General features: G+C 35.0%; 7 protein-coding genes across 12 annotated transcripts in view; 4 read left to right on the forward strand and 3 right to left on the reverse strand.

The window, feature by feature from the left end:
* The first annotated feature begins 529 nt into the window (after window positions 1–529).
* On the forward strand, window positions 530–50,402 carry LOC105208991 (uncharacterized). Of its 2 annotated transcripts, XM_029038206.2 has the most exons (13): window positions 530–683; window positions 848–1,097; window positions 1,204–2,295; window positions 2,415–2,525; window positions 2,582–3,006; window positions 3,778–3,898; window positions 3,965–4,315; window positions 4,390–4,641; window positions 4,700–4,891; window positions 36,407–36,548; window positions 40,100–42,137; window positions 49,340–49,780; window positions 49,856–50,402. In XM_029038206.2, exons 2-13 carry the CDS (start codon window positions 1,008–1,010, stop codon window positions 49,962–49,964), a joined length of 5,364 nt encoding a protein of 1,787 aa, XP_028894039.2. In that variant the 5' UTR covers window positions 530–683; window positions 848–1,007; the 3' UTR covers window positions 49,965–50,402. The 2 variants fall into 2 exon arrangements, with proteins under 2 accessions (XP_028894039.2, XP_011177419.2); XM_011179117.3 differs by lacking the exon at window positions 530–683 and having other exon boundaries at window positions 690–1,097; window positions 3,965–4,300.
* On the reverse strand, window positions 7,536–36,399 carry Tgfb1i1_0 (transforming growth factor beta-1-induced transcript 1 protein). Its single transcript, XM_011179115.3, has 4 exons — window positions 35,843–36,399; window positions 20,804–21,022; window positions 8,841–9,074; window positions 7,536–8,775 (listed from the first exon to the last, which is right to left on the reverse strand). The coding sequence occupies exons 1-4, from the start codon at window positions 35,843–35,845 to the stop codon at window positions 8,698–8,700; spliced, it is 534 nt and encodes a 177-aa protein (XP_011177417.1). The 5' UTR covers window positions 35,846–36,399; the 3' UTR covers window positions 7,536–8,697.
* Window positions 50,403–51,036: 634 nt separating the features above from the next.
* Window positions 51,037–58,298, forward strand: LOC105208992 (serine-rich adhesin for platelets). Its single transcript, XM_011179118.3, has 9 exons — window positions 51,037–51,305; window positions 51,392–51,556; window positions 51,652–51,889; window positions 51,961–52,300; window positions 52,365–52,641; window positions 52,703–53,184; window positions 53,248–53,377; window positions 53,438–58,025; window positions 58,092–58,298. The coding sequence occupies exons 1-9, from the start codon at window positions 51,260–51,262 to the stop codon at window positions 58,255–58,257; spliced, it is 6,432 nt and encodes a 2,143-aa protein (XP_011177420.2). The 5' UTR covers window positions 51,037–51,259; the 3' UTR covers window positions 58,258–58,298.
* Window positions 58,299–59,024: 726 nt separating this feature from the next.
* LOC105208995 (protein vav) lies at window positions 59,025–114,315 on the forward strand. Of its 2 annotated transcripts, XM_029038254.2 has the most exons (16): window positions 59,025–60,308; window positions 99,050–99,231; window positions 99,906–99,980; window positions 100,622–101,179; window positions 106,975–107,074; window positions 107,430–107,597; window positions 107,663–107,866; window positions 107,937–108,056; window positions 108,146–108,262; window positions 108,347–108,732; window positions 108,800–108,917; window positions 109,053–109,180; window positions 109,294–109,425; window positions 109,487–109,639; window positions 109,843–110,011; window positions 111,293–114,315. In XM_029038254.2, the coding sequence occupies exons 1-16, from the start codon at window positions 60,009–60,011 to the stop codon at window positions 111,350–111,352; spliced, it is 2,970 nt and encodes a 989-aa protein (XP_028894087.1). In that variant the 5' UTR covers window positions 59,025–60,008; the 3' UTR covers window positions 111,353–114,315. The 2 variants fall into 2 exon arrangements, with proteins under 2 accessions (XP_028894087.1, XP_011177425.1); XM_011179123.3 differs by lacking the exon at window positions 100,622–101,179 and having other exon boundaries at window positions 59,038–60,308; window positions 111,293–114,312.
* Window positions 91,236–92,151, reverse strand: LOC105208994 (trypsin alpha). Its single transcript, XM_011179121.3, has 2 exons — window positions 91,882–92,151; window positions 91,236–91,820 (listed from the first exon to the last, which is right to left on the reverse strand). The coding sequence occupies exons 1-2, from the start codon at window positions 92,136–92,138 to the stop codon at window positions 91,274–91,276; spliced, it is 804 nt and encodes a 267-aa protein (XP_011177423.1). The 5' UTR covers window positions 92,139–92,151; the 3' UTR covers window positions 91,236–91,273.
* LOC105208993 (uncharacterized) lies at window positions 103,534–105,239 on the reverse strand. Its single transcript, XM_011179120.3, has 4 exons — window positions 105,048–105,239; window positions 104,858–104,951; window positions 104,705–104,798; window positions 103,534–104,638 (listed from the first exon to the last, which is right to left on the reverse strand). The coding sequence occupies exons 1-4, from the start codon at window positions 105,088–105,090 to the stop codon at window positions 103,742–103,744; spliced, it is 1,128 nt and encodes a 375-aa protein (XP_011177422.1). The 5' UTR covers window positions 105,091–105,239; the 3' UTR covers window positions 103,534–103,741.
* Window positions 114,316–118,367: 4,052 nt separating the features above from the next.
* The window catches only part of LOC105208996 (SH3 and F-BAR domain-containing protein DDB_G0274695), a 101,817-nt gene continuing 76,005 nt past the window's right edge, over window positions 118,368–144,179 (forward strand). For 3 of the 4 annotated variants that reach the window (XM_011179127.3, XM_011179129.3, XM_011179128.3), the window contains exons 1-2: window positions 118,368–118,474; window positions 121,757–122,056. In XM_011179127.3, coding sequence (XP_011177429.1) covers window positions 122,030–122,056 — 27 coding nt within the window. In that variant the 5' untranslated portion in view covers window positions 118,368–118,474; window positions 121,757–122,029. The remainder of the gene's footprint in view (window positions 118,475–121,756; window positions 122,057–144,179) is intronic. The other variant, XM_011179130.3, reaches the window with a different exon arrangement.

Below are 144,179 nucleotides of genomic sequence, written 5' to 3' on the forward strand. Positions count from 1 at the left end.
TAAGCACTAGCGTCGTATATGTTAGAAGACATCTCAGTTTGAGTTGACTCATTACCCAGAGTGTCTAATAAAATATCTCTCTATAGAAATAATTAATTACAGTGAAACAGGAAGGGAAGGAAGGAATACAGGAAGGGCACTCTTCGTCGAACGAGTTTTGTCCGCCCATGAGAGGTGTCCGTCTATGATAGAATCATTTGTCCTAAAAATTTAACATGCATGAAAACATGTTCATTCAAGGGAGGTAACTGTCTAATAGCGATGACCTTTAGGAGAGATTTCTCTGTTTATTAATTTAATTCCAATATTTACTCAAATATTCATTCTTCGGCTCTCTATAACCATGATACTCAAAACACCATTTAGCATATCGTTTAAATAAAAAATAGTTTATACCCAAATATGTATTCATTTTTGGTCCTTCAACCCCTTTCGTACGATGTGAACAATTTTTATAGGCAACTGCCCCTAACTGCAAAGTAATTTCACCACCTGCGCAACTCACTCAAAAAATTTCAAAATTCACTAGCACTCGACTAGAACGCTTGAACTCACAGCTAGCGGACACGCATACTATTCCGCTCACTTTTCCCTCAAAAGGGCAATTTCAATATTTTAGCTAATTTCCTTTTCCATTTGCAGTACAAAAATTCTTTTTGAATTTCATTGGCTCAGGCAGCTTTGTAAGTTACTTCAGCAGTGAAGAAAAAACGAAAAAAAAAATTATCCATTCAGTCGTGAATATATATTTTTCAATTTTACATTTACAAAAAGTTTTTTATAACTCTTTATATTTCATAATTGGTTTTTGCAATTTTTGTATTGAAAATTATTGACAATTCACCAGGCGTCTGTGGAACACACCAACAACTGAGAGCAAGGAACCGAAACAGAAAGGAACTGCATTGGAAAGCAAGCAAACTGAAGCCGCAGTTAACGGGAGACGAACGAACGAAGCGGACGACGGATTTTTTTAAACGAACAGATAAAAATATCAAAAATTGATAATGAATGAATTCGATGGTAAGAAATTCTATGGATTCTCGCTGCATGATGATCCCGTCTTGAGTACAACGACGAGGAATTTTGAATTTAAGGTAAATTGCAATGAACATAATTTGAGGTTAGAAGCGTCAGATGAAAACTGCGTAGTACGAAAATTTGCTTTTAACATTTGAATCTTAACTTAACCCCCCAACACAGTACACGCGCCCCGAGCATTTGGAACGCCTCATACAGAAGGTACAGCAGACCGATCCGGAGCATGAGCGTAATCGCAAAAAGGAAATCTTGAATCGACTATGTAAAACGAAGAAGATGCCGCACACCAACGATATGACCACAGCCTACCAACGCGATGCAGATATCGAGACACACGTATCACGCGGAGATGGCGGCGGACGCGTACGCAATTTGAGTGATACGGAAATCAATCAGCTGATCGGCAAAGTGAAGAGCTACGGCGACTTGCGTAAACAAAACTCAACTGACACTTATGCCAAGGCAAAAGACACCACAAAATCCATGCAGACACCAATGACATTGAGAGGTATATTACGCACTTCGGCGCACGATTTCCCAAGTGGCAGCGGAACAGTCGACTCACGGCAGTCGCCACGGCAACTCTTTCACCCATACGAATATGGTGACGATAATTGTGCTGGCGATGGTGATTTATACGGTTCGGAACCGACTTCAGAAGATCAAATACTCTGCAATCCCTTCGACTTACCGCACGAACCGCTCTACGAAACGCATACCATACATCTGCCACACATGCGTGGACGTGAACTGCATAGCGGTATGTGTAAGCTGCCCGATGTGCCGGAGGAAGATGAGTTGTTCGCATCGAAAACTGTAATGCCGACGGTGATTGAGGAGTTCCGCCAACCGCTAGCAAAATGGGTGGAAATCTGCGCGGAGCCCGCAATGGAGAAAGCGCAATCGGCTGAAATCAAGTTCGCCGAGTACTCCGAGAAGTCCGAACGTTTGCCAACGAATGTCACCTACACGATGCATTCTCATGAATTGAAATTGCCCATGCAGATCAGTACACCGGAAATGATGTTGAAGAATATGTCACCACCACCGAGTTTGCCGAACATGGCGCTCACCTATGCGTTGAATAGTTACGACGATAATCCATCGACCTACGAAATAGAGGATAGTGATCTGGAGTATGAGCTGTTGGAACGTGAGCAGTACACAAAGTATTGCGGTGCGCGTCCTAAAACTGAGGAGTTGACGAATAATTCGAATGGCAGTGGAGGCCTGGCGGAGTTTGTCGAGCTCGAAGTATGTATTTAATGATAAATCAAAACGAAACTCGAACAAAAATACAAAAATAGAAAATTTTTCGTTTTTTATATTTTTTAATTGTATTTGTTTCTTTGTATTGTTATTGTTTTTTGTAGTCGGAAATACCAAATATGAACTTGAGCTTCTTGAAGAATGTCTCACCATTAAGATACTCTGATTTGACCGACGATCGCGAGGAGGATAAAAGAGTGGCCTTGAAACAAAATGTGAGTGACACTTAAAAATTAATAATTCTTTCCAAAATTTATATTTTCATTTCCAGCAAATGAAATTGGTTATCAAAAATCGCAATACAAAATCTCTCTCGCCAACATTAGAGAAGGATGCATCTATCGCAAGTAAGGATTCCAAGAAAAAGTCCACCAAACCGAAGAAAAAACCAGCTGAAGAAACTAAAACCAGTCCACGCAAAAAAACAACAGCACGCAGTCTGGATACCTCATCGCCGGCTGATAAGTCGTCGCTTGGCACACCACGTTCAGGAGGCAAGCGTTCATCAACAACCACACCTAGACAAAATAAGGAGCGTAATCAACAGCTGAGTCAAATCAGTTCGAACGAGTTGCGTTCCATGAAGAACATCGTTTTAACTAAGTCCATTGAGGATCTGAAAATTGAGAAGATGACGATTTTTGCTAAAATGACCAGCACACAGGAACGTATTATCGAAATCCTCGATAAATTGCGGTGAGTCTAAAATATAATTATAAGCTGAGATAAGGTACTAGTGGCGGTTCTCCCGACCCACATCTACAAGTTTCTGTAAAATTGGGGGAGGCCTCATAAAGATGGATAAAGAAAATACGTTGTTGTTTTTGTTGACCATATTTGAACTGGAAAGTGCAAATTATCATCGAAGTCTTCCAACGAAAGTTCCAGTAAACGAGCTTTTTCGATGGTATTGGACTAAAGCGACCTTAGATGTGTGTGTTTTTTCGGGAATGCGCGGATCCATTGTTTTGCAGGTTGTGTTAGGTGTATCGGGGTCTGGCCTTGATAGATAGCAGGTTAATCTGCTACAATATCGAGAAAGAAGTTGCGCAAGAGCCCGTTCTGCGATCCCGGATTTGATCCATTGATTGTTTTAACCAACCAAGGGCTATTATTTCGGCGATTTAACCCTGTTTGGATCGGGTCAACAGGTCAGATGTCAGAACAGGTTTATATGACGTTGCTTTTGATATATATTTTGACGGTGCCAACTCTTGTATTCTCTTTGAAGTTTGCCGTTGTGTTAAGAGTTATAGGTCCATTGATCCTGACCATCATCGATACACAATGGGAAATCTTCTTCTGCGGAAATAATGTTCTTAAAACTCATCAGAAGTTCAGAGACGAATAAAACTTTATATCTTCTCTTTTTGCTTTTCAAGATGTCAGTATCTCACCTGTCATTCCAACCTAACCTAACTTTTGTTTTTGCATATTTGTTATATTCATTCCCTTTAATTTTTCCAGCATAAGCTTACTGGAGCTCTACGTGCCAGATAGTCATTATGAAAAGACCAGACGTCAGAAGAACGCATTCGAATTCTCTGTGAGATTCTCGCGTAATTTTCTATATCCCTTAAAGGGCATGGTAAAGCAAACATCAATTATATAAATTTCATCTCTTTTCATATATTATTTATTTACTCTCCGCCAGATCGAAGACCTGCGTGTCGTTTCGGTGGAACAACTCTGCAGTGCCTCCTCCAATGAGGCCACCCAGCGTGTGCTCAACATATTTACGCTAATTCACCAATCACTGCAGACTTACTACAAACAACTGCGTTACTTTCTGCTCGATCAGGTGCCACAGAAGCTGAACACGCTGATTGAGTTGGCCAGCACCACTGTGAGCATTTGTTTGGAGAAACAAATTTTCGATCGCAATGACGCGATTATCGAGTGTCTACAAGAGCGTTGCGCCAAATTTCTGGGCTTCTTGGAGGATATGCATGAGGAGCGTTTTCTAACGGCACGCGATAATTATCGTAAAGCAAGTTTCGACAAGGTGTTTTCACAATATTTTCTAAAATAGATTTTAATTAATATATTATTCTATTTCTAAAATCGCTACTCTTCCAGACTGCTTCCAATTACAGCTTGAAAATGTTCATGAACGATCTGAATATGTACGAACCGAAGTTGGTGCCGAAGAATCACTACAATCACCGACGTAAGCCAAAGTTGCGTCGTGTACTAAAACCGAGCACAACAACAACGAAAATGAAGACGAACACCGAAGCGGGGCCCACACCGCAAACCTCACAAATGGTGATCACAAAACCGGATGGAGATCAAATTTCCACGCATATCAACGATTTGGCAAGGAGCTCGGTAAGTTTGTGATATCGCGATTTTTAAAGATGTCACGTTACGTTCCTCCGCAACACAGGGTCTATTCCAGAGTGCACAGAATATCGCTGTAGATCCAGTTGCACCACCCGCCGAACCGAGCATGAACTCCGAGGAGATACCCACACTTAACAAGGCCCTCATTGAGGCATTACAAACTGTCACCAAAGAGCAGATGCGTCAGGTGCTGCAACCCATAATGCAAACGCTTGGTTCGGTGATTGAGAAAAAGGTGAGTAAACAAACGCTTTTTACCGTTAATATATTTAAGATAATCTTAATCTTATGCGATAATTGTATGCTAGAATATAAGACTCGAATACTTAATGCCAAAGTCCACGCCAACTTCGACCACCGTCAAATACTCATTTGAGTTATGTGAATCAGATATATCAACCCAGCAATAAGCAAACTTGATAAAAAACGAATTGCAATGACCGCAAAAAAATACGCGAAATTCATAGTGTAGTATTAATAAATTCCAGTGTTACATAATTCAAGCAAATTCTTAGTGAAAAGTATGCAGCAAGTAAGCATTATGCAACAAAAAGCGCAAATGTGAAATTTGGCAAATCGATGAAATTACAACGATATGAATGAATTTACTGCAGAGGTTGATATCATTCTAGATGCCGTTCGAAAGTATTTTGGAAATTTTCTTCCGTGTTCAAATCTAATTTTGCTACAAAATTCTATGTTGTTTTTGTTTTAATTCCGTTTTCAAAATTTAAATTTTGGTAAAAAGTTATTTGATGTCGAAATCATATGTGTTGAAATCATATAAAATCTTATATGTGATAATTAAATTAGAATTGTATTTGTTAGATGAACTACTGCTTTGATTTTTCGCTAATTGTGTTCAAAAGAACCGCAGACGCTTACAAAAAAGAGTGACTTTGCTCTCTACTAATGCCCGGTTTCACAGTTCGTACTTAAGTTCTGCCCAATAAAATCGTAGCTAAGCATTGCTGTGGACTGAGTAGTCTTTTGTGTTTCACAGACGATGCTTAGGTTAGGGTATTAGATCTGCTTAACATACAGGAAGACTTCACTTAGACAGTTTTGACCTCCGTCCTTTGTGATGCCAATAAACTCCTAATAGATCAAAAAAGTTTCTTCAAAACGCTTGGAATCAGTTACGAATTGATTTAGTCGGCTAATGTCAAATCTAGCCTATCCGCTGGGTTCGCCGAAGGTTAGCCTTTCAAAGTTTTTCAATCTCAGTCTGGCAAAAGCTGGACAGTGGAGGAGAAAATGCTTAGATGATTCCATCTCATCCTCCTCCCAACAGCATCTGCTAGGATCCCAAGTCTCAAGGCATGGGTGCCCATTAGACAATGTCCAGTTAGCACACCAATAATCGAGCTGAGATGGACCTTGCTAAGAAAAAGTAGTTCAAAGGACATTTTACGCTCCACAGCGGAACAAAAAGGCCTCGCAACTGCACAGGTTCAGGTAGTTGATTAGCACTTGGCGAACCCATGCGTTGTTTGCATGTCCAGCACTCTTGCACAAGTGGACCATGGACTTCCAGCCCCCTCTCTTGCAAGCTTGTCCGCTTTGCAGTTACCAAAAATTCCGCGGTGACCAGGTACTCACACGAGTCGGATAGCAAAATAACTGGAAGCTATTGATAAAGAACTAAGACACTCCTTTACTAGCCTAAAGCGTACTGTCATCGATTTCAGTATTGCCACTCGTCCGTCGGAGTGGACTAAGAGGAAATGTAGATTATATTCATATTTGGTATTTTTAGTATATATCCTGTAATTAATAATAATTGTGTTAAAAAAGTTCTTTTTCCGAACTTCGAATCCAAATAGGAGACTAACTTCGAAAACCGAAAAATACCTCTGTTTATTTATGACTCAATCTCTCGGAAAAGATTACTTTGTTTGATTACTAAAATATGAGTATCTAAAAAAAATTTACAAAAAATATTTTTGAGTAGAGTTGCCACATGTTTAAAACTTTAATTCAATAAACTTATTTACTAGTTGGTTACCAATTAAAAGAAAATTTTACTGCCAAAATAATTAAATATATTACTAAAGTATTACCACCTATTTATATTCGATCAATTTTATATACGAAATGTTACAAAATAGACAATTAAGATAAACAGTCACCCCTCCTTTTCACAAAATCAACGTTTTAAACATATTTATGAGGTTTTAGTTATAGCAATAAAGTTATCTTGACCTATTTGCATCTCGTGGTGACTTAAGGGGTTAGGTCGTTTTCAGATATTGAAAACAATGGTATTTTTATTATAACTTCCAAAGGCTATATCTCTTAGAGTTTTACTGGATTCGATTTGATATTTTTGGATAATATTTTAAACAAACCATTTAATAAGACAATTTTTTCAAAAATTTTAATTTTTGAAAACCCTGCTAACCACCAAGGGTTCTTTCGACCTTCTTCTTCAACTAATAAACCAAAATTTTGAACTTAAATATTTATTTATCTCCGAAAATAAAAACTCGGATTTTTGTTGTTTGGTTTTATATTTTATTATTATTTTAGATTCTTTATATGATCATACATATGGAATTACATTTTCAAGTATAATTTATGTATGTATTATATATATGGTAAATATTAAAATTTTCAAGTAACTTAATTTTGAAATATTACGAAAAATTGTTCATGCGACATATGTTGTTTATATATTTTGGAATTATTTACATTTGACAAACCATTTTAAGTTCAACAACGCAAATAAATTTCAAAAATACCAAGCACAACGATTTTTATAAGTTTACAAAACAAATATTTATTAAGTAAACTTATAAAAACTTTTCGAAAAATTGTTTTCGAAAATGTACTAAAGTATTTTCGAAAATCAAAAGCGTTGTTGTTGCAAGTTTAACTTGTTTTTGTAACGAATCAAAATGGCTGGAATGTTGTGTTAGCAATTTTGTTTTACAATTTAAGTAGTCTAGTGTGTAGTGTTCCATAATTTCATGACTCAGCCCCAAGATTTTTGCATAACAGTTAGTATGTATGTATGTATAACCTACTTGAAACGTTTTTGAGGCAAATTTTAAAAATTTTAAACTTGAGAGACGAGTATTAAAGTTTTATCGTGTTTTATATAGCGCATAGAGACTACCGAAATGTAAGACTTTCAAATTTAAGTTTAAATAATTCTTTTTTCAAATTAGCTGAGCATAGTTTGAAGAAAATAAAAATCGCAAAAATGCAAAAAAAGATAAATTTGTCACTTAGGAATATACGAACCAATGTAATTTACATAATTTTTAGTCGTTAAAAAATGGTCGTAGTAATATAAAAAAACAATTAAGTATAATTTTTTTTTTCTCCAAAAAAAAACGAATAAAAGTAGAAGTAAAGAAATTCTTTAAACGAATCAAACGCAAATAGAATCTTATATAATAAATTTGCCTGCAGTTATAGTGAGAGGAAAACAACAACAATTAATTGCCAGTTGGTAGGTTGGATTGTAAAACCATAAGGCTTGAGGGCTTTTAGTGAGGCAACCTGTTTATAAGACCAGGTCGAAGAAGCTCATAGCAACCACTTGTCCCTCCGGTAGTTAATAATATTTCGATGTTGTTGTTGGTGTGTGTGTTTAGCGATCGGTGAGGTGTGTATTGTGTTGTGGAATACATGTGGAATGCATGTGGATTTTGTGTGTGTGTTTTTAATACATACATACATATATATACTTTTTGATTAACTGCAGAGTCTCAAATGTGTCGGTTATGCGTAGTTTCTACTTAATTCCTGGTTAGTAGCGCAGCAATTAGAAAAAATTCAATTCTATTTTGCATAAAATATTCTCCGATTTCGTTGCTTGCATGTTGTGTATTATTTCACTTTTATCCCTTTTGTTATTTGAGTTGCCTTTTAAAACTAGATTTTTTTCAGGTAATTAAACGCTTGCGCTCACATGCGCATTCTCTTCCTCTCCTTCTCTCTATGTTTCTCGCTTTCTAACTGTCTTTTTTATCCATTGTCCTTAGCATTCACATTGTTTATTACTTCAGTTGTCTGCGTTGCGTCCTGCTTCTAGGCTGAGCACTCCGTGCACACCGGTTTGTTCTCCTCGACTGCGAATATGCTCGCCGTGATGGGGTTGGCGCATTTCTGTCATATAAAAAATTATTCATGTATTAACTTTAACTGTTTAATGTTTTCGTGTGGCCACTCACCTTGCATTTGAAGCAGTCCCTATGCCATTTAGAGTTCAATGCCACAATCGCATTTTCTGTTATGGGTTTGGCGCAGCCGGCGCAGCGTGCAGCAAAGAGTTCCTCAAAGTCGGTCTTACAGTAAGCGCGTCCATCACGCTCATAGAATGAGGTGCCCACCAGTGGCTTCTGACATGGGCCGCCACACACGAAGCAATCTTCGTGCCAAGTTTGGCCGAGTGCCTTGATTGTGCGCTGCAAAGAAAGCGAAATATATTTATTAAAGATTGAAGGAGATATGAATAAGAAGAGTATATTTAAAATTTTAGAGCATATTTTTTACAGACACAAACCAAGAACACCACTAATCAAAATATGCTTTGAGTAAGACAGTTTTTCATCAAGTGATCTCAAGTATACTTGATACTGAAAATTGTAATCCTTCAGACCTCTGGTCAATAACTTAAGAATCCAAGAATCTTCTAATACCATAAAATGATTCAACGAACCCTCCAGAACCCGAAACGGTTCGAGATCACATGACCTCAAATTTAACTTAAAAATCTTTATCGGTAATAAGTTGATAAGTCTCTATTCACAATCTCATTCGTTAAGAACACTTTTCCACTAACAGATCTCATTTTAACCAGTAACGTCACTGACTTGCTTTGGTGTAATATAGTTCTCTAGTTTCCTTTTCTTACGACGGTTCGATTAGTACTTAGTCTCAATGGTCAAAAGTCCAAGATTAGATCTTGATAAGAACTCCGACTGAAGGTACGCCAGCTGAGACAGTAGACATCTCTGGATTGGATCATATTCTTTATGAAATATTGAAAGTTGTCTGCGCAATGGATCATAGACCGATCACACATAGACCACTTCACAGCAGTATTTGAGTTTCTGCATTGGTTCGAGGCCGTCGACGGAACATGGATCCAGTCTCTCACCAGTATCTAGTGGAACGGTCGAAACAGTGGACATCATACGACAAACCTGCTTTGAAGAGGGCGAACACTATCTTATGGGTTGTACAGATTACGGCCACCATTTTCTGGGATTCCCATGGTGTGTTCTACATCATGATTAACTGGAGGAAGACAAAATGGTCACAGAGTTTTACTATTACTGCACCTTTTTAAGGCCGGATTACATGAAAAACGGACTAATTTAAAGATGAACACTATGACAACGCAATGACTCAGATCTCCGCTGTAGTTGTGGCGAAATTGGCCTATTTGCTGAACGACCCGCTGCCCCATCCAGCTCTATATTTATGATTTGTACCAATGCGAATTCTTTCTTAAAAAAGTTGGATTACCTTTTATAGACTAAGTAGTTATCAGACCTTTCTAGTATACCAACAATGCACGAGAGATTCAATTTCAATATCATAATTTAAGAGTGAAATCGATATACCCGACTTCTAAGAATTTCGGTGAGTTTTCAAACTATTCAGCTGTGCTTAATTTAGAAATCTTTTAACATCGAGAATGTATCGAAATGGTTGGAGGGTAGTGAGATCAGCGGAAACATGATGGGTATTGATTTCGTATCGAATACATGAATGTACATACATAAGTTTGTATGAATATTATATGCCTGAAAACATACAAATTTTCACACAGAAGACCTATTTCCAGTTATCAATCAACACCGCGCTGACGTATAACGCGCGCTTACTCAGCCTTGATTTTTGTATTCAAATGAGAACTTCATTTAGCTAAGTGCTGACGAATTCAATCTTCTAAAAGAAACTCCCACACAAATTGAAATAACCGAATCACACACCCACACTGCTGCAGCGTTCTACAATAGAAGCCTGTGGCGCAAGCGCGCGTGCTGACCGCCATGTGGTCATTCAAATATGCTGCTATACATATATAGTATATAAATTTGCATCTGAATGTACGACTAAATAAATAAATAACTGAATGTGTGCGTGTCTTTATTGTTTGCAGACTCGGCTATAAAATGACAATTTTCATTTATTTTTTTTTTTTTCTTTTATATTTTCAAGTTCATATTTATTCTTTGCTATTCTATTTCAAATATTTGTATGATTACGCGCACCCAGCAACGAGCGCTCAACAGCGGCATTGATGCTGATGACAAACGCGCGACGCCACTAAACAATAACAATAAAAACAAAATGTCAACATTTGACATAAAGAATTCGTATTTGTTATTGAAGATGCTGTCCATGATCGGTTTGGTTTGCCTGTGTTGTGCTGAGATTATTACGGTATAGGTAGCGAGAATACGAGATTTGAACTGGCGGGAGGAAACGCCTCGATGAGGCATGCTGCGGTCTGCTAACCGCAACCACGTCATTTCACATGAATCGTCAACTCAACTGCCTTGCAAATTACATATAAAGCACAGACTCACAACACTCATGCATAAATATACTTATGTTATAAATGCATTCATATTTGCTCTGTGGATGTTCAGGTGCGTCCCTGTAGGAATAACGCTTTTACTATGGGTCTATATAAATCTCCAAACCGTATTTAAATCTCCTTGTAGCCGATAGGGTTCATTAAATTGTAAGATGAGCTTTTTTCCATTAAACAAATTATATTCCGGAAGCCTGAATTGGTTGTCTAAGCAGAGCTGATCCCTCTTAAATATAATTGCATAAATTTGTGAGGTTAGGACTTAATATTTTCTGTACTAGCCTAAAAGCTTTGTTGAATTGCTTCTAAATTCTCATTCAAACATACAGCCCCGTGGTACACAACTCTCATTAATTCTGTCTCGACGTAAGTACTGATCATATATTGTTCATAATTCGAGTATATCTATAGAGGACTTTGAGAACTGGAACAATAAGTCTTATTCGAATCACATAAAATCGCCCTTTACATAAAATAAAAACGTTGAAACTAATTTAATGTGGGTTTCCATCGACAGCCAGGTCTACGTCATCGGAACAGACTCAAGAACTGAAAACTTGTCCGCAAAATATTCGGGAAATGTTTTCTCGTAACAACAACAGCTAAAACCATAAGACCTTGTATAAACACAACTTTTATTCAAAGTTTCTAAAATTTGACTTCAAGTGCTCGTCGAATAATTCACGAGTTTGGTATCTCTAACATACGTTTCAAGGACAACTTCAGAACTTTCGAATGGTTTTAAATAAATTCTCAGTTTCAATGCCAATTTCAACTTTTACTGTCTAAAGACACTCCGAGGCGTCTTTGATTACCCAGGAACCATCGGTATAAAAAGGAAATTCAATAATATGTTTAGACTTGGCTTTACCTTGAATTAAATGCTAATTTGTATTACAATACAGAACCTCAAATATCTTGAAAAACGTTCAGAAAAATGATCATATGATTGGATTTATATATCCAATGTAAATTAAGAATGTTTAACATACCTATATGATACCGTCCTTCACTATTTATTTTGGTTCGACGTTTTTTAAATGTGATTCCCGGGGTTCAATATATCTCCTATGAAATTCTTAGCGTCAGAAGTATAACACGTGATTTGAAGGCCCCTTTTAACCCTTAAGGTCTTCATTTCAAAATTCTACAAAGTCTAGTTAGTGTTAACAGCTGTTCCTATATACATATATTTACATATTTTCACATACTATATACATATATTTGATAAATATATGATTGTACATACATATATACAATTCATTTAATTTATATTTTCCACGCTATCAACTGCTGTTCGGCTATGCCTCAGTAATAAATTCTAATTGTGAGGTAAACTTATTATTCATTTTTTTTTTTGCTATTTACCATAGTAATTGCACTGTCGACATGAGTCACTACCTTTTTGTATTATGTAAAGCTTTATTAGAAAAGCTTTAAAGTGCAAATATTTTTACCGAAGTCAAGAGTCAGCAATTTAAGTCATTTGAGCTTTATAATGGTCTTTTGATTGGCGCTTAAAACGTGTCGGCATACAATTGTACATACTAACAAAAAAACAACTATATAAATATATATAAGATAGAGAGAATAAATATCTACTCTAATTACTTTTTGATAGTGGTAAAGAAAAAATTATGATCTCAAATTAGATTGTTTTATTGTTTAGTCTAATAAAACGTTACTTTGGTCAGAGAGTGCCATGTTTCTGAATAGTATTATAGACTATAATTAATATTATAAGTAGTTATGACATTAATTAAGTCTGAATAAGAGTAAGCATTATAGGTATTTATAGTGGAAACTTTTTCGAAAAATGTATTTTTGAAAAAATTTATTTAATTTTCTGCTAGCAGAATCATTTAACTCTAGTCTTCAATAATAATTTTTCCACATTCTTCTTCATTTAACTTCAAAACAAATCGAACATAGAACTGGATAAATTATGTAGAATGTCATAATCAAACCTATAATTTATTTTTATTAAAAATTTTTTAATCTTCTGCTAACATAATAATTTAGCTCTAGTCTTCAAGAATAATTTTATTGTATTCTTCTTCATTTAACTTCAAAACGAATCGAACATAAAACTGGTATAAATTGTATAAAATGGCATGGTCGAACCTAAAACTTGTTCATGATGATCTTTCTCTGATATTTTTTAACTTCCTGTAAATATTATATTGACAGTTTCTTTCTAAATGTTTTTTTTTTTATACCAAATCCTTTTAAGAACTGTTCTTCAAATAAATTTTTGAATTTCAGCACTTTCTGATTATTTAAGGGCACCCTATCCTTCTAAAATGTCTAATAAGAGTCGTGGCCTCAGAATTCAGTCCACAATATTTTATGAAGTCTGAACCAATTTCCGGTACATTATATCATTTTATACCAATTTAGTTCTTGGAGTTACCTCATAAAAGTCTAAAATTTCTTATGTCAGTGAATCCGTCTAATACAGGGTGGGAGCTGATAGGAATCGGTATCTAATATTAAATATTCACACCTAATTTTATTGGGTGTTGATATATACTGGGCCCACCTTGTAAAAATTACAAGAGTATAGGCGCTAGGGAAAATTAAAAAAAAAAATAGATATACAGCTGTGTTCAAAATAATAATAGTGCTAAATCAATATTTGAATTTCTTATAAAAAGTTTAGTAATTTTTTTTTGTGTTGAAATTGGGTACGAACATAACAGAAACATAAATTTTACATAATATATGGCTTTTATTAATATAAAACCTCAACAATTTTCAATAACAATAATAAAACTAAAATAGCTCGAAAATTTGTTGTTCAAAAAATAGTTGTATTTCACATCTAGTTTAAAAAAGTATTTGAAACATAGGTAAATCTAAAAATGTTGAATAGGTACAAAGAAATAGGGTTCAGCATTAGATCGAAAAGACCCGGCATAGATTTGACTAAGCCTTTTTAACTGGTTTTAGGTATTTCTTCCCAAGAATCCTTCACTATTACCCAAAGTTCGAGATTATGGCTTTTCTGAATATCACCCCATAGGTTATCTATGGAATTGAGGTCGAACCATTGCGCAGGCCAAGGCATGACCTTAATCCCTTTGATACGAAACCAATCCTTGGCTAGCCGACTTGCATGTTTCAGGTCATTATTCTGCTGGAAGACTCCTTTCAGAGGCATTTCGTATTCGTATAAGGACAAGCCCAATCTAAAATTTTTTACCATCCATGTTTTACCGTTATCGTAGTGTCTATTGGTCTTTGGCCTGTCGTGAACCTGCGCCTCCAAAAAGAACGAGTTTACTATCATCTGTCCGTAATATATATCGTCACTTTTTCAATTTATATGAAAAGACTCTAACAAGCACACTATTATTAGTTTGAACATAACTGTATATAAAGGTTTTAATATAGGAAAGACAGTACCAGAACAGGAATACCTTTATTCGGAATAAAGAACCAGGGATGTATATTAACCCAATGTGTGGCGGGATAAAGGGACTTCTATGCTAAACTAAGATGGCATCAGGAGGGAGAAGGTTATGTACGATATTAGATTGAAATTCGTCGAGTAATTTATGAGTGATTACATTTCTTCTATTTGAGAGAAAATCCATTTTTAATTTGGAATATGTATTAAATTTTATTTAAAAAAAACTTAATTTTCGATTTTCTTAACCGAGCTCAAAATTATTTTCTGTATGTACCTAGCTATTCCAACAGACAAACAAATCTATTTTTGTTTGTAAATATCGATGTTTGTCGTTAGTTCATGCATAATTTATGATTTAATTGTATAGGTCAGCATTGACACTACCCACTCATTCCGAACTCAGCATACAAAAATGGGCAAAAATTACACAAATTTGTAAATAACGGGTGATTTTTTTGAGGTTAGGATTTTCATGCATTGGTATTTGACAGATCACGTGGGATTTCAGACATGGTGTCAAAGAGAAAGATGCTCAGTATGCTTTGACATTTCATCATAAATAGACTTACTAACGAGCAACGCTTGCAAATCATTGAATTTTATTACCAAAATCAGTGTTCGGTTCGAAATGTGTTTCGCGCTTTTTTATCGACAAATTTTGTTCAGCGATGAGGCTCATTTCTGGTAAATAAGTAAATAAGCAAAATTGCCGCATTTGGGGTGAAGAGCAACCAGAAGCCGTTCAAGAACTGCCCATGCATCCCGAAAAATGCACTGTTTGGTGTGGTTTGTACGCTGGTGGAATCATTGGACCGTATTTTTTCAAAGATGCTGTTGGACGCAACGTTACGGTGAATGGCGATCGCTATCGTTCGATGCTAACAAACTTTTTGTTGCCAAAAATGGAAGAACTGAACTTGGTTGACATGTGGTTTCAACAAGATGGCGCTACATGCCACACAGCTCGCGATTCTATGGCCATTTTGAGGGAAAACTTCGGAGAACAATTCATCTCAAGAAATGGACCCGTAAGTTGGCCACCAAGATCATGCGATTTAACGCCTTTAGACTATTTTTTGTGGGGCTACGTCAAGTCTAAAGTCTACAGAAATAAGCCAGCAACTATTCCAGCTTTGGAAGACAACATTTCCGAAGAAATTCGGGCTATTCCGGCCGAAATGCTCGAAAAAGTTGCCCAAAATTGGACTTTCCGAATGGACCACCTAAGACGCAGCCGCGGTCAACATTTAAATGAAATTATCTTCAAAAAGTAAATGTCATGAACCAATCTAACGTTTCAAATAAAGAACCGATGAGATTTTGCAAATTTTATGCGTTTTTTTTTTTTAAAAAAGTTATCAAGCTCTTAAAAAATCACCCTTTACTAGTTTCGTAAGTTGCTGCTCATAAAAATAAATTTTAATAAGCTCATTATTCTCATAAGACATTTGCATCTCAAGCCACTATAATGACTTATGCTTGATTTCATTTCACGTCTGTGTCTGTTAGACTCGAATACCGTGAGCAAACGCTAATTGAGAATTACGCTCAACCCACGCGCTTGCTTAATAAATTTCAATGAATTTTTTCTAATGAACATTTTATGAGCTCTTTTAATTCGTAGTTATTATAGTTATGAGAAAATATATTTTTTAAATTTTTTTTGGAATTTTTGAAAACATTTTTCCCACTTGAAAAAGTTTCAGCATCTCGATTGTATATAATATTTTCCCTCACTTATTTCTTCTATATGCTTTCTATTTTTATTTTAATGCACTTCTGCTTTGACACCCGTGTCTTATCTTATTTTTAAATGCCCTTTCGCCGCTTTACTTCCTCCTCGAAACACTTCGTTGTTGTCATTACTTTCAGTTTCGATTTATTGTCATTTAAGCTTTGCTTTGGGCTCGAATTTGAATCTCTTCACCGTGCTGTCATTCCACTTCAATTCACTTCAATCTTATTAATCGCATAACTTCATAATTAAGTTCGGTTGGATTTTATATTTTTATTGATTATATTCTTTTGTTTATTTTATTTCTCGTTTAACTGCGTTGCGTCAGACAGACTGTCTTGTGATTTTATTTACACACACATTTATTTTCATATTTTCGTTTTCGTTTTTTGCTTGCAGCTTGCACACACTTATCTTTCTATCTCAAGTTGTTTTAAATTTGAAGTATTTTTCTTTTGCTTTTTGTACAGTGTTGGTCAAGTTGTTGAGAACATTTCGGAAAAATGAACAATTTGTGTTTTTATTCATGATAAACCTTCAATAATGTTTGATACAATATGTGAGGAAAGTTATCAGATCATTCCATGTAAAACATGCTTTTTATAATGAAGACTGTTTACGTTTTCAATATACTCACTAAAAATTAGGAGTGGCGTAACGAAAACACAACAAATCGAATAATCTATTCTAATCAAATTATGATAGAACAAAGCAGGTTATCCGAATATAAAGAGAAATCCGCAAACATTCTTGTATTGAATTTATATTCGAAATAATTATTCATTTAGCGAGCATAGAAGTGGGGTCTCGAATACGATTATCCTAAGTCGAAAACATAATTTGTTTCTAAGGTTTTCCAAACAACAAGCTTGGAAGGACTTTTGCCATAGCCGAGTTATTATCAATTTGTCGCAAACCTTCCAACACGTGACCAAAGTCTGGTCCAAATTGAGTGGATCTTCACTTTAACATTCAAAATGCAGATTCAAGATGCGAAGATTCATGTATGACTAACACAAACGGGATCGAATATATTTTATGATGAATCTAGTTGCCGTCTCATTTACTCAAATGCTATTCTTGAAACCAGTAACCCAACAATAGAAGAAGAAACCCCTATGTTGTCCCTTAAGATCAGGCGAATACCGAAGATACCTACCCAACGAAACTGAGTATTATCCGACAAATGGATACTTGTTTCGACTCCGAATTTTTGATGGATTTTATTATATGTGACCTGGTCTACGGAAAGGGGGCTTAGGTGTCAAAAAATCAATTTTCACTTTTTAGTTGATTCGGATGGAAGATGACAGTTGTTTATTTTTAACAGCTGTTTCCCAGAAAACTAGTTTTCGCACGTTAGCTCCCATTTCGTAGACCAGGTCACATATAAATATGTGAAGGAGTTAAAATCTTCACTCGGAAAACAGCGATGTTGGTCGAAAGCGAATTCAAAGTTTTCAATTATTGAGCAAACTTGATTAGTATTTAAAAATTTTGAGAAAGAAAAGTTCTCTCAAACTTTATCGAGAGTCGATCATTCAGAACCCTAGAAGGCCATTTTCGGATATTTTAATGTTGTTGTGGAACTGATAGTGGAAAGAGAAATGTTTCGCAATAATTTTAAGAAATGCCTTCGAGTTGAAAGCCCTTGGCCTGAAAAAAATTCCACACAATCGATATGGACCTGATGGAAATTGGAAAGATACATTTTAACTAAAACAGTGCTTCATTATTAAATTTTTTATACCGATATAACATTCTGATCATTTAAACAGCAGCTCAGAAGAGCTTTGGGTACCATAGTAACTATAATGTAGAATTTAAGAATTTTACAGTGAGAGACCGGAAATAACGTGATGGGACTAACTCAACTTTCAGAAATACTTTATTATTAAAATTAAAATTCGTGTGCTTATTGTCTTGACCACCACTGTCTTTTGACTATTTAAATTGAAATCTGCGTGTAAAATATTTGATTTATTTTTCATATTTTTTCGATTTCAAACTATTTATTTGTTTGGGTGTTTCGTGTGACTGATTTCTATATTCATACCTCAGTATGTGTGTGCGTGTGATCTTATAGCTTTATGCGGATGGATGACACTTGTGCGCATGCGCAGCATGTTTATTTAGTTGCTTTCAAGTACCATGTTGTTAGTAAGATTGGCTTTTTGACTCTCGTAGACAGTGCGCTCATATTTTGTTTCAACTTTCTTCTCAAGTGTCTTACAAGAAAAAGGTGTAGGAGCGCACACACCACAACGCCAGCCGCGTGTGGGTTGGCGACTTTTCGTATTACTCGAAATTGCTGCGTGTTTGCCTTTTTTGTTTGAAGAAAGTATTTGATGATGTTTTCTACTCAAAATAAACATGATTTTAATTTGGTAACACAAAATAATAAAAAACATCGTGTACAAACAAAACGAAAAATTAAAATCATTTTTTGAATGAAAATCTATTTTTGGTCATTTTTTTTCGGCGCCAACCGTTATTTTAAGTCAGTTTGTGAGTCATTTGAGGTTGGGTTAACAAATAACTCATTCCGTGTTCATCTGCGACAGTTTTAAGTACATTCTGGAGTATTCATTAACGCCTACGAGCTTCTAATTTTAAAGAAAAAACGAATCCAACAAATATGGAACAGAAACTCATTTGTACTTTTGTAAACTTTATTGCTTCGAAGATTAATGATTCAATAACCAAAAACAACAAACTTTGCTCGCAATAATAAAGTAGTTACACAAGTAAGCAAATTTGCTAATTAGCCATAAACAGCGCTGAAAAAAAATTTCTTCAAAATTTTCCATTCAAAATTGGTCTACACGTTTTGCAAAATTCGAAAAAAAACAATGTTCTTTGAATATTCTTTATTTTGAGCGATGAGTCAAAGCTTCTGCAGAACAAAAGCACTTCAATCTCAATAAACTTAATTGAGTGATCTAAGCGCTTAATCTCACAAGCGTACAATACAACCGTACAATGCGAGTGCGCTTATTTAATTTCAACTTTTATTTTTTTATTTGCCGAAATTAACTTGAAGTGTCTTCTTATTACTTAGTATTTTCACTTGCGCTTAGCTTCAATTAGTTCAACGAGAAGACGAAAGACAAGAACAAAGAATATTCGTAAGTTCAACTTCTTCGTTGAGGTAATTAAGGTCAAAAGGTTAATAAGTGGAAGGCAGTTTTAGATTTCAAGTGAAATTGTAGTAACGCAGTGTAGGTAGGCTGTGTTTTTCAATTTGAATTAATTCAAAGTTTTTTTTTTTCATAATATAACAATAGAACATAAGCCCGTAAGCTAGTGAAGTGAGTAGAATTACTACCCAAAGCAGTAAGATTCTTGGAACAATCTGAATACTTGGTCGAGCTACGCTTCCGATTCCGAGATATGTATCCCGAAGTAACATGAAATCCAAGAAATGAAATGAAATCCGTACAGAGAAGATATTTCATAGTCGAAATCTTAGCAGAATCTGTTCGAAGATAGTCGAAAGCTGGGATCGAACCCAGTTCCTGCATGGTGTTAATTCGCACGCTTAATCACTACACGAAGACAGTCTCATATTGTTTAAAGATTTCTAACTAACTAGAAGTCAAACAAATGTTCCATCATTATCTCATCATCCATCCAACACCAAATTGAAACTTGAGAACCTCATGCAGTCTCTTCTTATAATATATTCCTCTGCTTCCATGAAGGCATTCAGGAATGACCAAGCTATGTATATAACTTACAATGACTTTCAATGTAAATGTTTCTCCCAAAGACTACTCAGTTTCTGCAGCAGTCTCTGACGCGGAGATATAGACTCATAAATCTACAGGCAATTGTCGAATTAATAAATTTACTTATTTAAGGAAAACTCTTATTTAATGAAATTTTAAGTCGATTTCCTTACTAAGAAAAAGCCTAGTTTAAATTTTCCACATTCGAATATTGAATTTGTCATTCGAGTCCCATCGTCACTGAGAAAACTAAGAGAGTCCAAAAATAAGTTTCAATAGTGGATTCTCCACAGTTCGTCCACATTTATAAAAGAAAACTCACTCTCACTCACTCTCACTCTCACTCTCTTCCGTTGGGTATGATAAACCTGATCCAAATAATCGATGTTTTTTTTAAAGGTCTGTCTTAAAGTGTTGTCGAACATTTACTACATTATATAGTTATATTCTAGAACCTTAGGGGTCATCTTACTTTACTACGGTGACATTTTCCACTCAAGTAGCAAGTAGCAGACTAGAGTAGATCCAAATAATAATGGAAGGCCTCTTTAAACAATATTGGGCTGCCCCAATTGAAGACATCTCTAACTATTTTGGCACCCTCTTGACATGCCCTCCGTACTAGGGTAGCCAAAGAGTTTTTTACTTCACTACGATTCTCTCTTTCAAAAATTATATTTTATAACCGTAATTTTCCCACTCACCTCCAAAATGGGCTGCTTACAGCCATGACATGTGCCTGAGTAGTTTTTCAAAAAACATTTAGAGCAAACCGGTTCACCATCTTGTATATTGAATGTGGCCTCCTCGATGGGTGTGTTGCAGTCCTTGCAGGCAAAATGCTCCGGATGCCAGGTCTTGCCGAGCGCGGTTATGATGCGTTTCGTGATGATTTCGTTGCATTTGTGACAAACTGATTCAGACTAAAAGTAGAAAAATAGAAAAAATAAATAATTATTATTAATATATTTCTTATAAAATATAAAAACAATAGAAATAAAATGCAAAAGAAAATTGTGCAATGCAAAGAATCTTGCATTTTATCGCCAATATACTTAAGAATATCGGTGCCTATGTGTCTGTGAAAAGAATATGTATTTAATATTATTTATTGCTTGTCTCGGCTTTGTTGTTTTTTTATAAACTTTTTGTTTAATTGCCTTACGCGCACAACGGTAATGGAGAGAACCATATAAATAGGCTAGCGGCCCATCTACGTCCAACCAAGCGAATTAAGTATAAGAAGCACGTCAACTGATTGTATGACACGGCTTTCGATATGAATTTATTGAATTATGTATATTAATTAAACTGCTGATATGTACATATTTACATCTATATGTATCTGTATATAGGTGTATATATGTATGTGTGGTGCAAAACAGCATTCCATCACAGCTATTTATAAAAATTATTGCAAAAATTCTTTGGATTTGATTTGTTTACTTTCGTTTATAGTACTCGGCGTTCAACGTGTACAACAACACAAATATTTTCAATTTTTATACCCTTGAACCATGTTCCAAGAGTGTGATAGTTTTGGTCATCTAAGGGTATTTTTGTAAGATCTTAAAAGAGAGATACTAAATGATTCGATCAGAGTGAAAAACTGTTGTTCAAATGTTGTCCCCCAGTCCGTCCATCTATCCATGCGTGTTCTTGTTCTATGCGGAACTAGTTCTATAGAACGGTACCATCCACTTTTCGCTGAAACTTCCTAACTCATAAACCACTCGACCAATTTGAACCAAATTTGATTAATAATCTCATAACTTCCGATAAATATTATTGAGAATGGGATAATCGGTGCACAAAGAAGGATTGCCTTCAGAAACTTACTTTCTAAAATGGTCCTCACATAAATATTAGGAAATTTGTCTCTACTCTTAATTTTGTATTGCTTATGAAGGGCTCTGAAAATGTTTTATTTAGCATAAGGGGGTTAGATGAGGGGGGTATCTTCAGCAACTTACATTTGAATAAAGAAATCTGTCCCTACTCTTGATTTGGTATCGTATATAAAGGGCTCTGAGAACGATTTATTTAGAAGGAGTCAGGAATCGATAATTTTCGGTCCAATCCTTCCCCAATCTACCCTACATAATGAACCCCATCACTTTTATTAACTTTGCCAAGTATAGTATATTGTCCCGTCCATCCAAACTCAACCCTCCCTTACTATTTACATCATTCATACAACACACTTGTGTTCGCCCGTCGTACCAGTCGTCAAAATTGAAGTTTTGCACGCATTATGTCAATGCGACAATTAGTCGACCATTTAAGGAGCACTCCAACAGATAGACCATTATTATGGTGGCCGTCCATTACAGTTATTATGTATGTGCGGCACGTTGTCTAGGCCATACACATGTGTAAAGTAATTATCATTATTTTCTGTTTTTTTTTTGGTCTAATACAAATTTGAATTTTAGTCTGAATTTCGGTCATAAACAAACGCCATTAAATTTATTACAACTGTTGGTAACACTTGGAGTGTGACATCAGTGTGTTGCTATTTTGGACGCACACGATTTTACACATAAATATACAGACAGACATACATTACATACATACATATGAATATACATTAGATATAGTATGGTTTGACATTTTCGTCACAAAATAATTTGATTCCCTCGGTATTAGGCTTGTGTTACTTTGGGCTTCTTCAAGTAAAATTTGCAAATGATAATGTTTTTATATCTCACATATGTACTACATACATATTTATATATATAAAGTATTTATTATATACACATACACAGCACATTCATATGGCGAGAGGAAGAAATAAATTATTGTTTTGTCAATATTTTATACTACCCTACTTGGGAGGCCTGTCACCGAGTTGTACCTGTTTTTTTTTTGCGTCATTGTTTTTGTTCTTCAATTAATAATATTCGCCCATATTCGTGCTTATATATTATATGTATTTATTTTCACATATAAGTTTTGATACAGTCTATACTACAGTAATTGTAGTAAAGAATTTAATTAAACGCCCGATGGGAAGAGACTAAACAAAATATTCTATTATAGAGTATAAAAGTAAAACTGTTCTCATCTTGGAAAACCGTATGACAGCCCCAAGCCACCTCATTACTCACACACTACTTTAGGGACACGAATAATTGTCATGAAGAACTTAAAAGAGTATACCAGGCCGTGTTTCTTAAAATAAAGTCCTCCCAGCAAAGCCTTATTGATTCTAGATCCACAAAAAGTAGATAATAGCGGGATTTGGGGTTGAAATTGTTATGAACTTTGTGTCAGATTTCAGAAATACCGAACTCTGTCACAGTATTTACCTGTGAATAGGCTTGCTCCTACTCCGTAAGGCTCGACCTAATTGAAAGTGAAACCGATTCAGTGCTTAGGAGCAGGAGTTCTGAATACAGTTCGCATTCAATCAGCATACTTATTGATATAACAGAGGATACCATAGCAAAAGAGAATAAGAAGAGGATGAATACTCTGGAAAAAATTAGAGTTTATAGTACCTTGGAAACCACTTAACGGATGTCAGAAAAGTAAATGTGTTCTATACGTGGAAAAGCCCTGTCTACTTAGTTATAAAGGACATAGTGACTTATCTATTGAATTAAAATTGGAACAGATATTTTCTTTAACTTTTTGTAATCCTAGTTGGGGTATAGATTAGGAACTGAAGTGACATTTCTTGGCTAAATATAAATTCAGATGGTTTTTAGTAATGTAAAGACGACCACTGCAGGAAAGAAAAGCCTTTCTATAAATCCATATGACTAGGATCTTCGCGGTATGTATAAAGCGCTACAGAGCTCGTATCTGGCAATACTATACATCTTTGAAAGGTCTTGACATAACGTACAAAACGACGCTATGCATGATTAGTTTGGATATTGCGTTCAACAGTGATAGACGTGTAAACATGGAGTTTACTAACGGCGAAATTCGCGCTATTTTAAAGTTTTCCTTCGTTAAAGGCAAATCCGTTAGAGAAACTTTCATAGGGTTTGGGGGATGGTACTCTATCACTTCGAACTGCGGAGGAATGGTTTCGACGATTCAGAGCGGATGAAAACGACACCATGGATAAGCCATCCCGCGGAAGACCTGTGACGACTAATACCGATCAAATCATGGAAAACATCGAGTTAGACTGGCATCTCGTGACAATGCCCAGGAGATGGAAGTTAGTCACCAAACCATTTTAAACTATCTGCAGAAGGCTGGATACACAAAAAAGCTTGATGTTTGGGTGCCGCATGATTTGACGCAAAACAACCTTCTTGACCGAATCAACGCCTGCGATATGCTGCTGAAACGGAACGAACTCGACCTATTTTTGAAGCGGATGGTGACTGGCGATGAAAACTGGATCACATACGACAATATCAAGCGAAAACAGTCGTGGTCGAAGGCCGGTGAATCGACCCAAAAAGTAGCCAAGCCGGGATTGACGGCAAGGAAGGTTTTGCTGTGTGTTTGGTGGTCTTGGAAGGGAATCATCCATTATGAACTGCTCCCATATGGCCAGACGCTTAATTCTACCATCTATTGCGAACAACTGGATAGCTTGAAGCAGGTGATCGACCAGAAGCGTTCAGAATTGGCCAATAGGAAGGGTGTAGTGTTTTAACCATGGCAATGCTAGACCACACACTTCGTTGATGACTCGTCAGAAGCTACCGGAGCTAAGATGGGTGTCCGGACAAGTGATTACCACCTGTTCCTGTCCATGGCGAACGCCCTTGGTGGTGTAAAGTTGAACTTAAAAGAGGCTTGTGAAAAGTGGCTGTCCGAGATAAGGAAGGGGCTTGCCGTCTAGATGGAAACAGATTATCGAACGAAACGGCGCATATTTGAACTAAATCCGATCATTCAATAAAGAGCAAAAAAAAGCGGAATTTGCCATCCTAATATCTGTTCGAAATTACCTTCTAGGTCACTAAGATAAGGAACATCACAACCTCCTACAAAACTAACCATACAAAATTTCTTAAAAAGTACTTATGCTCTTTTATAATAAAACCTCAGATATGTTTATGTCAAAAGAAACTACTCTATGAAACTATGGACTAATTAACCATTGCATATGCAGATAAGAAAAGTAAAATAGTTTTAAAAAGAAAAAAAGTTAGTAATAAACAACACCGAAGTGATGACGTCATATTCATTTCAATTACCAGCGAGTTATCAGCAAACAGCAGTAATGCAAAAAAGATATAATTCTAATCAATAAATGAGCAAACAAATGATGGACACATGGGTAAACACATTATAGTATATATTCTTTATACATACATATGTACATTATGTATATATGTAGGGTATGTATTTGCACAAAAACTTAGATAATGTATTGTGAGTCCCTAGAACGTGTTTTTAGTTGTTGTTGAAGTGAAATACAAACCAAACTGAGAAATGTGTCACACATTTGCAGATAGGCATCAACACTTAGAAACATGAGTATATTTAATAAAATTTATATTGCCAAAATATGCGGGCCATAAAAAATAAATAGAAATCACCAAAACAATCAAACTGACATCGGGAAGTGGCACCGCCAAAGTCTGAACAATAAAATATTGTGTTAAATATTTATTGGGACTTGCATATAGCAAGTGTTTTTTGTTGTTATGTAGGTATGTATATCAAATATATTTATATGAACTTACTGTTCCGGTACCTATAGTTCTGCGAAATTTGAGTCATAGAACTTTATTTTTATTTTTCCTTAGAATTAATTATTTTTGTAAAGCCTGGAAAACGAGTTAAATTTCTAGAAATTCATGCATATGGGTGGTATTCAATCGGAAAAAAATCATTAAAATAACAATGAATTGTTTTGAACATTTTTAAAGAGAAGTATTACCTTCTCAAGACGAGTTTGATTAATAAATTTTACAAATTATTATTACATTATACTACACAGTGCAACACATTTTTTTAAGCAAATTTGTAATTATATATATTTTGAACAATTTTTGAAACATTAAAAAACTAAACAGCGCCAAAAAGACCCATTCTGCTGATAGAGGGTTAATTGTTCGAAGAAAAAATATTTTTCCAAAAATTTTGGTACAGATCTCTGGCAACAATATAAAGCCTAATTTAATGTCATAAATATTTTTTTTAATTTAAACACTAATTTTAACTACATAAATTCAACATCGGTCCACTGTAAGATTTTTTATTTTTGAGAAAGATTCATCATCTGTTAATAACATTAAAAACTACCATCTTGACATGCTTACTATTCATAGAAAAACTAGAAATTTGTTACATAGTGTTATTAAATTAACCAATTCGTCTCAAATCCGACTTTAACAGCAGTTAAGCTGTGTCAGAAACAACAATATTGAAGAGACCTGAATTGAATATGCTGATGAATGGCAAAATATCAAATTTTATTTAATGAAAAATTGAAGCTAATAGCTTGACATGTATGCATATATATACATCTGGATATATATATATATATAACTTACGGCTTATATATATATATATATATATATAGATAGGCATGTATTTATACTCGTATGCATACAATTAATATTGACACTGACATCTTTACTATTCAATTCAGATTTACATAACTATTGAAGACACGTTAATGTCATTTGATACGTCAAAGATTTACAAATATATTCATATATGCATTAGGGTGTGGCTGTGATGATTTCTTAATCATGCTATAGTTATATTCAATTTAGAATATTTTTCCTATAAACGTCGTTACTATTATATATTCCTATAATATATCAGGTAGAAATGCTGAGAACAGGCTAGATTATATAGTGTAGACATTCTGATATCTTATTCTACCTCAATATGGAATAGAATAACCTCAATTGTGGAATATTCCTTTGCTTCTGGTCAATTTTCATGAGATCATGTAGAGTTGTTGTTTTGGTAGCGGTCGATAACATTCCCGAAATAATTTGAGGGACTTCTGCTGAGCTAACAGTTCTTGGTCGGTCTGTCTTTTAGGATTTTCAATTAGGATTTTCTAATTCTGGCTCGTTTTCATTATGATAAAGTGTAACATTTTGGTGCTTAAAAGTAAAGGGTGATTTTTTAAGAGCTTGATAACTTTTTAAAAAAAAAAAAACGCATAAAATTTGCAAAATCTCATCGGTTCTTTATTTGAAACGTTAGATTGGTTCATGACATTTACTTTTTGAAGATAATTTCATTTAAATGTTGACCGCGGCTGCGTCTTAGGTGGTCCATTCGGAAAGTCCAATTTTGGGCAACTTTTTCGAGCATTTCGGCCGGAATAGCCCGAATTTCTTCGGAAATGTTGTCTTCCAAAGCTGGAATAGTTGCTGGCTTATTTCTGTAGACTTTAGACTTGACGTAGCCCCACAAAAAATAGTCTAAAGGCGTTAAATCGCATGATCTTGGTGGCCAACTTACGGGTCCATTTCTTGAGATGAATTGTTCTCCGAAGTTTTCCCTCAAAATGGCCATAGAATCGCGAGCTGTGTGGCATGTAGCGCCATCTTGTTGAAACCACATGTCAACCAAGTTCAGTTCTTCCATTTTTGGCAACAAAAAGTTTGTTAGCATCGAACGATAGCGATCGCCATTCACCGTAACGTTGCGTCCAACAGCATCTTTGAAAAAATACGGTCCAATGATTCCACCAGCGTACAAACCACACCAAACAGTGCATTTTTCGGGATGCATGGGCAGTTCTTGAACGGCTTCTGGTTGCTCTTCACCCCAAATGCGGCAATTTTGCTTATTTACGTAGCCATTCAACCAGAAATGAGCCTCATCGCTGAACAAAATTTGTCGATAAAAAAGCGGATTTCACATTTCGAACCGAACACTGATTTTGGTAATAAAATTCAATGATTTGCAAGCGTTGCTCGTTAGTAAGTCTATTCATGATGAAATGTCAAAGCATACTGAGCATCTTTCTCTTTGACACCATGTCTGAAATCCCACGTGATCTGTCAAATACTAATGCATGAAAATCCTAACCTCAAAAAAATCACCCGTTACAAAAGCTCTATAAATATAGGACAGAACTGGACATTTTAATCCTAAACAATAAAAGATATGATTACCAGTACAGTAGTAATAGGGCAGAATAGGACATTTTGGACTGTAATTACATTTTGATTACTCAGGATTACTTTCATAATCTCTCATATATACATATCCTCAGCTATAGATTAGAAATCATGTTATTTAAAATATTTTAAATATAATTGCGGTAATCATAAACATTAAAGATAGATAGTAGTTCTAATTTCTATACTGAATTACAATATAAGTAAAATTTTTTTAGTTCCAACAATTTTTAACAACAAGTAATTGTCTAAACAATCGCTAGATTGCCTGATTATGATTACTTTTTAAATTTATGATTACATATAAAGTAATCGTTATGCTAACTACTGCTCTACTCAAGATTACTTTCACTTATCACCAGTATAAACATATCCAGAGCCTTAGAATATTAGAAAATATGTAATTCAAAATATGTTATGCTGTAATCATAGTAATAAAAAGTAAGATTACAATTATAGTAGTTGATTGAATTATCAATTTAGAAATTTCTAAATACCAAAATTAAGATTTCTAAGTAAGATTAATAAGATTGCCTAGATAACTAAGATTGTCTAGATTACAATTACTTTTAAAGTGTAATGGTAATCGTAACAATTACTGTTGAAGTAATGCTTCTTCCAACTAACTTACGGCTTATAATTACAGTAAGTAAGAATATGGCGTCCTAATTACTCTGTTTTGAGATAGACTTATTAGAACCCTAGAAAGCACAAATACCTCCAAATACTTGTTGAATACTTGACATGATGCAATCTCCCGAGTCTCATAACTCATTTCACTTATTATGATAAACATTTATTATATATAGTATGCAATAAACTTGTGTTTACTTTTGCAATTAGTTCACTGCTAGCAACTGAATAATGCACACGTTTATTAATATATTATCATACATATGTATGTATGTATATAGTCCGCTTAAATTGCGGATAACCATAAAAGTTATAGAAATGCCTGCTTAGCACACCCTGCGGCCACCGGCCACCAAACTACGCAATCGAAGCTATTCTGCTAAATACTACAATCAACGCTAAATTTTTATTGCAGTTAGATCATCGACAGAGTTAGCAAAAAGAATTAGACACACACACACTCAGGCGCATGTGTATATGTATATATGTGTAAAAAGAAAGAAATCGAAGAGTGAATAAAGCGAAAAAGTAACAAAAGATAAAACGCGTGCAAAACTAAATTGGAAACAACAAACAAATAACTGTGCAAATAAACAACAATAATAACAATAACCAACAAACATGGCTTAAGATATTCGCGCAAAAATAAACAAAATTTCGCCAAAATAACAAAAACAACAATGATAGTGGTTGTTATTCGAGTGTGGTCGCCAATTTTCTACACGTTTTGCAATGTTATTCTTTCATTTTTGTTTTTGTTGTTTTTTTATTTTCAATATTAATTTTTTGTGTATTTTTCGTTTTAAATGTCCTTAAGGCTAATTATTATTTTTTTTTGTTGATTTATCGCATGTCTTTGCTCCACTAAAGTCGAAAAAGTCAAAATATTGAGCAGATCATGTGCCAGCCGGTGTTTATATATAAAAGTATATAGCCATATACATATGTATCTACCCATTGCCTAACCGATTATATATATATATATATATTTGGCGTAGGAACCGCTTTAAGCGATTATAGCCGAATCCACCAGAGCGACTCTCACCACTCATTCCTCCTTTTTGCTTTTTGGCGCCAACTGGAAACACCAAGTGAAGCCAGGTCACTTTGCACTTGGTCTTTCCACCGGAGTGGAGGTCGTCCTCTTCCGCGGCTTCCTCCAGCGGGTACTGCATCGAATACTTTCAGAGCTGGAGTGTTTTCTTCCTTCCGTACAACATGACCTAGCCAGCGTAGCCGCTGTCTTTTTATTCGCTGAACTATGTCAATGTCGTCGTATAAATCGTACAGCTCATCGTTCCATCGTCTGCGGTATTCGCCGTTGCCAATGTTTAGAGGACCATAAATCTTGCGCAAAACCTTTCTCTCGAAAACCCCAAGAGTCGTCTCATCGGATGTTGTCATCGTCCACGCTTCAGCGCCATACATCAGGACGGGAATAATGAGCGACTTATAGAGTTTGATTTTGGTTCGTCGAGAGAGGACTTTACTTTTCAATTGCCTACTCAGTCCAAAGTAGCACCTGTTGGCAAGAGTGATTCTGCGTTGGATTTCAAGGCTGACATTGTTGGTGTTGTTAATGCTGGTTCCCAGATAAACGAAATTATCTACAACTTCAAAGTTATGACTGTCAACAGTGACGTGGGAGCCAAGACGCGAGTGCGGGTGTTTGATGACAGGAGATATTTCGTCTTGTCCTCATTCACCACCAGACCCATACGCTTCGCTTCTTTATCTAGTCTGGAAAACGCAGAACAAACGGCGCGGTTGTTGCTTCCGATGATATCAATATCATCGGCATACGCCAGGAGCTGTACACTCTTGTAGAAGATTGTACCCTCTCTATTTAGTTCTGCAGCTCGTATTATTTTTTCCAGCAATAGATTGAAGAAGTCGCACGATAGTGAGTCACCCTGTCTGAAGCCTCGTTTGGTATCGAATGGCTCGGAGAGGTCCTTCCCGATCCTGACGGAGCTTTTGGTGTTGCTCAACGTCAGCTTACACAGCCGTATTAGTTTTGCAGGGATACCAAATTCAGACATCGCGGCATAAAGGCAGCTCCTTTTCGTGCTATCGAAGGCAGCTTTAAAATCGATAAAAAGATGGTGAGTATCGATTCTTCTCTCTCGGGTCTTTTCCAAGATTTGGCGCATGGTGAATATCTGGTCCATTGTGGATTTTCCAGGTCTAAAGCCACACTGATAAGGTCCAATCAGTTTGTTGACGGTGGGCTTTAGTCTTTCACACAGTACGGTCGATAGAACCTTATAAGCGATGTTAAGGAGGCTTATCCCACGATAGTTGGCGCAGATTGTGGGGTCTCCCTTCTTATGGATTGGGCAGAGCACACTAAGATTCCAATCGTCAGGCATGCTTTCTTCCGACCATATTCTACAAAGAAGCTGATGCATGCACCTTATCAGTTCTTCGCCGCCGTATTTGAATAGCTCGGCCGGTAATCCATCGGCCCCCGCCGCTTTGTTGTTCTTCAAGCGGGTAATTGCTATTCGAATTTCTTCATGGTCGGGCAATGGAACATCTATTCCATCGTCATCGATTGGGGAATCGGGTTCGCCATCTCCTGGTGTTGTCCTTTCACTGCCATTGAGCCTAACCGATTGTTATTTGTTTAATTCGCCGAAAACTCTAGCAAACGCCACACTATTTTGCAAATCACTTATCGTCTTCGTCAAAATTGGCAAATAAAAAAAACAGATGGAAAATAATATTTTGCGATTTTTGCACGTACTTACATACGTATGGCTGTATATATGTATATCAAATTGGCATGGAAGTTCACCGGCAAAAAGTGCTTAATCTACAATTTTGCTTATATATAGATAAGTTTATTTACAAAAAATAAACATGATTACGTATTGATATACACATGTATATATGTAGATTTTACCGGCAATTTTAAGTGGACAAATATAATTAGAGAAACATATGTTCAGTACAAAATTGAGATACTACGTCATTTTCGGCATATAAATTCCAAAACAATCAGCTTACCAAATAACATTTAATTTACAAAAACCAAAACTAATGAGCATTTAAATCTACCAAGATGTCTTACATATATATACTAGCACTATATCAATATTAAATCAACTTAAGGCACCGAAATACTCATTTACGATATTTTAACTAGGACAATTTTGAACTAATTGCGCTCATTTTTTAACAAAGTTGTCATTACTATAAGGGGCCCAAGTTAGGTTATGGCTTTGTTTTCATACTTTGATTCCAGCTGAATTATCTATTCTAAATTAAGAGAAGTTTACGGTATTCAAAATAACATTGTATGGGAAGTAGGCGTGTTGTAGGCGATATTCTTAATTTTAAAACATAATAGTCAGAAAAAAAATACCAGTATCACACCCTTTATAAAATATTTCAATATGCCCACATGAGAACCATTTTATATATCATGCCATTAATAAAATTCGATGTTTCTGGTCTTATTCTTAACATAACCATTATATGGCGAGGTTAATACTCGATTTCTGTTTTCAAATTATAAAAAAATGCTAAGTTTATATTACAGTAGCTTAAGAGATATGATCCATACACATTCATTACTTTTAAAACAACACGTGGCGCTCCCTACTGTGACTTACTGCAAGAACTCAGTGATTAAGTTGCATATTCCTATTTTTCCATTAACTACATAAATATGGGCGTGCCAAATATTTCGATTACGCCAATATCATACACCGACCTCATCAAAATGTCGAGACTCATGTTCAACAAAATAGTTACTCTTCTCTTTAGGATCCTAAAAAATTAAATCCAGAAAAGTGGACAAGATGTATTAGGTATATTTTTTGATAACATAGCAATGATAGAAGTGGTTTCTGAAGACTAAAATGTTTAAAAATAAACAATCGTTATTTTGAAAAGAATTCTATATACACCAAAGGTTTTTCCAATAATGTTCAGAATATAAAATATATAAAATTGTTTATTTTTTTACTAAACCTTTAGAAAGGGTGTCAACTTTGGTCACAAAGATTTCAAAGTAAAATCTTAATTTAAATGTTATGTTGTATTATTTGAACAATTTAATTGAAAACATAAATCTAAAAGGTGGCAACTCTTATTAAAAATAGTTGAAGAATAATTATTCATATTAAACCGTGTGAATTTGAATATTATATTGAATTTAATTGACATCTTAACAGCTTAAAGAATAGAGTAGACTTCCGATGATAAAACTGAAAGAGAAGTGGAAGAAGAAAGAATTTTGTTTTCTTAGACATAACTGACTGGCCTAGTACCTCATATTTACATTCAAACTTTGTTTTTTTCCAACCAAAATCAAATATTTTTCTGCATTAAGTAGTTGTTTTGTATTTATTTACCAATATTTTACCCACATATATTTATAAATATTTATGTGGCCTTCTTGTAAAAATATATGAAATGGTTGCTTTGGTTGAGTAAATATTTTGGTGCTCGAATCAATACTAAGAACTATTTGGTTATTTGGCATTTTAATAAAATAAATAGAGTATGAAGTTTAAACAAAAAATAAGTTAGTACGACTGTCTCAAATATTTCTCTCATTTACGTAATTGCTGCTACCAAACTGCGATATAAAATTTCACAAATATTTGATGATTTTTAAAATTCCACCAAACTTGAAATGTTTTCAATATTAATTTTTCTATTTTTTGTTTTTTTCTACTTATTTTTATATTTTTTTGGTTTTTGTTTCGATACTTTTTTTGTTTTAATTTTTTTATATTTTTGTTTGTTTCGTGTTTAATTTCTTTCGCTTCCTTTGTTTGCCCATTGGCAATGGAGTGTTAATTTAGTTAACACTTTGCGTCAACAATCAACTGTTGTTCAATACGACGCGTTTTTGCTTTTTGTTGCCAAGCGGTTGACAGTTCAAGTGAAATTGTATGAAGGCAAAAAAGTGCTAGGTTCTCTTTTCAGAATGAGAGGGGAGTCTAATGGGTTTTTTAAAGAAATATTTATAGGTAAATAGTTTTAGATACAGGGCTAAGGGTTTGTTAAACAATTTTTAGCGTCGTTATATTGAATATATTATATTTGTATATTCTTAATTCCAATAAATAAATTTAAAAAATTCTTAAATCATCAACTGACAAATGACAATATATCTTTTTCTGTTGAACTGCAGATTTCGCTCTGCTAAAGTTTAAGCTAAAAATTATATTATTTATATTCGTCATTACCTCAATAAGGTTGATGACGTTGTGAAACGGAGATAATTGAAATCAAGCGATATGTAGAGCCCAACAGATCCTTTTAAACAACCTCTATCTAAATGGGCATAGATGGAAAGAGATGAATTGGAGTGGCTCTATATAAAAAAACGGTGTTTACTCAGGATTACTAGCTTTACCAACAAGAGCCATTATTGATCCGTTCTTCACTGAGGTCCAATTGAAACTCGTTTGCCTTAGTGGTGTAGTGGCTCAATAGTTCTAGATATGACCGTCTAACAATAATATGATTTTAATCATGCGGATGTGAGTTATTAACAACATTTTTTGACATATTTTTTTAGAATCTTGGTCTTGTGAAGGACAAGTTTTTCAACATATTTAAATTGAAACTGATTCCTTAGTCTATTTTCATATTTTCAATAATGTATGCAATAGCTTATACCTATTTTGTTATTCCAGTTTTTACTACACTCCAAATTACAACAACAAGAATATTATACATTAACCTCAATTTTCGGTGGACGCCTTGGCGTATGAGTAACTACTTAAGTACCAACATCTGTCCCCACAAATGTCACTCATACGACCTGACTGTCATGCAATGTTTAATTTCAAGACTTTTTATTTGACTTTAACTACTTTTTACTATATGATACTTACAGAAAAATATATAAATAATTATTTTTTAATAATATTTTAAATACTAATTATTTTCCATAAATATTTCAATCAAGTGGAAACAACAAATTCTACTCTTGCAATTGTATTTTAGCAAGTTAGTTTACTAAAGGTATAATTTTATGAGGTAAATGAATTAGGACATTTGTATATTTTCTAATAATTATCGAAACTGGATTTTATGCAGCTTCAGGCATTTGTCTCTATTTCATTAAAAAAGTAAAATAATATTTAAAAAAATCATTGGTTTTTCGTACATTTATATTTATACTTATACAAATTTTGTTAAAAAATAATAATTGAAATAATTACAAAAAATTATTATAAAAATTAAATATATTTCATATTTATATTAAGGTTTAAAAAAAAATAGAATTACAGATAAAAACTAAAAAAAATAAAAAAAAAACAAATTTGTAAATTAAACAAATTAATAACTCGATTATAAATATTTATAATTATAGAAAAAATAGAAAAAGTGTATTAATTAAAGTTTATGGCGCCTAAAAAAATTCACCAGTTTCAGCCATTAATTTTAATTTTATTTTATTTTAAAAATTATAATATTTTATAATGAAATATCCTCAACTATTTTTTGCAATAAAAAAGTTTAGAAAGAGAAAATATATAAAGCTTAATTTTGCAAACACGTGAAATTGCATAACTGTTTTTTTTATTTTCGTTATTTTTACCTTCAATTTTATTTATATTCAAACTTTTTTATTATTAATTTAGACATAATAAACTTAAAACAAAAATAAAATCAATTCATTCGCGGATTTCAACGCATAATCAACGCCTCTATTCACATGCAAATTCGCAAGGTTCATAATATCATTATACAATGATAAACAAAACAACAAAAATAATGACAGCGGACCATTAAGACAAAAAAACAATAGACTGTATAAAATATACGCAAACAATACTTTCTATGAACCTGTTTCCAAATAAGCACTGTGAAAAATTTCCATTTAAAAACATTCTCAAACAAATTGAGTTTGCTTTGAAAATCATTTTTTTTTATATTTTCAACAAAATTTTTTGACTTTGAAAAAATTTATAAGATTAAATATGCTTTTTTTTTGCCACTGTGCTGCAAACAACTGTAAATGGCATACACCACACATGTAATTCACCATCATTTTTTGTTACTCACCATTTTGAACGCTGATTTATGCTCCCTTCAAAATTTGAATTTACCGCTACTATGCTTGCACGTTTCACACGTTTCTTCCTTACAACTGTCTCGCGATTTTCACCAAACAGCCGAGCTTTGTGCCGAAATGAAATTCTGAAAGCCGTTTACAAAGCCAAGGAATCTCACTTGTTGAGCGCTTCGCTAGCTGTTGTTGTTGCTGTTGTTATTGCTTTACGGCTATTTTTTGTTGTAGGTTGTTGTTATTGTTGCTGGTGTTTGGCTACACTTACGTTGTTACGTGGTTAATGTTATTTTATTATATTTTTGTAATTTCTTTTTGTTGTATCTCACTGGCTGACTGAACTGCAGACGATTTTGTTATGGCGTTTCGGCGCGTTTCCTATTTTGGCAAAATTTGTATATTTTTACGCTCTTGGTGTGTAAAAAAGAATTTTTAGTTTAGTTTGAAAAAATTGAGATTTTTTTCCGTTAGATTTAAGATTTCTAAGTTTATTTTTTTTTTTAAATATTTCTGTCGTTATAGTGAAGTATACGAAATATTTTTTGTTGATTTTTTCATAGAATGCTACTAAAACAATTGAAGAACTACTCAATGCTTTCAGCAGTAATTTAATTTCAATGGCAGAAGGTGAGAATCCGACGAGAGTAGTACAACCGGAAAAATGCAATGGCAATGGCGAACGGGTGCGTGCTGGCGCCGAAGGTGAGTACAAAATGTTATTTGTGTGAAGAAAAAGAAGAAGAATGGGAAAAAAATAATAGAAAATCGTTACAAAAGGGATGTGGAAGTGTATTTGTGTACGCAAATAGAAATAACGGTATCATATGTAATGGAAATTATGAACTTTATCGATCATTTCTACTGCTGTTAATATGTAACGGGCGCATAGTGGGTTTAGTTGCATGCAGATATTGAATATTTATACCGCTACTCATATAAGAACACACACATGAATATTTAGATATCCACATTAGTGCCTTAATATGCCTTCGTTGTACCATTCAACGCGTTTGAAAGCTAAAATAATTGCTTTTAGGGCGACGAAGTCTAGCTGAGTTGGTGCTAATGCACTACAATTTAGTTGATCGACCTCTATATACATATATATATATGTGTTAGATATATATATAGTAGAATATGTAGAACTGCCCTTTGTATTTATGGGTTTGCCATCAGCAAGGGATGTATTTTATTAAATTGCGAAAACTAGAAAAAATTACAAATATTTGTCAGAAAAAAAATTACAGCGCGAAAGCAAGAGGAATTCAACAAATTAAATATACAGTGATGTGCATTGAAATAGAGCCACTTTCAAACAAAGGTTTTAAAAGAGAGTACATACATACAAATATGAGACACGGAGATTATAATAGCACCGATCACTTCTAAGAGTTATTTTTAATATCTGAATATAATATTTAAAGAAGTCGGATGAATAATTCAAAATGATCAATATGACTTTAATACAATTGAATCATAACGTTCCGGACACGCTCCAGATGATTGAAACTTCCTATGAAAGCTGATCACTGCCACGCCCACTTCTTATATATATAACCATGTTAATTCCCATAATCCACTTTGACATTGAAATCCTTGAAGTCATAACCATTCACTAACCCACTATTTCTCGAACACTAGAACACGACCACCCCTAATATGTATGTATATTGTGTGACTAGTTCACTTTCTTAAGGGATGTTTAAACTGGCTCTATGTAATACAAATGACAAAGAAAAAAGCTATAATATTAGATATAGATTTAAATCTTAGTACACATCCACACATGTCTCACTGCAACCCCATTGTGTGCCCCCTTTTGTGCAGCACAAATTGCGTTTCAAAGCACTCGCGTATGCAGTCGGCGCAGAATGAGTCGGTAATATTAGAAAACTATTCAATGTCACCAAAACCACAAAAGCCACCCGCTAAGATCGCATCGCATGCGTTTTTCACATACAGAGGTTTATATAAATACGTGGACATGCTTAAAAGCTTTATAAATTATTAACAAAGAGTACAAATAGAGAGCGCAAAAAATATATTTAATCCATATATATTCCTGCTCAGAGGCTAAACATTCGAGTATTTAATCATCCATAGATATAATTTTTACTGTGAAATACAAAATATATAAATAGTTGAATTCATCCGTTCACCAACTAAAATCATATACAGTTAGATCTAAGCTGCTGTTTCAGTGCGATCAAAACACGAATATAGATCATTAAAGCCGAGTTGTTCCATATGAACAAGGTCATTTGGACTCTAAAGTGATTATCTATTTTCATACTGCTGTAACATGTTGGAGAAAATAAATATATCCTTCCATTTGTAGGTATATAATACGGCTCCCATAAACTACCATTAAGCTCTTATACGAATCAGTTCAAAAATTAAGCTATATACACGCTCGTAAGAGTCTCCCACAATTTTCCACTGATATTTCAAAAACTGGGCTCAGAAACTGTAACCAATCAATTTAGGAACTCAATTTAGTAGATGTTAATCTTCTGACAATCAACTCGGAACCACACTTATTTCCTTTAAAACCCCTATTAAGTAGCATCACCCTTTTTGACTTCATAATAGGTAATAGTAGTCCAAGTGGGTTTAAATGACCTAATCCGTAGAAACTTTCATCAAAATATTTATTAATTCGGTACATGATTCCTCAAGCATCTGGATAACTAATTTCTCATCGATCTAAACTATAAATATCGGTGAACTTATGAGATAAATAACATTTTGTGCAGTTTTATTTGTAACCTCAACTAGTTGATATCGGTAGATAGTTCCCCTAGTGTTTTCATGAATTTTTGCAGAAATTTCGTAATTTGTATTTCTAATTTATAAATTTAGGTTTTAGCCAGATTTTTGGTCGAATTACGCTCGAGTACAAATACCCCTTTGAAAGACTGATCCAATTTGGTCGAAATTCAAAAACTTTGTACAGACTACAGACTCAGTATTAATAAGAATTTTAAAAGAACAACGTGCTATAAACGATTGGAACGGACCAATTTCGAATGTCAATTCAACCGCTAGATGGCGCTGTTGTAAAATTATTAATAATAGGCATATTTATGGCCCGATTTATCCCATATTCGGAAATTGTATTTAAAATATAATGAGAAAAGCTATAGTTTTATAAGAAAATAACCCTAGGTGTCGAACCGGTCTATTTTTATCATAGATAAACATAGAGAAAAGTGAGAGTGAGATATTTTGAAAACAGAGCCTCTGATTTTACTTAATATTGAGATTTGAATCACTCTTAAATACAATTTGAACTCTAATTTGGCTAACTCTGATCCTAGTAATATCATCCAAGCAAAAGTTCAAAGAGCACAAAGTCTGTCGGGTTTACTGTTGTACGAGGTGTGTTCAAAAAATAACGGGAATTCTCGTTTTTGTTTTAGTATTTCTGCATTTGTCTATACATGTTTAGAAAAACTTTTTGATAGATTTTGGTGTCTTTCAGTTTATATTGGAAATAAAAAAAAAAAAAAATATTTTCTATGCCGTCTTCTTAATTATAATAAAAATTAATTAACACATATTTTATACTTTAATTTATACACTTGTTCACACAGTTATGCCATTATTTAACTACTAAATGCTCAATATTGACTTAATTGCCACACTTTTTGAATTTAGGCAACATTTGCTGTCACGAAAAAAAACAAATTCCATATTTTTCGTTGAGCGTTTTTTGAAGACACGCTTCCAAAACACACAATTTAAAGCAATTAACCGAAAAGCACAAAATTACTCAAATTAATTTAATATTTTTGTATACAACGACAGCTGATCGATTTGAGTCTAGAGCATAGAATATAACGCAATATTTTCAATTTGCATGCACACACACATACATACGAACATATACTCGAATATATTAATTAAATATGTACATATGCATGTATATATAGGAAGTACATATGTACTTTGCTTCGACGCGCTAATTGTCCGCTAATAATTATTTAGTGACTACACGCACTTTTCACTTTTTTCTTAAATATTGTTGTTGTTATTTTCTATTATTGTAATTTTCCTTTTGTTGTTGTTGTTTTTGTTATTGTATTTCCATTTACTAATATGCAATTGTTTTATATTATACTTTTTACATACACACATATGAACATACAAAACCCGCTCGATGATTTGTTGCTCGTAATAACGATTGTTATTTGAAAAACGCGAACTCGCTTGCGAATACACGACTGACGACTGGCGACTAACGACCGTAGAGTTGAAAGCGTCAAAGCAAACTGAACGGCAGCGTAACCGGCATCGCCAGTCGAACTGTGAATCGACCAAACGCAACGAAGCTGCCGCATTCTTCGGCGGCACAGACACAGCGAACGCCTCGGAGACGGCAATCGGTGAGCTTAGCGCCGATGATAATGACGATGATAATTACTATGATGATGATGGGTATGAGAATGACGACGCTAATGGCAACGATATCGATGAAGATGATGATGAAGGCGATGGCGATGATGGTGATGGGGATGATGATGATGACCGAGTCGGAGACGCACCGACCGAACCGGCTGACCCCAGCGAGGCAACCGAATGTAGCGAACCCAATGAGGCCGGCGATAGCGCGGTGCGTTACTTCCGCGATGGTTACGCCGGCAAGAAGAAGAAGAAGAACAGCAACATCAACAACAACGACAACAATATTAAAATGAATGGCAGCAAAATTCTTGTGTTCGACAACTTCAAGTTGAACGTGAACGGTGATGGTGAAGGAGGTGATGGCGATGGCGATGGTGACGGTGTTGATAGAGCCAGCGAGAGCGGTTCGGATTTCGCGAGTTTTGATGGCAATTCGAGTAGTTTTGACGTTGTGATTGCCATGAAGCCGGACAAGAATAAGGTGAATGAGCAGCAACAGCAACAACAACAACAGCAGCAACAGTCGCAACAACCAAATCAGCACAACAACAAGAAAGAGCAGCAACAACACAAGACCGAACAGCAGCAGATGGAAAAACTTGAACAGCAACAACGACAACAACAGCAACAGCAGAAAATGCATAACCAGCCGCTCAAGCTCAGCAAACAGCAACAACAACAACATTTGCAACAACTACAAATGAAGCAGCAACCTGAGCGCCAGCAACAGAAAGCTTTGCGCGAACGCACCGAAAATTACGATACACACATACAACAACAGCAACAACTGTTGTTGCAACAAGCATATGAAGAGCAATTGTTGCACAGCCAACAGCTAGCCAAGCGCTACGATTCCAAAACGATCAATAGTAAACCCTCAGCCGAGCAAATTTTAAAGCAATCCAACAATTTACAAAAACAACTGAAACAACAGTTGGAGGAGCATCAGCGTTGCATTATCGAGCAGCAGCAACAACAGCAATTGCATCAACAAGAATTGCAGCAGCAAAGAAAACTCGATCGCAAGGACGAACTGAAGCTGCAGGAAAAACAAAAGCAACATCAACCACTACAACCGAAACAACCATCAGCAAAACCCTTGACGCGCAAGCAATTGCAAGCACAGTCGCAACATCAAGCGCGCAGCGCATTGTCATCGCGTCACACCTCACGCGCCAGCACTTCGCGCCTGCCCTCTTCACGCGTCTCACCGCTGCGTAGCACTAGCCGCGGTCTTCTCTCCACACGCGCCAAGAGTCTATCCAGCTGTCGCGCAGACTTGCACGCCGATAAGTCTAAATTGCTGAAGAAACGTCGCAATCCCTTGAACTCGCCACCGCCGGCACCATCGGCCACGCCCACCAATTCGGCACGCACTCCGCGTAGCGCACGTGCCAGCAACGCGGGCTCTGGCAGTGCTGCTACGAAAGCTCGTCCAACATCGCAGCAATCGCTTAAACCAACACACACCACCACGAATATGGGCTTCTACGTATCGGACGATGTAGGCGCTGGTGGTGATACACACGCACCTGGTGCGATACCCATACACACGCAGTCGCAAATGCTACAGATGTGTTCGATGCTGAAGTCGGAGTTCGTCGATATGATGATACCGCTTGCAAGCGACGGCGAAGGCAACGTCGGCAGAATTACATCTGCGCAAGCGCCGGCACCACGTTCACATAAATCAGTCAAGTGTAGCGGTAAAGCGTTGGCGAATGAGGCTGAGAATTTGGCTAATCATGATCTAATTGAAGCGCTTACCAATTGCCTTTTCAAGTACAATGCTGCTATGAAAGATTGCGGTAAAAATGCCACCAGCCCAAGGGTCGCAACACCCAAAGGCGGAGATCAAGAACCAAGAAACGGAAATCCAGCAAGGTGAGTGACTATTTATCTCTTAACCTGTGTCTACATATATTACCGATCTAATTCAATGTTGAAACTACCATTGTTGTTGGCCTCATCAACAACGTTGTATAGAATATTATTGAGCGCGGTAGGTGGCGCTGGATATAGTAACTCCTCAAGATAATACCTTGATCCATGAAAATACGTATATTCACTTCGAGATTTTCTAAAATATATATAATGCCCCGACAGATACTTAAGGCAGTTGTTTTCGTCATAAGACGACTAATCCTTCTTTTCTGCCTTTCGAGGTAATATTCTGCTTCCATCATTTAAGGAAAGAGATGTAATGGATACAATATTTTAGTAATGTTAGAGTCTATTTATCCCAAAAACATTACGTCGAACACATTTGGAGTATGTGATCAAATAACATCAGTTCATCTAATATGGAAAATCGCTCTTGATATTTTCGGGTAGGGAGCTCCGAATCAATTTCCCATTGTCAGTACCACGCTGTTGTTGCGGATTTAAGACCTCTTTCGCTGTTGGCGAATGAATTGTTTGTGGTAACGATTCCGTAAAGAGGACCATATACTACAATTGGACTCTTCAAACCCGTGAACTTTTGATTTTTTTTTTAATTTCCCAGCGCTTAGCTCGAGAGCCAAAGAAAAGTCAATTGTATAGATCGTTCGAGAAAGGTGCTTCATTAAACATATGAAAAATATTAACTCCAGTTTAGTTGTTTTGTTGTGAAGTCTTTGTTCACAATAGCATCAGCTTGGAATTTCGAAAGCTTCGTATCTCTTTTGAAAACGCAATTTCAGATCTTCCGATTTTAAAAGTTTTGGATCCAATAAAATGATATGAGGACCTATGATATGAGGACCTAGAGAAATCTTTCAAAAGAAGGTTTCACTGATCTTGAGAGCTTTTCTAGGAATTAAATATGCTTTGTATCGAGATTTTATAATATATTTTTTGACATTTCGCTGACTTTCCAAGTGATCTCATATACTTAAGATTGATTTCTGAAACTCAGAGTCTCATATTTCCCAACAATTGGAAATTATTGCTTCGTTTTCTGACTCATTTATTGCCAATTGCGGTAAAGCATCTACATTTTATATACATATATAATACATCCACATATACTGTTGTGGTGCCCTTTGTTACCTTTGAAGAGAGTCTAATTACTTAAACCGGGTTTGCTATGGTACGTACTACGTATATATGCATGTAAAGTGAACTGAGATGTGAAGTTTCAAAAAGTTTATGACATCATTTGAAATTTACTGAATTTTTCTTTAAAAAAATTTGAAAATAATTTTTTAACGAATAATATAGAAAATAGAGTTAATTTATTTTTTAGTTTCAGTTTATAAACATTTTGAGTTAAATTTGTTGATACAACTATAAATCGAAAACTAGACTAAAACAAGTAAGGAAAAGCTAAATTCGGGTGCTATCGAACATTTTATACTCTCGCAATTTATTGATATAATTTTATTAAGATAACACACAATTTGACCTATATATTCGGCATAAAGTCCAATAGAATAACGAAAATCATCATATACATATAGTATATGAGGGCTGAGGTAATTTCTGAACCGATTTCACTCATTTTCATCACCAAGGTACACTATACCCAAGACTATATGCTCACTTAATTTTGCTAAGATATCTGACATATGAACCGATATATTCGGTATAAAGCTCACCGGAAGGTTGATAATCCCAATATAAGGTATATGGGCGCTATGGGAGGTTATGACCCGATTTTAACCATTTTTGGAACAGAGAAACACTATTAGAAGAAAAAATTTCCTCTGCGTTACATTATAATATCTGAGAGATTTACCGATATTTTTGGTGAAAAATTACCCTTAGGCACTGGGTTCTACATGTTCGATATTCGGCGCATTGAAAAGTTATAGTCTGATTACGACAATTTTTACACAAGTGATACCTCAGCTCAATTGCAGTATTTGTGTAAAGTTTTATTCCGCTATCTTTGTTGGTTCCTAATGTTATATATTATAAAGTGAAGGAATCATATGGAATTCAAAATAGAGTTGTATTAGTAGTAGTCGTGGTTATGAATCGATTTCGCCCATTTTCCATACGTGTTATCAGGGTATCAAGAAAGTATAATATTATGTACCGAATTTCATTAAAATCTTTCGAGTAGTTTCTGAGATCTGGTTTTTTTTACCCATAAGTGGGCGACGCTACGCCCATTTTCCATTTTTTAAATCTGAGTACAGCTTCTTTCTGGCATTTCTTCTGTAGCATTGAGTGTTTCTGAGTTAACTAACTTTTATTAATTTTCTACGTAACCTTTGTATGGGAGGTAGGCGTGGTTATTATCCGATTTCACCTATTTTCATAGTATGTGATGGGGTACAAAAGGGCAACGACTGCAGAAAGTTTGGTTTATATAGCTTTATTGGGTTGCGAAATATATACAAAAAAAATTGGGGGCGGGGCCACGCCCAATATTCCAAAAAAATTGTTTGGTTATTTAAATGTTTTTAAAAATTTTTTTCATATAAAAATTTTGAAGAAAAATTCATTTTTTAGCTAAGCAATCAGAAACTAAAATTTATTTAAGTTTTCAACATACATAAGTTAATTTTTAAAATATTTTCGCCAAGATTTTTAAATTAATTTAATTTAAGTATCCAAAAATAATTTCCAAAACCAAAATTAACGAAATATTTTTGTTTTATTTTTAAAACCTAAATATTAGTATTTCACAAATAGGTTTCCTAAGGCCAATAATAGGAAAAACAGTACTATTCTAGTATCAAAAATCACACACACTAACTCTCCAGTTAATGATTTTCAACTCTCCGCCTCGGTTGTGTAAATAATTTGTTACAAATAAATACTGATTTACATGCATACATACGTACATATATACAAATTGTAAATGCAAGCAAAGCAATCGCTGCTGCATAAAAACATATACAAAACAGATGACATCAAATAGCAACAACAACAGCAGAACACTATCAAAAAGAGAGCACAACTTAGCAAAGAAACGTGAAGTTGTGAGCCGGAGTGCCCACTAACCCCACTTACTTAGAGTAAATGCATGCACAAATATACCCCCCACCACGCCGCCCGCAGCTTGCCGACTATCTACCACCACTCGGTCGGCCGATGGAATGATGTCATCAAGCCAACAGAGACTAACGTCGCAGCTTTGCTACCGGTCGCTTATCGCTTGCGTTGAAGCCGCCGCTGAAGCCGATGCTGATGGCTGTCAGTCAAAGCCGAACGTGTTTAGCGCGACGCAGTGTTTGGACATGCGTGCGTCCGACTCCGCTGCGTCAACTACACTACTACCGGCGAACTACACCCGGTGAGTTGGTGAGTGCCGTTGCTGTTGCCGGTGCGTATGGGGATGAGATACATACCTACATACCTGTGCTATGTTTCAGCAGCAGTGATGACTGCTGAGCGGAGAGAATCTATCATCGAAATTTCAAGCTGCGTTCTTAGTTACTCATGCTTTTTGGTTTGTTTGTTGGTATATATGTATGTTTGTATCGCACGTTTAAGCTCATCTACCCACCTTTCGTTTGTTGTATGATTCAGCTGATCCTCAAGTAGGGCTGCATAATTGGACAAATGTTGATTTATATATTTCACAAACCTCAATATACATACAGACATACGTGTATGTACATATATACTCAGGTATAAACGAGTGTAAATTAATAATCTGAATACAGTTTTTTAATACATCTCCGTTTACATACAGGGCTTTACTATATAGGCAGTTGATTTATGGTTCAAGTTCTATGATGACATAAGGTGCGGTTTGGTAAGAGTCATTTAATTAGAAATTATTTCCTAAAGGTTACCGAAGTTAAATTAGAAGTTAGCGGAGGCAGAATGAAATTAGCAATAATTTCGTATTTTGTGGGGAATATGAGGGGAACTGAGATCGCTTAAAGGTGTGTGCAATATATATTTTTTATATCACGAAATCTATGACGTATTAAATATCTTACAAGGGTAGGTGCAAGAGTTCTAAGTTTGAAGATTAAATTATGGTGGCATTATATGACGAATTCTTTGAACTTTTCAGTTCTTATATTAGATAATAATTTTATGAAACGACCAAATCGGTCAGAATTAGGCCATCAAATGTATCCGTCGATATATAGTATGAATACTTCGTGTGTGTTTCTGGCTCGAAATATATTTTTGAAACCCAAAACTTCAAATCTTTAACTTATCAGTTAACATCAAGTGATACAACGAACTATAGAATCTTGGGATATAAGCCTTAGGTCATATCCGATTATCTGATGATACTTCGAAATAAGAGTTTTCATGCTCAAATAGCTTAAACTTTCACAGATACTACATTCTCAAAAAAAAAATATTTATAAAAAAAACAAGTAAGGAAGGGCTAAGGTCGGGTGTAAGCAAATATATTATTAGATGAAAAATATCCCCTCTGACTTTCTTCTAAATATCTGAGAGACTTACCTATATTTACGGTAAAAAATTTGTTAGAAGCGTCTTGAAAACTTATGGACCGATTTCGGCGAATTTTAAAAGGGCGATGCCACACTATAAACGTAGTATTTGTGCAAAGTTCTGCACCGATATCTTCACTAGTGTTTTATATATTGTAAAATTAACGAATCAGAATGACTTCAAAGTTCTGGTATATAGGAAGTAGGCCTGGTTGTAAACCGAATTAGACTATTTTCACAACAGATGTAAGGAAAATATTACGAATCGAATTTCATTGAAATTGGTCAAGGAATTCGGAGATATGGTTTTTGACCTATAAGTGGACGGAGCCACGCACATTTCAAATTTTGTATACCAATTTGAGTGCAACCCATCTTTATAATGAAGTTTAAGTTTTCTAGCGTTTTTCCTTACTAAATTAATGAATTTTTAGTAGTTTTCAATATATGTAACCTTTGTATGGGAGACAGACGATGTTATAATCCCAATTCCTCGATATAGCTTTAGTAGTTTACGAGATATGTACAAAAAACTTAGTAGTAGGCGGGGCCACGCCCACTTCCCCAAAAAAATTACACACATGTTTTCGGTTTTCGCCATTTTGTGGGCGTGACAGTTGTCCGATTTCGCCCATCTTCGAAAGCAACCTACCTATGGTGCCAAGAAACATCAAGTTTCATTAAGATATCTTAATTTTTTCTCAAGTTACAGCTTGCACAGACGGACGGACAGACATCCATTTCAAATCTACTCGTCACCCTAACCACTTTGGTATATATAATCCAATATCTAACTCGTTTAGTTTTAGGGTTTACAAACAACCGTTATGTGAACAAAACTATAATACTCTCTTTAGCAACTTTGTTGCGAGAGTATAAAAATATGCTTAAAGGTTTCTCTTAATCTACGGAGAGGTTACAGTTATTAGAGAAATTTTGAACGTGAGTCAGGCATGTGAACGAACTCAAGTTCGTCGTAGTCCGTACCTCCGGCTTGTCCTTCGGATAGATTTTTTTAGACTTAGGTGAGAAGTGTAGTCGTTAAAACAACAACGAATTGTCCAAATATTTGCGAATATCTAAATAACCAGAGGAGATATGGTAACATATGTGTGCCTGACACAGTTCTCAGCTTGTTCCAAGTACGTAATGGGAGAATAATTATTCGTTGTTGTTATCATTTCCCAAGCAATGTTGCGGAAATATGCTGATTTGACAGTCCTTAGTTGGATAAAAATCCGGATCCATTCCAGCTAAGTAAAGCCAACTGTCGTGAGAACGGAAAAATATTTGGACTGAAAACCTCCTTGAACATTTTTTCCATACAAAACTTGGAAATATATTCCAAATTCAGAAACAACAAATTACGAAAAGGTCTCATGACTGAAGTAAGTATCTTGAAATAAATTCCTGAATAAGGTTACTTCCATAATCTCCACGACATCATTCGGAGGAAAGCGTGTTCCTCTCTGTTGGTCCTTAGTATGCAGTATTCCTAAGTTAATCTTATCTACCCATATTTTTTTCGCACTGCACTGCGGTTAACTGCTCTCATATAAATAAACTTTATCTTCCACTCACACACCACATTAAATGTTTAATGCGGTTAATTAAAAACATATTAACAAATTTGCCACAAACACTTACTTCATTTTTTCTGCAAGTCTTATAGTAGTGTAGTTAGTACCCACAAACTCGACAGTTAATTAAAAAAAATTGTACACATAATAAACGGAAAATCAAATTCAAACAATAAAGCATGGAAAGATTAATGGGTCTATTGACTTGGGCGCGAACACGTGGCATCTAGTCATTGTCGAAAAATTGTGTTGCCGGCAAACAAGTTTTTATCTATTCATACATACATATTTACACATACCAACAGATTTTAATATTCGCGAAAATTGCCAGTCGAAAATAGTGCTGTTTGATCAATATTTATAACATTTAATATGGTTGCAAGTTTTTTTGTTGCATGCGCCGTCGTTACACCGCTCCACTCCACTCCGTCTGCAGAATGTGGAGTTTTCTATTTGGGGCGCAGTGTGCGTGTTTTATGGGACAAATAACGGTATTTTCATTGTGGCCTTGAGATTTCGCGAATTCTTTCATGCATTGTCACATAATTTACTATCATAGTGTCTTTGTAGAATCCATAAAAGACTAAACGAAATTATATGACGTCACATTAGCGGTAGTCTCTCTTCATCTCTTCCTTTGTGTCTGTATTCAGTCTATCTTGGTATTATATATTTATATCAGTGATGCTTAAAATTAAGTCCACATGACAAAAGAATCACTTCAGAAAGGCTAGGAGCGTGGCAACCAAAAATTCCAACGAAAATAGTGTTGAAAGTGGCCTAACAACCAGTTTTCCTTCGACCAAATTTATATTTTGTGTACAGGATACATCAGTCTATAGTGGCCAGAAAGGTCACCTTTCTGTACATTTTGAAATTGTACTCTTCTTCCATGTTAAAGTTCAGACAATTGTATCATCCATTCAAATATAGTCTTTGGTAGTGTGTGGACTCACGCTAAAGATGGACTCTGCCCCCATATTCTTCATGGTCGCTGTTTTTCTGACCGACAGTTCAATACCTTTCTTAACTTTCACTCATCCATCCACCCCTTCAAAACCTCATCATGTACTCTCGGTTCTCCATTTATTATAATTTATTTATATATCCTCTCTTTCTGAACCCAAATGCATCTCCTCGTTTTCAGTCCCATTACTCTCTACGCCGGTGAATCGCCTTACGAGAAGTTGAAGCTGAAGAAAGCACAACAGCGCCTGCGAAAAGAAAGAGAGAAAGAGCAAAGACGTGCCGAACGTAAACTAGCACAAAAAGAAATGGCTAAAGACGCCAGCAATACAGCAGTCAATGACTGGGAACAGGATAACTCTGCAGATGAATTAAACACCGATGACAACGATTACGACTTACAAATAGGAAATCAGCAAGAAGCTGAAATGGCTTATAAAAATCTGGAACCGCTCACTTCACCCTGTACACTATGGAACAGTAACTTCAAAGAGACACCGCGTAAGAAAGATCTACACATTGAAGAGCTAATTGCCGAACGAGATCAATTTCTGAAGCTCTGCAGTAAAAATCGCTTCTACGCTAATCCCAATTTCAATCAGCCATGGCGCGTGTTTTCGAGGTAAATTTTCGCATAACTCTGAAAGATATCTAATTTTGAATTATTTGTCTTCATACTTGGTGCTGCTGCAATCAGACTAGCCACCAGACTATCGAACGATATCATCGGCGTCATCGAGGAAGACTTTAGTATTGGTGTTTCGAAGTTTGTGCAGGACTTTCTGGATAACGAGACCAAGATATAGCAACGCTGCTTCCAGCACTTTACGCATTGACATAAGCTTCGTCAATTTCGATTTTATAATGTTTTAACTGCATACATACTATATATTTTAGAATATTTTCCGTTCGTGGCGTTGCACCTGTGTGTATGTTTTTTATATATTGTATGTAAATGATTCTCAAGTTTTACTAATGAAATTGTAGAGCATATTTTGGCAGATTTTATATACGCATGTACAGTTAGCACGGTAAATAATTTGATATTTTTTGCGAGCACGTCAAAGGTTAAGGCAGTTAAATCCGAAGTGCAGTCTTTACTGCTTTCACCTTCGACATGCCTGCGAAAACCGATTTTTTACTGTGTATGCATGCGACATATGCTAATTTATATGTATAACAAGTATATAACAATATAACCTGTATCAATGCCAAAATAGTTCATGTAGAAATTTGTTTACTATTATTAACATTTTTTTTTTCAAAATTTCATTTGTCGGTTGGGTACTAAACAATGAATATTTGCTTTATAACCAAAAAATTAATTTTCTTTTATTCATGATTAAGTTAAATTATGCCTTAATTAACATTAATTCTTTAATTATGTTATAATATTGATCCGGAAATAATCTCTTGTTCATTGAACACTTATTTTTTAATGAAAATAGTAGTTTACATTCAAAACGTACAATTAATATAATATTTGGAGAAATTTTAATTCAAGGTCAACAAGGAAATTGCCATACAGTTGCTGCCAATAAAGAATGCCTAACAATCATAACAAAACAAACCGCCAAATAAACAGAGTTGCAAAGCAAAATCTCCAATTGTTTTGCAAAAATGTAAACAATTACGCGGCGTTGCCACTTCGACAAATATCTATTGAAATTCGAATATTTGTATTTCACATTTTAATTAATTGCTGCCTATTTTTTACACTTCCAACATAACCAACAAGGCAATTCAATTTATAATTATTGAATTGTTTAAATAATTTACAAAAACAAACAGTAATAATTGCTTTTTTAATATTTTTTACTCAATGGTTAGTTGCCAATTGGTGTACACTCATCCTTATTATGCCCCATTGGAAATAAATATACATTCCTACACATCCGGCAACATGAAGCCAAGCGAAGTTCCTCTATGCCGCTTAGCGCATTTCGCTTGAATTTTTTTGCAGCATCGTAAAAACATTTAAAAATCTTTGTATTTAAGCAACAATAAAGTATTTTTTTTCATAGAAATTAGTTTAACGTTTGTAGTTAATAAAAATGTGCTGTGTGTGAAAAGTGTAGAACCAAAAATTAATAAGTAAAAAATGGATGCCGTGGTTTTGCATTCCGACATTGCGCGTCTTGTGCTAGGTAAGTGGTTGCGTTTGTGCAGCTGGTGCCGCTGATGCGAAGCGTACTATCTTAATACAAACTATAATTTCCCTCCAACTTGTTAGGCTATTTGAAAAGACAAAAGTTAGAAGGCACATCGCGTCTATTTTGTAAAACTTCACCACATCTCAAGCATGAATTTACGGTGTATCGCAGCGGCTTTACGCCACACAGTTTTTGTCCCGATTTGGAAGATATAATTTGCGAATATGTAAATATTAAACATATTGGTAAGTACAGTACCAGACAATTATGTGTACATATTGTGAAAATACAAAAACATATATGTAAACTAAAAAAATCTTATTGGAAATTATATCAATAGTCGATCGGTTTGTGTCCTCATTGACAAGCAGTCAACGATTTGAACTTTTTGAACTCAAGCTGCCTGAGAAAGTCAAGTTATTGCTCGAGCGTGGATTTGCAACAAATTTGAAAACTCAACAAGCCGAAAATTCGACACTTAATAAAAATATTGCAGAACACCAATCTACGACGAGCAGCAGTGTGAATTCAGATAAAGAGAATACAGCTAATAAGCATCCGAAACAAAAAAGAAAACGGTACGTATTATAAATATTTATTTAAAGTAGCGCAAAATTTAAAAAAAAAAACACTTATATTGCATATTCAGTGAATCTCTAGCATACTCCTCCGATGAGCGACAAAGTTCTGTCATTTTGAACAGCAAAAATATAAAAAGGCGTCGCATTTTAGAACCATTTTGCTTTATAAGTGCGAAACAACAAAATTTACAACGCCAGCGGCAAGCATTGCAAACACCATCAACAACTGGCGATCAAACGCAGACAGATGATGACAATGACGAGGACACACTCGATGAAGATAGTAATGAAGAAGAGAATGTGCCGCAAGACAATGAAACAGATTTGTCACTCATGGAAAAGCCGACCAAAGAATCAACGCCGCACAGTAAATCGGCTAACGGAAAGTTTTCAACGCCCTCGGTACCGGTAATATGAACTTGTGTTATTCGGTATTTCATAAATCTAATAAAAAATATTTTTACTTTTTCAGGAGCTATCACAAGCAATATTGGACAATCCACAATTTCAAATGAAATTGGTAGATAATATTAATCAAGCGCTCAACAACTCGAAATGCAATGAAACACAACCAACGGTAAGCAACGTCAAAGCAACCAAATCAAATATGTCAGCTGATGAGATTAATCTCTCGGAGGAACAACAAATTATAAGCTCTAATGAATTGTTGGATCAGATGGTTAAAGACATTTTGAAGGCTACCGAACAGGATCCGGCATTCGATGCAATTGTCGAAAATGTTGTTGGTGGTATGTTAGAAATTTATTTAAGACACAAATTCAGACAAAAATATTAAACAATTTATTATAGCATCCATACAGCCGACAAATCTCTCAGCAGGCGTACAGTGTAATATCGATACAGCTTCGGCTGCATCACAACAACAACAACAACTAATTAGTACTGTGTTCGATCAACAACAATTTGCATTTGTGCAACAACACCAACAACAATTAACACTACCAACTTCATCGACGACAACAACACAACAAACAACCGAACCGACTACAGTGCCACGCACGCCTATTATTATACGTACGGCTATATCCGCTGCCAATACTTCATTGAATGGCGGTGTTGGCGATACACAAGTGCTTTCTTCACTCACAGCAAACAACTCGTTTGGTTCCTTGATCGATCCGAACTTTTCGCTCTCAAAGTTGATCGTTTTAAATTCGAATGATAGTGCACAAAAACAACAACAAACTGGTGATCAAATCATTGACAATACCACTGCTGAAAATATAATGAATCATTTGTCTAATGTCGGTGATGCGGCTGGGGATGAACAGGTATTTTCTATAGCAATACATATCTTGAGTAAAATCTACAATTTTTTATCTTCTCTTGAGCAGGTTTTCATCGACGGTTCCAGTGGTCAATTTGCAATACCGTTACTACTGGCCGACGAGGGTCTGTTAGCAAATTTCCCATTTCTCATCAACAATGAGGGCATAATTCAGCAACTGCAACCGGAAAATATTGGTAATTTAGCATGTGCTCAAACTGAATTTCCTTTACTCAAACCGCTTTTCTTCTCCGCAGGTCAACTGCCACCAAACACAATTCTTGTGGCCAGTGCACAGAAAGCAAATCCAGCCGAAGAAAAACAGGTTGGCGGTACACTAGAGCCGTGCACCGCCTGTAAGAAACCAAAAGAGACCACCGTACCCAGTTCGTTGCAATCGCGTTCGACGGTAGATAGTGAGACGCCGAGTGGTAGTGGTATAGTGAATACGAAAGCATTTAAAAGCCTCTCGACACCGCGTAAGCGTACCTCGCATGTGCGTACATTATCATTCTCACCAAAGCCGACGGTTAGTAGTCGTGCTGCGCAGAAACCCACATTGCGTCCTAATCCCATCGCAGAGGATAACGAAGAGTTGGCCAACTCGGCTGATATATCCGAGCGTCCGATAATCAAAAATGTGGAGATACTGCCATCTTTAGGCGGGCCAATTGACGCTAGTGCAAATGAGAGCAGTAATAGCTGTAGCGTGCCGCCGCTCTTTGTCACCGAGGAGAGTAGCAATCAGACTGTCATTAAAACCGAATTGTCACTTGGAGACGTGTCTGCTGTAGAGCAGGCGGATAAGTCTAAGATACTAAACAAAATAAAATCGGCCGTCGCTGATCACGCCGATACACCGAAACGTAAACAGATACGTAAAACTGCGGTGCGTGCGTGCAAGCGTCAATTGTCGAAATCCTCGGATGAATCCGAAACCAAACCGTCCCTTACAAAACAAACTGTAGAAAATGAAGAATCGCAAGAAAGTGCGCCATTAAGCGAGCCACAGCTCACCGAGCAGAAGGTAGCCACTCTAAAAGACGACAAAATGATGGAGGAATGGTTGCGTTTGCGCAATGCTTCGAATCGTGATCTTGATTCGCGTTTGCGCCAAATAAATGCCGATCAACTTGCCGATATACCGAAATCGGCGCGCAAAGATAAGAGAACGCCATCAAAACGACGTTATTTACGGCGCAAACGTACAACAATCTCTAAGCGCATGCGCAAAAAGGTGCGTCGGGAGGCACACAAAAAAGCTGTGCTCGCCGAGAGTGAAGCCGACTTGTCGAAAATTGAGGATGAGCCTGAAGAAGTTGTCAAACCCGATATAAAAATCGTGGATAAAACACAACACGTCAAGTGTGCAACCGACAGCAAGCGCTTGAGCAAAGAACGCAATAAAGAATTCAATATCAAAATTCCAACACCACAAAAAGATAAACGCGAATCCTTAACAAAAGCGAAGAGTGAATGCGCGGAGAGCGACAATGAGGAGTCACACGAAGCGGCTGCAAGTGATGCACTCGATAGTGCAGCCCAAACAAATGCTGCAGCGCCAGTTGTGGAGAACGAAACTGTGCATGGTCCGGAGCAGCACATTGACAAGGAGCGCGATCGTCGCACTGCAAATATTGCTTGTCTGCTGGAAACACCTTTTAAGGCGCCCACGTTGTTGGATGAAATCCCACCTACACCCGGTAAGCCGCCACACCCCTTAGACACGCCAGCGGCCAAGCTGCGTTCTGCTGATGACGATATTCACCTTTCAACATCTTATCTCTTTGGTTCGCTTACCAAAAGCGAATTGGATACACCACAATTAAGCGCAATAACGCCAGGCTTCCGCTTCACACCCTTTGGTTCGAGTCGCGATGTGACGCCACGCAGTGCAACAGCGCCAACGGATTACTCCTCCGGCGGTTCGTACTATAAACCGGATGAGTCGGAAGATTTGGATCGAAATTTTGAAAAACTTTTGAGAGATTCAACGCAGAAGCAACGACAGGAAGAGGAGGAGAGAGCGCAACTGCTTGAGAAGCATTTAAATGCTGGGGAGGTTAAGAGTGCGCTCTTTGAGGAACAAAAACCGACAGTGGTTGAACCTATCGAGCAACCAGAAGCAGAGGCAATATGTGTTGAAATACCAGCTGAGAAACTGCGAGTGGAACCAATCGTGCTGAAACGCGTAAAATCATTTGGCGCTGAAGGCGCGGATAATGCCGAAGCACCCTCAAACATCGATCCACATTATACGCTTGTCTCTGAGTTGCCTGAGATTTGTGCTGAGGGCGAGTCTTCCAATTCGTCTAGCACAGTCTCTACCTCGTCCTCATCCTCATCGCAAAGTTCCACAAGTAGCTCGAGTTCTTCAACGAACTCTAGCGCCACAACGCACCATAAGGAGGCAGCAACGAATGAAAAAGAAACGAAGAAAAAAGATAGCAACTTGTCATTATCGCTAGATAATCTCTCATCTATAAGTAGTACGGAAGATGAAGAGTGGCAGAAGTTGGCTGTCACCGAGGAAGAGAACTCACAGTTGGTAAGTAATGATGGAGAAGTACGTTACCCGGTACGTAGTTGGCTGACACCGAGCAAAGTGGATCCGCAAGCTGCAGATACACCACACGAGCATGCACCAACGACGTCAATCAAGGTAACTGTACCATTGAAATCCGCAGAGAAGAGGAATCGCTTGGATGAAGACTTACAGCAAAAGCGTGAGCGCATTATGGAGAAGCTGAAGCAAGATGCCAACCAACGACGAGATAAACACCCAGCAGCAACCGCAGCGCTGAGTGCGACACGCAAGATTGCCACAATGAGGGAGAAAGCAAAGATTCTACCGGCAAAGGCAACAATACCGCTCGCAGTAGCAACAACAAAATTAGAAGCAAGTAAACCCAAACTGCTAGTGGAGGAGAAGCGCACAATGGAAGTGCTAACCGCACTGCAGCTCTCCGCCAAAAAACAAGTTCCTCAGCATACGGATAGCGAGAAGGTGCGCAAACCGACAGCGGTGCCTCCAATGGCCTCGCTGGACGACAATGCAACCACGACGCTCTTCACACAAGCCACAACAACGTACGAGTTGACGGAGAAGACCGAACGTCTGCCGTTGAAGACACTCATCTCGAAAGTGAAAGCCAAACAAAGGCAGTGCGTACAAATTGAAGCGCTGCCGGCTTTGAAGAAGTCGCGCACCACCAGCTTGGGCCGCAAGAAGATTGTGCGCAAACCGCTCGGCTTCAAGGGCACCAATGCACCCGAAACTGTCTACGAACCCGACCAGTTGGAGGAAGTGAAAACGCCGCATAAAGTAAGCACCAAAAGCGTGGCGGAAAAAGAAGATATGGGCGGAAAAAATGTCAGTCCTGTGCCAAGAATAAAAATAAAAACACCAACAAGACTAACTGCCGATCGACCCAGTTTACTGCGTGTGTCACCACGTTTGCTTGTAAACAAAAAGAGCCGGTTGAAGGATGGTCATGAAGACGACAAAGAGGAAGCATCAGAGGATGCCATAGAAGCCAACAAAACCAAGAAGCCGCTGAAAACAACGAAGGCTAAGGCGGCAACCACGGCTAAGCGGTTGTTAGCGACTGCTATCAAAAAACCACCTGTACGCACAAGAGTGACGAAAAGTAAAAAAACGGCATCCAACGATGTATTAGAACCAAAAACAACAGTGGACGAGCAAAAGCAAGACGAGGATGAGGTTAGAGACGAAGAACCAAGTGAGCTTAGCGATAAGAAAGGACAGGAAATCTTACAGGTTAAGCCTGAAAAAACTGATAAGTCTGACACTATCAAAAAAGTTGAAAAATCAAAACCAGAAAAGAAAAAAGATACCGAAAAAAAGGAAAAGGAAGCAAAACCCCTGGGTAAAATGACCAAGGCATCTAAAGTGCCTGCAGAGTCAGCCAAATCCGATAAAGAAACAGAAGAAATAAAGCAAACAGATGAGCAAGCAACTGTTGAAACGAACTCGGAGAAACATCCGTCGAAAGAAACTACTGCCACGCAGAAAAGAAAGTCCAAAGATGAAATAGAAATAGTAACTGTATCAGAAGATATAGAAGATATGACGAATCAAAGATCAGAAGCGACATCCAGCAGCAAAATGAATGACGATGCAAGCGTATCTAATACAAATACAAAAACAAAAGAAACTACACAAAATCTACCGACGCAAAAATATAGTATAACAGCAGGACAAGAATCAAATGTTGACAAAATTGATGTAGATCAAGCAATTGAAAAGGACAATTCACCAAAAGAAACGGAAGCTGAAGAGAGCACACCAAACGCGGATAGAGCTGAAGCGAATAACGACAGCAAAACTTTACCCACATCGACCACAAATATGGAGACTGAAGCGGCCGAAACTTCCGAAGAGGATCCCATGGAGGCTTGTGAACTAACGTCGGTTACGGAAGATGATCCAGTACGCTTTGTAACAGTTACCTATAACGGTCCTGATGTAGCGCCAGCAAATCCTTTGCCACGACGAGATTTTACAAACTTCAAAATGGTCGTTGCCTTCGATGAGGAAGAGAAACACATTTGGCGCATGACCGACGAAATGGTGTTATTTACTACATCACCCTCATCCCAACAAATACGTAACATTCCGAAAAAACGTAAGGTACGCATAAATACATGTGGCGTTGATCTGGATAACATCGCCACTGTAGGTGTAGTGCATAGCACGACAACAACAACACAGCAAGTAACCACCTCAACTGTTAGCAGCTCTAATGAAGCCAAACCAGCTGCAACTTCTACACCCATCTCTGCGCCAGCCACTAGCAGCACACAAGAACCACGGAGGCGGACGTGAGTTGCAATATAGCATATTATTTGACTTCACAAACATCCAATTGACATTAATTTCATTTGCAGGAGACCAACAAAGCATGTTGTCGCTGATACGGAAGTTGCGAGTGGATCGTCTGCGTCGGCGCCACCAACTCAAACAGCAACAACGAATTCTGCTGGTCCTACAGATGTGCTCCAAATAGACGACATTGAATCGCTCCTTTCGCGTTTGCATGGAAAAGAAAACTAACGAATTTCAGATTTCAGTATATACTTAAGTGTTCGCTTTAACATACATAGTTTTTACGCAAATATGCTTTATGTGCATTGGCGATCATACATATGCATCTATTAATTTATGTATATGTATAAGTATGTAAAGATTTAGTATTCGCAATAATAGTTAATTTGACGTTAAGTTTTATTTTTAAGTTATTATGTGACTTTAATTTCGATACATACTATATATGTACGTTGATTAGATCTTTGCATTGAGATCTATTTGAAATATATCCGAACAAATAAGAAAGAAAGTAAAAAAGAAGAAAATTGTTCTCGTTTAGAAATTATTACACTAATTTGTACATTAACGATATGTTAATCTCCTTTAAGGATTAAGGATATTATTTTTATGTTAAACTAATGTAAAAATCTATTTCGAGCTTGTAAAATTATAAAATACATTGTTTGGCGCAAATTATAAATTACAATCTATCGTTTTTAATTATATTTTTTACAAATTACAAGTCAAGTAGCAAACCTAGTCTGATTGTCAAATGACAATACAGTGCTGTCTAATAAAAAATGCCTGTGTTTAGTACACTTCTGTAAAGATTTTACAATTCTTCACTAGAACTGTCGCTTGGCTTTGTATAAAAACAGATTTTTGATTTCAACAAATTCATAATAACTTTGGAAACAAAATAAATAAATAAACATTTCTAATTTACTATTAGCTTATTTTTCATTTTAGTACACGCAATTTTAAGTACATTTGCATGCTTGAGAAATGTGGCAACACCTGCTTACGGCTGCTGTCAAATTGTTTTGCTGATTGCACTGACAGGACGCAAGGAACTCGCTGTCGCTTTCAAAGGCAGTAGTTGTCGCCTTCCAAATCAGAGAACAAATAATTTTTCGTTGCGAACGGACAAGTGAAGTGGTTTTTAGTTTTAATCCGGAAAAACAAATGTTTGAATTCCAATAATAAACTTAAAGTTTGTGTAGCGAAAAATCTCTTCAATTATTGTTTGTGTACGCCTAGGAGCGTACGTTGTGTCAAAAAGTCACCGTCCTTGATTGCAAGTGCAAATAAAATTCAAAGGCCAAAAAGCTGCAGACACCAGTATCGGAATTGGCCGCCGTCAACATAGTAGCGGTGGTATTTGGAATTTTAGAATTTTTAACCAAAATCACAAAAACAAACAAGAAAATCTTCAAACCAGAGTAGCAACAATTGTGTGTGTGTCTATACTCGACATAGAATTTATTATTAATTAAATGAATTGTGGAAATGTGTATTATGTGTGATCGCGAGCAAATATTGTTATTGCTATAGAAAAATAGCCATAATTGTTTACGTGATGATTTGTTGAAAGAGTAGTCAAGACCGTGCAATAATTCCATAGTGTATAACCGCGTGTATTTTACTGCGTCCATACAGATGTAGATCAATGTGTGCGTACATCAATGTGTGTGTCTAAAATAAATGCATATGTGCTCATATGGCTGTCAATACTGGCGCGCTTAAAAGGCAAATAAGATTTGTGTCACTTTTCGTTGTGCGGTAAAAGCATTTTTCCATATATAAACTATATGTATAAACTACAACGCACAACTGTAAATAAATACTTAGCATATCTATAATCCCAACAATAATAAAAATAAAAATAAAAAAATAATTCATATATATTTATCAGCACTTCTCGAAGAAGTAAGTAGTGGCGGAGTGAGCAAGTTACATACAGTCCATTTTATCTGCATTCATACAACAGCAACAAGATGGCTTTGCCCAGCAACAATACTGGTAGCGGTAGTGGTAGTGGCGGTGTTTTGGGCGCAACCGGCGGCGGTAGTGCTGGTGGCGGTGTCGCCAATAATGATTTGTGGCGCGAGTGTGTTGCATGGTTAACGCGTTGCAAAATTATACCACCCGATCACAAAGCCAATTGGCCCGACTCAGAAATACGCGTCCTTGCCTTGACGCTGCGCGATGGTGTTTTACTCTGTAATTTGGTCATTTATTTGGATGCCAACAGCATGGATCCGCGCGATTTCAATCGCAAGCCACAAATGGCACAGGTGAGTAATACATTCTTTCTTACTTATTATTAGATTAAATATGTACTGTAGTCAATAGTAGAAATAGTAGAAAGTCTGTCATGCAAGGTCTTTCTTATTTTTCATTATTTGAAGTCACATGAACATACTTATATAAATGGCGCCAGCGTCCAGTCCAAGGCCAGACTTTCATTTTCCGACTGTTTACTTAACTTCCACAGTTATTTACATGCGTACATATGTATACGTGCTATATAAATATGTGTTTTAAGATAACCTTAAGAAAATAAATTATCTTCTTATATTTTTCCGCTCGTATGCATGATCTGGTTATTTCTGTGTCATCCAAAAACGGTGCTGTGTTGTTTATATAATATTTATAGCAGCGCTTGTACGCACATTTCGTATGTGTTTCTAATATTAGCTTATCTCCATACATATTCCCCATTCGGGTGTGCGGATATGGGTGCAGTAAGCGCAACTAAGTTATAATGGTAGGGTAGCTTATTAAATGACTGATAACAGGTAGACTAATCGGTTGACAACTCGCTTATTAACTGGTATCTCATCACTTTCGGATATTCATGATTTGTAATACATTTTTTCTAAAGGGTGATTTTTTAAGAGCTTGATAACTTTTAAAAAAAAAAAAACGCATAAAATTTGCAAAATCTCATCGGTTCTTTATTTGAAACGTTAGATTGGTTCATGACATTTACTTTTTGAAGATAATTTCATTTAAATGTTGACCGCGGCTGCGTCTTAGGTGGTCCATTCGGAAAGTCCAATTTTGGGCAACTTTTTCGAGCATTTCGGCCGGAATAGCCCGAATTTCTTCGGAAATGTTGTCTTCCAAAGCTGGAATAGTTGCTGGCTTATTTCTGTAGACTTTAGACTTGACGTAGCCCCACAAAAAATAGTCTAAAGGCGTTAAATCGCATGATCTTGGTGGCCAACTTACGGGTCCATTTCTTGAGATGAATTGTTCTCCGAAGTTTTCCCTCAAAATGGCCATAGAATCGCGAGCTGTGTGGCATGTAGCGCCATCTTGTTGAAACCACATGTCAACCAAGTTCAGTTCTTCCATTTTTGGCAACAAAAAGTTTGTTAGCATCGAACGATAGCGATCGCCATTCACCGTAACGTTGCGTCCAACAGCATCTTTGAAAAAATACGGTCCAATGATTCCACCAGCGTACAAACCACACCAAACAGTGCATTTTTCGGGATGCATGGGCAGTTCTTGAACGGCTTCTGGTTGCTCTTCACCCCAAATGCGGCAATTTTGCTTATTTACGTAGCCATTCAACCAGAAATGAGCCTCATCGCTGAACAAAATTTGTCGATAAAAAAGCGGATTTTCTGCCAACTCACACATTTCGAACCGAACACTGATTTTGGTAATAAAATTCAATGATTTGCAAGCGTTGCTCGTTAGTAAGTCTATTCATGATGAAATGTCAAAGCATACTGAGCATCTTTCTCTTTGACACCATGTCTGAAATCCCACGTGATCTGTCAAATACTAATGCATGAAAATCCTAACCTCAAAAAAATCACCCGTTATATACATATTTCGGCGTTCATATGTTTGTATGTATGTGTTTAAACAAATTTATTATGTGTTCTTATTTAAGATTATGTTCCCAGAAATTATTACCATTAAAATAAATGTTGTTGTTGTTGAAGTGGCATACAAAATTTCCAAATAATTCTGAGAAATGCTGCCGATTTGACAATCTCTGGGCAGATAAGAAGCCGGGTCCGTTTAATTTTTGATTCCTGATTTGACAGATCAGAAAACTGTGTACTTAATCGGAAGGTTTATCAGTCCAAAATTTTATTTTTCTGATGGTTTTCTGCTTTTACAACAACAACTTATCCTCAAAGAATAATATTTCGTTTGAAAACTATTTTTTTTTATTCCATATCACTTATATTACACAAAATTCATTTCGGACAGCATGGACACGTCTCATATGTCGCACTGATTACAAATGTCTCACTATCTTTTATTATTCAAAATAGCACATACAACAAAGCCTGCAATTTTGGTATCACTTTTGCTTGCAATTTGTTTTGTGCCATTTCATGCGAGAATTTCCATAAAAACCCAACAAAACAGCACGCAATCGCATAATAAATGCAGTGCCAACAGCAATTAGAAGAATACAAAACCTTCAGTTTGTTATCAACAGAGATTTGTATGCCTTTCACCATTTATATGCAAAATTAACTTCCTTCCGCTTATCAACAATGCGTTGCTACAGAGGCAGTTGCAGAGGCGGCATTATAATTGTTGTTATTATTCTTGTTAGCTACACAACAGGCATATCAAGACTACAGACAGACAGCATATAAGTTGACCAGTGTGTGTTGTTGTTGTTGTTGTGTATATTTGCTAGTTATAGTATATAGTCGCATATAATTGCTGTCACTACAGCTCGTGCTATTGTTATTATTATTATTGTTGTTGTCGGTGTGAAATATGACTTTCTATCATATTTCTTTTGTTATTTGTTGTATCAGTTTTTCCATGAAATAATTAAATAAAATATGGCAAAGCACACATGGAGCTGGCTATGGCTATTTGTGTGTAAGCTATATGTATACCGTTAGCTAAATGTTTGTTTGCGTGTATGGTATGCAGCCGTAAATTTGACTGTGTCTCGGAAAGTGAGCAAATCGTTTTTGGCTGGACTGAGACGAAAGAGAAGAAAAAAAATATTTTTTTGAAAAAGCGAAATAGTGAACGTAACAAACATAATTAAAATATAATTAAAGTAAACAAATTATATGAAGCTATGAAATTATATTATTAATTTAAAAATATAAAAAAAAAAACATTTTTAAAAATATTTTCCGTATAATGCAAAGGAAAAATTCAAAATCCATTAAATTTTTCACGTAATTTATAGATGTGGTTGTAAAAAAAAAAAGAAAAAACCCTTAGGAATTTAAAAAAAATGCTGTTTGGTTAGTTATAAATTGCGAAATTTTTGGTTTTCTATACCCGATAGTATTTAATCTGAGCAGATTTTTGATGAAATTCTCATTCATATGACACTTATGCTTAAAGCTTTTGACACACATTTTGAAAGTTTATTTATTATTTAATATTTTGTTTTATTTTTATACTCTCGCAACAAAAGTTGCTAAAGAGAGTATTATAGTTTTGTTCACATAACGGTTGTTTGTAACACCCAAAACTAAACGAGTTAGATATAGGGTTATATATACCAAAGTGATCAGGGTGAAGAGTGGAGTTCAAATCCGAATGTCTGTCTGTCCGTCCGTCCGTCTGTGCAAGCTGTAACTTGAGTAAAAATTAAGATATCTTGATGAAACAAGTTTCACTTACTACACTTATTTCTTGGCACCATAGGAAGGTTGCTTTCGAAAATGAGCAAAATCGGACCACTGCCACGCCCACAAAATGGCGAAAACCGAAAACACATAAAGTGCCATAACTAAGCCATAAATAAAGCTATGAAAATAAAATTTGGTATGAAGGATCTCACTATGAAGGGGCATATTTGGATGTAATTTTTGGGGGAAGTGGGCTTGGCCCCGCCCCCTACTAAGTTTTTTGTACATATCTCGCAAACCAATAGAGCTATATAAACCAAACTTTCTGCAGTCGTCTTTTTTAGCCACTTCCTAATACAGTCCAAAAATGAAAGAAATCGGATCATAACCACGCCCACCTCCCATATAAAAGTTAGGTTGAAAATTACTAAAAGTGCGTTACCCACTAACGAAAAACGTCAGAAACTTCACATAAGAAATGGCAGATGGAAGCTGCACTCAGATTATTTTACAAAATGGAAAATGGGCGTGGCATCGCTCACTTATGGGTCGAAAACCATATCTCAGGAACTACTCAACCGATTTCGATGAAACTTGGTTTGTAATAGTTTCCTTACATCCCAATGATATGTTGTGAAAATAGGCCAAATCGCTTCACAACCGCACCTACTTCCTATATACAAGAACTTTGAAGACTATCCGAATCGTTTACTTTACAATATATAAAGTAAGTACTGGTGAAGATATCGGTGCAGAACTTTGCACAAATACTATGTTAATGGTGTGGCAGCCCCATTCTAAAAATCGCCGAAATCGGACCATAGGTTTTTAAGGCCCCATATTTCGAACACGAGGGCCTCGGTGCTTCTAACCTAATATTATGGTTTCCAACTTTCAATGGACTTTATGCACTATATATGACGAATATGTGGGTCAAATTGTGTATTATATAATATAAATAAAGTTAAATAAATAAATTGAGAGAGTATAAAATGTTCGGTTACACCGGAACTTAGCCCTCCCTTACTTATTTTTTTTCTAATTTATTAATTTTACTTTAAAATATATTTTCTTTTACATTATTTTATTTTTATTTAATTTTATTTTATTTGTTTTTATTTATTTTTAATCATTTTTTATTTATTAAATTTATTTTTTTATTTATTTAAATTTCTTTAAAATTTTTTTGTGTTATCCTTAACTTTTTAATTAAATGGCAAAGTCTAAAGACAGTCAAATAAATATCGCACAAGCTTTAGTAAGAAAAAAATAGAGTTTCTAATCTCAGCTAAATTTTGAACCATTTTTCCTAAGCTTTGATCTGAATTTTCATAGAATATTCTCTGCATGAAAGCTAAAATGCATGTACGACCGCCCACATCCACACCCACACACAGTGTTTAATGTCATCCATCATACAGAATGTTTGGGTGGCAAACAAAAGCTTAGAGTCATAAATTCGACATTGAACCCAGGGGGCTTCACACATAATCAAGCACGCACAACGTAGGAAATACAAATTATACATGCAATATGACGCTACACTCCTACACAACATGTAGGGAATTATGAGCTTTTGATCAGCACAGGGTGCATTTTAGAGTATTAGTAAATTGTTGAGGCGAACGCTCGGCAATCGATGCAAGTAAATATACGGCTTAAAACCAGTGAATGTTTACTTGATCTTTTGTTGAGAAAATGATCAAAGAGATCGCAAGATCTTGGCTCAGCGATCACCTTACAATGCTGCGGCTCTTGCGTTCGAAATTTGTTCGTGCTGCAACTCAAAATGGTTGAAAAGATTGCACTCGATAGCAAATATCAGAGCTCAATGAGTTTTCCTGAAATACATTTTTCAAAAAATGTAGAAGGTCAAAAGAAAGGATAAATTGAGAAAATCGATGGTCTTTTTTCACAAATATTTTTTTCTTAAGTTCAATATTTCAAAAATTTCAATTTTCGTCAAAAATATTTTTTTTTCAACAAATTGTTTACCCTTTTCTGACAAGTTAACACACAATTTTACTGTCATCAAATTTATTAAAGTAATTTACACATTGTGTGCGTGTAAACACAAGTTGTTGGATTGGAATAGAATTTCTCACTTGCACACATTGGGCCATTAGAATTTCCATAAAAATAAAGAGTGTAATGCTGACCCATTATTATGAATACAAATTGCTTGCAAATCCGTACATATCAAATTATTAGTAGGGGTCGGTTTTTTTTTAAGAAAATATTTTTGCCGTCTCCTGAGAATTTAAGTTTTATTTAGAAAATACTTGTCGTGTTCTTTTTTCCTAATTTCTAATGTGTTTTACAATTTTAAGCCTGCCTTTTTTAATTTTTTCATCGCAAATCTTGTTTGTGACAAATTAAAAGTGCATTTGTGAAACATATTTTAATGAAAACAGCGCAAAAATTATTTTTTATTTAATAATTTCCAAAAAAGACAAAAAGTATTTTTGATAAATCAGAATTATTTTTTTGTATTTTTTTTTTTAAATATTTTTTTTATATTTTTTTTTATAATTATTTTTTTATGATTTTTTTTATAATTACCTTTTTACAATTATTTTTTTTATATTTTTTCTATTAATTATTTTTTTTTTAATATATATGTTTTTTAAATATTTCTTTTACTAATTATTTTTTTTATATTTTTTTATTAATTATTGTTTTTTTTTAAATATATATTGTTTTTTAATATTTTTTTTATTAATTATTTTTTTTTTTATATTTTTTTTTTTTAAATATTTTTTATTTAATTTCACTATTAAAAAAATTTCCTCAATATTTAATCTCCCCAAAAACCGATCTGACCTAGTAAATATATTTTGCACGCGCATATACGCACTTCCATAGCCATAGAAAACTACACGTATATATTCATGTCCAAGCGCTTGACTGAGTATACACATACATGTGATCAGTTTCAATGTACTCTCATATTTTCCGGCGAATTGGGGCTCTTTGGTAAGCGAATATGTTAATTAAAACGCAAAATGTTACCATTTTTGTGAAAATTTTTTTATTAACTGTACAATGTAGGTCATTAAGGGAGATTTCGGTTGAAAAATCCCCATTAAGCTGTCATTTTTCATTGGGCGTATATTTATTTGTTCACAGCTAACCTATGTGAAATTTCGTAGAACCATTTTTTATTTATGGTCGCTTTTGGGAATGCTCCTTCGGCTATATAAACCATTTTTGTGTTTCTATGAAAAAATAGACAGGTACTAGTAGTGTTAAAAAATAACTAAATTTTGTTACAAAAAAAAAAAAAAAAAAAAAAATTCCCGTTATTTTTTGAACACGTCTCGTACATATATCAGCTCCTTCGGCTATATAAACCATTTTTGTGTTTCTATGAAAAAATAGACAGGTACTAGTAGTGTTAAAAAATAACTAAATTTTGTTCAAAAAAAAAAAAAGAAAATTCCCGTTATTTTTTGAACACGTCTCGTACATGTATCATTGTTAATTTTCTCGACGACTGGGGAATTTGATATATGTAAATACTGATAAGCTTGCAATCATAACTGTTTATATCTTATATAGAATTCAACCTAACGTAATTATGCCTCTTTTTTTAAACATTTCTTGGAACTAAATCACTGTTATAACTGATTTCTAATGCAAATTTGAAACACTTTAACATCAATGAATATTAAAATATTTTTTATGCAAATATCCGTAAAATCAGTGTCTAACATGGCGACAGCCGAACTGCTTACTTTTATTCGCATTTTATGCGTAGGCTGCAAGGGCAGTCGTGGAAAGTGTCTACTAACAGTTTTTGACGACTTCAACTGCCAATAAGTTACGAAAAACATTTACTGTTTTCATTTCCTTTTGCCATTGTTCCGTAGTATCCGTGCCATACGTAATGTCCTTTCAATGGAGTGTCGATAAGTAATTTGTTGAATTTTCGTAAATATCTTCATTTGCGTCATAAAAACTAAATAACCGTAACTAAATGAAAAGATGAAGTGACGATAAGTTAAATGAAAAAGCGAAAAAATGTGCGTAAATGCGTCAAGTAATGAAGGAAGTGTGGAACTGGAGGTGGGTATGGGTATATAGATGGAGAGCAAAAACTTCATTACTACGTTGAATATTGTTTTCATGCATATTTGATGGCAAAAAGATGATGGTATTTTCTTCTTTTTTTTTTTGTTTTTTTCTCTTTTGTGATTTTAGCCATTTTTCCGCACCAAATGTGCCGAAAAAAGTAGACCTTCTGTGTTTTGCTTAGATTCGCATTTTTTTTTGTTGACGCTCATAAATGCCACACTTATTTCTTTGATGTTCTTTTGCCGCAAACGACATGTTGTTGGGAATATATGTATAATGCGAAAATATAAGAATGCGAGGTGTGTTCAAAAAATAACGGGAATTTTCGATTTTTGAAAAAATATTTATTCATTCTTTCGCATTAACGTTGTCGTCTTTAAAATAGTCCCCATTAGATATTATGAACTTATACCAATGCTTCTTCCAATTGTTTAAATACTTCTCAAACTAGATTGTTTGAATAACCTTCGGCTCTTTCAGCGATTTTTGGTCTGCTTGTTGGACGGCCCTTTAAGATTATATCTTAATTTTTGGAAATATGAAAAAGCCACACGAAGCCCAATTAGGCTGTCCAACTCCATTAAATTTGAATTTTACAATTCCCGTTATTTTTTGAACATACCTCGTATAAGTACAAACACACCTAAACCATCGCCTCAGCGCCAGGCAATTGTAATGTTGCTCATACGCCCCAGTACGCGGCGCTTTAAATTTGTTTAACACACGCAAAATGAGGGTTTTCACTGTTTTCATGTTGTTTTGTGTGCTTTTCTATTGTTTCCACTTGTTTCTCTGACATTAAAACTGTTCGCTGTTAACTTACCACCTAATTGTATTGCAAACTTTTTAATTAGTCCTTTTGTTGTGCGACAGTCAAGTCCGTAACACCAAAACATTATTGTTGTTGTTGTTGTTACCCACATACAAACCTCATTTATATTTTATTGTATTTTGTTAATTATGTAAAGAAATTCCGGTTGTAAACACGATCTGGGTCAGACAGACGCTATTATGCACACTCGTGCTCGCCGCTAACGCTTAACGGTATTAGCAACACATTGTGCCGCCATTTTTCAAAGGCAACATAGCTTAAGGGATTTTCTTTTGTTTTTCTTTTTTTCTCTAATATTTCCCTTTTTACCGTTGTGTGTGTGCTAATTAAAATATCAGTCGCGCTGTGGTTGTCAGTTGCAGTAGTTTATGATATCCTTTATACTCGACTACTCTGCCACTACCAGTTGGCTTACATACTTACAGCTGTTTACCTCTACATACTTGTGCCTCGTGTTGCCTTCATCATTGTGTGGCAACAAAACGCCAGTGAGTGTCTTCTTAATTAGCTCATTTAATTATGATTGATATGCTGGTTAACGTTAATGGCCATTTTTCTACTCCATATCAGGTTTTATGCTTGCTGCCGTTTGTCTACGGCGCATGTGTATCGGTTACATTAATTTCTATAATGCGAAATGAAAGCTTTAATTCTGTAGCCTTGTTTGCCACACAAGGTTATTTCATAAATTAATGTAAGGATTGTGTGGGTTGGCAAATTAAATGATATGTTTTTAATTAGTTCATGATAATTTCGTATTCATACTTTAATTGAATGATTGACATTCACTTTAAGCATAAATTGATAAAATAATGGTATTAAAAGATGGATTGACACCGCTTATGCGGTTATAGCCGTGTCCACAACAGCGCGCCACGCATCTCTCCTTTTGGCAGTTTGGCGCCAATTAGTAATACCAAGTGAAGTCAGGTCCTTCTCCAATTGGTCCTTCCATCGGAGTGGAGGTCTCCCTCTTCCTCGGCTTCCACCAGCGGGTACCGCATCGAAAACTATCAGAGCTGGGGCACTTTCGTGCATTCGAACAACATGACCTAGCCAGCGTAGTCGCTGTCTTTTCATTCCATCGTCTGCGGTATTCGCCGTTGCCAATGTTTAAGGGACCATAAATCTTGCGCAAAACCTTTCTCTCGAAAACTTCTAGTGCCGTCTCATCGGTTGTTGACATCGTCCACGCTTCTGCACCATAAAGGACGGGAATTATGAGTGACTTGTAGAGTTTAGTTTTTGTTCGTCGAGAGAGGACTTTACTTTTTCAATTGCCTACTCAGTCCGTAGTAGCACCTGTTGGCAAGAGTGATTCTATTGGAGATCCTAATATTTTTTTTGAAATCTTGCAAAGCGTCTTGATTCTTTTGAATTTTTCTATGGTTGAAATATTCTGTACAGGCTGATATTTTATGCTGAGCAGTGGGAATTGTCCCAAAAAAACCGCTTCAATTTTAAATTTATATCATATACCAAACGGGTCGGTATACATACTCTTCTTAAATGATATCGAGTTTTGGTCGATGAAATAGTAGTTTTAGAGCTGATGGTTACTACTGCTACGTACTACAGACCAGTTCTTCATTGAGTGCGTTAGTACTTTCAGTGATACTCTTTGAACAACAATAAAAACTGCTTTCTCTAAGCAAGGTTAATCTTGGCGCGATCATAGGTGTGAGTACTGGATATTGTCTGGCAGGAACGTTAAGGCTAGGGATCCTGGCAGACACAAGTTTTTTAAGCTATTTGGAGGAAGGCGAGGTGGAATCACCTTCTCCAATATCCAACTTTTCCCAGACTGAGATTGATAGGCCCACCTTTGGCGAACCCAACGAATTGGCTAGAACTGACATTCGCCGATTTAAGGAGTTCGTGACATATTCCAAGCGTTTCGCCAGAGCTCAAAACTGTTCAAGTGAGATCTTCTTGCATATGCTTAATAACCTAAACTAACCTAAATCTAAACAGTAAAGAATCCACGAATGACGCTATTTCGTTATTCACGTGATGTGTTCAAAAAATTACTGTAATTGTAAAATATCACGGGCTTGGAGATCTTTTTATACTCTCGCAACAAAAGTTGCTAAGAGAGTATTATTGTTTTGTTCACATAACGGTTGTTTGCAAGTCCTAAAACTAAACGAGTTAGATATAGTTGTATAGTACCAAAGTGATCAGGGTGACGAGTAAAGTTCAAATCCGGATAACTGTCTGTCCGTCCGTGCAAGCTGTAACTTGAGTAAAAATTGAGATATCTTAATGAAACTTGGAACAGGTGTTTGGCACCATAAGAAGGTTAAGTTCGAAGATGGGCGGAAAACACATAAAGAGCTATAACTAAGCCATAAATTAATCTATGAACTTAAAATTCGGTACAAACGAACTATGAACTACAAATTTGGTTCTAGGAAGGGGCATATTTGGATGTAATTTTTTTGGGAAAGTGGGCGTGGCCCCGCCCCATACTAAGTTTTTTCATATTCATATCTCGTAAACTACTAAAGCTATATCAACGAAACTTTCAACCACGCCTCTTCCCATATACCAGAACTTTGAAGCCAATCTGAATCATCTACTTTACAACATATAAAGGAAGCACCAGTGCAGATATCGGAATAGAACTTTGTACAAATACTGCATTTATAGTGTGCCATCGCTCTTTTAAAAATCTTCAAAATCGGACCATAAGTATTCAAGTCCTCATACATAGGGATGCAAACGATGTATCGATGTTTTTGAAACATCGATGTTTTCGTCAAAAAGCATCGATGTTAGCCATCGATGTCCCGAATCTAAAAACATCGATGCATCGATGTCACTTTCAACGATGTTTTATGTTGATGTTTTATATAAAAATTTGATTTCACACCTTCACACTTTTTCGGGTATTAACTCCATACGCTTTATTACATTGGAATTCGATTTTTGTAAAATACGGAGAATTCGTTAAGGGAATGTGCGCTTGGTTATTTTTATGATTTATTTATACAATTTAATTCTGGCGTAGGCTACTGCGTTAGATCAGAAATTCAAAATACTGCATTTTAAAGATGCTATTGCTAAAAGAAATACCTTTTTTTCATAAAAAAATCAAAGAATCGCCCCGATACAACGGAATCTTCGGATGAGTGTGAAACAGAATACTCGTTTGATATTTGGAACCAGAATAAACATTTGGTCCACCAAAAGGTGAAATATAAGCTGTCAAATTTATCTACAATTACAGGGACCGAAGGTTGAAGAGAAAGTGTATCTCGGCTGTTACCCCTACCAATCAGAAGCCAATAGAGTTTGGGTTGACATGAATACTGTGTTTCCGGAGTTGTATAAATAGGCTTATTAATATTTACACATTGTGGCCACTTCAGTGCCGAGTAAACGACCGTTTTCTAAACCCGGGGCAACTATCACGCAGAAGTAAAATCGAAAAAAATTCAGTGAAAAAACTTTCCATGTCCTTGTTTTCAAATTCTGTTATTTATTGAGAAAAAACTTTAACAGACACATAATGCTAAGTGAAATAAAATGTATCAACTTAAGACGTACTACATTTCCTTTATTTATGCTTCTTCTTCTGTATCCAAAAAAAATTTCAAAAATAGATCGATGTTTCGATGTATCGATGTTTCAATGGCCGATGTTTTTGATTTCGATGGGTTTTGAAGAAACATCGATACATCGAACCATCGATGTTTCATTTCACGATGTTTGCATCCCTACTCATACATCGAAAATGAGGAGCTTCGAGCTTCGAGCATCGAATAAATTTTTTAACGAAAATATAGGTGAATCTCTCAGATATTTTGAATAAATTCAGAGGGAATATTTTTCTTCTAATATAATGTCTCCGTGTCTAAAATACGTGAAATCGGGTCATAACTTCAACTAACTCCCATATACTTAATATTAGGATTTGCAGACTTTCAATGGACTTTATACCATATACATATATGCCGAATATGTGGGTAAAATTTTTTGTTATCTTAATTAAATTAAATAAATAAATTGCGAGAGTATAAAATGTTCGGTTACACCCGAACTTAGCCCTTTCTTACTTGTTTCTTTATGTTAATATACTTTCCCTAAAGTACGATAAAATCAGATGTGTTCTTTACTTTGTCCGTAGAAGTCGAAGTTAGACAGGTTTTCATAAGCTTGGCGATTTTCGTTTGTTAAAAGCTCACACTTCGTTGCTTGTTCGTGAATTATTGGCCGAAAAAAATACTGTAACTATGCTCCATCTATATTCTACAGATATAGCTCAGTGTTATTTTTTTCCTATTTCCAAAAGTAAAAAGAATCTTATAGGTCCGTCTTACAAATACTCGTGGTTATGTATCAACCCTAATACTTCCTGTTTTTGCCATCAATTTCATGTCAGTTTTATTAGTTTTTTTGTTTTTATTCTCATTCATAATTCTTCCTTGCATTCCGACTCTCTCTGCACACTTTTTATGCAGTCTTTAATGATTTTTTATGCTCTGAAGTTCAGAAAAAAGTTCGAAGCTTAAATGAGATCATATTTTTTGCACGCACTTTCTCCCCTTCTTCTACTTGTATGTGTGAGTGCATCATTAATTAGCATTTTATCCCGTTTTATGTATGTATGGTTAATACTTTTCTGCATTATTCAAATTCCGTAATAAATTAAAAAAAAGCTATAAAATAATAAATAATAATTTTTGAGGTTATGTTCAACGTTTTTTCTCTTTGCTTTTCTGACAGTTGCAAATGAACGCGCACTGTACATGACATAAAATTTTGAATTCCAAAGAAATAGTACACTATCGCATTTATTAAAATTTCAACAACAAATTGTCAAAAAAAAACTTGTATTTGGAAAACACAAAATTTTGTACAAATAAAGTGTTTCGGTTGTGAAACGTGCTTTTTGGCAACATTCATTTAATTCTATTAATGCCTTTGTATACATATCAAAACATATGTTTCTACAGCCGACAGCTACAAATTTAATAGTTCTCTTTGTTGGTGTTTGTTTGATAGAACCGTTAAATTATTTTAATTAGTTCCAAACTGGTTCGCTTATGTCATACTTTCATCCAAAAGTATTTGCTTTATATCATTATTGAATTAAAATGCTGAGTCCATTGAAGTCATTTAATTGCTTTTAAATGAAATTATAAAATTTTCAAACAAATCACACTCTTTCTCCAGCATGCGTTAACAGTGAGAGCGAATATTTTGAATATTTCAGTTATGTATGTATGTGATTGGCGTTGCAACCGTTTAGCCGGTTATAGCCGAATCGACGATAGTGCGCCACCTGTCTCTCTCCTTCGCAGTTCGGCGCCAGTTGGAGATCCCAAGTGTAACCAGGTCGCTCTCCACCTGGTCCCTCCAACGGAGTGGAGGCCTTCCCCTTCCTCGGCTTCCTCCGGCGGGTACTGCATCGAACACTTTCAGGGCTGGAGTGTTTTCGTCCATTCGGACAACATGACCTAGCCAGCGTAGCCGCTGTCTTTTTATTCGCTGAACTATGTCAATGTCGTCGTATAACTCGTACAGCTCATCGTTCCATCGTCTGCGGTATTCGCCGTTGCCAATGTTCTGAGGACCATAAATCTTGCGCAAAATTTTCCTCTCGAAAACTCCTAGTGTCGTCTCATCTGATGTTGACATCGTCCAAGCTTCTGCACCGTAAAGCAGGACGGGAATGATAAGCGACTTGTAGAGCTTGATTTTGGTTCGTCGAGAGAGGACTTTACTGTTCAATTGCCTACTCAGTCCAAAGTAGCACCTGTTGGCAAGAGTTATTCTGCGCTGGATATTTCAGTTATACTTCATACTATTTAGTCATTCTATCAAAAATGTGTAGCTATTAAAAAAATCTTTCGAGAATTTTGAATTCCACTTCATGATAGTCAAATATTTGAGTCACCACGTTCATATAAAGCTTACAAAGAATGCTGCTCGATCAGCTATATACATATGCATATGACTTATTTGAACTTGAAATCATAACTGGCTACTCGATAAAATATAATATATGTGTGCCTTCCACTGTGATGGACCTAGATGGTTGTACTCGTAGGTCTAATTGAGAAATTTGAGTATAATTTTACAGCGATGTTGAATATTTTAGATGTGAGTAAACCTCATTTTCACTCAAAGGTATGACTAATACACAATATTACCCATATGTCCACATCCAGCATACAGTCCACCGGAAGTTTGAAAATCCGTATATCACGTATATGGGGACGTATATAATTTCTTTAGAATATCTGAGAGTTTCTTTAAAAATACTAGCCATAAGCACTGAGGTACTCATGTTCGATATCTGGGACCTTGAAAAGTTATAGTTAGATTTCGGCGATCCTTAGATGACCTATATCACACTAGAAATTCGGTATTTGTGCAAAGTACTTTGATCTACACCGACTACTTTTAATAAATTAAAATTTTTACTGTTTTTTAATTTAGTTTGTCGAATTCACTACCCTTTTTTATCAAAGATCTCCAAACTAAGTCTGTCATAAAACACTCGTAATTTTCTAGTAGCCAAGTCATTACTCGTACTAGTGCAGTAGCGTTAAATTTTTATTACGCTGTTGCCCATAAAGTTTTAAATATTTGTAAAATTTGATTTGAATTGAATTTTTATTGAGACATTCATTCATTTTATTGCGAAATTCAGTGAGCTTGACTTTAAATGCTGGTTTGTGGTGTAATATCACCGGAAATTAATTTGCATTTTAAATAGTTCGACAACTCACCATACACATAAATTTCAGTGTGTAGAGGTACAATGGTATGTCCTCTATTTTCAAGAACCTTGTTCTTACATTCTTTCGTAGAAAATTTTCTAATCAAATACTTTTGCAAAAAGTTTTTTAATTCACCGCAGTACTTCGGAGACTGCATCAGAGAATCAATACCTTTTCTTTTTAATACGTTTCACGTCTTTCGCCTGCATTTTCATGGTTACTCACTGCAGTGGGAAATCATATAGTACATTGTGCTCTCGGTGAACTTAGGCGGAACTAGTTTATATTGGTACAGTACCAGTCAGTATCAGCTGATCAACATAGTGGAGCTTATTAAATGATGATTCGGTGATTTAAATCTAGAACTATGACTGTAAAACCTTGTAACCTTGATAGTATTCTAAATTAAAGCCCGAAATAAAATTTCTAAATACCTTACATTGAGTAAATAGTTAACTAGTTTTTCGTATATCCTACTACAATATGTACTCTATTTTGAATTGCTTTTCTACAATCCGCCCATTGTGTAGCACTGCTTGTGGCGCGACTCACCACCAACACGTTGACAATCGGGTTAAGAGGCGTTAATGTTGCTGACGTTCAAACCATTATTTCATGGCTGCTGTTGGTCGCTCTTTTGTGTGTCTTCAAGCTTAAACTGCTTAGTTGGCGTTGCTACCACGACATAAAATAGAAACGAATAAGGGAGAGCTAAATTCGCGAGAAGTCGAACATTGGGTTATTTACAATTTTTAATAAGTTAACTCATACTTCAGGTTAGTCTATAGATATTCCCCATTAATTTTATTCAGATATCTATACAATATATAGGGTATACAGCTAATTGCAAGTTTATTGGGTATATTTGGACCAGGGGAACGTCTGGATCGATTCCATCTATTTTGTAACCAAACTAAAGTACACTTGATTTCAGTAAGATCTCGGTATATGGGGGTTATGGTAATGTCAGGATCAATTTGGTATTTGTTTTCTATCAGTGTTGCCACATTGCTTGAGACATCTTTGGTCTAAATTATATTACGATAGCTCTGAGGTTGCTGAATGATATATTTCAAAGTAAAATAGACGATGGGCCTCCTTAGTAGACCTCTATGTGTCATTATATGCTTTTTTTTCAAATATCGCCCTATTATGGGCGTGGTTAGTCCAGCTTTAAAGAAAATATTTAAATTTTCATTAAAGTTATCGCGTATAATATACGGATGGACATTATTTTGTTTTATCATTTTTCCTTTCGTCATCTTGGTTAAATTTGTATATATAGATGTCACAAGAAACAATTATATCCTTTGCAACATGTTGTGAGTGTATAAAATGTCTTTACACAGCACCCATTTAATCCCATAGTTGTCCTTTTGCGCTTTTATCGTTATTATTATTCTTTCATTTAAATTCTCTCGCAAATGCTGCGTTGTCACTTGATTTGTGGCAAATAGTACTTTGTTGCAAGGTCATAAAAGTAATGGAGTGTGCTGTACCCGCATATAATTTATACTCGCTTTTGATATTTCTCAAATGGCAGGCAGCACTTTATGTCGCCTTTGATCCGTGTGCCTGAATTTCTTTTCTTTATTTACAGCAAAATGATTTAGATATCAGAGTTGTGGGATGTTAATAAGCTCTGCTAGATGGTTTCTGTTGGTGTTTGCTATCGCGAATGTTTACGAGGGACAATTGGTACGAGAGGATTTAGTATCACTGCTATTTAAGTAACCTTGAAGTCGCATAATCTCTTCTTATTTATTGTTTCTAATTCTTAATTTCTTTATTTATCAGTTTTTATGGAAATATTTTTGGAATACAATTTAGCTTACTTTCAATTTCGCGTAAGATAAAATTTGTACTATTTTTTTTTCATGGTATGTTACGCTCCCTTTTTTGTGAATATATACCTCTAGGGTTACGCAAACACTGCATAAATTGTTTCTTACTTAGATTAAGATAGTAGGTATTGTTCAAAGTGTTCTGGGGTTTATTAAGGAGCATTTTACTTCTGTATTCTCCAAGTTTGGAACGTAGCTGTCTCTTTGGATATGTAGTCTAAGTAAAAATTTCCGAAGTAAAGTCCTACCTCTCCCTTTCTAAAAATTATATTATAATCCTCTCCCACATTTCTAGTAGTTTTTTGTAATAGAAATTTCCGGAATAGTTTTACGAAACGATAACTTTCTTGGTCGGATAGTAAAATTGTTCGATTTCGGAGACCACCTTTCTTGATTAAGATGTTGCATTGCTCTCTATGACCGTCAAGTTGTTATCATCATAGTAAAGTGAGTAAAAATCTAAAGACTACAGAGGTCAACCCTCCGAATGGGTACAGAGTTTATGGTTCCTAAGATCGGTATGGAGCTTTGGCGCTTACACTTTTGCTAGATCTTAAATTCGAAAATTTGTCAATGTCACCGTTATATTACAAAGAAGTTTTCTTTGGCAAAACTGCCAATTGTTTTTGTTGTGCAATAAATATTTCCTCCTACATACTTGCTTTCAGTTTATCAAAGCCCACTTCAACTACTTAGTGAGAGAAATTAAAGTGTCTTATTTTCGATTGTCATCCTTGATGTGTGCAAGGTTGAGGACATATTGGGCGGAAGAGCAGAACAATGTTGAAAACAATAAAGAGAGAAAGCTTAACTACATTCTTACCCACTCATACAACTTTCCTCGCTGCTTTTCCTGCAGTACTACAACCTTTATACACCAGGGAGCTACTCTTCCTTCGCCGCAACTCACGTTTTCGAGCTTGACACGTTCGCCATTGTTGACATTGTTGTCTGCTTTACCTGAAAGTTTGCGAAAAACTTTTTTTTATTATTATTATTTCGCTTCAGCAATGTTGTTTGATGCGTCGTGTGATGCTGTGTGTGCGTTTGTGGTACTTTAATTTCTGCGAGGGCACGCTTGCTTCCTCATGACTGCTTCCTGACAGCGCTTGAGTGGCTTACTCATGCTTGTTGGTTTGGTTTGGTTTGGTTTTTCGGTTGCTACTGTGTGTCTCCGTGTACTACTTGTTGACTCTCCACTTATTTATTTATGTGTTTATATTGTTTCCAATGGTTTTCATAACACATACACTTAATTCTACGCTTGACTAGGCCCTCATAGCACAAAGTAGGCAATCAAAAGCACGCTCCTTATGTTTGTTGATTGATTTGCTGTAGTTGTTGTTATGAGCGCGATTCAATGATCTGGCAAACGAAATGTGTCCACATTTCAAAATAAAGTTATAAATTAAAATTGTTACTTTTTTATTTAGACATTTCATTTACTTTTTTTTATTTTGTTTTGGTATACTTCGTTTCTTCGTTTCTACTTGAGTTGTCACATTTGTGAAGTGTTTTTCCACTGTGCCGAGTCCTTCAGTTTGATTTTCATCGAAGTGTGGGTAGTTAAATCTTACGATTTGTTTTAAAAATGTTCAATAATTTATCTTCAAAGCACTGATTGAGATATTTTATCACTGAAGTAAATCGAAAGTATTTTCTTCATATCTCTATAAAGTGCCTTAAAGCTGTCATGCTCTCTGATTATTGGGCTATGGAAATGGTCATCATAACTTCGGTTTTTTCAATCTTTAGAAATGCTTTTCAAGTGTTGGAAAACATAATATTTTGTCTCTTTTCTTCTACAGACTACATCTTGTTGAAGATTATGTTATGTGCCCTAAATGCCTTGGAGTTCTTAGCGTCTTTGGGAAAATATTGTTTAATATTCTCTCATCTCATCGATAGCCCCATCTATCCATATATTTTCTGTTAAAATTTTAGTTAGGTCAAGGAACAGATCTATGCGACAACAGATAATCTCATTTAGACAGCACACAGCTGTTCCTTGTGGTATTCGAATAGTTCTAACGGATCACGATTATACGAAGCGCTTGGACTGTATTACATAGTTCCGAAGCCGGCTTATGTCAATTCCAGTCAATTCGCTAGGTCCGCCGAAGGTGTGCCTACTGAGGCGCTTTAACCTCGAACCTCGGAGGAAGTTCTTATGAGGAAGTGATTCCTCCTCGCTTTCCTAAGAAGTTCAAACAGTGTTTCGGTAGAAAATTACAATGTCCGCCGAAGGTGTGTATACCGAGGTGCTTTAACCTCGAACCTCGGAGGATATTCTTATGCGAAAGTTACCTCTCCTTCCTAAGAAGTTCAACCATATTTTCGATATCGCCTTCCGAGGCGCTTTAACCTCTAACCTCAAAGGAAGTGCTTAGGTGAAATTGATTCATCCTCGCCTTCCCAAGAGCTCAAACAGATTTTCGGTAGAAAACCACACAGTTTCGCATATTTCTTAACTAACCCTCGTATTGTCGTCTTTTTAATAATTTTCAGCGATTCTGTAAATTCTACTTCCTTTACCTTGACACAAGCTTCACTTTGTCAATTTCACTTGAATCGCATAGTTGTGAATTCCTTTCTCTAACTCTTCCATCTCTAACTGTTATTTGCTGCGGAAGTTCGTACATTTGCGCTGCCATTATCAAAAACTTTGCCAAAAAGTTTTTGCACTTGTTGTTGTTGCATTATAAGATTGAAAATTTGAAAAGATTTTGTGCTTATTTGTATTGGTCGGTTACTCGTGACTGCTCCTTGATTGCCTTTCAATGAAATATTTTTGCTGTTTGTAAAGAGACTTTATTATATTATTGATGTCTCGTAGTTAGTTATTAGTAGTAGTTTGTCTGGCAAATCTATAAAGTGTATTAAAGTAACGGAATTCTAAGTAATATACAATTTATTATCGTTACTAATCGATTTTTCAATGTCAAGAGCGAAATTCACTTACATATGTGAAGTGTGTGTCCTCCAGTCAACGCAATAAATTTATGAGTCATAAAGCTCACAATTTCCCGCACTTGTTTATTTTCATTTAGCTTTTCTCATTTTTAGTTTCTTTTAGCTTACTTTTCTTTGTTTTCTTATTCCGTTTTTGTTTTTCTTTTTATTTTCACCTCCATAGTGTGCCATAAAAATTCATTATGGCAATTACGTTAACTGTCTGGCTACTTAAGATTTACTGCCCTCTTTGCATTATACATAAAGGCCCACCTGTTTGCTTCTATATACTATAAGTTTGTCCTTAAAGTGCTGCTTAAGCTGCTTCTTTCAAGACTGATTACCTTATTTTCATTATTTCCATAGTGCCTTCTTTTAATTTCAACCTCCTCGCAACAACAAAACATTTACAAAGTAGTGTAAACTATTTTCACAAAGCTTCGACCGACCGACCATCGCCATCGCTTCTAAACTACAACTTTCTACGTGCTTTTTGTTTGTGTGTTTTCGTAAGTAAATATCCTTGCGTGTTGGTATTTTCATTCTCCGAAATCAGTTGTGCTCAGTTTTCTCCTTTAATGCACACTAATGTTCTACTTGGCTTAAGTTCGCCAGCCGAGTAGTGTTTTTGTTCTTGCGGCAGGCAGCCACTTTTCCGAATAATGTGCCAAGTGGCACAGATTAATTATTCCTAGTTTGAGTTAGTAGGTATATAAATATAATCCTTCATTACATACATATACTTAACTACTTATAATCGCATTCTTAACTAACTTTCTTCATTCTAATTAAATATGCTAATAGCATTTGTGGTTATTCCTTTTGTCGTTGAGTAGAAGGATTGATTTCGTGGATTACCGTTAATTTATTGCTTTCTTTTAAGCATGTTTAGCTTTAGTTCTTGGTAGAACATATGTGGTATATGTTAAAGATGCATATGTTAAAGAATACAAATTAATATTCGCTCTAAAAGAGATCTCCTTTTAGAGAATATTTTTTTTTATAGAAAACTTTATCAGAGATTTTCATCTGAAGGCTTCAAATAGCTAAAAACTGTTTGAAGTTTTCACTGAAAAACTGTTTGAAGCTTTCACTGAAAAACTGTTTGAAGCTTTCACCGAGAAACTATTTGAAGCTTTCATTTAAAAGTTGTTTGAAGCTTTAATCAAAAAGCTGTGTGAAGCTTTCACATGAAAGTTGTTTCAAGACTTCACTTAAAAGCTGTTTAAATCTTTCACTTACAGGCTGGTTGAAGTTTTCACTTAAAGCTCTTTTAAACTTTAAACAAATAGCTGTTTCAAGCTTTCATTTAAAGTTGTTCGAAACTTTCACCAAAAGCTATTTGAAGCTTTCACATAAAAGCCCTTCAAAGCTTTCACTAAAATCTGCTTAAAACTTTCTGTTTGAAGCTTTCACCTAAAAACCTGTTAAAGTTTTCACATAAACTGTGATGGAAGCTTTCACCTGAAAGCTGCCAAAAGTTTTCACCTGATCGCAATGACCGTGAAAATTTACGGGAAGACTTCAAAAATCCGTTCATTATTTAATCTTTAAGCCAGTAGTTCTAGTAGTATATTTACAGCTTCACCATCCTTCCGCACAAAGTTTTCACATAACCAGCGTGGCGTTGCCGTCGAAACACACTTAACAGCAGCAAAGCTAATTGTTTCGCTATTAGCTTTAATTAAAACCAGAGTTGCCATGGCGACGTTTGGCCTTGACTTGCCTCAATGAACACCTCCGATGAACACAACGCTCAATCGGTTGATTTTTTGCTTCCACTTATACTCATCCATACACATATACGCAGATACTCTTCAACGCCCAAATGTATGCAGCAATAGTGGGAGGTGAGAAAAGTCTGCTGTACGAGCGTGATATGACTTTGTTTGTGTGTGTGTGTGTGTTGTGTGCGCATAATTATGAAAGCAGTGTACTGGCGCGTGAGACACCTCAAACCAACATTTCACCTGGATCGCATGGCTCGGCCCGGTGCTTTTCGCGCTAACTCTTGCCACTAAAGTCGCTGGTTGATGCGTGTAATTAGCCTAATAATAGCTATGTTGCATACATTACGGCGTTCTGAGCATGCAAGAGACCGTCGTAATTATTCGCTAGAACGCGTTTTTATCATAAACTTACAGCAATTCGTGGTAAACTCGTATGTTGGCGGAGTATTTTATCCATTTCATGCAGACCTTAGTGGAAAATTATGGCATGAGGTGATTTCTTTCTTTTTAATATCAGAGCTTTACGTAGCTTTTTAGTTCAATGTTATTTTTCGATTGTATCAAGTCAGTTTTATTTCATACATTTCTCTTTCGTTCAAAAAATTTATACATGGCCTGTTTGACTGCAGCCATGTATGGTAAATGTTAGCTTTTGCCTTCCACTTATTCATAGAAACGGTTTATTGTGATCTGCACAGTTCTTTGTTGTATTTGTGCTTTATTTCTGTTCTTTGTTTCTATGTGAAAAAGTAGTGTTACATTAGAGTTGAACTTGAATCGCAAATAGGGTACTCATTGTACTTCGTTCATAGATATGAAAATGGAAAACTAGTAAGAAATTTAAGAATATTTTCCTGCCCAGATTGGTCTGATGAAAATCGGATGGAGATTACACCTTGAACGTCTTTAAACTTCTTATCAACTACACTGATTTTCAAACTCTGGCTTTTAAAAGTAAATTTATATTTCTAAATGAATTTAGCAGCGATTTCAGTTCTTAAAACTTTGTATTTTCAGTTCTTGCAGTTATTCCTTAGCCTTTCTTGGAGTCAACAGGGAAAAATGTCTGTATCCTTTCTTTGATATCTTACCGACTTCCCAATCGATGGGACTCTATTTCTTTTGCTTGGCCACCATGGGGACGCTTGTAGTATTCCAGACCCTGAACCCAATTTTCGACGGTTTCAAGCATTAATCGGCCGATACTGCTGCAATTTCACGTCCGATAATCGTACGAAGTTCATGAATTGTCGCTGGCTTGTTGGCATAGACCACAAACTCCTGTTGGAACCACAAATTGTCTAAGTCCATATCAAGTCAAGTCCTTTTTTTCGCGATGCAATGCTGACTCATGGAGTACGTGTGGATTGCTGCCTGACCACTAACGCATATTTTGCTTATTGACGAAATCATTTAGCCAGAAATTAGCCTCATTATAAATTGTACGTAACGCTATTAAAGTTGAGGCCACTGACTCTGAACCATACTGAAGAGAAATGTAAAAAGAGCCGGAAAAATATGGCGTCGTTTGCTGTCCCTATCTGTCTACTTTTGTATCGTCCGTTTTGAAAAACCCTTTATTTTGAAATAGTTTTTTTTTTATATATATTTATGAGACTTTAGGAAGACTTCCTTCAAGTATTCGTTGATGTTTTATTTTGGTATAGTGCTACCAGCCATCGAAGAAAAATACCGGCAAAATGTGCATCAAACATTGACCTTTATGAAAGTCTTTAGGGAGTATTTGAAAAGCCTTGAATTTAAAAATATTTTAAAAGAAAGGGGTTACCATCTGTCTCAAATCAGTCATCCAATTTCGACACAGCTAAATCTTTAAGAGTGATCCGAAGACAATCCTATAAAATGTTTTCCAAACATAGACCCTAAACTTTTTCAATATAGGAATCCGTAAATAATATATAAGAATAAAACTGATTCAAAGGGTTGGATTGAAAATAGTAAACTTTAGTTAAATATGTGTGAGAATGTGTGGTATTCGATGAGGCTTTAATTATTAAGCATTTTTAAATAGAAATTATGGCAAACTCGTATTTGTAAATATAGCTTTAAAGGGTTATATACAGTTAGAATTTTCAAAAAATCGTTTTTTTTTATTTCATTTTCTTAATGTACATATATTTAAGAATACACACGGAAAATTTCATATCGTTCCGGTGAATATTTTCAAAGTTACAAGCAAATTTGAAAAGGCGTTTCAGAGTGCTTGGAAGTATAAGGTCCGAGCGGCAGCGCGTTTTTCTCAAAATGGTGTTTTTAAAGTCGGTGACCAACATTACTCGAAAACGGATAGACCGATTAGTCTCAAATTTTAACACGACCTTCTTGAATATATTTTTAGTAATTAAGCGAAGATTTTTTCTCTCAGATAAATATTTTTTTTTTTTATAAACAATTTACTCCGAAATTTCGGTGAAGAATCGATTTCTTTTTTTGAGAAACCGCCATTTTGTCTAAAAAAAAAAAAAATTATTTTGCTTTTGCGATTAATTACTAGATTTAACATTATTTTAACGAAATCTGTTTGGTTTTTTAATTTTATATGATCCAGTTTCGAGATATAGTGGTCACCGCAAAACGTCTTTTTTGAGAGGAGCTCCTGGAGATCAGCTGTAGCTCTTTTTCAAATAAATATTTTTGCTAGTACTAAGTCTTAAAATACAGTTAAAAGATACCATAATATGTGTATAAATTTTTGGATCAATAAATTAAAAAGTTTTCTCAGAAAAAATTCTGGAAATTTCACTTTTTTTCGGCCGTCTAACTGTATATAACCCCTTAAGAGCGTATATATCATCTCACTATGGTATTGCCCATATCTACTCAAATATATATTTCATTTGACTGTCGCCTCCTCACTTCCCTATAGACAGCTCACTTGAAATGAAACATAAAGCACATGCCAAAGTCGAATTTGTAGAACTTTTTGTATTTGCAATCGTTCGAAATATGTATGTGAGCGCTTCCATGTCGAACGAATAACTGCCATGTGTGGTCGCATGCCCTCTTAAAGTGAAATAGAAAGAGGCCAACTGCTGCGACGTTCACTCCACACGCGGTGACCATAATTATTAATTAAATCATTTAACATTTCGCACAGAACTCAACTGTGTGTGTGTGTGTGTTTTTCTATTTCTCTTTTCGTTTTTTGTCTTTCTTCACTCTACATTCATGCTGAGTTGACTTCATATTTGTATTTCAGCTTTATGCTTTCTCTTCTATTTGCTATTTGCCAGTTCTATGTGCATATGTATATGTACTTTTGGGCATGTTTCTAAGCCGGCGCTAATTTGAGCATTGCGCAACCTTCGCACTCTTTCCATGTGTCTGTGTGTGTGTGTGCCTGTGAAATATCAGCAGTTCCATTAGCAAAGCTACTCCTACACTCTACCACCTCACATTCTACATGCCTATGCATATGTGTGCTATGTGCTATGTATGTTTGCGTTATGCCATGTTAATTTGCTTTGCCATGTTGTTTGTTTTAATTCTTTGCTAAGCTCTCGCCATTGAATTTGTGTTCTGTGGCCGCGGCTGTGGATGACGCCAGCGCTGATGGTTGGCTTCGGTTGGCGTTGCTATTGTTAGCAGTGCTGCCTGCTGATTATGGCCACACGTCCGTCCGTTATGGTTGGCCTCCACCAACTGTGGCTGTGTTAGTTGGTGCGCCGCCATAGTTGGCTAATAACCGAATTTATGTAGCATGTGTAATCGTAAAGTTCACTTCAATGATGCTGGCTATCCATCGGTTGGTTGGAGCCCCGGCCAACAGTGTATGGTTGTCATGCCAGCTGGGGAGGCTGTAATACGTTTTAAAGGACAAATAACCATTGAAAATGCAGCCAATTAATTTTTGCAACGTTTCGAATAATATCGCAGCGTGTGGAATGCAGTTTGTTATGCAGGTATTAATAACGGTAAATTTGTGGAATATTCTCACTATTTTGTTTATATTTTTCTATGATCCTTCGGAAGAGTTTAAGTGCAATAATTTTAAAATAGTCAGTTCTATCTCAAGCACTCTTCCTTCAGCTATCTGATTTTATATCATGTTTTCCTTCGTCTTAGCGATCACCTCTTAATTTTCGTTAAATTTCTTGTCAGCGAGCATTTCCTTCAGATCTTGGAACAGTCGCTGGGGTCCAGATCTGTCGCATACAGTACATCTGAAAACAATTTGAAATGAAAATCAAGGTATTTTCGAATTCATTGATTTGTGACAGGGTGCGTTGTTTTATTGAGACTGTCGTTACTTCTTTTTCAAATCAGAGCATTACTTTTTATATTCTCGCAACAAAAGTTGCTAAGGGTTGCTTTGTTCACATAACGGTTGTTTGTAAAACTAAACGAGTTAGATATAGGGTTCTATATATCAAAATGATCAGGGTGACGAGACGAGTCAAAATCCGAATTCTGTCTGTCCGTTTGTCCGTCCGTCCGTCCGTGCAACGGATAACTTGAGTAAGAATTGAGATATCTTGATGAAACTTGGAACACAAGTTCCTTGGGACCGTGAGAGGATTGCTTTCGAAAATGGGCAAAATCGGACTGCCCCTCGCCACTGCCACGCCCACAAAATGGCGAAAACCGAAAACGCAAAAAGTGTCATAACTAAGCCATAAATATAGTTATAAGAGTAAAATTAGTTGAAATCGGATAATAACCACGCCCACCTCCCATACAAAGGTTAGGTTGAAAATTACTAAAAGTGAGTTAACTCAGTAACGAAAAACGCCAGGAACACTAAATTTCACACAAGAAATGGCAGATGGAAGCTGCACTCAGAGTTTTTTACAAAATGGAAAATGGGCGTGGCGTCGCCCACTTATGGGTCAAAAACCATATCTCAGGAACTACTCGACCGATTTCAATGAAACTTGGCTTGTAATAGTTTCCTTACATCCCAATGATATGTTGTGAAAATAGGCCAAATCGCTTCACAACCACACCTACTTCCTATATACCAGAACTTTGAAGACGATCTGAATCGTTTACATAGATTATATAAAGTAAGCACTAGTGAAGATATCGGTGCAGAACTTTGCACAAATACTATGTTAATAGTGTGGCAATAATAGTTAACCTAATATTATGGTTTCCAACTTTCAATGGACTTTATACAATATATATGACGAATATGTGGGTTAAATTGTATATTATATAATATAGATAAAGTTAAATAAATAAATTGCGAGAGTATAGAATGTTCGGTTACACCCGAACTTAGTCCTTCCTTACTTGTTCTCGTATTTATGTTCATTGGACTATATAGTAAAATGATGGATCTATGTTCCATCCATCGTCACATATGGTGATCGTTTCTTGACATGAAGAGGATTTTCATTCAAAATTATTCCGTGTATTTTTCGATGTTTTCGACCGTAACAGTCACTGACTCGATTTACAACTTCTTTCTATTTACTACTTTATATATCACTTCTTCACTTCTTTTAAGATTAATTGCTCTCACGTGTAGTCCGCCTAATTTTTTTCAGTGTTTCGATGAAGAAGATGAGTATCCTACAAATGCGCGAATGTCTTTCCTATATGATGCTGATATTCATTTAGCCAGAGTTAGGACTTTCCTACCCTTTACTATGAAATTTACCTCAATTTCAATATTCTACTTTTCTATCATTCCATTTATACTTTGATTCCCTTTTTTAATACATCATAACTGCTACGGCTAATTGTGTCCTTGGATTGCCATGCAAAAGTTCCTTGAATATTTTTAAAATGTAATTTTGTACTTTTCTTTCACTCGCAACTCTCATGCAGCGATCAATCATTCACCTCCCTTGATGTTAATGTACAATTGCGGTTACATGCAATATGCAACAAACCACAATGCAACTCTGTGCTTTGAAGTGACGCACAGATAATCAGTATTCTCTATGGTACGAGTGTCTCCTTTGAAAAATGTTGAGCTTTATTTTATTTTAATACGAGGATAGTTTCGAAAGTAAGAGATTTTTGTTAAATTTTGAGTAGCAAAAAGAAAATGCAACGCTAATCTGTTTATATAGTGCGCCTAACCTTTCCAAAGTAACTTTCATCGAAAATACTTTAGTAATAAGTTCTTGAGATTTAGAGATCTAGAGAGTGACAGAAATTTAGAGATTTTCAGTTGACACGAAAAGTGCATCGAAAGAATTAAGATTGAGAAACCAAACTTTGAAAAAGGCTATTTAGAACACAGATGGAAGCTTTTTGTATCATTCTTCCAAAATACATATAACTTTTTCGATTTTTAGGTTTAAGAACCCGTATCTTATACGTTTCTTATAAATTTATTTAGCTCAAGTTTATCTCTCCTTGAACATTTATTATTACGATAACTAACCTCTCTTAATAGTTGAGAGCAATGCTCTTTGAGAGAAAAAATTAAAAAAAAATAGATGGAGAAAGCTATTGAAGTCATTGAAAAAATATGTATTTGATCACAAATATACCTATTCTTCTTTTTTACTGTTGTTTATTTATCAAACCATCCTCGTATAATAACCTTACGTGGCCCATATCGCTTATAAACTTTGCTTTGTATAGTGCGGGCGTGTCGACAATTGCTCGTTGTCTCTATCATTTGCATATCGCCTTCACTCACACACACATACAGGAAAGAGACGTGTCATTAAAAAGTTAAAACTGTAATTTGCTAAATACGCGCCAATATGTATGCTACAAAATACCACGCACTTGCACAAGCTTTTTTATACATTTTTGCGCAATTTCGCATTTTTCACCTTTCACAGCCACGCGCACACACAGAGAGATTCAATCGAGCGTGGCGAGCACGCCCACATGCAGCTCGTTCGCACAATCGCTTATGTGTCATTTAAAAAGCGAACAATTACATATATTGGCCCACACGCCTGCATGTATGCTACAGATGCGCATATGTTACACTGTATATGCCAGCAACACAAGCGATATAAAAGTTTGAAGTGGCTTTTAAAACGTTTGAGTCGACGTTCAGGCTGTCATGGCACATATGTGGTGTTTATATGTGTTTATTTGCCAATGGAAAATGCTTAAATTGCTGCATTCGCTCGAATGTGTATGGCTTATTTGGGCTGAAATAAACGCTCAAGTGCTTATAATAAATGTTTCTCTTCACGCTAAATATGTAGCTTATTCGGCATCAAATTGCCAGTGCGCTTGGTGATGTGTGACAATTTTTGACTCCTGCCATTAATATCCTTTATTAATTTGCCTAATTTACTCTGGTGCGTTGCTTCGTTGCGGATTTTATGATGAATTTGACACCTTAAAGTTTGCCGAGCGCAAATAAATCTAGCTACGCTTGCGTATGTCATTTGGGATTTGTATGCAAATTTACTTCGACATTTGGTGTTTTCTGTGCTTATTTATACAGTACGTGAAAGTTCAGAGGCGTACAGTGAACTTTAATGAAAGTTCCACAGCGAGCTTGTAATATGCAAATGCAAGGATGATTACGGTAAAAAATGGTAGATGTAGTTGAGTAAATGAATCACAAGCGTTATAGATACTGTGTACACAGTTTGAAAGTAATGAAACTACGATTATTTTCGCATTTGCTTCAGGTAGCACATAGTCAATATTATATCATAGTCAACCGATACCTTGGTTCCCTCGTAGAATAAGATATAAAAATCAAGACACGTCGTTACCTTGTAGTCGCGCTTGTTATTCTCAAATCGAAACCGCATAAATAGAAATAATCTGAGGCTATAAAAAGTTTAAAATCACTGTTAAACGCATATTGCGTGATTAGCGGAGCTGAAGCTCAGAGACTCACATTTTTGCTTAATATTTTACCCTTTAAACAGCAGTTTGATAAATATCTGAGTTAATAGACCTCATTTTTATAGATCATAACCAAAAAGTAAGTTTCAGAATCCCGAAATTTCAGGATTGGAGTCAATTTTGAAATTAATTTTATATGAATAATTGCCAATTGGATCCCAAAATCACCATACCGAATTTGAAGACTCCGATTGTTTTTTCTTAACATTTATATTTAAAAAAGTTTCAAGAAACAAAGTACATTTCCGGATACCATTTTTTAAATATTTTTCAGTTTTAACGGTTTTTCAAGAAACATTTAATCTATTAGATGAGATCACTCCAAACTAAATTTTAATGACATTGCCGAGTTTTCGAGACTCTTACTGTTTTTTAATATTTTGCTGGCTTCTCAGTAATTTGTAATCAGTTAGATTCGATCTCCAATAATTATTCTATTCCAATAATTAATGGATCATTGTCCCAAAGTAGATTTCGGGATCTCAAAATCGTAATACCGAAATTTCGGGACTCAGATTTTTTGTTTTTTATTTTACATTAAACAGTCTTTCAATAAATATTTTATGTATTATGTGAGATCACCAACAATTTGCAAAAATGAACTCAATAACACCCAATTTTCATGGATCATTTCCAAAACGTACATTTCAGGATCCCGAAATTTCGGGACTGGCCTTCTCTAGCTTGACCTCGCTATTTTAATATTTATGAAAACACTATTACAACCATAAAATATTAAAAAAAAAAAAAATAATAAAGAAGGACTAAGCTCAGGAGCACTGTTTCAGTCTGAAAGAATCAAAGACATGACAATATCATATTTGTTGTAGGTAAAGGTTAGGTTGGGTTAATCTGATAGGCCAATGAGGCACACATAGATCGATTTTGGTTCTTTGCGATACCAGATGGAGTGCCGGGATGCGAGTTTCAAAAGGTGATTTCACTAATTAGATTATCATACTGTGAAGCCCCCAAGTGCTGAAGCCGTTGCCTTGACACTGCCGTGGACAAGCACACAAGAGATGTTCTATTGTTTCTCAGGTACCTTGCTCTTGATATTTCCTTCATTCTTCGCTTTCTGTCAGCCCCATTTTGTAGGCGTGCGCCGCCACGAGCCTGTGACCAGTTAATATACCGATCATGTTCCTACATTTCGTTCTATCGAGCGTCAGTATGAACTTCGTGTATTTTTGATCTACCGCTTTACACATAACTTTTGCGGTTTTGCATCCCGGTAGATCCTTCCAGGGCGCTTTGAACTTTCTAAAAGTTTCCTGTCTAGATAATCATATAGCCAATGCATGGGTTTATTTACGTCGATCAAGCTTTCAAATCATTAAGGTCAAACATACCCACCAATAATAAATCCCACTTGAACGTTATAAAATCACAAGGTCGAAAATCACTATATTGGGGCTACGGAAAAGACTTTATTGCTCGAGAAAATATTTTTATTCAACCACACAATCTTGCGGTGTCTGTTGCTTGTGGCACTGAGATATATGTATTCCGATAGCTTCACTTTTGATTTAACTATTGTAAAGAGAATATATTTTACGTAGTTCAAAGTGGTGCGATATGGGTAATTGTATGATTGTAGTCCAATTTCGCCTTGCCCGAACGCGCTCGATCTCTTATTAACCTAAATTTGTTTCCAAATACAGTTTTCAATTGTGAATGCAATTATATATATTTTGGATTTTTAAGCAGAACATGTACAATCAGAATCTGAATTTGCACGAATCCAATCCCTTGTATAAATGACGTCGGTGAAGCCATTCGGCAAGCTACTGTTGCAACTATTGGCATAAAATGACGAAATACCGATTAGAACGCCATTAGCCGCAGCTGGACCACCAGAATCGCCACCACAGATACCATTGCCAGCGCTCTTAACGAGACAACGTATCGATTCGGGAATTGTATTTAAACGCTGTATGCACGAAGTACGATTTAAGGTGTACGCTGTATTATATTGCAATTCATTGGCCAATCCACCACTTGCTACACCACCCCAACCGCTTATTATGGTCGGTGTGCCTTCGGGTAACTCCACGCTTGCAAGTAATATCGGTTTAATTGTATCACTGTAATTCAATGGGTTACTAAGTCTAAGCAAGGCGACATCATATTCATAGGAATTAGTGGGATATTGTGGATGTATTTTTACCTCGGCCACTTGTATTACAACACCACCCGTATTAAATTTCACAGTACCAGCGCGAATCCAATAGTTCGAAGCGGGGTAACTGCAGAGTAGAAGAAAAGACTTGAATGTGTAGATATAGACTGTTATGGATAGTAAGTTACCCGTTCACGCATTGCGCCGCGGTCACAACATAATTCCTCGATATAATCGAACCACCACAGATGACCATAGAACCATTGAAAGTCCGTGTCACCAACACCTGATACGGAAACTGACCCTCAGCAGCATTTTGTCCACCGAAAATGCGACTCTGTGGTCGCTCTCGAACTGCACTTTCATTGGCGACAATGGCACTGCTTATTGTAAACGCTGCGAGGGTGATAATCAATATCGGTAGCCAGTTGCTTGCTAGTGACATGTTTTTCGTACAAACGTTGGGAATACTGTTAGTTTTTGTGCGCTCTTAACAGTTTTTATATTTTCTTAATTGACTGTAATTAGCTAATTTTAGTAATAGTTCTGTTGAACGCATTAAAATATCATTACTGTTGCCATCGTTTGACTATGGAATGCTTTTGTTGTTATTCGTTATCTTGTGTAATGACCTATGATAACGGTTTACATCTTAAGTAATCGTGGAAAACGCTACGAAAGTTCGATCGCGTATTGCATAGCAGAATAAATAGTTGTGATTCGGTTGCTTTGAAGACATTTGCAAATTCTATGTGGGTTTTGGTGACTTCATTGTCATAGTCCAACTGAGAAAAGATTTCCTTCTTTAAGATCGATGATTATAAGGGAAGGTATATTTGTACTGTCTGATTTAATTTTGTTTTTGTAAGTTCCCATACTTGTGATGTTTACGTGGTCATCGATTTGGTCTGTCCTTTGATAAAAGCTTACTTAGCCCTATCTTGTATTTATACTGGTTGTGTTCTAATTACCAATCCTTGGAGAGTTGCGAATCGAACAAACAACTGGTATAAATGTACGAGGTATGTTCAAAAAATAACAGCAAAAGTTTCCGGTATTCATTGGTACTTTGTAGCCGCCGCTAAGGTTAGACGTGTTTTTATGAATTTGTCGATTTGATTTGTTAAAATCTCACAGTTCATTGCTTGTTCATGAATTATTGGTCGAAAACAATACTGTAATGGTGCTCCAGCCTTCATATTCGTCAGATATGACTCCGTGTAACTTTTTCCTGAACCCAAAATAAAGCGAACATTAAAGAGCTATCGCTGAAATAGCCAAAGACGATCCTGAAAATCGAGTCTGAGAAGTGTTTCGACGATTACGAGAAGCGGTGGGATAAGTTATTATACTCTTAAACAAATGGGGATTATTTAGATAGCGACAACATTAATGAGAACGAATGAATAAATATTTTTTCAGAAAATTAAAATTCCCGTTATTTTTTGAACGCACCTCATATAGCATAGTTCTTTGATATTAATAATTTTTAATATTTTTATTGTATTTTATTGGTATTAAAAATAGTAAAAATTTACAAATATTAAATTATTACAATTATTCAATATTCCATCAACGAATAAAGCCATGAATACTAAACAAATATGAACTGAACCCAAAAATGTACGTGATAAGGATGCGAGAGATCAAATTAATGCACACGCGCTAGTGAATATGATACATATACACATATCTACTTTATACCTCTGCTAATATCTCTGCACATCTACTTTTAAGTATGCATGTATGTATGTTTATAAGGAATACTTACATAGAAGTCTGCTTGGTGTGGTTCTTAAGTGCAAACATGACTCAAGCAAAGCCACACTTGTTAGTTCTACATTATATATGTATGTGTATGTTGTTTGTTGTTTTTTGTTTTTGTGAAATTTAATGCTTTTACCAGCAGCAGAAGTCAAAGTCACCACACAAACCACTATGGCATAAGGACATGCTCAGCAAATCATCGATGCGTTGAAGTGTTGTGGCGCTTTTGGCTTTATTATGTTTGAGTGGGCTGGTGTTTGTTTATATGTATGTATGTAGGTGTGTATATATGTATGTAATATAGTAGAGTAGAGTGATATACTTGTAATATATTTTATGGTAAAAGAAAGTAAAAGTGCTGCTTGCTTCACAATTTTCAAGGTTATATTACAGCAGCAAACAAGTGCTTTAGGGTGGCACTAAATTGTGTGGGAATTATTTATTTTAAACTTAGCTTAAAACCAGAAAATTTTGAACTTCTAAATTTTCTGAAACACAAATTTGACAATAGAAGCGTCAAAACTGGATTGAAAGCCTCTTAACAGATTTTCAAAATATTTATAATTTTTTTGGAAAATTTTTATTTTGAAAAATAATAAAAAATTACTTAAAAAATAATTGTAGTAGTGTGAAAGCAATTCCACAAGTACTTTAAATCCTTGAATTAAAAACTAAAATTATAAAATCAGAAAAATGTTGTTCTACCCTAATGTGACTACTACTTTTGTATAACCTCATTAAGTATGTATTTTCAAGAGTTTGGAAAAGAAATTATAGCTTAAGCATATGTTTATGTATGTGTGACACTCTAAGTCTTATAGTTTTTCCCACGAGGTTTTCCGCACTTTCATCAAGAAATTTACATTTAACTTAGTGAGAGGTGAAAAATTGTTTTGCCAATTGGGATTTCTTAATATTTAATGTGTGTTTAAGTATTTTTATGCCATTTTTATTTAACTGTCTCTCATGTATATCCATGCACAGTTACACAGTTATTCTTAATGCTTTGGAGAGGTATAAAAATAGAGTCGTAAATTTTACTGTTACTTATTCTGAAGTCTTATTTAATGTTGTTTTTTGATCACCAAGGCAACCTTTTCGACAATTATAGAAGACTTGTGAAATAAAATTGAATTGAATGAGCCACCGCATTGTTTATGCTGGGATTCAACTCTCATCCGCAGTCTGTGATATATCTGATATGCTTTTTAGCATCAAGAGAATGAGAACAGCCCCTTTTTCAATTTATTACAGTTTATATTTAGACTAACAAGTAGTTCTTATAATCACTGGATGAGTGCTGTTAAACTTGTAGAGATCTCGACTACCATGACTTAGTAAAAAAAAATATGTAAAATAAGTTCCGTACGTCATGCGATTGGTGGTAGGTGGCCAAGGTCGATTAAATTGTGTGACCAAGTTATTGAATGCTATAAAGATAAATATAATTTTTTGAACGTTTGCGTCATTCTTCTCACCTTCATTTTTGATATATTTGACGCTTATTTTGTTCGGTAGTGAGCCAATGGGTTGATTATTTTATACCAGCAATCGAAAACGTAGCTGGTGAAAGCATAACATGAGTAATGTCAAATAATGTATTCAATTTCAAATTTTTAGACTGTTATATTACTAAAGTCATAATATATCTGGATTCGTTGCAGTCTCAGCAAAAAAGACCTAAATAAACGAAGCTTTTGCTCTGTTATTGGGCACGATTCTTTAAAGACTACAAAAAGAGATCAAGGAAGAGTAATCTCTTTTTGGAGTCCCAAATATTTTCCAGTATTCCAAAGTTAAAACGGAGACGAACTCATTACTGACTTTAAAAGAATTTACCATTTTTATATTCTCGCAACAAAGTTGCTAAGAGAGTATAATAGTTTTGTTCACATAACGGTTGGTTGTAAGTCCTTAAACTAAACGAGTTAGATATAGGGTTATATATGTATACCAAAATGATCAGGGTGACCAGTAAAATTCAAATGTCTGATGTTCGGATGTCTGTCTGTCCGTTTGTCCGTCCGTCCGTACAAGCTGTAACTTTAGTAACAATTGAGATATCTTGATGAAACTTGCTACAAGTATTTCTTTTCACCATTAAAAAGTTAAGTTCGAAGATTGGCGAAATCGGACCACGGCCACGCCCACAAAATGGCGATAAACGAAAACATATAAAGGCTATAACTAAGCCATAAATTAACCTATGAAAGTGAAATTTGGTATAAAGCATCGTCTGAAGAGACATATTTGGTTGTAATTTTTTTGAGGCAGTGGGCGTGGCCCCGCCCCTTACAAAGTTTTTTGTACATATCTCGTAAACTACTAAAGTTATATCAAGGACACTTTCTAGAGCCTTATACAGTCTAAAATGGAGGGAATCGGATTATAACCACGCCCACCTCCCATACAAAGATTATATTGAAAACTACTGAAAATGCTTTAATTTACTAAGGAAAACCACTAGAAATCTTAAATTTCATTATAAAGATGGTACAGATGAGCTGCACTTAAAATGGTACACAAAATTTTAAATGGGCGTGGTTTCGCTCACTTATGTGTCAAAAACCATATCTCCGAAATTACTCGACCAACTTCAATGAAATTCGGTTCATAATATCATAAACCATAAATAGTCCAAATCGGTTCACAACCACGCCAACTTCCCATATACCAGAACTTTGAAGTCGATCTGAATCGTTTACTTTACAATATATAAAGTAAGTAGTAGTGAAGATATCGGAATAGAACTTTGCACAAATTTTGCATTCATAGAGTGGCATCGCCCTTCTAAAAATCGACGCAATCGGACTATATGTTTTCAAGGCCCCATATATCGAACATGAGGATCTCAGTACTTCTATTCTTTTTTTACCGAAAATATATGTATATAAGTCTCTTAGATAAGTATATTGAAGAAATTTATTGAGAATATTTTTCTTCTAATTATATGTCTCCATGCCAAAAATGAGTGAAATCGGGTCAAAATTTCCCGTAGGTATTCAAATTTTCAAATATTTCAAAATTATTTTTCGAGAATTAAAACCACTTGATCTTTAAACTCTATACGAAAATACGTACAGTGAAAGAACGTATTTGTATTGCTTGTTTAAAATTTTCTAGAAAATCCGGTATATTGCTGCCAGTTTATTTTTATTTAGTAAAATCCCGAGAGGACTTTTTCTGCTTAATTCCAAGAAATTGTTGTGTTGCACATACGTCTGTCGCATATATTTTACAATTGTATGTAAACAAGGTCATTTGACAAAATCTGCTAATACTCGTATGCTACACAAATAAAAATGTGTGTGGGTCTTAAATTCTCGTATAAAATTTCCAAAGAATTGTGGCTCCTGTGCTACACTTACACTCCAAGCAATTTCATGGCATTTTGAAACGGGCACTTTGCCATTTGTGGAGAGCACACCACGAAGCACAATACTTACTGACATTTGCAGAGGGACTGTCCTGCGGTGCACTTAACATTTAACAAACTTTGCGCCAAATCGACTTTGAACAGCTACTTGTGTTATCAGCTGCAATCTCCGGTTAGCATGTGCTTGTGACCAAAATGGAATGGAATTTGTGGCTTTTTGTGATTGCTTTTGTAGTTGTTGCCGTTGTTGTTATAGTTGTTGTAATGACAACGGGAGGAAACACTTTTGGTCAACTACGACTTGCACACATGTACATATATATGTATGTGTATGTCAGGGTTCCATCTGTTGGCGTCATTGCTCAGCAAATTTATTTTATTTTCTCTTTATTTTTCATATATATTTTTTTGTTATTGTTATATTCAGCTGGCATGACACTGCCAGGCGTGATATGTTGACGAGCCATTGCCAGTTGCCAGTGCTTGTTGCACGTGTTGTGCGTGTGTAGGTGTTTGCTCTGATCCTTATTGCTACGGAAATCCAATTTAAACTCTACGAGTTAATATAAATTCTCCATAAAGCGATATTGAAGCCATTGCAGTTGCATTTTTGTGCGCACTACCAACAATTCGACATGTGTTTTCCAATATATACAGACACAAGCATTCTCATATATGTATAGCCATAACCATCGTATATCTGTGATTTTAGTCTGAAATTCGCTATAAATTCATACGCCCAGCTCCGCAGCAGGTGCTGCAGTTGCGGTCATTTAAAATCCCAGTTTATTGCCACGCCAACATTCAAACTGAACTGTGCAGCTACCGGCGTATAGCATCTGCTGGCTGCCGTTCATATTTGTATGCTTCTTAACGGCATCAGTTTGGTAAGCTGCTTTCCATTTGCAATAAAAAATAATGCAGCAGCGTTTTCATACGAATACAGTTACGCGTCCAGGTTGCGAACTTCACCTTGATTGTTTTACGCTTTACAGTTTTCCGAGTACAATCAACAGCTATTATCCGGTATTCAATGAGGGTATTATGTCTGTTTAAAACTTGTTTCGTAGAATTTACTACCATTTAATTGCCACAGTTCACAGTTGAGTATTCTGTCCGGAAGAGAGATGAAGTGAAAGCGGAAGAGCTTTTACCAGGATACCTGACAGTTATTTCTGATAATTGAGCAGTAATTCTTCGCACTTTTGGATTGAAATCTTATTATTCAAGAGGGTGTTACTCTAATTGAATTTTAATGAAGATTTTTAGAATAATTTTAATAAAAATATAGAATTTCAAGGAAGGAAGATAGTTATTAATCCATCACATGACAAAAAGCTCGATTTGCAATTTTCTTCATCATCTCAACATTTTCTTTTCTTTCCTTCTCTGTTCTTTATTTTCCCTATTTTTTTATTTTCCTTTCTTCACATTTCCTATTTTTAATTTCCATTGTTTCAATTCCTTTCCTTTCCTTTCCTTTCCTTTCCTTTCCTTTCCTTTCCTTTCCTTTCCTTTCCTTTCCTTTCCTTTCCTTTCCTTTCCTTTCCTTTCCTTTCCTTTCCTTTCCTTTCCTTTCCTTTCCTTTCCTTTCCTTTCCTTTCCTTTCCTTTCCGTTCCGTTCCGTTCCGTTCCGTTCCTTACCTTACCTTTCCTTTCCTTTCCTTTCCTTTCCTTTCCTTTCCTTTCCTTTCCTTTCCTTTCCTTTCCTTTCCTTTCCTTTCCTTTACCAGGATCTTTTTCTAATTTTTATAATTAAAAAACAACTCGTCAAGCAAGAGACAAATATAGATCTCAGATAAAACCGAACATAATTCTTTAATCGAGTTCCAATTTCAAGTAGTCTGAATCAGAAACGTCAATATTGCACTTTCTTTCAACCAATTAAGGCTCATAGTCTGTTCCCAATCAGTAACTGATTGTACACTTATAACTTTTCCTTTAGCGCAGTCATTTTTCTCGTTCTTTCGGTTTATTTCACTCATTTCACTTCCCACTTTCAATTCTCATTAAGCGGTGTCCGCTTAATTTTATTGATGACTGTTGTGTGAAATTGAGAGCCATTGAAAACTTTTTATTTGCAAATAAATAGCGGAGTTTTTGCTTGGCTATTTTCGTTTCCCATTTTTTATACATATTTACCTTAATAAATATACTGTTATAAATAACAGCTCCTATTTATCATTTACTCATTTTTCTGTTTTTCATTTCAGTTTTTGTGCTGCAAAAATATCAAACTTTTCCTGGATGTGTGCCGCAATCATTTCGGACTGCGCGATTCGGATCTCTTTGAGCCCACCATGTTGTATGATTTAACGAATTTCCATCGTGTGCTGATAACACTCTCGAAATTATCGCAATGTCGGAAAGTACAACAACTGCATCCGGATTTAATGTGAGTATCATAAATTTAGAGAATGCATGTTTATTAAATTAAATTGCTTTTTATTATACACAAATCTTTCCTCTTTATAATTGTAGTGTAGAAAATTTATAAAAATTTTGTAGGAGACAGAAAAAGTTTAAAAATACAAGTGGATTTCTTCTTCTTCCGTAAATACTAGACAGTTGAGTTGAGGTTTAGACAGTTGTAGTCCGTCGGTTCATTAAAGAGGACAGCGCTTGGATAGTTTTTTATTCTTCAATTAGAGTTCGTAGACACATTCTTATATTAATTGTGAGAAAATGTTAATTCCGCTTAGGTTTATTTTAAAACGTTAGTTTGAAAAGTTTTTTCACTGAACTCCTTCGACCTTTCGGCATTTCTTGAGTTTATAATTGGTTCAGAATTGAACTCCCTAGGCAGGATCTATAGTAATTTTCCGCTCTAGCGCAGTTCTCGTATATCATACCTTTATTTTGCTGTCTCAGAGAGAATCAATGTGGGAACGTTACAATTCCTTTCATACTGGAACACAGCACTGAGATTTTTCTTGTGAACATTGACTTGAGATGAGTCCTTGATAGACCATTGCAGTCGACTGAACGCAACAGGAAGGTCCCGTATTTCTTCAAATATAAGTATATAAAATTTATTTAAAATTAATTCCATCTCTATTTATTTTCCAGTGGTTTCAACATTCAACTCTCGCCCAGCGAACGCTCTCACTCCGATGAGGCCATTTACAAGGATCTCCATTCAACGTAAGCAAATACAGTCCAAATTAAACATTGATTTTCAACCTTTTTTATTACATTGCATTAACATAACAATACCATAATTACACTGAAATCCTCTAACAACAGTGGGCATTGCTGGAATGCTGCACACTGACGCATTCAACAATATTTTTTTAACATTCCATTGTTTGTTAGTGCATTAATGTCATGCCAAGCGAGAAGCAGAGCAATGCGTCAGTTGCCTGAAATTAATTTTAGCACCAAAAACAACAAATGACAATTTATTTATAGAATTCTTCTCGCATTGAAAATAACATTGGTGGGCGTGTTTGACAAGCGGCTCACCATTAACACCCACCTGAGCTATAATTATGTTTGCCTATTTTACTTTCTTCGTACAGCATAACTTTGTATAATATATCTATCTATTATCTATTCTATTTTCTGCCACTTCTATCGCACCCACACTTCTTTTCCCCATCAAACCAATAACACACCGGTTATTCGGTGCTGTGTGAAACAATCAATCAATCAATCAACAAATTCAATAATCCATCAACTAAATAATCTAACGTCGAACAAATCCAACGCCGTTTCACGCCGAACGTGCGTCTAAAAAAAATATATATTGTTGGGTTTAAATTACATACCCACATGTGTACCAGTAGCGATGAACCGCGCAAGAATGGTGCCATTGACGGACAAACAGAGAATTGTGATGTCATCTCGATTAGTGGCTCACTCTCGGTGGAGGATGAGAATAGCGACATCACCATTGAGAATGGCAACGAAGATACCGAAGAATATGAAGACGAATTCACTACAAATCTACTGGAATCCATTGATGATGAACAGAAATCCACATACAGTGGCAGTTCTTGCAGCACCGCTGTGACTGCACGTATTTACGCCTCGTCTGCGCATACGCGCAGCGCTACGCTGGGCAATTTGAGTGGCATTAATAGCGTACGCACTTCCGTTGGCGGACGCAGCAGCGTCGGCAGCACCCCCTCTGTCAGCGACAGTTTGGGTGCCATAAGTGCGTCATCGAATTCGAGTGACAACCAGAGTTTGCAGCGTTTAGCTGCGACAGCATGGAATTACCAGGCGACTGCCAGAGAAGTGGGTGGCCACGAGTATCTCAATGATATTTACTTTGAAGAGGATGAAAAAGTTTACGAGGACTTATGCTACGTCACGTTCTCGTCGAAGGCAACTGAGGTGCGCACAGCAACCCATATACCCGCTATTGTTTTTGCTTCCTCTCCAACAAAATATTATTGTATTATCGTACGTGTATACATTGTGTGTACACGGCATGCATGAGTGCTGTCTATATTTGCATATAAACCTTATGTGGAAGTTTATATAGGGTTGTCTGGTTGTCTGTTTGGGTTCATGGATTCTATAACTTACTTTTTGTTGAAATTCTGGAGGGTTATACTTTTTTCGCAGACTCTATACTTGATTTTGAATTATTAACTTTATCGGAAGTATTTCCACTTCCGTTATTTAAGAGCTATTTTGAATTCTATTAAAAAACCCTAACCAATTGTTCTCCCTAGCTCTTATGGATTATTATTATACTCTGGCAACGTCTCAACAACATAACGGTTGTTTGTAAGTCGTAAAACTGAACGAGTTAGATATAGGGTTCTATATGTATATCAAAATGATCGAGATGGCGAGACGAATTAAAATCCAGATGTCAGTCTGCCCGTTGAAAAGTTCTAACTCACTAACGAAAGACGCCAAAAACACTAAATTTTACAAAAGAAATGGCAGAAGGAAGCTGCACTCAGACTTAAAAAAAAAAGAAAATGGGCGTGGCGTCGCCCACTTAAGGGTAAAAAACCATATCTCAGGAACTACTCGACCGATTTTAATGAAATTTGGTACGTCATATTTTCTTGACACCCTGATAATACGGATGAAACAATGAAGATAGTGGAATAAAACTTTACAGAAATACTGTATTTGAGCTGTGGCATCACTTGTGGAAAAATTGTCGAAATCGGACTATAACTTTTCAAGGCCCCGGATATCGAACATGAAGAACTCAGTGTCTAAGGGTAAATTTTCACCGAAAATATCGGTAAATCTCTTAGATATTTTAATTTAATTCAGACGGAATCATTTTCTTCTAATGTTCGGTTGAACCCGAACTTAGCCTTTCTTTACTTGTTTTCTTTTAGAAATCTGATAAAGACCGAAAATGTCTAAAAAAACATATATAAGGGAGTTGGTTCGGCCTAACCTCAACCTTTCTCACGACAGTCGGGTTTGCCCAACTGATATAGACACTTTAGAACTTTCAGCTCGGAAGCATTTTTGAAAAATATTTGAGGAGTAATTTTTGCCTACAACAACAAACACAACATAATCGGAACGTACACAGTTTAATAGCTGACCCAAAAGTATAATACTTAGAGAGTGTTTTCTGCTCCCCCAACAACAACAAAAAAGTCCTTAAGAATACATGGGATTCTTGAGATTTTTGTTCTACCACAGCAAATAACTGAAAATTTTTCGATTCGAAAATAAAAAAAGATAACTTATATTCCTAACCTAAAAGACGACGCTTAATACTTTCCTTACATATTGTGAAGAGATAATAAGAATCGATCTCGAAAAAAAATCTATCAAATTCAACAGCTAATCTCCCTAGACTCCCAAATGGGTTTTACTATCTTTTAAGAACCGTCTACAGTATTTCTCATCTCAGATCCAACCTATTTTCATTTCTTCACCGTACTTTTCAGACAACCCTATATGAACTCATACATATTTGTATGTATTTTATATGCAAAACAATTCACATCGTATTTTGCATAAATATATAAAGTTGTACTCGTGCACGTACGTAACACACAGTGCCGCGTTTAATTCAATGGCTTTTGTAGTTAGATTGTTTTTATCACATATGTACATATTCTCTCTGTTGTTGTTATGGTGGTGCAACAATTTCATTGTGTTGCATGAATTGCTTTTTACCTGCTTGAGAACCAAACGTACAAGCCACGTCCCTTATCGTACGGATTTCGTTTTACTTGCATACATATGTGCATTTTTGTTGTTTTTGTTGCGCGTCTCGCCAAATAAGTGATATGTGCTTGTAGTATGTGTTGTCTACTCTTAAACGCTCCACCATTCAGCATGCAAATGAAGTGCATTTCACTTTTTTTATGTTTTACAAAATATTTATGAATTAATTGCCCACTCTCTGCTTCGTAGAGATTTTTGAAGTGTTCTTAGTTGGTTTTTTTGCGCTTCATTCATTGTTTAAATTGTGTAGTATAGATGCGTATATGGCTCTTGAGGATGTATGTGTGTGTACTGTAATTGCATGATGCCTAATTTGAATTTCATTGCATACAATTTGTTTTTGTAGCTTTCACGTATTTTAATTGCGTATATTGACGATTAGCGCCTATTAGACACATTGGAAAAGGCTCACTCCTCTCCTCTAATAAAGAAAGCATCGACTTATCACTATAGTGATACAATCCGTTATCTGTACCACTCTAATTACTCACCTTACACAATTTTCACTGGACACAACAACAAAAACAGCAAATTTCATCGGCAAATATTTAATACAATTTTATTTGGTAATTTCGGCTTTGTATATTTTTGTAGTATGCACGTGTACATTCAAACATTACAAAATATTTGTTTTCTTTGATTTATATTCACCCAGTCATAATTCTCAAAGCGTCATAAAATTTGCTATACACCCTTTTTATTCAACTAAATTTTATGTTTTCAGTATTTATTTTTTAAACTTAGCGCTGCTCATTACCAACTTCTGCGTTAGCTGGCAACTGCTCTGTATCGGTTGATGACTCATTTTCCTCATCGGCGCTATCATTTTCATTCTCACTCTTGAAAAGATTATTGGCGAGCGTTAGGCCTTGTGTGACGGCGCCAACTAAAGGACTCACATTGATATTTGGATATTCAGCTTTAACTATTTGCCCGAATACGTTGAGGATGGCATCGAAACGTCGCTCGAGTCGTCGATTGAAACGACGTTTGTGGCGATAATAACGATCCCTCTCGCTAAGCCGCCGTTCTGTTGGACGTCTTTGGCAATTTCTCGCGCGACATGCACCAGATGTGCTCGGCATTTGTGCATTCGCTTCGCTACAAACTGGTGGTCGCACTTGCTCGACATGTTTCTCGGTATCGCTAAGTTGTTCCATTTTCATTTCGACAATTTGTTCACCTGCTACATGCAGTCTTACTTGTTCCATGCCCTCAGTCACACCGTTACATGTTATGGCTTGTTCCACCAACATGGATTCCTGTGTATCATTGCTCTCATCGGCGAAGTAATTCAATGGGAGTCCATTTTTCTTTGTATAAAAATCATGATCTGTATTTGGTTGTGTTTCTCTTAGTTCATTTGGTTCGTCCACATTGTTGAAATCATAATTCGTATCGCTGCTGTATGCGTCGAGGCCATCAGGCGAAGACATGGAACTACCGTCATCATCATGCAGCGCTGCAGCCGGTGACACTGGTAAACGTATAGTTATTGGTAGCGCATACGAATGCAAATTGGTGGTTTTGTACGACATAAAACGGTGTATTGGCTCAAAGAATTCCCATTCTTGTGTAATTTTCTGTATCTCTTCAGGATCATGTGCGCCATTCGGTATCACATCCAGACGATTTGACTGTGTAATGTTATTGTTGTGGTTAAAAAAAATGGAATGTATGAAATGCCGCATCGGTGTACTAACCTTATATTGCTTATATTTGTTGACCATATTCGACCATTGCTTGCGTACGAAGAACACATTGTAGTCGTCTAATTTGGCCAAACTCAAGATTTTTCTACAAAATTAAGAGACTACTGTTGAAAATGTTAATAACCGAGCACAAATGTCACTTACTTCCAAGGCGCTACACTGGTCGTTGGTTTGTTGGTGAACAGTCCATCGTGATTGATGCGTGCCTCAACAAGTTGTCGTTTTTGATCAATTGACCCTGCAAAATTATATTTTTTATTAACGTACAAGTTTTATCGTTTCAACACACATATAACTGGAGTTCAGACATTGTAACAATTTTTTCGAAGCTTACATTTTTTCGCGACCTTTCGTTTCGCATAGGAGTGTAATTCCATTGTCAATTAGCGCGGCATGATTTGCTTTTTTGCCCTTATTATTTTTACACTTTGCTTGCACGTTATTTGTTTATTTTAGTGCATTAATTTTATTTTTATATGATTTTCGTAAAATCTAATGCACTTGTCTAGAGACTTTAGAATTATCTGTCAGAACCGCATGTGAAGAAAATCCGCATGCAGTTTTTGACATTACGCCACACATTGTCATTCGTTCTCAGGCGTGACAGAGCACGTAGAAAATGTATTAAGAACGTACGTGCTGCTTAGTAGGTACAGTTCAGCGATTGGTTTGTGTCTATGGTGAATTGGAAAGTTGTTTAGTATACTCAATGTTTTCCATTCCTAGGAATAAGTTGGTTAGTATATACAGCGCTTTCACAACTGTTTTAATAGCAAGCTGAAAGGTAGTCATTTTGTTTGCGCGTTAGCTGGAGTGAAGTTCGCAAAAAAATTGTGTTAAATAAATTTACAATTATTAAAAAAGAAAGAATTGCAGAGTTATGAAAAGTTGTGTAGTACATTATTATGAACTCTTGAAGCAAGAAGCGCAGTTGGATAACTGGTTTGATGCGGATTATTCGCTTAATTTTGCAAAGTCTATTGGTGCAATTTCGGCATTCTGCTTTGCCGAACTAAAGAAATGTAAGGTTAAGTATCAGTCCTGTTGTCTTACCGAACTTATCGCTTATTTTAGGTAACTTCCGCTAGTCCTACTTGTTTAGTTTTCAGTAAGTAATACAATAACGCATATTGCCATTCCCACAACAGTCGTGTCTACGTAACTCGAACGGAAGCGCATCTAAATTCTGCTGAGGACGGTCAACTTGGTAGCATTACTCAATAACCTCAAATTGCATGCTTGCTTAGAATATTAATGTAGTAGAATATATCTCTTATCATCATTTTCGTATTATACGTTTTCTGAGAAAATGTAATAAAAACGTACGTTCTGCTTAGTAGGTACAGTTCATCGCTAGTTTGTGTCTATGGTGAATTGGAAAGTTGTTCAGTATACTCAATGTATTCCATTCCTAGGAATAAGTTGGTTAGTACATACAGTGCTTTTATAACTGTTTTAATAGCAAGCTGAAAGGAAGTCATTTTGTTTGCGCGTTAGCTGGAGTGGAGTTCGGCAAAATTTGTGTTAACTAAATTTTAAATAGTTGAAAAAGAAAGAATTTCAGACTTATGAAATGTTGTGTAGTGCATTAGTATGCACTCTTGAAGCTAGACGAAAAGATGGTTAACTGGTTGGCTGCGGATTATTTGCTTAACTTTGCAAAGTCCATTGGTGCAATTTCGACATTCTGCTTTGCCAGTGTAAAACAAAGTAAGGTTAAGTATCAGTCCAGTCATCTTACCGGACTTGTCGCTTATTTTAGACAACTTCCGCTGGTCCTACTTGCTTAGATTTCTTTAAGAAGTGATGCAATAACTCATATTACCATTCCCACAACAGTCGTGTCTACGTAACTCGAACGGAAGCGCATCTAAATTCTGCAGAGGACGGTCAACTTGGTAGCATTACTCAATAACCTCAAATTGCATGCTTGCTTAGAATATTAATGTAGTAGAATATATCTCTTATCATCATTTTCGTAGAAATTACATGTTAAAAGTGTTAACTTAGTTAGAATAACTTAACGCGAAATCGTTTCTAACCTCATTTTGTTAAAAAAATTTGTTCAAAGGAATTTATTAGCTCTATTTTTTTGGAAAATTATAATTATATTATTTTATAACAATTCGAAGATATAATTCCTAATTTAATTTTTTATTTTTATTTCATTTTATCAATATTGTGTTTCAAAAATCTAAATTGGATTACCTTACGTTTTAATTGGTTTGGCGCTGAATTGTAATGATCACATGAAACAACAGTACCACCGACAGCAATGCATGTCACAACGAACATATAAACACCAAAGAAGAGGAAGTCTATCAAGATTTGTGTGCTTTACAAAGAACCAGTAGAAGTCAGGTATTGATTTGATGTTTTTTTATTATTTATAAAAAAAAAGTTTTTGGTTATAAATTTATTTTTGAAACTATTTTAAAACTATTTTTTCTTATAATTTTAAAAATAATATGTTAATATTAAAAATAATAATTAAAAAATAATAATTTTTTTTTCAATTAAATTTTAAATAAAAAATATATTTTTTTATGACTTTGGTGTTAGGTATTATATAAAAAACATAAATATGTTAATAATATGCATGTTTTATGGTTTTTGCCTGCTATTTTAAATATTATAATGCATATAGTCGTATGTATGTATGTTTATATTTATTTGTTTGTATATTAAAAATAAAAAAAATTTTATCTCAAACCAGATCACCTCAGCGACCAGTTTCGAGCAACGTGATTATGTCATACGCGAACTGATCGACACAGAGTCGAATTATCTCGATGTCTTAAATGCATTGAAGACAAAATTTATGGCGCCACTCGAACGTTACCTGAATCCAGAGGAAATCAAACAAATATTTCCGCGTATACGCGTAAGTTTACCTGACATATAAAATTATAATATTTTGTTACAATTTCTTCAACCTCTCTGCCGCAGGATCTCGCTGATATCCACACAAGGTTTCTGGAAAAACTACGTGAATCTCTCTCGCCCAATGCCAAAGTGAAAATGAGTCAAGTATTTTTGGAGTTCCGTGAGCCATTCCTGCTCTACGGCGAATACTGTTCCTGTCTGTTGGGTGCCATTGATGTGCTGGCTGATGTCTGTAAGAAGAACCAAATTATTGAGCAACTTGTGCAGGTGCGTTTTAAAATTTTATTGATATTAGGGGACTCTGAAGTAATATATATTATTTATTTGTATGTTCTAGCAATGCGAACGTGAATACAATGTGGGCAAATTGCAATTGCGTGATATTTTATCTGTACCCATGCAGCGAATTCTCAAATACCATTTACTATTAGATAAACTAGTCAAAGAAACTTCACCGGTAAGTGGCGATTTTTTTAATTGAAAATTAAATTAATAAAATAAAGTGCTAGAAATCATTTTCTAATATTATCAATACCCTTATCACAGGTGCACGAGGATTACCGCGCATTAGAGCGTGCCAAAGAGGCCATGATTGACGTATCTCAGTACATCAACGAAGTGAAACGTGATTCCGATCATTTAGTGATCATACAGAAAGTCAAAGTAAGCATATTCCGCTTCATAAACACACACATTCGATCGTTTTTAATTATCTCGCTTCTCCAACACACTCTTCCATCACAATAGGACAGCATAATCGATTTGCATTTGCTGCCAAACGGTACCAATGATCTCCTGCAATACGGTCGTCTCCTGCTGGACGGTGAATTGCATATAAAAGCGCATGAGGATCAGAAAACTAAATTACGTTATGCATTCGTTTTCGATAAAATACTTATACTGGTGAAGCCATTGCATACGAAAATGGGCGATATGCAGTACACATATCGTGATTCACACTATCTCTCCGAATATCGTGTAGAACAGAGTCATACGCGACGCACCTTGGGTCGGGATACACGTTTCAAGTGTCAACTGTTGTTGGCACGCAAGTCGGGCAAGACTGCTTTCACGCTCTACTTGAAATCGGAGCCGGAGCGTGATAAATGGCGTAAGGCGCTCACGGAGGCAATGTGAGTGAAAAGTGAAATATTTGTACACCAACAAAATTTCTCAATTATTTATTTTTATATTTTTCAGGGAAAACCTGGATCCACCTGGCTGTCGCAATACAGATCACAAAATGGAGATTTACACTTTTGATGCGCCCACAACATGCAGACATTGCTCGAAATTCCTTAAAGGACGTATACATCAGGTGAGTGCGTTGAAAAGGCTTATATAGTAGAAGATTATTCTAAATTTGTATAATAAAGTTTGTACAGATTATTAATTTTATGTATTTATTGTTTTTGAGATAAATATTTATTATTTTCTTTTACTATTTTTATAGGGCTACCGCTGTAAGGTCTGCGAAATCGCCGTACATAAAGGTTGCATATCCTCAACGGGTCGTTGCAAACAGAATCCGCTAAGCATACCGCCACCGGTTTGTGATCGACAGCTCTCAGAGTTTAATTGGTAAGAAAAATAATAAAAAAAAAAAATATTTAAATTTTAATAAAAAAATTATTTAAATAAAAAAAAAATAATTAAAAAAATTTATATTTTTTTTTTAATTCAAATATTTTCAGGTTTGTCGGCCCAATGGATCGCGATACAGCCGCTATACGCTTGGAAAATCGTCGTGTCGGCACATATTTACTGCGCGTGCGTCCACAAGGTGCATCCAATCCACATGAGACCATGTATGCGCTGAGTTTGAAGTGAGTGTCTTCAGTATTTTTTTATGGTTTTATTCTTTTTTTACCAATTTTTGATTTTCAGAACCGACGATCATGTCATTAAACACATGAAAATCAACCAGGAACCTGATGGCGATACAGTACTCTATTGCCTGTCATCGCGACGTCATTTCAAAACTATTGTCGAACTGGTTTCGTACTATGAACGCAATGATTTAGGTGAAAATTTTGCGGGGTGAGTAGTGAAATCATCAATTTTTTGATAATTTTGAGACATTCTATAGATTTCAATACATTTCAATGTTATTTTTCAAACATATTTCTAGCATATAAAAAGTAGGGTTAGGTTAGGATAAAACAATTCTAAACCAACTTTTTTACTTGTTCTATTATTTATATTTAAAACGCTTTTAATATTTTTTTTTTCTAAACCTCTAGCTTGAATCAATCCTTGCAATGGCCCTTCCGCGAAGTGATAGCCACGGCTATCTATGATTTCGAACCGAAAGGCAGCAACCAATTACATCTCAAAACAGGCGGCCAAGTGCTGGTCATTGGCAAAGACGGTGACAGCAAAGGTTGGTGGCGTGGCAAGATTGGTGATACGGTAAGTTCGAAATTAATTTATTATTAATTTTTTAAAGTGTTGGCTTGAATTTGTAGAATTCGAATTTTGTTAGTCAATTGTATAATAGAATTATTGAGAGAAACTAAAATTTAATATTCATTATTTGAGGCAAATTTTCAACATTTGCTTATTATTTAAAAAAGTGGAACTAGAAGCTCTTGGATTTTCTGGCAAAGCTTCATTACAAAGCGGTGGTAATCAAACACGGTTCAAGCACCACTGAAGAGCTAGCTATGGAGAGCCATTCATATATTTATGTGTGCCAGAGCTCTCAAGTAAATCTTAAAAAATTCATATAACGGTTCAAAAACAGTTATAAAATTAAAAAAAAGTTCTGGTAGGGCTATTATCATTTTTATTGGCCAAAATCAACTGCTATTGGAACGATGAAGCGACTAAAAGCATTTGTAATCAAAAGCTTTTAGATTTTAGAGCGCCATTTGACTACAAGAACGCTGGTTGTTTTTTTTAAACGCTCGCGATTAGTCAAAAATCGAGTGAGAAAGTCGATAACCGATAATTTTTGTAATATTTTATCGGTTCTTCGTTAGTACTATTCTACCCAATGTTTGGTGGTAGAATTTGGCGTTTTAAAGTGATTAAAGTGATAATAATATATCTGAAAATAAAAAAAAATCACTATCAAGACTTCCAAGAAAAACACATTCTGGATTGTTATACCACTTGGAATTTTGTTTGAAGCTGGGATCTAATGAACCAAAAAGGTATATATTTCGAATAGGAACTTTGGTAATTTTTATTCAAAAATTTTCTTTAGACATTTGGAGTCAACTTCGAGCAGTAGAAACCTCCATTTTCGGAGCAACTACAAGTTACAAGCAAGAAATTGACGCAAAATCCAAATCAAGAAACCTATAAAGGATTTATATCGAACAATATTAAAATGAAGATCAAGATCAAGAATTTTCAAGGATCAAGTCAGGCTTTTATTTTTTTATTTTATGGAAATGGAATTTTTATTTTGACGTAAGCTGAAATTCAATGAAGAAGGTATAAGCAGGATATATTATAACCAAAAAAAAACTGAGTGATAACAATCGAAGATTTTCTTATTACATTTTCGATTTTTATTGCAATTTTTAATTTAATTGAAATTTTTAATTTAATTGAAATTGATTTTTGAAAATTATTATTTTTTTTTTAATTTTAATTAAATCTTAAATTTTTTTCTTCGAAAGTCATCACTCTATTTTAAAATAAACATTATTTTAATTTTCATTTTTTTTTTTAATATTTTAGGTCGGCTACTTCCCCAAGGAGTACGTGCAGGAGCATCCACCGATTAGCGATGAACTTTGATATTACAATTATGTAATTTATGTTGCGCAACCATCGGACCAACATGCAATTGCATCGGATAATACAAGTTTAACGGGTGTCAACAACACCGGAAGAGCGATAGCGCCCAGAGGTGAGCAGTAGTCGCTCAAACCCTCAAACGTTGTTTAAAAAAAGAAAAACTTAAAACAGGAAATGGGAAGAGAACAATAAACGATGGTTGTTAATGGAATGCTGCTGCGCACACGAGTTGCACGTTGCATATACATACACATCAATGCTTGTAGCAGTGTGTTAGTGTGCATAAAATAAGAAATAAAAAAACTTAAAATTATGAATAATGTTATTGATTGTGCCAATAGCTTTTTATAAACAAATTTTAATTACGTATTTTTACATTTACGTAATCGTGTATTTATGTAGTTACTTATACACACACACATACATATATATTATACATATATATATTTTAATTTTGTTATATCGTTTTTTTTATACTAAATTGCATAATTGTGTAGTTTTTAGCTAGTAAGTACGTCTATTTTAAATTAATATTTTAACGTTTAATGTGCGTGACTATATGTTTAACTGAATAGCTTATCTTATACTTAGGTTTTTATGAAATTTTATATAGTTTTATACAAAACAAAAATATAATAATAAATAAAATAAAAAAATTGATGATAATAAAAGAAAAATAAATAAAATAAAAATATTGATTAAATGGAGAGGAGCTTAATAATTCGTATATGTATAAGGCGTGCGCATGAGGAAAATCAAGCTTTAAAATGTTATATTACTTAGTTTACAAGTATATAAGCAACGATATATACTGAATAGTGATAAATGAAAAAAAAAAATAAAAAAGTAAACTGCAAACAGCAGTGGTGTAAACTCAAATATGAGAAAAATATATTAAAAAAAACTGTGTAATGCATTTCCAGCATAATTTTCAATTCAATAACACAATACAAACCATTGTGCACAATATATAAACATAGATATTACAAATATGGAATTAAATGTGTGCACAAAAAAAAATAAATAAAAACTTTGAAGATCTACGTATTTACAAATATAAATATATAAAACCATATACAATTGTGTGAGAAACAACAGCAAACAAATAAAAAAATATTGATTTGGCATAGCACATAAATACATACAAAATGATATATATTTGAAAAATCGCCAAATCAATTTATATACACATACATACAAACATCAATATATAGGGCAAACAGTATATACATACATACAAACAAAATTTGATAAAAAATTAATTTTATTAAAAAATTGAATTGAAAACGGTTAAGCGAAAATGGTGATGAATGGCAGCAAAGTATAACGATTTTTGAACGTGAACGCATGCATATTAATGTATGTACATATGTACAGCGTAGTGTATTATTAGTAAATCGAGCCGGTCCTAAGAGTGCAACTCTCGAAAATTTAGTATGCAGGGAAAATTATTAAGCGCACCTGAAAACGAATATCTACATATATACATACATACATACATATTTGCATATAAAAATACGAAGTATCAAACATAAATTAGACATTTCGAAATTATAAAGAGGAAAAAGCACTTGAATTATGAAATGCAAAATGCATAGATATGTAATTCATATTCATATCCATATATTAAATATTGAAATTTTGATAAAAATCGGTTAAATTGTATTTATTATAAAATTTATTTAAATTGTTTAAATTTTATTATACTTTTTCTTTGTTATAATTTGTCCTTATTGAAAAAAAAAGAAACTCAAGCGATTAATTCTCTATATTTTGTCAGTTTTCAAAAGAAGGCTTATATTTGTACAATCAACTTATATTTTTGAAAATTTCATAGCACTTGAAACCTCTTAGTCTCTTCTTGAATTGAAATTAATTACCTTAAAGTCTATCGGTCATTTCCAGCTTGATTTATATAACCTATAATTATTAACTGTAATCAAGCTGCTGATAAAGGATAGAGGAAATCCTGCTAAGCATCTGAAAAACCAAACGTGTCAATATTGCGATATCGATTTTTTTCTAGATTTTCTTTTAATATACCGGAATACCGCATTTCAAAGGAAATTTCGATTTCGAAATTTTACTTTGAGAAGTGGATACTTTTTTTATCTCTTCAGAAATTGGCTTAGAGCAATAGCTAAGAGCTGTTTCCTGTTATCGTTTCTATTAATGCAAATATCTTCCAAACAATTTATGACGAATGTCTTCTTCGGCACAGGCCTTTACGGGATATACATCCACACCAATCAAAAGTTGACTTTTTAAATTCGTTTAATAACAGCCCTGGGCCAAAAAAATCCGAGTCAATTCCGGTATCGTAGAACCGATGTTGTGGGAATCAATGTACTAAAAAGGTTTAACTTTTTCTTCAATGGCTTCTCACTACTGTTAGCCAAAGTCACAAAATATTTGCAATATATGTCAGTTGTTTGTTCGATTCGCTGCTCTTTAAGCCTCAATTAATGGTAAATAATTTCCAAAAAAAAAAAAAATAGATGGGAAAAAGTTCAAATACATTTGAAACAATTTCTTGAAAATAGTATCAAAAAATGTAATTATTTTTTTACATATTTTAAAAACCATAACAAAACAATTCAAATCCAATAAATTCTTCCAAAAGGAACCAATTCTGACACTGATACTTCTATTTGGTGCTGATCAATAATTTTAAGCTTTTTTATAAAATTCAACATTTTTTTCAATTTGCACATTTCTTTTGAATTTTTTCAAGTTTTATTTTTAATTTTGGTTCGATGTTATTTGATTTTTCCTCTTTCATATGTCTTCTTCATGTTGTTCGTTAAACAGAGTACTTACAAATCACCGATATTCGTTATTTAAGGTACTCAAAGTAACAAATTTGCAAATACATAATTAAAACGAATATTCGTTATTTCGGAAAACTACTTGTTTATATTTTTAAATTTAAATGGTCACAATTCGAAACATAGTTTTTTTATTTTCTAATTATACATATGTACATATGTATATGTCTCTACTTAAAAAAGTAGTAAACGTTTCATTTTCAAAAATAAAGAAAAATTTTAAAAAATATATATTTCAAAATATATTTTTTTAATTTTGTTATATTTTTTAAAGTTTCTTTTATATATTTTTGATTTTTTTTTTGTTAATTTTAAATTCGTGTCATGATTCGAAACATGATTTTTCTTTTTTATTCACACGTTGAACTCTAAATATATATCTACACAAAAGATTAAAAAATGTATTTTTCAAAAACAATTTTTTTTCAAAATCAAAATTTCCAAAATCACACTTCCTTTTCTCTCTCACTTTTGCTATAAAATAGAGAGACTCACAACACTTCCACGTCACTGCAAATTCATTGCTAATTATATGTTATGAAATTAAGAAATGTGAAAAACAACTCCAGTCCACTTTTTTCATTCTTAAAAACGATGCAAACATTCCTTCATGCACTCTACTTTGTGTAAGAGAAATTAATAAAAACAAAGTAAAAGAAAATGTTATAAAATAGATGAAGAAGTGGTTTGTTCACAATGTTCACAGACAGAAGAGCAAATCGTATTTACGCACATTACCATAAACAAACAAATATACTATATAAAATAATTTCAAAACAAAATAACAAAAAATGCAAGAAATCTACAAAATTTCTAAATGTTATGCAAAACTTAATGTACTGACTTGAATAATAACTAATTAATGTGCATACTAGGGGTGTGCTGATTTTATTATTTAATTTAGGTTTTTTTATTTTAATATTTTTTTAATAAACAATTTTAATTAATTTTTTTTTCATTTTTTAGATTTATTTAAAATAATAAAAAAAAATTAAAATTTTTTTTATAAAATTTTTAATTTTAATTTATATTATATTTATATTTATATTAAATTATAAAAAAAATTAATTAATTAATTTTTTTATTTTTATATTAATTATTTAATACTAAATTATAAAAAAATTTAATTATTTTTTATTTTTATTGTAGTTATTTAATACACAATTTTGTTAATACTGTTTGAAATTTTGATTTTTTTCTGCAATTTATTTTTTTTTCTCATTTTAACTAAATATTTCAATTATATTTAATTTTATAAAATAGTAAAAATAATAATATTAATTTTTTTTCATGCATTTAAGTACACCCCTAACATATGCTCCACTACAAATATATGCCAACTAGTTATCTTTAGCAATAAGGAACTATTTATGCTTTGACACAATTTAATGGTTAATGAGCTAACAGTACACGCTTTGCATAAATCACTTCAGTTTGCACTCGTTTAAATGTACAATTCATTAGCTTCGTTATCAAAGCTAAATAAATTATTTTTTATTTTTTCTTGATTCCCAAATTAAAATAAGCGTTTGGTACACTTTCAACGATGTTTATCGATTTAATTGTTTGAAAATGAAATAATAAATATGATAATTAATTACCGTTAATATTGACTAAAGCCGGTGCAATTGCTGCAAATGTTAATTTGTTGTTGTACATTTTCCTGAAATATGCAGATTAATATAGTTTCTAAAACACTGACACACAATATCCGTTAGTCTTAAGAGCTTTTAAGCTCACACCTTCCTTATCATTCGTATCAGTGTGCCACCAGTATGAATATTTCTCATTTAACAACATTTATGGCATTTTTGCAATTAACTGTACAACACTACCTGTATAATCCCGTTAATACGTGTTTGTATGTATTTTACATATAATTTTAATATTTAAGTAAGTTAATTTCTATGTAGTAAGCAACAATAAAATAAAATAATGACTTAATGCAAACCAAAAGTTGTATTGTAATGTAGAAATCGCGAAAGTTTGTGCAAAAATTAAAAAAATGCGCGTAAAATAAAGAAATATATTACTTGAAAGAAATTCGAAGCGGTGTTTGTACTTATACAGTTAGTGAAAATTATAAAATTATTATTTTTTAGTAAAATTATTTTTTGAGTAAATTTTTTATATTTTTGTCTTAAGTAAATATTTTTTTTTTATTTTTCACTTACATTTATACTATTTATTTTAATTTTATTTTATTTATTTCTATTATATTTTATATACTTTAATTATATTATTTATTTATATAAAAATATTGATTAATCTTTCCGCACAAACTTTTCCCATACTTACTTGAATTCATATTTCAATTATTTAATTTTAATTTATTTATTCTTTAATTTATTATTCTTCATTGAATTCAGTCAGTAAGTCTGTTCTCATATTCATGTTGTTGTTTCATACTATCAGGCTGCATATCCAATCTCTCTTGCAATACATACATATTTATCGATCCACAGGTGGTTGGCGATTGCCACTTGGCAATTATTGTCTTTGATCTCACTTATTTCGCAGCAGGTGGTACCTTCTGCTACTTAGCAAATATTTGTTCTCAAGTATTTGCTTTATATATGCTTGTGATCTTAAGTGGTTTCTTGTACTAGAAACTAGAAATCATTGTAGAAACATATTCAAAGTATTATGAAATTATTTCCTTTATTTCTCCGGAATTACGAGCGTTTTAAAAATCGAACGAGGTTAGATTTGTATTCAAGAAAGCTCAGAATTTATTGAAGAACAGCCTGTGCATTAAATAGGAAATTCTTTAATGAAATTTGAAAGACCCATTTTCACTTATGTCAGCGCTTTTTCCAATCGTCGAAACACTCCTCAAACTCGATTTTTGGGATAGACCAGAAAGAGTCATGGTATGCTTGTGAAATGACGGCCCTTTAAGGTTCTCTTAATTTTTGAAAATAGGAAAAAGTCAGACGGAATAATATCTGGCGAATATGTAAGCTGGCGCATCGTTACAGTATTGTTTTTGACCAAGAATTCACGAACAAGGAACGTAGTGTGAGCTTTTAACAAACGAAAATCGCTCATAAAAACGAAAATAAGCTCATAAAAACACGTCCAATCTTAGCGGCTGATACAGACAAAGTAAGCAATGAATACTTTTGAAAATTATATCGTACTCCAGTAGCATGCATATCAACATAATGAACAAAAATGAAAAAAAAACCTTTCCAAACCATTGAAATTTTGAATTTTGCAATTCCCGTTATTTTTTGAACACAGCACGCATTGATTCCTTTTATTTCATCTTTCTTTATAACATTTCTTTATTATTTCTATGACTAGCGATTTAAAAAGGAACAGATTCAAGAGAGCTCAGAATTTATTATAGAACAGACTAACTCAAAACACATGAGCACTATGTTATATGAAGAATTCTTATTTTAGAATTTTAGTATACTATTATCTGAGTTTACTGTTTACCGTTTTCGGTCTTCGATGACCTTTTGGGAGGTTGAAGTTCTTATTCAAAGAAATAGAAATTCAAAAATTAAACATCCACTAATAAATTTAACATGAGTCCATGACTTAAATGGGTTCAAGTGTTCCGATTTTGTGTTAATTCTTCAAGTCGCTGGCCTTTAAACTTGTAGGCCAAAATTTTGATTTTTCACAGGATGGAAGAATTATTTTTTTTATTGAACAAAAAACGAATATAGAACCCCTTAAGGTGAAAAAAAGTATTGTTAAATCATGAATAAGCACTTATAAAATCTCTAAAATCATAAAATTAAAAGAGTTCGTAAACAAAGGTGCAATAATTGAGTCATTATTGATTCAACGGATAACACAAAAAATATTGAAATGTATCTTGGAATTATAAACGTGATCTAACATAGATTTTGAAATAATTTTAGTAAATTTCTGAGATACTGATTGGTCTCAAATAATAATTGTTTATAAAAAATACATTTTTTTCGGATTTTACTTTTTATTGTACTTTAATATTTTTTACGGAGTTTTTATTAGCCTAAATGATCTACCTCGACCTAATCTCAAATTGTATGAGGACTTCAGATTTCTTATTATTAACTCTCCTCATCGCTATATAAATTTATATTTAGTCCAATATAGAAGTATATTAAACAAGTTGTACGACAAACCCTGCTGTTTGTTTGAGAAACCCATCGAACATGTTCGCAGCGACTTCATAATCGGCGCCATCAAGTTCGAGTTCATTGGGGAGTCGCTTCGTGTTGTTAATACGCCGCGTATTCTCAATGCGAACGGTTCGTTTGTTTAGCTGCAGCGTCCGTAGACGACGAAAACGGTAATAAGAAAATAAAAAATTAAATTAAATAAATAAAAATAATAGAAAATAAATATAAATACAAATAATAAAAATTAAATAAAAAAAAATTGTTGAAATAATAAAAATAAAGTACAAATATTTGTTATTATTGGAATTGATTGGCCGAAATCACACATTGTATAATATTAAATTGTGTTTGTTATTAGAAATCTGTAACGTATTGAAAAGTGCAAAATTACTGTGAAACTGTGCCGCTTTTGTGCGAGAAAAATCGCAGAAAAAGCAAAGAAAAAATAATAATTAAATAACAAGTTGGTTGTGGAAGTGTTAGAAAATGAGAAATTTTTGTTATTAATAAGGAAATAAAAGTGATGCGAAGTTTCTGAAACGGCAATAATTGGTGTAAGAAAAATGCCGCGATGCCTCAATGCATGTCTGTGTCTGTGAAATGTTGAAGTAAAAAAAATTGCAAAAAAATATGCAACAAGTGAAATTGTGTTAAACAGTAAAAGAAACAACAACGAAAGTCGCAATAATAATAATAACAACAATAACAAAAAAGTGCGACGCGGCTAACTTATAAAGAAGGGCGTGTTTATTGCTTGCCTTAAAAGTGTCTGTGTGTGTATTAATTTCGCTTAAAAAGTGTACAATAAATGATAAAGTGTAAATAATAATTTTAAGCAAATAAAAAGTTATAAATAAATTATTTTTATGAATTTTTATTCAACTTGAAGCACTGTGAAGCACCGTAGAACACACTGGTTGTCGAATTAATTTGCGCTTAATTAAGAACAAATTTTAAAGCAGTGTTAAAAGCAGTTTTAGTAAATTCATGAATTTGAAAAAAATTAGGTTAAATATTTTTTTTTTTAATTTTTGTTGTTGTTTTTTCATTTATTCATTCTACTACACCACACTTGCGCATTGCCTTTTAGGCTTCTGGCCATTTCAGTCAAAGTCAATTTTGCCTAAATTGCTTGTAATTACACGCTAACAAAAACTGAAGCACTGAAGCAATGCTAACAATAACAACAACATAGTAGATAACAACAACAATAACAATACATTCATATAGGCGAGACCATAAGCACATATCAATAGGTTCAATGCTTACTATTTCACACATTTGCCCACAGTGCGCCACTAAAGTAGGCATACTACAACAGAGTTTTTTTTATTTACTCGCGATCGCACGAACTCAAACTAACTCATAATAATCACTAAGCATTAGTACATTTGTAGCAGTCAACACCCGCCACAGCGCCGCCCCGCCTAACGCACCTGCAAGTGAATCAATGAAAATTCTATACAAAATAATGATGATCATTGGCTTAATTGCAATTGTTGTTGTTGTTGTAGACATACATAAATACATTTGTGAGTTTCATGTTGTGATGTGTTGTTTTAAGCCGGCAGCTACTAAACGTCAGAGCCACGCCACAAATGCGCAACACATCAAGTCACGTCACACTACAAGTAAACACATCAAAGCCATGGGTGGAATTCACATACTAACAACAACAACCGCGCCAACAGTGATGCATAAAAGTGTGTGTAGCTAGCAACAGTTGGTAGCAGCTAAGCTTAGTTTTAGAAAGAATTGTAAATTAAAAAACTAAAACCAAAAAATGTAGAAGTGCCGAGAATCGAGGCGTAAATCACATGCATGTGCATATGTCTGGGTATATTCACACACACAGATACAGAAATATGCATTGATGGACTGATGAGTCTACAGGTGGCTGTTTTATTGTGCAGCTAAACAGTTGGCGGCAGCGGTGAAAGGTGCAAAGTGCACGAGTACAAACGTGCGAAATGTGTTGAGGTGCATGCACAGACATGATCACCTGTATGTGCATTCATGTGTAGAACTGCATATTTATACTTGTAGTGTGGATAGAAAGTAAATTGAATGCGAAAGAAAATATTAAAAATGCGAGAAATACTTAATAAAGAGTCGAATAATTGAATAATAATTAAATTAAATTAAATTATATTAGATTAAATAAATTAAAATAAAATAAAGTAAAGTAAAATGAAATTAAGTACAAAAAAATAAAATAAAATATAATAAAAAAAAATAAAATAAAATATAATAAAAAAAAATAAAATAAAATAAAATAACATAAAATAAAATAAATATAAAAAATAAAATAAAATGAAATAAAATAAAATAAAATAAAATGAAATTAAGTTAAAAAAAAAATAAAATAAAATATAATAAAAAAATAAAATAAATTAATATAAAATAAAATAAAATAAAATATAATAAAATAAAATAAAATTAAGTAAAAAAAAATAAAATAAAATATAATAAAAAAATAAAATAAAATAACATAAAATAAAATAAATATAAAAAATAAAATAAAATGAAATAATATAAAATAAAATAAATATAAAAAATAAAATAAAAAAATAAAATAAAATTAAATTAAATTAAATTAAATATAAATTAATTAAATAAAATATAGTAAAAGTAAAAAAAGTAAATATTAAACTAAAGTAAACCAAAAAATAAAATACAAATTATTATATGAAGTTAAATTTAATAAAATTTAAATTAATATAAATAAAACATAAAAAACAATAAATATTAAAACTGGATATGATATGAAATGTGTAATAAATTGTTGTTGCTAAAATTAATTTTGTAAAAAAAATTCTTTAGTCTGTAAAAATATAAAATATGGTGATTTAAATATAAACTTAACGGTATAAATTTTAAATATGGAAGTCAAAAATATAAGTATTGAGACTAACTAAGGGGCTATAAAAATCATAATTTATAAATAATTTAATTTCACAAATATAAAGTCAAAATTAATAATGTATTAGTAAATAATAAAATAAATTAAATTTATTAGCAAAAAATAAACAAATAATGTAAAATTAATAATAGATGTTATAAAATATAATCAATAAATATTTTTAAATTATGTTATAATTAAAAAAATTGATTTAAAAAACGTATGACATTTTTTAAAAATAAATTTCCAAAGTATAAAAATAATTTTTATAAATAAATAATAAAACAATTGCATTTGTTAAAATTAAATTTACCTATAATAACTTTTCTTAATTTTATCTAAATTCTATGTACACCCGTCAGCAATAATTAATATAAAAAATCTGTTTTTAAATATTTATTTTACCCATACCCACAAGCTACTCACACCCAATCGTTGGTTGATTAAAAATATTAGAATTTAATTACCGCTAAGTTAATGCAAATGCCTGTCTCATATGTATACACTTACTTTACTACAAATGTACGTATTTTCTAATTATCTCATGCAGCAAATTTTACGACAAATTAGCATAACCGGTTGGCAAGTGCAATTACGAATTACAACAAATTATCTATACTACAAAAATAAAAATAAAAGTGTAAAAAATATAAAGTGACAGAAAATAGTATAAATCCAATACATACGAGTACGAGCATTACTTACGGATTTGCGAAATTTTCAAACGGCAACAGAGTTGCATGCGAACGAAATATACCAGAATTTACGCAAAACGGAAAGCAAACGCAGAAGAGAAGGATTTTTAGTGGGACTAGCCGCAAAAATGTCGCATTTCAGAGATAATTCTTGGGTGAGTACTCATATTACGTGGTTTATGTTGCTTAACAAATTTTTGTTTTTTGTTGTTGTATATGTTTTTTTGTTGTTTGTTCCATATGATATTGTTATTTTGTGTTTATTTTTTTTTTGTTGTGTTTTATTTTTTTATGTTACATACATTTGTGATTTTCTGTTAGTCATTTGTGATGATTATTTATTTCCACTGAAATCATTACTTACTCATATTAAAGTATATAATATAAAGCTCTTATATACATATATTAGCTTTGATCATTTATATATTTTTTATTACAATAATTTATGCTATATTTATTATAACTAATGAATATAGGCTTCTATAAAAATATTATCTTTCTAAATGGTAATTAATCGCATAGGTCTTGTTTTTACCATGCAAACGCGAATTCAATCGTTTTTTTTTTCTTATTTCGCTGATTTCGGCTGCTGATAAGCTTTTGCTGTTTCAGTGCATTTAATGTTTCACTGTTGCCATTCGGATTTTTTTTTTCTAATTTATTTCACAGGAAATAAAACAAATTTTGGTTGCTGTTTTATGTTTTTTTTTTCGTTTATTTCGTTTTTTATATTTTTTATTTTTTTTATTTTTTTTTCTAATTTTTTTTTTTGTTAATTTTTCTCTTTTTTTGTGTAAATTTTTCTATGTTTTCGTTCACTTTTTATTAGCGCGCTAATTACGTCGTTGCTTTGATTTTCGGTTTATTTATTACTTTTTCCTCCATTGATACGAGGCCATGTTTCGCACATCTACTTGTCTATACAATTTATATTCACTTGATTATATTCATTTTTATTTAAATTTAAATTTTTGTTTAATGTTAATCGTTTTTATTTAAGTTTCGTTTGTCATTTGTGTCATATTTTTTGCCAATATTTTTTTTGTCTTTTTGTTTAACGTTTTTTTAACTGTAGTCTTTTCATTTAAATTACTTATTTTGTACGCGACAATCAAGATTGTTTAGCTTAGACCTTCGTTAATCGCTGAATATCTCATTGCCAAAATGACAATAATTACTGCTGAATAACTTTTTTTTGTGAAAAAATTTATACAAAGTGGGATTATGATATGTATAATCTAGTATTATAACGGTTTTTTAAGAAAAATATACTCATCTTTTGAAGGAAGACTGACATCATTTGCTTAGTTGTCAAAGTTTTTGAAAATATTTTGAGGTTAGAATTGTGTTTATTATTGAAAAAAATTGTTCGAAATTGTAATCTTATAAAAATGGAATCTTGTCCCGGTATTATTTTAAATTTTAGGTGATCGAAGAAGCGCCATCTTTTTGATAGTTTTCAAGTTTGATATTAAGTATAATATAATATAAGTTCAAAAACTGGTTTAGTTCTATTTTATTTTCGATAATTTTTTCATATTCTTTCGACTTTTTTAAAAATTTCAATTAGGTTTATTGCGAACATTCTACATACATTACGAAAATTAACTTCTGAAAAATTAACTTTTGAAGCTTCAGTTCTGTATGCTCTCAATACTTAGTTAGAAACAAATCAATTTCCATGGAGTTCCATGGATCCAACTATGTGGAGTCTACTTATTTTTTAATTTTTTAATTTGTACTCTTCATATACAATATTCTCTCCTCTTGTACTTGTATCATATGTCATTCCAAAGTCATTAGCGGTAACATGCTTTCCTCCATATATAGATTTACTAAGTTATCGATAGCAAATTTATCGTCTTATCAAGAATCATCCAATTATGGAATTTACTATTTCACTTGTCATCAGAAGCCAAAATTTTTTAAGTATCTTGTTTGTGGAAATTTTGAACATATGCCTATCTATAAATTGACCAGACCTTGGTTTAGTTCGACTTTTCTAATTCACTTCCCTTTAGAAAATCTCCATTTCACTTTCTTTACTAACTTATAAGTCGTGGTATCTTTATTTTAAACAGACTATACGATTACATATATATAGTACTTTCTTTTCTGATTCCTCACAGCATTCCTAGGGTCTTTCTGAAGCACCTTATCGCTGTTTGTACATTTTCATAAACACTTATGTATACATTATACATTACATATACTGTACATATAATTTCGTAAACATGTATATGTAATGGCTCTTCAACTAATCCCTACAAATTAATTAACTTGCACTTCAGCGCCACTTCAAGCGCTTATAAGCCTTTTCCATAACAAATTCACTTGCACTTGTACACTTACAATCGGCCTCTCCCCTTGCTGCCGTCATGCCACAAAAAGCTAAAACAACAAGCCAACACAGCCTCTGGGCGGCAATTAAAAGTTTATAAACAACAAACAGTCAAAAGCGTTTAAAAAAAAGCGCTGAACTGTGGCAACTTTTTTCATATTTTCTAAAAAAAAGTTAATAAACACTGGATCAACAATATGTTAAAACTATTTTTTAATTCGATTTGCTGGTCATGTGTGGCTGAACAGTAATTATTAAATAAAAGAAATCCATAACACACTCACCTATGTTTGTAGTGTCACGGCTTGTTCCATGTTATGATGACCAATAGCCGTTGGCGATCAGCGATCATAGCGATCATAACGATCATGGCGATCGCCGCGCCGCGTGACAAACAGCGTGTGTAATATATGCTGTCATTATGGACGAGAGGGCTAATGAACTTGGCTGGCAGCGACTTACCGTCTAACTGTTAAATGCCATTACTTATAGTATACTTACATATTTATAAATGTAACTTCATGCATAATTTGTGAGCTGAAATAGTTGTATAGTCTTCAAAGACCAATTAATAATGGCTTTAACTCACTTTTACTCAATATCAATGGTTTTTTGTTTTCAAATTCTTTTTTTTTTGTTTTTTATTTATTTCTTCAGCTGCTTTGTTTTGTGTCCAGCAGCGATTTTGGAACAATAACAATAACAGAAATGCCAAAAATTGCTGAAAAAAATCACAATGTAGAACATGAACTATATTTATGAGTTGCTGCAGACAATCACTTCACTTTTAAATGCGAAACTGTTTAGAATGACCAGCGAAACATATGGACGCTTAGGGCTTTACAAATCGCATTAGCGTTTATTTAGAAAAATATCGCAAAAAACGTACTAAACAAAGCCATTAGGAAAGTTCAAAAAAAAAAGAACAACAGATACTATAAACCATTGTTGGCGTTTAGCTTAGCCGGCAGCACTGATTTTTTGGTTATTTGTTGTATATATTTTTAATTACTTACAAGCGATCTCTCTTTTTTTGTTTACCACCAAATTCCCAAATTTATTTTATTTTAAATTTTTGTTTTTTTTTTTACACACTGTAAGCAATCATCCATACCAGCATAAATGTTTTCCAAATTTTGTTTACAATTTTCTTTCGATTTTTATTTTTTTTTAATTTTTTTTTTTGCTTTTAAAAGCATTAAGCGTGTAACGGTAAAAAGTATTAGCATGACCACTTGAGATTAAAACAAAAAAAGTATTACAATATGCTGGTCATCGCCGTTTCTGCTCCCCCATCTATACACGGGAAGCGGTCAGCTGCCTTGACTGGCTGACCGGAAAACGTGTTGGCACTAAATGGACTTAGAAGCCAAATACTGGAAAGCTATTAACACAGCACGTTCGCTAGTCATTACCATTTAGCTATTAAAGCATGAGCAGGCGATAGAAAACGAGAAAAAAACAGTGAAAATAAATAAAAAGTAAAGGTAGAGTGAAGAAAAGTAATGTTCTTACATGATAAAGCCAGTAATGACAGTTAATGTAGTGAGAAAATTGTTGTGTACTTAAAATATTAGCTTTTGATATATGGGATGATAGCTCTTCAGAACGTATATGACTTCGGTTGGTGGTAATAAGTACAGGAAAGAAGGGTTATGTGTCTCTGATTGGGTAATAAATTAAGTAGATAACTCATCAATTATAGAAAATATATATGATCATATAAAGAGGTTATTTTATGAGGAATGTGGTGTGTGTCTTCGATAGAATTTACAATCAGCCCAATTGTAGGCAACAATTTTTCAATATCAAGATACACAAATGATTTTTAATATTTGTTTAGCAAAAAAAATTGAGATCAAAAAATACAGGATACGAAGATTAGTTGGTTCCTTATTTCCGCTTTGATTAATATTGTAGTTTTTGTTAAAATGATGAACTTTCAATCAAAAATTCCAATTCTCGAGAACTCGTAGTATATCACTTCTGAAATATATATTCTCGAAATTGATTATTCTCTTATCTGCTCTACCAATTTGCTTTGTTCTCTGGCGTAGATATGAATCGGAAATCTAATAATATTTTATTGTTCTACCTTCCATGGAATTGTGATTCATCAATTTTGTTTCTACCACTTAATTAATAGGTATTCGATTGTTTTTCTATTATATATGTCAAGTATGATTAGTTGATAAATTTGTTGTGGCCGCCGTGATAACTATTTGAGTGCATTTCAATCTGCGCAGAGTCCACACATATAGGAACGAAGGTGGAGTAATCGTTTATTGACTTATTTCTGATAAAATTATACCTACTCTAATAAGTACTTAAAGAAAATTGTGATTTCACAACAAATTTCGCTTAATTTCATTTATTAAGTTCGAGAAGGTGATATGCGAGAATGGAGAAAATAATTTGCTATAGAAGCAATGCTATTACTTAGTGCACCTTTCTGTCTTACATAGGTCGTTTTTTCAGAGAATTCCATTTGAAATTTTGAAAAGGCGATATAACCTTTATTTGGTTTCCTTGATTTAGACACACAGTTCGTGGATCGTCTTTAAGTGAAAATCTGTCAATATTAATATTTCCAGTTTTCAAAAAAAATATTTATTCGGGATGAGACTCCCATCTTGGTCCTCTTCTTCTTGACTAGCGTAGACATCGCTTACGCGGTTATAGCCGAGTCCACAACAGCGCGCCACGTATCCCTCCTTCTGGCAGTTTGGCGCCAATTGGTTATACCAAGCGAAGCCAGGTCCTTCTCCACCTGGTCCTTCCATCGGAATGGAGGTCTCCCTCTTCCTCGGCTCCCACCAGCGGGTACTGCATCGAATACTTTCAGAGCTGGAGCACTTTCATCCATTCGAACAACATACAGCTCATCGTTCCATCGTCTGCGGTATTCGCCGTTGCCAATGTTTAAGGGACCATAAATCTTCCGCAAAACCTTTCTCTCGAAAACTCCTAGTGCCGTCTCATCGGATGTTGACATCGTCCACGCTTCTGCACCGTAAAGTAGGACGGGATTGATGAGGGACTTGTAGAGTTTGGTTTTTGTTCGTCGAGAGAGGACTTTACTTTTCAATTGCCTACTTAGTCCATAGTAGCACCTGTTGGCAAGAGTGATTCTGCGTTGCATTTCCAGGCTGACATTGTTATTGCTGTTAATGCTGGTTCCCAGGTAGACGAAATTATCTACAACTTCAAAGTTATGACTGCCAACAGTAACGTGGGAGCCAAGACGCGAATGCGCTGACTGTTTGTTTGACGACAGGAGATATTTCGTCTTGTCCCAGTATCCAAAAACCCACCCTTTTTTACCTGCAGAACAACTTCACTTCCTTTCTTGCTTAAATTTTCAAAGCCCACTTGAGCGTTTATAATCAATTTAAGCGTCAACTCTAATCTAGATTAGAAAGTGTACGAATTCTCTTTACATTACATTTGTGCATTTCCCAATTTAATTGAAGCTTTCCACAACAAAAATTCACAAAATTCAATTCATGATCGTGAATAATCGATCAATTCGATGGACGACAAAGCAACAATTGAAGCGCGGCAATAGCTCTATAGATTGAGCGGTAGACCTTTGTCTCAGTGAGTTTTTACTATTCGTTGCTTTGTTGTTGTTTAGGATTGTATTTTTTTTGCGGCCGTAGAATAACTTGGCCGCTTGGCTATTAAGCGACAATGGAAATTGTAAAGAAATTTAAATTTGAACAAAACTGCACAACAACAAAGTGCTGCGGCGGCGGTGGCAGCCCAATAACTGTGGTGAAAAGGCCGGCAGCCAAACAGTGAAATGTGTAAACAGTGAGTCGCAAAGAAAAGAAAGTCACATAAACCACCGAGTCACGTACGGGCGCGCAACCAAGTACTGCCAAAGTAAAAAATTCACAAAAAAACTAAATATTTTTTTAGCAACTACTGTGCGGTGTTTTTATGTTTGCTAAGTGCTCAGGCTAACTGAAGACGGTGGGAACTACTGGGATTCGGCATGCTAAAGACTATTCACTCAAGAGTGTGTGTGTCTTTATTTCGCACAGAAATTAATATTATTTAATGGAGTGTTTTCTACACTTTGCAAATAGTTGTTATTGTTTCTTCAAACGATATGACAATTTTCTACATTTTTAATAAAATATAAAATTTTTTGAAAATCATAGCTACTAGCTTTCTTCAGCGATCACTCACTCCTCGTAATGTTGAACAAAATTTTTACTCATATAATCACATCTGCCCGTATTTCTCTGCTCTCTCGTTCAGTCACAGTCGTGACACAAAATTCGTGACCAGCATATAGCCAGCAAATTGGTCTGCGTACAATCACTTTCCAGAAGATAGATCGCCACACAGGTGCGCTTACAATTGCAGACCTACAACATTTCGGTTGGCAAGAACATTCACTGATTTTACAAAAGCACTTATATGCATATTAAAATTCTCATGAATATGCCCATTTGTAGAATGTCGTAGAAAGTGTAACACACTTTGGCTGAGAAGCCTGCCTCAAGTGGTTTCTTTTTTTCAAAAACAAAAATAAAAAATAGAAAAACAGCATAAGAGTGCATGAGTTGCATCTTAAGTGTAGTTAATGCTTCTAGAAAATGGAAAGCTTTGCTTGTAGAATTAACAAGAAATGCACATTTTGAATTCTTGAAGGTTTATGCTTTCCATGCATGTCCCACAAAGAATTTGAAGTGTTTTTTAATCGTTTGTGATGTCATTTGGAGAAATTGTCTATGGTAAAGATGTGCCTAGATTTCTATAAAAGAATAACTTCTAATAAAAATAGTTTCATTTTGGTGTTTTCAGAAATATTTTTAAAGTAGTTTCATCATTATTGTCTTATGTTACTTCTCCCGAATAAAGTAACTTTCCCCAAAAGTTGAAAATGTCTTCGAGATGGATCGATAGTTGTTTGAAAACTACTCTAAGGTTTAGATGACCGTTTCAAGAGTACTGGCCACTTAGTTGAAGTCCCGATTTCAGCCGAATCGGTTCTAGCGGTGGTTTTAAGAGGCGCTACAGCAATGTGATCTTAGCAATAAATGCAAAAATACTGATTAGAAGTTGTTATGGAATATTGTAATATACAACTGGATACAATCAGTAGCGATAGTTCAAGCTCTCATTTCTTTTAGCTTCGCTTTATCTTGCTTTTAATAACAAGGTCAACTTTTATGGATCGGTAGAAAGTCTTAAGTTCGAAGTTTCAGAAAGGTCTCTCCTTTGTTTCAAAATGTTTGTTGTTCAAGGGTATAAAATTTTAACCATTAAATGGAATTTAAACAAAAAAATTTTAAGACCATTCTTTCTTAATTATAACTGAAAGTCGAAAAAGCACTTGTAGTTAACAGTGAGTCTTCATGAACTAGCTTCCACAATGATGACAATGTCAGATTTGAGATCGTACGAAAAACCACTCGTCTATCGATGAACAAAAATGGCACTACAAAAGTCACCTCTCATATTCGCCGTAGTGGACGAAGGCGCAGCATGATGAAATCACTTGCGTCGGATTTTTTAAAACTCTCATATACTATATTTCTATTCTGATTTCATTCCTCTTTCATAACTTCACCCATCTTTGCTTTTTCACATTTTGTTTTCTTTAGCAAAAATTTATACTGTCATGGATCGTAATCATAAATTCTCGTGTTAGTTACTCATTTATTGCGAAATACATTTTATCGAGTCAAATTAGTCTAAGTTCACTTTTTTTTGGACTATTTGTAATGATTAATGCATTTTTATTCAGTTTACTTTAAGTATTATTCTGGGATATCCATTGGTTTAAAAGTGCAAATATGACAAAGCGTCTACCAAACAAAATGTAAGAAAAATACAAAAAAATTAAGTTTTCTTATCACTTCTGCGATAACCAGTGTTTAGACGCTTGCTTGCGGTTGGGGGCTGAAGAATTGCGAGTTTGTGGTGCCGCTGCATTGTTTATTTACCTTCTCTCTGTTATTGATACACTACACACTTGTTATCGAGTGTAAACAAAAGTGAGGCAATAAATATTTCAATAATCGAAGGTGTTGCTCGATACGTATAAGTGATTACATATAGTAGGCCCGCACTTCAAGTTGTAGCGTAGAAACTTGAAGAGTGTGACGTCACAATTTGCGAAATTGATAAAATAGTTTAATTGTATTTGTTTTTGTTTTTGCCGTGCATTTATGTAGTTTGTGGTTTGAAAATACTTAAATGCTTAAGAAGTTATTGGGTTATTTATAGTATGGTAGGTAGGTGGTGATAGGTAAATAATTTCCGAGAATTATTTTATTTGAGTGCAATTTCAAGACTTCCTGTTTGTACGGTTTTATACTCTTGATTCAAAGTCATTTGTAGCTAATATGATTAATGGTATTGTAAACAAATTTTATTTTTAATGGGGATGAGTTGGATATTTGAGATCTTTTACTACGGATTTTTGGTAAAGGACCCAACAGTATTGAAATGTTTATTAACTATATTTGCCATATTTTTTATATTATTATTTTTGGATACATTTTGTCAATAATTTTTTCATCAATGTTGGTAACTCTATAAATTTTTATTTGAGTAAATAGTTCGAGGACGCCTTATATATATTTGGAAAAAATCTTGCAAAAGTTTTGTAAAATTTATTTTTACGATAGCTGGCAACTCTGATCCAAAGTATATTAAAACAAGTAAGGAAGGGCCAAAGTCGGGTGTATCCGAACGTTATATACTCTCGCAATTCATTTATTTAATTTTATTAATAAAACACATAATTTGCGCCACACATTCGGCATAAAGTCCATTACGAAACAAAAATCAGCATATATACTGTTATATGAGGATGGGTAATTCATGAGTAATTCATAGCCACATTCTATCCAAGATTATATGCTCACTAAATTTTGCTGATATATCTCACATGTATGTATGGTAAAAAGTCCAATGAAAGTTTGAAACCTCAAATATTAGGTATATGGGAGCTAGTGGAAGTTATGACCCGATTTCACTAATTTTTGGCACGGAGACATATTATTAGAAGAAATTATTAGTTTAAGAAATATTCCCTCTGAATTTTTACAGAATATCTGAAAGACTTACCTATATTTTCGGTAACAAAATTTATTAGAAGCTTCAGAGCTTCCAGAGTTCCCATGTTCGATACATGAGGCCTTGAAAACGTAGGGTCCGATTTCGACGACGTTTAGAAGGGCGATGCCACACTATAAATGTAGTATTAATGCAAAGTTCTGTTCCGATATCTTCACTAGTACTTACTTTATATATTGTAAAGTAAACGATTCAGCTCGACTTCAAAGTTCTGGTATATGGGAAGTAGGCTTGGTTGTGAACCGATTTGGCCGATTTTCAAAACATATCATTAGAGTGCTAGGAAAATGTTGTGAAATTGGGCGAGTTGTTTCGGAGATGGGGTTTTTGAACCCATAAGTGGACGGAACCACGCCCATTTAAATTTTGGATACCAATTTGAGTGCAGCCATCTTTACCATGAAATTTAAGGTTTCTAGTGTTTTTCCTTAATGAATTATAGCATTTTTAGTAGTTTTCAACATAACCTTTGTAGGGGAGGTGGGCGTGGTTATAATCCGATTTCTTCCATTTTTGGATTGTATACGGAAGTGGCCAAAAAACGACTTTAGAGACTTTGGTTGATATAGCTTTCGTAGTTTACTATATATAAAATATACAAAAAACTTAATAGGGGGCGGGGCCAAGCCTTACACCCACCCTATACAATAATAAATCAATTTTCCCAATTTTCTAGTTTTTTATTTCAAATGGGAATATATATATATATATATATGTACTAAATTTGAACTTTCGTTTGAAATTTTAAATAATGCACACCCTAATGCCCGCATACTTATGGTTATTGCAGAATTTGCTTCACTTCTTCGGCGATCACATACTCTAAGAAAATACAAAAAGTGAGGCAATCACATTGTACATATCAGTACAAATATAGATAATAATAAATAAGAAATTACCACAGCATGTCTGTATGTATGTTTGTATTTTCTGTGGTAAGCGCGCATATGTTCATTGAATATTTAGTTAAAGGTCAAGTGGAAACCTTTGGTTTAAGATCGAGTTGTGTGCAATTGTACGCTACGCAATCCAAATTTATGCGTGTGTACTAAAATATATGTTTGTATATAGACAGTAGTGCACTCCATTTGCACAAGTTGCCAGCAATTGCTCGCTTTTACGCCACCCAGCGCCAACAAAGCGTGGTCAAACAGTAATCATAATTACACAGTGCCAACAGTACTGACTAAGTCTAAGTGAACCTTGGCTAATTGAAGTTTCTGCTGAGCGAATTCGACTTCGACTTTGTACTTGTTTTTGATTTGGCAATTAACCTTTGCTTGTTATGTGCAGTTAGGAAATTTATTTAGTTTGAAGAAAATGTTGCAAAGTTCAACTTGGCAATGTGTCAGATCTTTACCAATGGAGGATATGTGATAATAATTTAAATTTTTATAAAAAAAATATTAGAAAAGCTCAGAAAATTCTAAATTGTCAATTTCATGGAACCCTCAGTCAGCGCCCAGTTGGGTTTTACTGTTTCAAAAAGGAGTTTTTTTTTCAGTTATAGCCTAGTCGAAATGTGTCTTCTTTAATCATAAGTAGTTTTTGGTTGTCATGGTTGGTGATCTTTTAAAACAATGACCACGAAGCTTTAAAATGTGCCTACCGTAAAGGTCAAGACCTATATCGAAGCTTTAATTAACTATTTTATCCAGAGATCCGCTAACCTTCAAATTTCACTTGGTTTGAAGATTGATCTAAGTTTATTTCTAAAGATCAGCTAGCTTAAACCATGAATTCCATTTTGTACCCATTTTATTTTATATTTGCCACCATCAACTGTAATTAGTATTTGAGGGACCGTAATATCTGAAGGTCAACAGAATTTACTCTCTAACTAACTAGGACTGTTAAGGTTATGTTCTGCTTTGTAACGATGATCCGATGATGAATAGATCGACACAGGATCTGGGATACTCCATCCAAATTATTATAGAGAGAGTATTATATGAGGTTCATTGGACCGGATTTTTTGTTCTTAGGTTGGATATGAGATATGACTACTATGAAAGCTAAAGGTTCTTATTAAAATATTTAAAAAAATAAATATATTTTTATGGGAAGAAACGGACCCTAATCTATCCCAAAGAAAACGCTTGGGAAAATGGACCGAAGTTGATTTAGAAAGTACCAAAAACCAAAATGTCGCGGTTTTGATTTAGTACTGATGAGAGCATAATATCGAGTATGTGTTATCGATATTTTTAGCATAAAATGTTATCGATAATTCTATTTTTTTACACACATGTATATCAAGAATTAGCAATTTATTTTTTTCTATTGCATTGTACAATACCATCGATATCACAGACCTTTAATGGGTTTTGGAAAGATTTGTGGCCGAGATTCACCATTTTTTCTATTGTCTTTTGAGTTATCCGCCAAATAGTAGAGGCTGCTGTAGCACACAATTTGCTTTCTTTTCTTCACAAGAACGCTTTAAATACTTAAAGATACGATTATTATCGATATTTTAATGAAAATACTATCGATATTTATGTACATAATTCTGTAAAGACAATTATCAACAAAAAATATCGATAAACTGCTCCTGAGCTTTAATTCGAAATTAAATATTTTTTTTTAAGGTGATAATAATCTCTTTCAAGTGCATTGTGTAATCTACTCTGTAATTAAATTTTTTGTCATCGAAAGGTTATTGCCACTGCAAAGATGTCCATTTCAATTAAAAGGCAAAATTCAAGTTTATTCGCTTCGACATAAAAGTAGAGAGAGGAAAAATATGAATTAAGCAGTAGTTTCTTGATTTAATACGTACTCTTATATATGTACCTTTACCTCTATACATTATGCATGCGCAGTTATCGCATAAAACTAGTTGCGACGCGGCGCGGTGTGAACTCTTCCCTGTTTTCGCTTGACTTACGCGTCGCGTCGTGAAACAAGTTTATACAACGGCAACCGTTTTTTCGTAGAACCAAATTATTTTTCATTATTTAACAGCTGGTGGATGCCACTTTTCGGCGGCGATTTTTCAATTTTACACCAACCAACGCGCCGCGCAAAGTTGGCAAAATGATTGGTGACCATCGACACAGTTGGCGACTGCTGTGATGGAAAACCCGAGTCTAAAATAATATTTTACAATCAGGTGGTGTGACTTGACGCGCCAATACAGTCATCGATGAAAGTAGACATGCGAAGCAGCTGTGCCGCGCGGGTTTGCCGCCCAGGTCGTTAGGCAGGCGCACAACCAATTTCAAATGTAACTTGTTACCAAATCCTCTACACGAAATGACCATAAAATTCAGAAAATGTGCATCATCAACGGATATTTTTATATAGCCGCAAAGAGTTTGAGCGTCGCCAGACCGCGTGGCAGGAAGGAAACGCGCGCGCACGTCGCTGCAGTTAATAGCGGCGCAAAAGTGTCAATTATGCTGTCAATCTGTGTGTGTGTGGGGACGTAGCAACGGGAAGCGCGCGACCGCCAAATTTTCTTCAACTACAATTATCCATATATACATATATTTATTGGAAATTTTACGCGCGGCAAAAAACAAGAAACTGTTGAGCAAAATTGCCGCGACCACGCAGATGATTATCGCAGCCGCGCTGCGGCACTTGGCAATCCAGCATGGCCAATGCACTGTACACACACTTAAACACTTATATTTGCAACATGCATGCCGCCAACGATTGTCTACAAATTCAATGTCATGAACGCGCAAGCGCCGCGCACACAAATCACACGACGCGCAGGCGCGCGCACATAAACCAGCCTCGCGCGCTCATTTGTTGTTCGCCGTTTGTAGACGCGCGAAATTGCGCAGCTGAAGCGCAAACAAACAACTGCTCAACAGCAGCCACTTTGCCAAATTGTTGCATGCCACATTAAGTACTTGCTGTGTTCGAGCGCGCGCACGTTCACAGCTTTAGCCTTTCCCGAGGAATAGTTGTATTGTTTTCTGCATGCATTTTTTCCGGCAACTTTTTTCGTCTGCTTCTTCTTCCTTTAAATTTGCATAGCCTTGCCATTGCCTGCCAATGAGTTGCTTGCAAAAACAATGCGCAGGAAAAGCCATTCAAGTTCATATGCAAATTGTTAATGGCAACAGCAGCAGCAGCAAAAACAATAGCAAAAACATCGTCGTCAATGGCAGAAGTCATACCTTGCGCACAGCTGGCAGCTGCTGCCTGGTTTAGTCTACAAGCCGCCTAATTTGCATGCCGCTTTGTGGCAATTTTCGTGCTTTTCAATAAACAAGAAAAATGACCTTTCGAATATTTGCCGGTAAATACAACTAACTGTAAATACATACCCGTTTATATATATGAAAAGTAATCGCATAATATTGACGGTATAATAGTCATGTTAAAAGGGGGGATGGGGTCATATGTAGAAGTTCACGCAAGTGAGGAAAGTTTCTGATTGCCATTCACTTGGGAGTGGCCAGGAACGATTCTTTTGCATATGACTCAAGCAGCTCACGACTTCCGGTTTTAGACCAAGTATCCCCTGGGTAGCTAACAGACATCCGTTTGGAGGCGAGCTAAAGTGAGAAGGCGAAGCCCGCTTGTGCGGTTGTGCGTAGGGCTTGGGACCCACCACATAAAAAAAATCTCCCCAATGAAAACAAACACCGAGCCTCGGATGAGAAACCCCCCTTTTGATGACGACCCCTGCAAACGTACTAAGGATCATGATTTGAGGGCATGCACCTGGAATGTCCGGACTCTTAATTGGGAAGGTGCCTCTGCCCAGCTGGTTGATGTCCTCATACAACTAAAGGCTGACATCACCGCCGTCCAAGAAGTGCGATGGACGGGACAAGGACGGAAGAAGGTGGGTCCTTGTGACATCTACTACAGCGGCCATATAAAGGAGCGCAAATTTGGTGTTGGATTTGTGGTGGGAGAGAGACTCCGTCGCCGAGTCCTGGCATTCACCCCGGTGGATGAACGTCTAGCCACAATCCGCATAAAAGCGAGGTTCTTCAACATATCGCTGATTTGCGCCCACGCCCCAACGGAAGAGAAGGACGATGTGACCAAAGACGCTTTCTATGAGCGCCTAGAACGCACCTATGAGCGCTGCCCCCGCCACGATGTCAAAATCGTGCTTGGCGATTTTAACGCCAGGGTGGGTAAAGAAGGTGTCTTTGGCACAACAGTCGGAAAATTCAGCCTCCATGACGAAACATCGCCAAACGGCCTGAGGCTGATCGACTTCGCTGGGGCCCGAAATATGGTTGTCTGTAGTACCAGATTCCAGCATAAAAAAATTCATCAAGCAACGTGGCTGTCCCCTGATCGAAACACGCGCAACCAAATCGATCACGTTGTGATAGACGGAAGACATGTCTCCAGTGTTTTAGACGTGCGTACGCTCCGAGGACCAAACATTGACTCGGACCATTATCTAGTAGCAGCAAAGATACGCACTCGCCTCTGTGCAGCAAAGAACGCCCGTCAACAAACACAAGGAAGGTTCGCCGTCGAAAAGCTGCAATCACAACCGACAGCCGAACGATTTTCTACTCGACTTGCACTCCTGCTCTCTGAGAGCACTCATCAGCATCTCGATATAAGGGAGCTGTGGAACGGCATCTCAAACTCATTGCATACCGCTGCAGCCGAAACAATTGGTCTACGGCAACGCCAAAAAACCAGTTGGTACGATGAGAATTGTCGTTCCGCAGTGGAGAGAAAACAGACTGCCTACCTCGCAACGTTGCGATCGACCACAACACGTTCGGGGTGGGATAGATATCGAGAACTGAAGAGGGAAGCGAGACGCATTTGCAGACGTAAAAAGAAAGAGGCCGAAATGCGTGAGTATGAAAAGCTTGAAAAGCTGGCCGACATGGGTAATGCTCGAAAATTTTATGAAAAGATGAGGCGATTAACAGAAGGTTTCAAGACCGGAGCATTATCATGTAGGGACCGAGAAGGTAATCTGGTAGCGGATGTCCAGAGCACACTGGGATTATGGAGGGAACACTTCTCCGACCTGCTCAATGGCAGTGAAAGTACAACACCAGGAGATGGCGAACCCGATTCCCCAATCGATGACGATGGAATAGATGTTCCATTACCCGACCATGAAGAAATTCGAATAGCAATTACCCGCTTGAAGAACAACAAAGCGGCGGGGGCCGATGGATTACCGGCCGAGCTATTCAAATACGGCGGCGAAGAACTGATAAGGTGCATGCATCAGCTTCTTTGTAGAATATGGTCGGAAGAAAGCATGCCTGACGATTGGAATCTTAGTGTGCTCTGCCCAATCCATAAGAAGGGAGACCCCACAATCTGCGCCAACTACCGTGGTATAAGTCTCCTCAATATCGCATATAAGGTTTTGTCGAGCGTATTGTGTGAAAGACTAAAGCCCACCGTCAACGAACTGATTGGACCTTATCAGTGTGGCTTTAGACCTGGAAAATCCACAATGGACCAGATATTCACCATGCGCCAAATCTTGGAAAAGACCCGAGAGAGAAGAATCGATACTCACCATCTTTTTATCGATTTTAAAGCTGCCTTCGATAGCACGAAAAGGAGCTGCCTTTATGCCGCGATGTCTGAATTTGGTATCCCTGCAAAACTAATACGGCTATGTAAGCTGACGTTGAGCAACACCAAAAGCTCCGTCAGGATCGGGAAGGACCTCTCCGAGCCGTTCGATACCAAACGAGGCTTCAGACAGGGTGACTCACTATCGTGCGACTTCTTCAATCTATTGCTGGAAAAAATAATACGAGCTGCAGAACTAAATAGAGAGGGTACAATCTTCTACAAGAGTGTACAGCTCCTGGCGTATGCCGATGATATTGATATCATCGGAAGCAACAACCGCGCCGTTTGTTCTGCGTTTTCCAGACTAGATAAAGAAGCGAAGCGTATGGGTCTGGTGGTGAATGAGGACAAGACGAAATATCTCCTGTCATCAAACAAACAGTCGGCGCACTCGCGTCTTGGCTCCCACGTCACTGTTGACAGTCATAACTTTGAAGTTGTAGATAATTTCGTTTATCTGGGAACCAGCATTAACAACACCAACAATGTCAGCCTTGAAATCCAACGCAGAATCACTCTTGCCAACAGGTGCTACTTTGGACTGAGTAGGCAATTGAAAAGTAAAGTCCTCTCTCGACGAACCAAAATCAAACTCTATAAGTCGCTCATTATTCCCGTCCTGATGTATGGCGCTGAAGCGTGGACGATGACAACATCCGATGAGACGACTCTTGGGGTTTTCGAGAGAAAGGTTTTGCGCAAGATTTTTGGTCCTCTAAACATTGGCAACGGCGAATACCGCAGGCGATGGAACGATGAGCTGTACGATTTATACGACGACATTGACATAGTTCAGCGAATAAAAAGACAGCGGCTACGCTGGCTAGGTCATGTTGTACGGATGGAAGAAAACACTCCAGCTCTGAAAGTATTCGATGCAGTACCCGCTGGAGGAAGCCGCGGAAGAGGACGACCTCCACTCCGGTGGAAAGACCAAGTGCAAAGTGACCTGGCTTCACTTGGTGTTTCCAATTGGCGCCAAAAAGCAAAAAGGAGGAATGAGTGGCGCGCTCTGGTGGATTCGGCTATAATCGCTTAAAGCGGTTCCTACGCCAAATATATATATATATAAAATGTCAACAAGCCGCGCTGTTGTGGCATGCTGCATGCCGTAAGCTAAGTTGCACGTGTCCGCGTTGACGGTTCGGCGCACCTCCTCACGGTTGTGTGGTGTGTCGGTTATTGACTCGCGTTTGTCTTCGTTGGACATGTCGTACGGGGATTGGATGATTAACGGAAGTGATTTCGTGATTCGTTGATTTTTTTCACCCGTTTAGCAAGTGAAAGTGAAAAGGTCGTTGAAAGGGTTTATTATTGCAGGATTTTTTTTTCGTGGGTTTCACTTGGTCTGAATGTTCTTGAGTGTTGTTAGTGATAAATTAATTTATTATAATTTCTAAATATTTTTCTACATCCATATTACACACTTTATGAATACAAAATTCTATGATTCATTCTCTAACATTGACTGGTCCTTTATAACAGTAGATCTAATTAAGGCAGTGGTCTGCTTTGCAGGCTTCAAAAAATCAATGTTTTTGTTTTGTTTTAAATCTCTTCAAAAACTATCCAAGAATATGTCTTTAAAATTCCAGAGGCCAATTCGATGTATTTTCGAAGCTAGAGCAGTTTTAGTGGCCGAGCGTTGAGCAGGTGCGAATACTCAGGCAGACCTTTAAAGCGCGTTTTCTCGAGTTTTCATTTTCACAAGTGTTAGAAAACGGTGCCGGCGATAGCAAAAATAATATATGTCCGATCGAAAAAAAACCAAAGTGATTAAATATCAGTGTTAAATTATCTTCTATTTGAACTAAAAAAGTTTTATTTAAACTACTTGTTTTGCAAATTAAGGTCATTTTTTTTTCAAACTTCGAAAAAATTTGGAATTTTATAACTTCTTCGATATTTTTTAGTTCATAAAGAAAAGAAACTTTTAAAAATTAAAAAAAAATTTGGTTCGACTGTTTCAGATGCATCGCACGACCTCCATCACCGGCACCGATTTACAAGTGCAGACTCCAGGCGCTCAAGAAAAATACTTACAACTTTGAGAAAATTTCAATATTTTTTAATAATAAATATTGTTTTTTAAGCCTTAAATATAGTACACTATCGTCTTAAAATTCCGTTTACCGCAATCATTTCCTTCCCTTTAAAAAAAAAAAATAGCTTAAAAAACGCTTATTTCGGCTTCTAAAGCAGACTACTGCCTTAAGTCATATTTCATCTAATCCTTCCTTTTTTTGTGAAATTCAGCCGCGATTTTATGAAAATTCATTACCAGAGGATAAAAAGGCATGCAGTTATATTGACTTGTAGGGATATGGGGGTCAGTTAAAACATAAGATAGGACAGTTGAACCGTAGATACCCATTCTGGAAGTTTTTTCTTTACTTCTCAGTGCTGATTACTGTCAATCGTTGATTGCAAGGTCCCATTTTGTCAATCTTTGTTCTAAAATCATTTTGAGGATTCCAAAGAAACACTAATTTTGCCTGTTACGGCAACTCAAATCTTTATTTTACTTGGATACCGTAAGATTTCATCATGTAAACTAAAATGTACCTTGGAACGTCACAAAATGCGTTGTATATATGAGGAGTTACTGTTTCTATCCTATAGATTTCTTTTTTGCAGAATAAAGCCGTTTTTAGCGCATGTTTTCTGGCTGACTTTTCATAGGATATACTTTTTAAGCGAACTAGCATAATCACGAAGAAAATGTGTTTCGTGAGAAGTTCTCCTCTACTGACTGTTATATTATTTAGTTTCTTTCAAACATGTTTGATGTTTCCGTGTTGTCTTTTTGGATCGTGCTCTTGTTATAAAGCCTATGTTCTAAATTAGATCTTTGTTAGTATGTTTGTATATTAAATTTTCGAATCGAGTTATGTCTTCTTCGTTAATTTTGGAAGTCGTTATTTCTCAATCTGTCAGTCATAATCTATATGGGGTTCCCCTTGAAGTAGCATCCCTATCGTTTGCCTTAGAGTTTACTGAAGTTTGGGATATTTTTATTCTGGTTTGTAGTAAGCTTCGTCTTATATTTTCTGTATTCAAGATGTGAGGGTCTCATTATGTAGATTTTATGTTATCGTCGAGCGGAAGGCAAAGCTCGTCGTAGTTTAACATTTATTAAAATTCACATAGTACAAAGGAACTTTGTTCAAGTGTAAAATTTATTCTACTTTTTATAGCTTTTTTAGTTAGATATAAGGTTATATATACCAAAGTGATCAGGGTGACGAGTAAAGTTCAAATCCGGATGTCTGTCTGTCCGTCTGTCCGTCCGTGCAAGCTGTAACTTGAGTAAAAATTAAAATATCTCAATAAAACGTGGAACACGTGTTCCTTGGCACCATAAGAAGGTGAAGTTCGAAGATGGACGGAATCAGACCACTGCCACGCCCACAAAATGGCGATAACCAAAAACACATAAAGAGCTATAACTATTAAAATTTGGAACATAGAATCGCATTAAGGAGGGGCACATTTGAATGTATTTTTTTTTTTGGAAAAGTGGGTGTGACCCCGCCCCCAAATAGGTTTTTTGTATATATCTTGCAAACCAATAAAGCTGTATAAACCAAACTTTCTGCAGTCGTTTCTTTTAGCCGTTTCCTTATACAGTCAAAAAATGAGAGAAATCGGATAATAACCACGCCCACCTCCCATACTAAGGTTAGGTTGAAAAAGACTAAAAGTGGTATAACACACTAACGAGAAACATCAGAAACACCAAATTTTATATAAGAAATGACAAAAGGCAGCTGCACTGAGATTTTTTTACAAAATGGAAAATGGGCGTGGCGTCGCCCACTTATGGGTCTAAAACTATATCTCAAGAACTACTCGACAGATTTTAATGAAATTCGATACAAAATGGAAAATGGGCGTGGCGTCGCCCAGTTATGGGTCTAAAACTATATCTCAAGAACTACTCGACAGATTTTAATGAAATTCGGTACATAATATTTTCTTGACACCCTGATAACACGGACAAAAAACGGGCGAAATCGGTTCACAACCACGTCTACTTCCCATATAACTAAATTTTGAATCCTTCTGATTCGTTCACTTTATAATGTATAAGGATAAGGAACCGATAAAGATAGCAAAATAAAACTTTACACAAATACTGTATTTGAGCTGTGACATCACTTGTCGAAAAATTGTCAAAATCGGATCATGACTTTTCAAAGCCCCTGATATCAAACATGAAGAACTCAGTGCCTAAGGGTAATTTTTCACCGAAAATATAGCTAAATCTCTAAATAAATTGCGAGAGTATAAAATGTTCGGTTGCACCCGAACTTAGCCTTTCCTTACTTGTTTAAACATTGTGTTGTTTTTGATAAACTGAAAATCTCCTAGTATTTAAATTTAAAATTTCGAAGCTTTTTGTGATAATAATTTATTTTGGTAATTTTGGTCTTGACATTTAATCAGTTCTCAACAAAATTTCAATAATGACGCCATTATTTATCACGTTCATGAACCAGTTTAAAATTTAGAACGAATTTCTCAAAAACAACAGTTTTATCAAACCGACAGACAGACTCAACTACTATACATATCCGCACGTATGGTTATATGAATACATATATCTGAGTATATGATGATGTCCGTATATAAGATTTATTCGCACAAAGTGTTAGCGACACTAAACAAAGCAACATAAAATTATTATTATTATTTTTACAACTTCTAAATGAACGGCATATTGCGGTAAATACATTAAATACATACATATGCGTGTGTGTGTGGGCATTTAGAAGTTCAAAGTTCTTTGAAGCTGCGCTTAATAGCTTAAGCTGGACAATCTCAGCAAGTTCTTTGTGAATTCTAAGTAAATTTGTGGCGTCCAAAAGCGTAATAAATGAAATGAATTATGAAAATAAAATTAGAAAAATCTACGCATCTATGAAACTGCTTATCTGAAGCTATTAATCTCGGCATGCTTATTGCCATCTACCGCTAGTTGTGTCTGTAGTACATGGCTAACGACTGACCGAGCGCCGGTCAGCTGCAATGTCAGCTTGGCATAAAAAATTATTACTGATAATGACAGCATTCATAAGCGGTAGCTTTTTAGTTTTTTTGCATATTTATTTACATATGTGTGTGTTTATATGAGTGTGTGAGCGGCTTTTGCAACAATTAGACTCTTTCATGCCTTGTAATAATTTTTAAAAATATTTACTTATATTTTCCTTGTTGCTTTTTGCATATTTTGCATTATGTTTCATCTTTTTATGTTCTCACTTACATAAAGCTAATTTCTGAGTGATTTCTTTCTTTAAAAATATTGTGTTTATTTCTTAAATTAGAATATAAATTAAAATAAATTAACGTTAAAATTTAAGGAAATTTTTTAGCAATGTTTTCATATGGCTACAATCTAATTTCATTGTAGTCATTTATTTATTTGTTTTGCTAATTCTCATTTGCTGAAATGAGAATGAATAGATTTTTACTAGATGTGTGAAAATGTTATAAAGGGTGATTTTTTAAGAGCTTGATAACTTTTAAAAAAAAAAAAAAACGCATAAAATTTGCAAAATCTCATCGGTTCTTTATTTGAAACGTTAGATTGGTTCATGACATTTACTTTTTGAAGATAATTTCATTTAAATGTTGACCGCGGCTGCGTCTTAGGTGGTCCATTCGGAAAGTCCAATTTTGGGCAACTTTTTCGAGCATTTCGGCCGGAATAGCCCGAATTTCTTCGGAAATGTTGTCTTCCAAAGCTGGAATAGTTGCTGGCTTATTTCTGTAGACTTTAGACTTGACGTAGCCCCACAAAAAATAGTCTAAAGGCGTTAAATCGCATGATCTTGGTGGCCAACTTACGGGTCCATTTCTTGAGATGAATTGTTCTCCGAAGTTTTCCCTCAAAATGGCCATAGAATCGCGAGCTGTGTGGCATGTAGCGCCATCTTGTTGAAACCACATGTCAACCAAGTTCAGTTCTTCCATTTTTGGCAACAAAAAGTTTGTTAGCATCGAACGATAGCGATCGCCATTCACCGTAACGTTGCGTCCAACAGCATCTTTGAAAAAATACGGTCCAATGATTCCACCAGCGTACAAACCACACCAAACAGTGCATTTTTCGGGATGCATGGGCAGTTCTTGAACGGCTTCTGGTTGCTCTTCACCCCAAATGCGGCAATTTTGCTTATTTACGTAGCCATTCAACCAGAAATGAGCCTCATCGCTGAACAAAATTTGTCGATAAAAACATTTCGAACCGAACACTGATTTTGGTAATAAAATTCAATGATTTG

Source organism: Zeugodacus cucurbitae, chromosome 5, assembly GCF_028554725.1.
Source record: "Zeugodacus cucurbitae isolate PBARC_wt_2022May chromosome 5, idZeuCucr1.2, whole genome shotgun sequence".
NCBI classification, from domain to species: Eukaryota; Metazoa; Arthropoda; class Insecta; order Diptera; family Tephritidae; genus Zeugodacus; species Zeugodacus cucurbitae.

What these genes read in the sequence shown, in the direction of transcription:
- LOC105208991 (XM_029038206.2), top strand. Translation starts at nt 1,008, where the DNA reads ATGAATGAATTCGATGGTAAGAAATTCTATGGATTCTCGCTGCATGAT. An exon ending in GTTCGGTGATTGAGAAAAAG is followed by an intron (nt 4,892 to 36,406) that starts GTGAGTAAACAA and finishes ATTTTTTCATAG; the next exon opens with AATGCTACTAAAACAATTGA. An exon ending in CCATGGCGCGTGTTTTCGAG is followed by an intron (nt 49,781 to 49,855) that starts GTAAATTTTCGC and finishes TGCTGCAATCAG; the next exon opens with ACTAGCCACCAGACTATCGA.
- Tgfb1i1_0 (XM_011179115.3), bottom strand. An exon ending in GTAAGCAGCCCATTTTGGAG is followed by an intron (nt 9,075 to 20,803) that starts GTGAGTGGGAAA and finishes CTTTCTTTGCAG; the next exon opens with CGCACAATCAAGGCACTCGG. An exon ending in GGGACTGCTTCAAATGCAAG is followed by an intron (nt 8,776 to 8,840) that starts GTGAGTGGCCAC and finishes TTTATATGACAG; the next exon opens with AAATGCGCCAACCCCATCAC.
- LOC105208992 (XM_011179118.3), top strand. Translation starts at nt 51,260, where the DNA reads ATGGATGCCGTGGTTTTGCATTCCGACATTGCGCGTCTTGTGCTAG. An exon ending in TGTAAATATTAAACATATTG is followed by an intron (nt 51,557 to 51,651) that starts GTAAGTACAGTA and finishes TTATATCAATAG; the next exon opens with TCGATCGGTTTGTGTCCTCA. An exon ending in CAAGAACCACGGAGGCGGAC is followed by an intron (nt 58,026 to 58,091) that starts GTGAGTTGCAAT and finishes TTTCATTTGCAG; the next exon opens with GAGACCAACAAAGCATGTTG.
- LOC105208995 (XM_029038254.2), top strand. Translation starts at nt 60,009, where the DNA reads ATGGCTTTGCCCAGCAACAATACTGGTAGCGGTAGTGGTAGTGGCGGT. An exon ending in GCAAGCCACAAATGGCACAG is followed by an intron (nt 60,309 to 99,049) that starts GTGAGTAATACA and finishes TTTTCATTTCAG; the next exon opens with TTTTTGTGCTGCAAAAATAT. An exon ending in TTAAAGGACGTATACATCAG is followed by an intron (nt 108,918 to 109,052) that starts GTGAGTGCGTTG and finishes CTATTTTTATAG; the next exon opens with GGCTACCGCTGTAAGGTCTG.
- LOC105208994 (XM_011179121.3), bottom strand. Translation starts at nt 92,138, where the DNA reads ATGTCACTAGCAAGCAACTGGCTACCGATATTGATTATCACCCTCGCA. An exon ending in GCGGCGCAATGCGTGAACGG is followed by an intron (nt 91,821 to 91,881) that starts GTAACTTACTAT and finishes TCTACTCTGCAG; the next exon opens with TTACCCCGCTTCGAACTATT.
- LOC105208993 (XM_011179120.3), bottom strand. Translation starts at nt 105,090, where the DNA reads ATGGAATTACACTCCTATGCGAAACGAAAGGTCGCGAAAAAAT. An exon ending in ACGAAAGGTCGCGAAAAAAT is followed by an intron (nt 104,952 to 105,047) that starts GTAAGCTTCGAA and finishes ATAATTTTGCAG; the next exon opens with GGTCAATTGATCAAAAACGA. An exon ending in ACAAATATAAGCAATATAAG is followed by an intron (nt 104,639 to 104,704) that starts GTTAGTACACCG and finishes AACATTACACAG; the next exon opens with TCAAATCGTCTGGATGTGAT.